We start from the raw sequence: 144179 nt of genomic DNA on the forward strand, positions 1-144179 counted from the left end.
TAATACCATATGCACATGAACCTGGGTTTGAAAATATGCCATGGACAACAGATATTTTTCTTAATTGAAATCCAGCATTTTTGATGGGTGACATATTCTACCTTCCGTTTACTGAAACCAAACATGGAACCTAAACTTCCTAAAAATCTCAAATGTGATCAGAATTTCATGACTCACACCCATTCTGGCATTAACCAATCTTGAGGGAAGCTTGCATACATTAAAAAAAAAAAGTCAATTCATGTCAAATTATTGACACATTCTCAAAGACCAAGGAATGGCACTGAAGTTCTGAGGCAAATATGTCACGCACACCCCAACATAGTAATTCTTGGGAAATTTTACAAAACAAATTTCCGAAAACACCACACGTTCCTTATAATTTTTTCCAGAAAAACACAGGGAAATTATGATATTTCCTTTTCCACTGGCCTTGGTTCATGCACTATGGTTCAAACTTTGCACTACTAGACATAAGTGCTATTGCGCTAGCTTCATTTTATGCTAGCAAAGACTTTGGTTAAACACCTTAGAAATTCATACACTTCTGATCAAACCTGCTGCTGTTAGAAAAAATATATTTTTTCTGAATAAATACATGCATTATGCCACATTTAAAACAAAACAAAACAAAAACAACCAAACGCCTTGCTTGTTATTCAGTACAGAAGGAGTTAAGCCAGGACAAAAATGTACTCTGAATCAGAGAAGTATTTTTGGAGACACTGTTTTGGAAGGGGAAATCTTGCTTGGGTTTTGTTTAAACTAAAACCAGTGTTGTATTGACGTGTCTGGATTAGGTTTTCAATGCATTTTTCCAACCTGTTGGACACCTTCCATTAATTATAAAAAGACACCACAAACAGAAGTGAAGAGAAAGAGAATGTTACTTTTGTGCACAAATTTCTCCCCAAGGGTTTATAAAGAGGGTCCGTACACATTTTTGTCTAAAGATACAGGACAAATTTAGTATAACAGAGAGGAGCAGTAAAAGCAAATTTACTATCATATTTTATCATTCCTGGCAGCTCTTGCTGCAGACAGCCCTGGTCCATGAACTGTGTAAGGCTTTTCTGTGGCTTGGAGCTTCCAATTCCGAGCAGGTTTGGGAACTAAAATTTACTGCTCCTGTCAAAGTGGTCTAAAAGAATTGGCCCACCTCTTCTAGGACACTGCACACAAAATCTTAGAAAGAGAGTATCTGGGGGAGGATTAGTCTTTCCAGAAGCAAACTAAATTTATTTTCCTGAAGAGTTTAACTGAAAAAAACAAATAGTTTAGTGGGGGGTTGTTTCTTGTTTTGTTGGTTTGGGTTTTTTAAATTGCTAGTTGCCTTTCCTCAGGTTGAAGATTCTTTTCCTACCTGTTAACTCTGGATCATTTTTATTCAGTGCCACTGACATAACAGCTCAATGTCTGAGGACAGGTGCTGGGAGATAACAGCAGCTTCACAAAAAGCAGAATTCTCTGAGTCAATCATTGTTCCAGAAGCAGCAAGTGCAGTGATTCATGCGGTTGTCACACAGCATTCCTGCAATATCTTCTTCACCCTTGAAATAAGCCAGTCACCCACTCTCTAAGAACCATGTTCTAAGAGCTATGGACTCTAAGAAACATCTTCTGTCCTTGGAATGACAAAAATCCAGAAAAAATAGTATTTTTCCATTGCAATTATTATTTCTGATCTGATCTGCAGGCATTTCTGATCTATTCCTTGTGGGTCTAACAGAAAGCATGTAACACTGAGTGTAGCAGCTCATGCAAATGCATAAGGGGTTTCAATAAAGAGCTAAAATATATCCCTATTAGAAGGCAGTATCTTTCTAAAATCAAAACTGTGTCTGTAACAGATCAGAAGATTCAGTCTCCTTTTCCATTGACTGGGCATACTGACCAAATTCTGCCCTTTTATTTGGAGTATAAGATTTGCTTGCTCTTCACCATTAAGTGACATAATTCTATTTCAGATTCAGTGCTCCTAAATAACCAGAAAAGATTGTCCAGCAGATCCAATAGTCCTCTCTCATACCTCCACAGTGCCTAGGTGTCCTGGTTTCAGTTGGAGTAGAGTTAAATTTCTTCGTAGTAGCTAGTATGGGGCTATGTTTCAGATTTTTTCTGGAAACAGCGGTGATAATGCGGAGATGTTTTAGCTGTTGCTCAGTAGCGCTTACACTGATCAAGGACTTTTTCAGCTCCCCCTGCTCTGCCGGGTGCACAAGAAGCTGGGAGGGGGCACAGCCAGGACAGCTGATCCAAACTTACCAACGGGATATTCCATACCATGTGACATCATGCTCAGTATATAACGCTGGGGGAAGAAGAAGGAAGGGAGGACATTTGGAGTGATGGCATTTTTCTTCTCAAGTAACCGTTACGCGTGATATGGCCCTGCTTTCCTGGAGATGGCTGCACACCTGCCCGCCCATGGGAAGCAGTGAATGAATGCCTTGTTTTGCTTTGCTTCTGCGCGCAGCTTTTGCTTTACCTGTTAAACTGTCCTTACCTCAACCCATGAGTTGCCTCACTTCTACTCTTCCAATTCTCTCCCCCATCCCACCAGGGAGGAGTGAGCGAGTGGCTGCGTGGGGCTTGGTTGCTGACTGGGGCTAAACCATGACACTAGGGAATGATGTAGTCTTTTATTCCAATGACTTTCCTTCCCAGAGCCACGGCAATGAATATTGTCACCTGGGACTTTGGTCACCTCACACAGTAAAACTAGAGGAGATACATAAGGGCCTGAGAGGTTCAGTTGCTACATCCTTTCCAAATTAAAAAAAAATGAGACCTCTTTCTGTCTTTTATGGTTATGCCATACTGTAACACCCCCTACTTGGTGCTCAGATCCCAGATTATGTCCCCAGCTGAAAAATGTTGTGTCAGGTGACACTTTGAGAAGGTGAGCTATAAAATAATTGTGTCTAGAAGGAAGGGAATGAGCATAACTAAATTTAACCAAGTAACCAAATTTATAACTAAAAATCTGAGAATTCCAGGATTTACCAAAAATTCCTAAGCTTAAGAGGTGCCTTTCAGTTAGCTTCAATAATCTTTGCATATGGCTGTTTACAAAATTTGTTAAGGCAAGCTTCATTACGGTATTCTCCAGTGCTCCTACAAAGAGAAAATGTATGGAAGTGAACTGCTTCTGACTCGAATCTTCATCAATATTGTCCTTCTTTTGGTGGTCTGTGAATGCAACCATAATATTACATCATTGTTTTCAAGTCCTCTCTGATTTCAGAAACTATTAGTTTTCCCCAATCTTCCAAATCATCAAGAATTAATTAAACTCTTATCTTTCAAAACAAACACTACTAGAGTTCACTGAATAACACAAGTAAAATGTTCCTAAAGATGTGACTGTGAAATTTCTCCACTTACACAACAGAGATGATGCTGGCAGGAAAATCAAAATGTGTCAGAGATACCTGGGTATTATGGTATTTTGATTCCAGCTATCAAACCACTAAGACCATAGAGAACTTCTGGATTCTTAGCAGTCATCAGCTTCAGAAAGCATTTGACTTTTCTCACAGGTATGCGAGTCCCTTTCCCCGAGGACGAAAGTGAAGACACAGTGCAGTACCTATCTGCCGTGTGGTGCTTAACTGTAACAAATTGGACTCCTTCATTCATTTGCCTGTACCTGGTAAGCATCCTGCATGAAATTCTGGGGCAATAGAGCACTCCTCATGTGTGAGACAAAGCTTGACAATTTCGATGCACATTTTACTCCTCCTTCAGAAGACAAACTTTGGTTATAATTACTATGTCTGTGAAGAAGAAAACAAAATCAAATAAGCAAAAGTTTCTGCATCAAGGATTAAGAAATTGTATGAGCAAATTGATGACTTTCTTTTGTACTTACGACCATGATTGCATGCTAATATATGCACAGGGTATGCAAATAATTCATACCAATAATTTTATGAGACCATTTGTAAGGTCTTTAGAAGAGCTTAAAAACTGGAGCAATTTCAGGCAACAGAGAAAATTGCCAAATTTGAAGTATTTTTACTAGCAGTTCATGCATGGAAGGAAAGAAATACCCCCTATGACTTGCTGAAAACACTCAAGGAGAATCCTCATTCTTCTAACTAATTGCTATTTTTGTCAGAAATCTAAGCTTTTGTCATGGCACATCATAAATTACTGATAACATATCACCAGTGAACATTTGTAAGTGATAAATGTAGAAAGTATTTATACTGCTTCCAGACCAGTTAACACTCTGCCACCCTTCATCACCCAAGTTTACTGGTATCTAAGCTATTGACAAACTGAAGCTGCTTGTCTTTAAATAAACCTTGCTGTTGTAGGTTATTATTATCCCAGATGCATTGCAGAGTTCCAAATCTAAGTCAGTTATGAAATTCTCCCCCGGCTCACTCAGAAGGGGCCCTTGTTGATTCCTCAAGTACTTCGGCAGCCAGCACCCGCAGTTGCTGTGTGGAAAGACGTGACTCATGCCCAATTCATTCATTTAAAATTCTCTCCAGCTCAATAACTTCTGGCAGTCATTCCAGCCCATTCTCTGGGTGTCAGAAACACAGGCTGCGTTAGCTGGATGTTCTCTCTGGCTCATTAAATGGAGGAGCTGGATTACCATTACATTCCTATCAATCAGGTGCTGTTCACCAAAGATTACAGAGGAGCCAAGAAAGAAGTGTGGGTTTATTTATTTAACTCTGAAAAGTAATACACTCTTTTGTGCTGTAATGTTGTTTTATACCAACTGACCATTCAGCCTTTATGCAGTAATTTATTGGAAATGAGGGAATTTTAAGGCCCAGCTTCAATAAGTTCCTATAGCACAAACAATTTCTGAACTATTCTAACCTATGGTCACTCAAATCAATCCTTGAACTTGTATTCCAAGGACTACCCCTTCTCTAGCAAACTCAGACAGCTCATCAGCTGACATTGCCTGAGACTGCTTTTTGGAAAGGTAAGTCTGTGTCCTCCAGCAACCACACTGCTTCTTACAAATTCCTTAGTGTACACACGCCTTCTCCTGAGAAATACCAGGCAATGAACAGCTTTTTCATTAATGTTTGAGCATAAACGCCCTTTGGCTCTGGAAGAATTGAATCTATGTCCGCAAGACATAGATTGGACAGTCTTTAAAAGTCCCATGAAAATAAAGGCAGTGCAGACCAGACAGGAACTGAAAATGGAGTAAACTGTGTTTTCTGCTGTCCCCACTCACATCCTGTACTACCAACCTGCAAAAGTGCTCACTGGTCCAAGGGACATTAGAAGCAGACATCTGAAGATGGGGAGACATCTGAATGGAGGGAAGAGGGCAAGCCAGAGCTGATAGATCTGATCCGACTCCCACTGAAATAATGTTCCTATTCTGTTCACAATTCATGTTGAACTAATTCAAAACCAGTCTATCTCCTATCACCTACTGCAGCAAAATGCCATAACTCACCACCATCTTTTAAACAGAGAAGAAAAGTAAGAGCATTCATCCAAATGGCATGCCTTTAAATTTTCACAGCCTTTGAGACAGTGTGTCCTAACGTGCCTTCTCAGATCCAGGGACAGGGAATGTTTTGACACTAATTTGAATATATTAATAACAACATTACTAAGACTGTGGAAAAAATACATAAGCTGCAATTTTATTGTGCTTTCTGTTTTCCAGTGCCTCTGCTCATCAGGCTGCTAAAAAATTTTAACGGTCCAGGCAAATGTCAAGTGCATTACAACCTCCCACACTCAAAATGCAAGGCATCCTTTTAGGGTTTTTTGTAAGATCTGCATATATTTACATTAGAAATAATACCATTGAATATACAGAAAGAGTACTGAGGAGCTGTCCTGGTTTCAGCTGGGATAGATTTAATATTCTTCCTAGTAGCTGGTACAGTGCTGTGTTTTGGATTCAGTATAAGAATAATGTCGATAACACACAGATGCTTTAGTTGTTGCTAAGTAGTGCTTACACTAAGTCAAGGACTTTTCAGCTTCTTGAGCTCTACCGACTGAGAAGGCTGGAGATGCACAAGAAGCTGGGAGGGGACACAGCCAGCACAGCTGACCCAGACTGGCCAAAGGGATGTTCCATACCATATGATGTCATGCTCAGTATATAAACTCGGAGAAGGCTGGCCAGGGGGCTGCTGCTTGGGAACTGGTTGGGCATTGGTCGGCAGGTGGTGAGCAATTGTTCTTCATTTGCATCACATGTCTTCTTGGCTTTTATTCCTCACTCTTTTTGTTATTTTCCTTTTCATCATTATTATTATTAATGTTGTTGTTATTATTAAATTTTATTTCAGTTATTAAACTGTTCCTATCTCAACCCACAAGTGTTCTTACTTTTACCCTTCCAATTCTCTCTCCCACCCCACTGGGGCAGGGGGGAGTGAGTGAATAGCTGTGTCATGCTTAGTTTCCAGCTGGGGTTAAACAACGACAGAAGCCTTGTCCACTTTTTAATTTTTTTCTTTTCCAAAAATTACAATGCACTCTAACGAGTCAGGATGATCCTGAAACCCTAGGCAGCTGGCAGAACACACATCTGACCTGCAGCCATACCATAGCCATCTATCTAAACATGATTTTGACAATTTGTCCGCCACACTTTTTTATTATTTATTTAAGGTAATACTTGGAAACAGCTCATTAAAGCTAGTTCAAGTGACAGCAGAACTTGCAAAAAATTTTGTAAAAGTACTTTTTCAAAATTTGCAGTTCAGCCCTTTCAGTACCTTTTAGCTAGGATTCATCACACCTGCATTTAGCTACCCAGAAATTGAATGTTTCACCTGAGCTAGCCACCACTTCTCAGGTTTTTTTTGTTCAATTAAATGATACAGTCACTATACCTTAGGCCTACAATTCAGTTGCAGATTTTGTATTCTTCCTGAGACTGACAATACAATCAGAGGAGTTTTCCAGGGGATTGCAAGGCACCTATGGTTCAAAAATCCCAATAAAATTAAATGTGAGCTGAGACTCAGCTCTATTGGTAAAGGGAATCAGGCATTTAATGCTTCCTTTTAAAATGTTCCCTTATTGTTTACCGTAGTTTTCACATTATGATATTAGAAACTGCACTGCTAAAAGCCACAACTTTTTTAAAGAAAAAAAATGCATACTCTTAAGAGGTACTTTTAAAAGATACCCAGTAATGCACTTTCAGAGTACATGAAGTCCTTGCGCTGGCTACAACCCAATAACATTATGTAGAAACATCAACATCTGAGTCATGCAGTTGTCTGCAACTTTACCCATTTCAACAAAAACAAAGCTTTTTATCTATGCAAAAGTCACTCAAGATCCATTCACAGCATTCCCTGTGGCAGCAGTACTATTGCAGTTCAGGGTATTGTTCAGTGCAATCTGTAAGTCACACTGAACAGTGTTTTCTATTAAGCGCTGGCTTCCTCTTTGTTCCTTATAGATAGATGACACTGATTGCCCTGACACCACTCAGATTAGTGTGTAGATTTTTGCTTGGTATTACACAGGTGTTAACACTGCCTAAGAATCAGAGCATTACTAATTAGGAAATCCTACTCTATGGGCTGATTTCGATTCCAATTGATTTTGGTCTTAATTTTCCTCCTTTTGGAAGAAGCCTGGGTACACAGCTTGGGCATTGGTGTGTTACGGAAGGTAGGGAAGAAAAATCAGTAGTGAGTGTTTGTTGTTCCTTCTGTACTTTCTCAAGGATGAACTCAAATAGATTGTTTGAATGAAGGTTAATGAATTTAGATCAGGGTTTACAACAGCTGCCAGCAGATGGGGAGAGGCTGGGGGGAGCAATATGCCCGAGGTGAAGAGAGGCTCTTAGAGGAGCAGGAAAGCACATGCTGAGAATTCTGCCTTTTTGACAGGTCAAGTAAAGTGCAATTTATGAGATCAATAAACAGGCTTGCGATTATTATGGATTAACCAGGCTTTTCTTCATCTAGAGACTTCTGCAGTACAGGGGAATATATATAAGATTCGCGGACCTTCTGAAATAGGCAGTTTTAGGGGAAATGTGCAGGGAAAGTGGGGAAAACGGAGACAGAGAATCACCACAGAAATTCAGTTTTCATACCCTCTGTTTCATCAAAATATTCCTACACCTAAGCCACAATAAGAAGGTTCACCTTTTTTACAATACTAAACTCATTCATCACACAAAGCTCCTAATGTGACCAGCCCACAGAAAAAAAAAAAAAATAATTGAAGATCTGCTTTTTTAGTCTTAGAGAAAGAGAATATTCCTCATGAGCTCTCTGTTAAGCTCTCTCCCACTTAACACTTAGGCGCATGTCAGCCTGTTCAGCTCCACAGTGAAATGAAGAAACAGGCAAGGGCCTCATGCATCTTTACTTTTTATGGGGCTGTGCCCTGCTGACGGTCTCCTATTGTCTGGCTGGGACCATGGTGTAAACGGTTAGCATGCCCTGTCAGAGATGAAATCATGCTCCTTGGCAAGCTTAGGACATGGTAGTACTGATACAACGGATCTGGAGCAAAAGCAGGGTTGAGCAGCCAAATAATGAACACATAGCAAATTCCACTATTATATGTGAGAGCGTGATGTTAAAGTTCACAGGAGGAGAGAGGTTATCTTCACTGAGAAGCAGCATATAGGTGTGCTGAAACAACTTACCACTGAAATTATAAACTTACAAGAATGGCCTGTCTTCCGTTCTGTATTTGTGAAACACTAAGAATCAGGCGGTATCAGTCCTGACTGAAGTTTCTAAGGAGCTACCATAATATCAATGATAAAGAATCTTATTCCTTAACTTTTTAGAACATATTCCCATATGAAAAAATAATGCTGCCTTGCCTGAAGCCAAGAAAAACAATTTAGATTTGGAGCATAGGTGTTATCAGCAAAATCAGAATTAAAAACAAAAAAAAAAGACAGCTCTTGCTTCAGATCAGAAACCAAACTACTGTTGCTTAAAAGTTTGTTGCTAGGCAGGGCAAGGCATGAACCTCATGGCAGTGTTTGACTTAAAATGTGACAATGGGCCATATTTTCTTGGGAAGATTTTGATTCAAGCAAAACAGCCTTTTGTAACTGAAAAAAAGCCAACAACTTGGACTCCTTCAAATCATATTGTACATATATATACATATATATATGTACATATACACAGATTTAATTTTGTGTTCCAAGATTCTTGTCTATGTGTATTTGTGGGGAAAACTCTACTACCTGAAAAGTAAGGGAAAGAGAAAGAAACAATATGTAAATGTCAGTAAATACTTTTACAGCTATTTTAAGTAACTGTTCTGTGTTCCTGAAATGCTAATTATTTGTTTAAGGAAAATGAAAAATAGTAATTTATTTAATGAAATAAATTTCAGTTCCAAAAAAAGCCAAGATCACACACACCATGTGGCTTGTCTTACTCAGGTATGTTATACATTCACTTTTATCCGAATTTATCTGAGAGATCAGATGCCACCATAATCTGAGTATAAATATGAGTACATAGGTATTCTTGTGTATTTGCATACTTTCATGAGTGTCAGTATAAGTATTGTGGCCATCTTGTGGCCTATGCAGCCTATTTTTGGCCCTTCTCCTTGAGGGCTTCAACACTAAGACAATAAACCACGCAATTTGAAAGAGTGACATGGTTTTAAGATGTAGTATTTCCTTGCTATTTTTACAATGGTAGGCATGTAGGCTGCTACAGACATCACAAGGTGTTGGAATGAGGCTTCCAAGCTCACAGCCAGGTGTCATACTTTTATTCTTCTCACACTCCTAGCCCCAAGGCTCCCACCTTCACATACTCCTGTTCCCATACCTGCAATTTCAGGTAGCTGGTTCCCTTGTCTAGTGCAATATTTATGCTTCCTGTATTCCCCACAGAAAACCTATACTCAAAAGTCTTTCCAGTCTTCGGTGGCCAACCTTGTGTCCTTTAGCTCCTCATCACAACCCTGTTTTTTTCCTCTGCGGACTCACATCCACAGAATCCCAGTTTTCATTACTTATCTAAGAAGGATAAATTTTGTACAAGATTGAACATGCAGAACAAAAAAGACTCAGAAGGGTTTCTGTCCCCAAGTCAGGTACAGTTCATCATTATTTAGACAGTTCTCCAGTGCTGGAGGCGTGATGGTAGTACATCAAGGTAGATTTGAGACAGCTTTAATCTTATCTCAGGATTGTAGTGATGGCATGATGACATAAATTTGAAGTTAAGCTGGCCACTGGCTAAAGGTCTACAGTCCCAGTGGCTATCACATCCTTGTATTAATGAGCAAGCAATACAAAAGCTATCTCCCACACAGTCTGCATCGGATTCTGTTTGTGGAGTTACATGCTTTGCAAAACCTGGTTTGCAGATACAACGGTGGCATTAAATCACTTCATCTTCCTCCAGTCCAAGTTGTGATTTCTGTGTTACACCACTTAGGGTATGCCACAATGCATTCAGAACAATATACTTGTACAGATATTTAAATTATCTTTGTTCTTGGCACAAAACTAACTGATAATATAGAGCTCAGCAGGGTAGTAAAAGCCACTTGAGAACCTGGTAACTGTTACAAGCTATTTGCCTGTCCTGAGTCCCAGATTGCTGCACCTGCTACAAGTATCCCAGTGAGTTAATCACTGTGAGACAGACCCTGCATGATGCACAGTTTTGGAGCTTACTGTAAAGCAGAAAAAAAGTGAGATGTGTTCCATTCCACAAAATACTTCTCAAGAAAAAAATTATTAGGAACAGTGCAATAAGGAAAAAATATATAATAACAAGTAGCACTGGTCTCATTATACGTCACAGGGACTTATGTATCCTGCAGTTTTAAAAACTCCATTTTACATGTATTTGCTATAAATTCCACTTCTCAGGTCACTCAATGATAAGCTCACATGTAGCTGCAGCAAGGTACAACAGTGTCATCTTATAGACAGGAAAGGGATATGAGGAAAAAGATTTAGTCTTTTAGAAAAAAAAGCATAGGCTAAATAATGCCCTACCTGTGCTGGGACGTTATATCTTTCTGGGGTTTTTGTTGGTTATTTTCTCTGTCTCTTCTATGGAGTTATTTTTAAAGCTGAGTCACTTGCAAACCACATTGCTTCAAGTGCAGAAATATGATCTCATATGATCTTATGAGTGTTTTCCCAAGTGGTAGATAGTGTTGCTATTAGTTATTCATGCATGTGTTTTACAACCAGTTTCTGTCTGAGGGCAAGCGCTGCAGGCCAGTTTGTTCTTCACAGTATAAAGCCAAAATTCTTCAACGAATGATCTTATAACACTGTTTGAAGGGCTAATCAATGGTGAGGAGACAGTGGGTGTTGTGAGAATAACTTGATTATGCTTCATCTAAATATGCAGCATTGCCTGTCTAATAGATTCTTGTATTATCTGTTTAGGCTGTTACTTCAAATCACCTTCCAAAAATCATTTCAGTGTGTGTACTTTAACCAGCTTGTGGATTTTGGAGCTGCTGGAAAATGAGAGGGAGAACCTGTGGAATCTCAAGGCAGGCAGGAATCCCACCATACTAATATCTGCTGGTGGAAGTAGCCTTGCAGCACTTAGATGCTAATGAACAGGAAATAGCTAATCATCACAGACTGCTTTGGTACTAGAAGAGCCATCATGAAAAGAGTCTGGTTACTGTGTAGTTAGATAGCAAAAAGTTCTGACAGTTAGATGGGTAGAGACCCATTCCTCCCTTTTCTGCTACTGTTTTACTCTGCCTTTCATTTCAGCATTTTCAAAACAAAACGATTCAGCTTCACCATTTGAAAAGATTTTCCATTTCATAATTAAGCTGTATTTTGGAAGGGGTTAAAAAAGCATGGGGAAAAATTATCAGTGTCTCGTTTAATCCAAAACAAAAGTTGGTTACATAATCTGTAGTGAAAACTACAGCTGCAGACAAACTTTCATAAATTTTTATGGATAAAGACTCTGAAGACTGCCTTTATTGATCTATTTTTATGCACTCCTAGAGCTAGTATGAATAAAGTTTCCCATCTCAGGGTTTCAGGATTTTTTCAATGTTTGTCCATGATTTTTGCAACTTACAACTTTGGATAGTCTGCTTCTTTAATATCCATAATCTTCTTACCATGCATATATAAGATGTATGAGATAAAAAGAAGATGAGTTCTGCACCAGCAGAGAAGAGAGTTCCTCTGGGCTTCACCTTTTTTCAGGCATTTGAAATTTCACCATTCAGTCTAAAGCTACTCAATAGGATGCTTCAATACCAATATAAGCATCAGGTGAGATTCACTCACCTGAAGTAATGGATCCAAAGCAGGTCATCTGAATTACCCTCCATTCATTATAGAGGAGCCTAGATAATACACTGTGAACTTTTGGAAAGTAAACTTAAGATGAAGTTGTGTCTCTTGCTGTGTAATGTTTGTCTTCAGCCACATGAAGATAAGCATGAGATTTAAGCAGCAAAATCCCTTCATTTTCTACAGATATTTAGAGTTCCTGGGCTAAAAGTTGTTGCCAAAAGTTAATAGAAATACTTATCAGGGATGCTCAGGAACTTTTTCATATACATAGTGTCGATGACCGGGTTTCTAGGCTGCAAGTGTAAATGAAAATATTTCCTTCATAATTATACATAATTCTTAACTGTGAAGTTTTTTTCTACAGCTCCAAGAATTCAAATAGTAAAACTATCTTGTCAGGAACATAAACCAGTTTTTCTGGTCCTAAAAAATTTCAGGGACAGGATCTGTGTGCTGCATCTTCTTAGGGTAAAGAAATAAACAAAAAAGAGTATCCTAGTACTCCGCCTTAAAACATAAACATTTCCACGGTGCTTCCTTTTAACAGTTGAGTGTTCATAGTTCTACTTGGATCAGCCATCCTGTGAGGGTTCCACATTACTTCCCTGTCTTCCTCCACTTAGGAAAAAACCACTGTCCTCATTGAATTATTAAGACTTCCAGCCAGATCTGTCCTCTATATTTACAACATTATTACATAATTGGAAAATTATTTAGGAACAGGCTATGAGTAGAAAAAAATCAATAGACCTTGATAATGAGATCTGTCCTACATGCTCCTAATCAATTATTCAAAAAAATCCCAATGTATATTACAGGAGGTGCTGCACGTGTTACTAATCTTGCAAGCCAATGTTTTGTATTCATATTTTACTAATATGGTCTTGTGAGGAAGGTTGAACTCTGTTTAAACTATCATTCATCTTCATTTCATATCCTGCCAAGTTCCTAAGCAAGGCCAAAAGGGCATGAAGCTTTTGTGAAATAATAAACTATTCCTTACTCTGAATGCTGATGATATTATCTCTACTCCACTGATAGAGCATCTGCTTTCTACCTCATTAATCACAAACATTAAAATGCTATAAACTCTGTTCTTGAATCTTAAAGAAACAATATTTAGCTTATTTGGTCTTATCTTTTTGACAGGCTCTGCTCTGCCTACTGTCATGGCAGAATTGTTTTCTTTTCATGTCCTTATAATTCAGTATGTCTACGTATTATTCAGCAATCTATACAAAGTAATTTTTTGCTCTTATTTTGATATGTTGCCTTGTGATCAGATTACTTCACTTTTGAAGAAACGAACTCTATTGACATGCAGATTAGACAGATTCTCTGTGATAGTAATTTTCTTTTTATTTTTGCTTTTTCAAGCCTTTTAATACACAGGAAGAACACTTGGGGTAACAAAATGTCATTTAGGCCTTGATTTATGCTGCATTATACCTGCACTGCCTCAAGAGAAGTAAGAGTAGGAGGAAATTCTGAAAGTTCAATCTGAAAGTCCTGTTTGGTGTCCCCAGTAACAAAGTTAAAGTTTGAGTATTAATTTCTGCAGTCCACAAGATAATTCCTCTTCCTTTCTCAAAATGATAGAAAGTAATTTACAAGAATGAAGTCAGGAAGGCACACGGTTACCATCATGAATACAAAGAGAAGGGACTTTTCTAACAATTCAGCACTTTTTTCTTGACATTCCTCTGTATTAATGCATTTTTCAGTCACAGTTCAACCATACAAGACTTCAGGTATGATAAGTCATGTGTGACACCTGACAAAGACATAACAGAGATCATGACAGGTATCCAAATAGGTGGTAGTGTTTATTTAGATAATAAAATTTACAAAGCTCTTAGTATTCTGAATTTGAAGATGTTATTCTTCATCAGCACTATGATAAATACTTTTAAAGCTTCCTTAGAATATCAGTAGTAAGGACTTTTGAATGCCTTGAAATGTGTACTAATTTAATTTATAATCCAATGTCCAGAAGTATTTGATTACTTAACTGAAAGCTGTAACTATTGTGTGAGTCAGGTTGTCAGTGACCACTTCACACTTCTATGAGGTCTATGTCTTTTATAAGGGAAGGCAAATGATTTATGATAGAGGTGAACAGCTGGAGAAATCAACTGCTGCTTTTTTCATCTTTTCTTAAACAATGTTTCTTCACATTTGTTTTGATGTCAATGCTTTGGATATAAAGGTACACCAACAATGACATAAAAGATAAGGAGTGATTTGCAGTTAATGGCAGCCATAGGAAATGCTGTGAGAGAGGGCCCAAGGTCAGCCTTGCTAACCAATGAGAGGCTCATCGAATCATTTACAGAAAAAAAAAGCCTGAGATTGTAGCTGATCAAGCAATTGTAAAATCATATCAGTAATGATGCATATTTTGGGGTGGTTTAATGGCAATTGCATTTTATTTGTGTTCTGAATTGTCAATTACTGGCTTGGATTTCGATGAGTCTTTCAAAATTTCTCCGCAAGAGGAGAGCTAGAAACTAGCTTTGCTGACAAGATCTGCAATTCAGCATCTGCCATGGGGGTTTATAAAAACCACCAGATACTGAAGAGACTGGCAAGAAAGATCAAACAAGTTGTCAATACCACCTACAAAAAGCTGTTCTCCAAGTGACCAAAGTTGACACCTCAACAAAAAGAAACATCAAATTCAGAACTATTATTTTTAAAGATCCATTCTCAAATACTCAAAGTTTTATTGCAAACTCTTATTTCATTTTAATCAAGTCTCATCATTTTGACTGAAATGAACAACTGACCTCATTATCTTTATGATCATCAGTGCAGGTATCACAGCTTGCAAAGTTCACAGCAGTGCTTATGACAATAACTACAGCTGATTAACAACTTTTAGAGGTCATATTCCTTGCGCTCTTATCTTTCATTTTGAATGCTGTCCTTCTTGATTACGTAATTAGGAACTTTATGTAGTCAGTGATTGAACTAGCCAACAGTAAGTTCCTAAAGCAATTAAAGATGACCAGGAAAGGCTAAGTTATTTTTTCAATACAAACAATTCTGTTGCTGAGAGTCAATCCAATCTCAGGAGCTGGGTCAGAAGGACAAGTCAGGCAGAGTTAAATATGTATTAATTTGAACATCTAATGTATTAAACATGAGCACAGTAATATATATGGAAAACTGCATCAAATATGAATTCTAAATCATTCTCATACAACTGAGACAGTAATAAGCAAGACTTGTTTCCGTAGCACAGTCATAAACAGGGCCCAGTGTGCCATCGATGGCAAAGGGAATTCTGTTCCAGTTCAGATTCTCATCTTGTGCCCAGCATTGAGCTTAGGTGAGCTAGATAAGACAGCTACTGCATTATTGTAAATTATGCAGCTAAATTAGTCATCTCATAATGAGGGAAAAGGGGGCTCCTTTTCCTGTCTGTATGGAAAACAAAAAGAAAGGTACTGTTTTACCTCAAGTTAGAGTTCACTCATAGTGTTGGACCACACAAGTCCCTTGATCGCATCGTAAATTATCAAAACTGAGCAAACAGCTGATGACAACTTCAACCTCAGAAGCTTTAAGAAAAGCACCAGATGTCTTGTCTTTCCCCTTTCTTTCTGTTTCTGTGTCTCTTGTTAAAATTTGGCATTTTAACCTCACAGTGTCATCTCTGCTTTGAGGAGGGCCACAGTAACACACCTGTCCACAAGTTGGGAAACCGTGGCCTGGCTGATGATTACCACCCATATTTTGCTCTCTCATCCCAGAGTTACATCCAAAAAGAATTAGCACATGAAAAACTGCAGGGATCTTGAGCATATTTTGGTTCACTACTCACACGCTCAGGAGCCCACAGCTGAGATAACACTTTTAAAATTGCCGAGTGCTCTAACCTCAGCCTGCGATACAGAGAAGATGATGGAAATAACTTCTGCTGATAAGTGATTTTGATTATAATTGTCTTCAGCCAAGTACCTAAACTGTTGGGGACAAGAATAGATTGGTACATAGGGAAATAATTTTTCAATTAATTATAAAGCCAGACAGAAAGATTAATGGAGTTGATGTAAATATTTGAGTAAGGCCATTTAGAAAGCCCCGAGGTATCTCTGAAACCAATAGCTGGATATCACAAAATCAAAACTGCAGAGTGCAATTGATTTGGTTCTGGAACTATTCCCAGCCCTGCCTTGCATAACAAATAAGTGTAGTTAATAGCACATGTTTACACAGTGTTTTATAGCTTAGGTTTGCGAAGCAATAATGAGTTAGCCTTTCCAATAGCCCAGAAAAGTGAGCAGTTGTCAGGCCTATAGAGCTGAGACAGTGAGAGGCTTGCCCAATACCCTTGGCAAGATATGGAAGAAGAGCTTGAAAAAAGTCTCATTTATGACACTCAAGCATGGAATTTTAATATCAGTTGATCTTTTTTCCTCAACTAAATGTAAATACCCACTCCTTTTAGAACTGTAGTGTTTTCTAAAACTCTTTCTGCTCCTGTAGGCCTTCTGTTAGTCCACATCTGGGAATGTCTCTAAAAGCACTGGTTCTGACTGTAAACTGCAGGAACAGCAGCTCACGCTGGAGGAGTGCAAGCCTGCTCTGATCCAAAAGCTGTTCAGCCACACTGACATGCACAAGCTAACCTCCGCATCCTCCCAGCACTGCTTTACTTGCAGGTACAGCTCTGTGCAAACCTGGCCACAGAGTTTCTAGTTCAGTGCTGCCTTGTGTCCTGAGCTGCCTGAGCAGGGCGTCTGCACAGCTGTGTGGTACCTCTGCTTTGGATGACCGCATGAGGTGGTGCTAACCCCAGGGACAGTGCTCCCCAGAGTATCCTTTAAATCTTCAGCAGGACATACCCAAAGTTAGCTCCTTTAATCAATGCTTTCTACACCTCAAACATTTTTCTCCCATTTGTTAAACCAAGGTGCCACTAAACAACTGTGTAAGATCCAAGACCAGTATCGTTGGATTCATAATGTCTGTTATATTCTGTATTAAGGAATGCTGAACACATCTATAAATGTAAGCTCATGAAAAGGGAAGCTCCTTCCCCACTACGTATTTCCAGATTTCTGCAAAGCTATCATTATCTCATAGAACATTTCACACTGCAACAAATATTTCTGGGTCACAGGAGTTTCTGGAACAAGAAGAAACATGTAGGTGTTGTGAAAGTCTATCAGTGTTTTGTTCAACTACCAAAGAAATGTGTCGTCTTACTGAAATCCCCGTCCCATAGCGGGACAAGCAGCGCTTGCACTCCAAACATCGCAACAGCTTGAATTCCATGGTATTCCTGTCACCACCAGCCCTACAAACCAAAATGAAAGCAAAACTGAGGCTCCTCCTGGCTAAACTGGTTGGAGTTTTGCTAAGTTATTCTCAGTACAGAACTGACAATCAGTAGTTCCCAAATGCAATAAAAAGAGTGACAGTAATCACAATAGTAATAATAATAATAATAATTATAACAATTATGATATAGCTACAGACCTCAAGCTGCATTTAAAATAGCTTAAACAGAATAAAACTGATAAAACCAGATTCAGCATGTCACAGTCTGATGCATCCGCCCAGGAAATTCAGAAACACTTAACTCACCGCAAAGCAAAGAGAAAACAATGAAAACACTCGCAACAGATTTTTGTTAATGGGATATTTATGGGCCGCTGCTTAAACTGGAAAAATAGAAGAAGCCAGAAGTGCTGATTAGTGTTCTTTAAATGTTAAAGTGGTGGTTTTCAGTGTTTCCAAATTACGACACTGAAAAGTTTAGTGAAAGCTATAATCCAATAATAACTGCAGAAATGGGACATTAAAACAAACCCGCCACGCTGAGGAAAAGCCTCAGCCAGTGTAAATCAGCAAAGTTACACTGACATCAATGGAATTATATCAAATTACACCCACTGAGCATTTGGCAAAGAGAGCAAGGAGGAAAGAGAATGCAATTGTGTATACAGGGATGCCTGAAAGCTACAGACAGACAATTAAAAAATCCTGTATGGGATATATAAAACCAGACAATTCGTAATTATTTCAAACTGGAGGAGGAGAATGTTGTAAGATAAAAGTTATGAAAACAGATATGGTACCTAGGACTGTTAGACAGGATTCAGGTTCTCACATTGGCTACCGAGGTGTGGATAATATTTTCTACTAGATGGAAGATATCTAGTAATTTCACTTAAATATACAAAGGTTTTCACCCAGAAAAATCAGTGGATCTGTTTTTTTCACTATTCTGCACGCAAGGTTCTGGCCCCCAGGAATCCTGGGATCCACTCTTGCAGAACGTGCAAACAAACATTCAGGAGATTTAAAAATATGAGAAAAATGAATTATTCTGTTAAGCTACTTATGCAAACACTATCAAGACACAGTATCTCTTAAGCCTGAAAGACAGCTGGCTTCTTCAAAATGTTTTTGTCAACAACAATTTTCAAAACATTGCATGTACACTTAATTGTTTTATTGCAAGATTTTCATCAAGGTGAGATTCATGTCACCTGGCTTTCAATGTCTATAATGTATATACATCTAGCTTGTAGAGTGTCCCATTCAGCCTGACATGAACAGTCCAGAAAGCATGGTTCTTCCAGAGATGCTTTACAATATCAGTCTGCCTCATGTGGATGTCCCAGATACCCTACAGCATCTGAAACAGCACTTGATGCTTGTGTTTAGAGAACTAAATCGCACTCCTATGGTCAGATTCAACTTGCAGATTCAGAGACCTACATTTAGGGGCAGGTGGGGTAGTTGTGCACCTAAGCCATCGTGACAGTCTGAGGAGGGGTGGGTGCTCTCAAGTGGGATTTGATACTGAAAAATAGGCATCTAATTCTGTTTGAGATGGCATAGGTTACCCTAAGACTTCCAGACAGGCATGGCAGATTTGACAAAGACCTTGGGGAGAAAAGCCTCATTTTTGGAGAAGCACCTGGAAGTCAGGCAAAACATCTTTTTTTTTTTTTTTTAACCCATTATGAGATGCTAGTCTCATGTGTCAAGCCTGTGCAGTCAGTAGACAGTTGAGGGCAGTTCAGCTGCCAGCACGTAGGCATCTGCCTTGTGGTGAGACCAACCAGCTCCAAATCTCTGTGTGCATCAGATTAAAATTGCATCGTCTGAACAGAAGTTTAGAAACCCAGCTTACACATGAACACACACATGCACCTAAGTTTAGGTGTCTGAATCTGCAGGGTCATTCTCATCTTGCACTCTATAGCTAATGGAGAAAAACAGGCACTACTCTACGGCAGCTATCTGATCTCCTTTAGTCCATAAAGCAGCATTAAAGTGAACTTTTTCAAGCAGAAACGTTTTAATGGGAAATTCTACTCAGTTAAAAAAAATCAACATTTTCTTTTTAATTCAGAATGAAGCCAAACTTCTAATTCTCAAGCCTTTCTCCAAAATGGAGCTCCAATCTTAAACATTCAGTGAGTTCATTTTCAATATGTATTCATTTAAGCAATAGGCTTAAATGTTCCATACATTATTTGATCACTTTCCTTTTGTCTTCGATTTCCTTTTCATAAGGGGACGTACACCTCCTGAAATGTTAGAAATAGCTTTCATTTTTGTGGGCACACACCTTTCAACTCTCACGGTATCTGTAAGAAAGAAAGAACATATTTTCATAGGTAATGGGCTGTGAGGGAAAAGTCACTAAGGAAGACAGAAGTGCACAAACTCTATGGCTCACAAAAATATGTTTCTACTTAGATGTGACTGAATATCCCATTTGTCTGCTCTTTTTCTCCTGAGATATCAAATTCTTTACTGCGTCTGAATGCTTTGGATCACAATACATTTTAGCATTAAAAATAAAGGGTCTCCAGAGCTGGCTTTTCTTTTGTGCCTTTCCCTGAATTCTGTTCCCTTCCCTCATCCCCCTTCTTCATTTTCCCCCAAACCAAATCCTACCTAATGGAGCCTCAATTTTTTTCAAACACTGCCTGCAGAAATATGTTTCACACTGAGGCCGAACGGGAGCCAAGCTTAAGTACCTTCCCCCTTTACACAAACAATGGCATAAAGGCAAAACTCATGTGTTTTGCTGTGCCTGCACATCTCACACAGCTCTAGCCGCGGTGAGGTGAAGTTCCCCATGCCCTTGTGCTTACACCACCATATGAACAACACAAAGCTGTTAATAATTTTTCAGCACTGCAGGCGACTGGTGCCTGAGGCTTGTTTTAGTTTCTTTCTCTTGATCACTGCCACACAAATTCATCCTGCCCCTCACAGTCATGGCACTGGGTTCTGTTTTTACGACACTAATCCTCTTGGACCATTTTGCCTGGTTTCCTCTACACCAGTACTCCTCCATGCAGAGGTCCTTACCCCTCTCTGAGACTGAGGGAAAGACCTTGCTCAGTGGCTCTGGTGGCTGCCCCAGAGGCCCTTGAAGCTGCCAGGTCACCAGTGTGGCAGTGCTTCTCCATCACACCTCCTTGCTGCCCAACAAGCTCCCACCACAGTGTCTGAGGAGCCCAGACACAAGTGTGATTGGGGAGATTCCTACATCGAATGGATTCCTACCCCTAATGGAGCTAGGGTAGACACTCAAATCCACTCTTGTTTATGGTTCCTTTGCATCAAATAACAGAATGCAAAGATCTTACTGTATAACAAGCAAACAGGCCATTGAACAGAGTCCCTTTTGATTCCAACTCTACTTCCACAGCCTCAGCTGAGACTATAGGTGTTTTGCCTAAGTAAAAGACAGAACAAGAGACAAAATTCACTCCTTTCTTCTTTTTCATCTACTTTGAATTGTTGTTACCCCTTGTACCATGCATATTTTTTCCTTCTGTCACCTCTTCTCCCTGGTAGTTTGCATCCCTCATAAAATGTAAAGGCTTAGTACTAGCACTCTCCAAGATGTTAAGGTGAGCTGAAATGACTCCTGTTGTTGTGGTTACACGCTTGAATAGAAAATTACAAGTAAGACTTTCTTGTAAATATACCTGTATTTCCTGCTTTCAGTCTTGGCTGCAACCCAGAAAAACAGAGATGTATGAGAAAATGGAAAAAGAATGTCATATTTAGGGAGAGGGGAGGATTACTTCCATGTATCTTAAAAAAAAAACTAAATTGTTCTCACATTTTACTTTCTTTTCAAAATGTTACAGAGTTCTTCACGGGGAGCTAGTTTGTTTTTCTCCCAGGACATGCCACAGACCAGGAGCAACAAGATTTGGAGCACAATGGTACTTAGAAGCTACAGTTCTGACCAGCATCTGTTTGTGTAAGGTAACGTAGAAACACTTTCAGCACGCCTCACCCCAGGAGCTTATAATCTAAGAACTAGGAAGGAGTAATGTAGCCAGCTCTATTTCAGCTGCTGTTTTAGCCAATCCATAAGGTAGCACAGTAAAACTCTTTGACAGTAACTGCCAAATTTTAATGATTTAGTAGTTGTAGAGGAGACATAGGGTGACAAACTCATCCCCAGTCTGTGCTGCAAAGGTGAGCACACATCTGCAGAGGCATTCCCTGTTTCATGGCACAGACTATGCACTATACCAGGTGGCGTTAATGCATGGAGCTTCATAGATAGCCAGACTGATTAAATTCAACTACTGATTTCCTGCTTTCATTTACCCCAAGCAAATTAAGTATGTGACCCGTCATCTTTGATAGGAGCTTTTTTCAATTTCACCACCTGGTAATCTGTGTAAAAGGTCGACAACGTATTTATCGGCACTTAACCTCGGAGCTGCAGAGCATGTAGAGAGCAGAGCAGAAGACAGAGTAGACAATCTGAGCATCCTATTGTGCTGCAGATACTTCTGCCAACATTCAAAGAAAAAACTTCTTGGCTTAGTGTAAGTACTAATATTTTTCTCTCACTCCAGAGCTCAGGGTCAGTTAAACTAAGAGGTAAACAGATTGGTCTCTGTTGAAGATTTATCTGAAAGGACACTACATGCTGGAAGAAGCCCTGCCAAATATACTCTGTAAATGATAGTCATTTTATTTATCATCTTTGATCTCATGGCCTGTGTCATCACTCTTAAAGCTTCTTCTGCTGGAGAATTTGCTATTAATTTTATTGTCTATTTACTAATGAAAACTTTAATCATATTTTCAGTCACATTGTTTTCCTTTTGTGGACCAGCCTTAAAACTATTTCACTTTGGTCTCAGGAGACAAAGATTGTGCAGATTCATTAATTTAATATCTCAGAGCAGAAACACTTTTTTGTCTTTTGTCTAATTTCTTCTTTTCTCATTAGCAGCTCCTCTGTTCCAGCATATTTCCTATGCCACTCACATCTTCTTCCACTGTGTAAATCCTTCCTTTAAAATCCCCTACTCTAAACTTATCATATAAAAAATATAGTAGAGCCCACTGGATATTTCCTTTTGCTGTGAGTCTGCTTTTTTGCTAAACTGATGTTGAATAAGGACAAGAGGAAGCACAAAGTACTTAAATTTAGTCCCAAATAACACATTATGGAATTCATTATGGAACATACTGGAGAAGGTTTTATTACTACATTAATAGATCTCATTATCCCTCCAGAAATTCAGTGTTCTCTATTACAGTAGGAAGAAAAAAGTGCACAGAAATGAGCATGAACAGTGAAAGAACTGCAACAACAAATATAAAGAAAAAATATATTTTCATCTAAAAATTGAGATGAGGACGTTACCTTGTCAAAGGACTGTACTGCTTGAGAAACAGAGGCCTCAGAGGGAGCAAAGCTGTTGATGAAAGAGGTAACAATACATATTATCCTTTACAAAATGTTTATAAATTACTAGGTTTGAAGCCTAGAAGTGGTGTGATTATCTAATCTGACACTTGCATATCAAGGGAAATGATCTTCACCTACTAATTTCTGCATCAACTCCACAGCGTCTGTCTGAAGTAAAGCGTATTTTAGAAAGACACTCATAATTCTAAAATATTTCTAGTGATAGATAATCTGCCACAGCTCACACAATATTAGCCCCATGTTTACTTTCACTGTTAATATTTTCAGTTCATTTCTAGTTCTTTCAGCAGTCTTTTAATTTAATGAAAGTCTCTTACCTTTAGCTTTCTTCCCACCACTGTGATCAGATTAGGCCAATTTTTATGACTGAAGTTCATCTCCCTCATGAAAATAATGGTTGATGCAATAAAATCATCTCTTCCCCTTCTTCTGCACATGCAAATCTCTTGGGTCTTATGAGACAGAGGATCATCACTGTAGCTCTTCCAAATCCATCATTCCTATTAATCCCCTTTCTAAAGCAGAGAAGCACTAACGGGACTCGGTATTACGGCAGGGATGCTACTTATTGTATTTGCAGTATAACGTTCCCTGTTCACGACTAATTTTTTCTAGTTATCCAATGATGCATTTTTCCTTGTAGCAGCCCAGTGAAATCATATTCAAACAGGTCTTCACCTGAGTCTGTAAGGCCTTTCTCACCTTCCAGACTGACATACTGTAAAATGAACTTGCATTTTTTCTTCTGAGATGTGTGACATTTTATTTGGCAGTATAGAAAGCAATATTTTCAGCATTTCTTAGCCAAATAATTCACACTGATCTGCATTATTTATTTATCCTATTAATAACTTCTCTACTAGTCTTTGTGATATATATGTCTTACCAGCATTTATTTTATAGGTTTTTTTCATATTGCTGACAGAAGTATTAAAAAATATTTGGTCTAGTAACACATCACAGGATGATGAATTCCCATACATAACTCTTGGAGATCTATCAGTAAACCATTCTTTTATTTCTATTACAGAGTACTATATGGTGTTGACTGTTCTTTTCTTCCTGACAGTTTCCATACTTCTTGTGTACTGTCTACATCACTTTCACCTTCTTTTGTGGCTGGACAAACATATGAGTAACTTCTGTTTGAAAGCCATGAGTCTAAAAATAGAGTGAAACATAGCTGAATATTTTAGGACACAAAGCACCTTGTTATTTTGCTAAATGGTTGGGGAGTTGGAACATGTGTCTATCATGTATTTGAACATTTTCTCAAAACTTCCTGATTTAAAAGAGATCTGAAAGCCCTGGAGGTTTTGTGAAATACCCAAATATCCAATCTACTTACTTTAAGATTCCAATGCGTGTCTAGTAACTGTTACTTCTACAGTGTCTTCACAGTCACTGTGGAGACAGTACCTATGAAGGAAGTGGGATCCTGCCTAAGTCAGGAGCTAGATTTCTCTCTTGAAACTGGATATCTAGACCAAAAGATTTGTGCAGGCTCCCTAGGCAAGGAAGGAGAGATGTGTACCTTCAGACCATTTTAGGCACCCTAATTCAGATAACAATTTTAGAATGGGATCACAGAATCACAGAATGGCAGGGGTTGGAAGGGTCCTCTGGAGATCATCTTGTCCAATCCCCCGGCTTAATTGTCTTCTGAAGGCAAATATGTCTCTCTGTAGAAGACTAGATTATTAGCTTGTATTAAACAACTAATTGTTTCTGGAAGTTGAGATGAATACAGATGTAGGTGCTTAAATTTTTGTGGAGGACAGTTCCTGCTAGAGCCTTACAAATGATTCCATCTCCTTCCACTATTACGTACAGAAGATACATAGGTGCTCACAGTCTTCATCAAGCACTTCACTAAAACATATGTGCGAGACAACTACATTAGACAAAATATTTACTTTTATCAGGTATTCCTGTAATCTGATTAAACAGATTTCAAGTTTTACATGTATTATTTTTCATAAAATCTTTTTAATTGCATTATTTTTACCACCACTTATTATTTTCTAGATTAGCCTTTCCCCACTTTTGCCAAAGATCAGTGACTGACTTCTCTCTCATTACCAATCAATCCCAACATGTTTTACTGACTTCTGAAGGACTCTTGAAGTTCCTCAGTGCTACAAGATTTGTGAAGTGAAACAAATTGGGTCTCTGAAGGGTGCCAGTCCTGCTGATTTCAGAAAAATCTTTAACCTCCATTGGCTTTGTTTATGGTCCTCCCTATCTGCTAGCTCAATAGAAAGTACTTCCTTAATGCTTTACCATAGGAATACATCATCCTTCAGGAACAGATCAAAAAATATTTGTTGAACACTTCCTTTTCTATGCTGTGATTGCTACCCTTATCTAGTGTGAAACTGACAGAATTGTTGAAATACTGTTTGTTACTGACACATTTAAGAAATCCTTTACTTACTTTAACCCTTCTGGTCACTGGTTTTTGTTGATACCTTGAGTTTCCCCGACTGGTTTTCTGCTTTTCCAGTAATATTTATTAACATTTATTAATATCAGCTTAAACATATTTTCTTAACCTGTCTTCAAAACTAGAATATTTTGAGCTGTTAGATCTCAATATCTTCTTGCATGGACACAGAAATTGTAATGTGGGGAGCCCCTGGTAAACAGAGATGTAACAGTTGAAGAACAGCCAAAACACAGAAGAAACTAAGAAGGGACCTACCTTGTAACTCCAACCCCTGCAGTTTTGTGCAGCACCGCAACTGGATGGGGTCTCTGTCTTTCTTTTGACATAAATCCTGGTGGCTGAGGTTGTCTCTCTGGATTTATAGTATATATAGTGTATATATATATACACATATAATGTATATATATATATATAGTAAATCTGTATTTGTTGCATAACTACAGTTGAACTTTAATTGCAGTTAGAAAATATAAGTAGCACAAAAATATAGGCAAAAATACAGGAGCCTTGCTGCTGAGTGTCCCTTAGTTTCCTCCTGCTGCTTTACACCATCTCTTTCTTGCACACCTTTATATTACAACCCTGTTATCCTTTTACTTTTCAATTAAGTCTTTCTTTTTTTTTTTCTTTTAGCCATGGCTGCAACATATCAGAACATTGGCTTTCTATTCAGAACACTGAACCAGAAGTTTGTAAAGCTCCTACTGTTTATTTTTCTTAAAGCAGATTTTGCTGTTATAACAAGCTGGAGCAATGCTGAGAAACAGTCAGCAGTCTGCATTTCAGTTTTTCCCTTTCAGTTTATCACAGCTGCTCACATGTCAATCAAAACCACTTGTTATGAATAGATTTGATGCCTGCAGAGATTAACAAATCCAGACCCCATGATGCAATCCTGAGACCCAAGTGGAAAGAAATAACATATGGAAGCCAGGTTTTGGTGAACCATAATAGTGCTGCGTACTCCATCCAGATGTTTGGGAGGACCTAGATATGTCAGACTCTTCCATATGTCAGCGTATCACATTGTCAAACAGAAAAATCAAAACATTATGAGAAAGGCTGGTCCCATATGCCTGTAACCTTTCTGAAGCCAGATAATGCCAAGAATAAACAGATTTACAGACCACTTTCTAATTCAAATATAAATGGGTCTGCCATTCTTTTTACTCTGTAGGACTACATGAGAGTCTGACTTGCATATTCCAAAGGCAAAAGAAAATGTACAGGTATTTTTATAGTTGCTTTTATAAATAACTTCTAACCACCACTTAAAGAGTTGCTTGTCCTGCTAACACCCTTACTCCCATGTAAAAATCGTATGACTCTTCGGAAACTTTCTTATTCAGGGAATCAAAGTGAGAGCAAGGAATGCAGTGTAGATACATTACAGAAGAGGATAATTAGGAGGCTTTTCATCGCACTACAAGTTAAAAAAGCCCAATTCTTGTCTAACCACTGTGGATTTTTTATGTTTAAAATATACTAAGAATAAAACAAATTGAGTGAGATTATTCTAAATCCACATCTGAGGTAAGCAGCTCACACTTCCTTCAGTTAATGAACACAGAGAAACACTTCTGGAAGGGTGATTCTATTTATTCTAAAAGGGAAGTCAAAAATCATATTTGCCTCCAATGAGAAAACAAAGAGAGTTTAGGATAACTCACTCAGAAAGATGCATCTGTTTATAGACAAACAGACAGACACATTCAGCATTAGCTGAGATGAACCCTACCTTGCTTTTCCATCTTTCCATGACTCTCATCTTACTTGTTTCCCTGCCTTTTCTCTTCCATATTCTTGGCTACCCTCTGAATAACCCACATTCCAAAACAATGCCATAATGTTGACCTTCAGTCTCTTCTCCGGGTGGTTCCTTTCCATTCCACATTTTTCCCCAAAGGCCTTCAGATCATTCCTCCTCCAGAGCAGAACTCAGTTCCACCACACACATGCCTATAGAGAGGAGGAGGGCATTACAGAGCAGTCACCCTATTAGCAGTGGTTCCTGTTGCACAGTCCAGTGCTCTATGCTGAAGACAGTCTCTCCATCTACATCACAACTGTGCTGTAAACTACTCTACAAGCAATTTGTTCTAGCAATTGCAAGTGACTAGTGTATTGGGTCTGGCTGAGACGGAGTTAATTTTCCCCACAGCAGCCCTCATAGTGCTTTGTATTGGTAACTAGAAAGGTGTTGGTAACACACCAGTGTTCTGGCTACTGCTGAGCAGTGCTGGCACAGCATCAAGGCTATCTCTCCAACATTTCCCCCATCACCAGTAGGCAGGGGGTGGGCAAGATCTTGGGAGGAGGAGGGGAGCAATAGTGCAGCTTGTGGGCACCTGGCATCCAGCCAAGGTCAACCCAGCACAACTAGTATTGGGCCATTTTAAATAAGAAAGAGAGAATTTTTCCATCCAGTTAGAAAAAGTCCACATCATTTTCAGTCCACATTCCATATCACTCTGGCCTCAAAAACAGGAAAAACTAGAAAACAATCCCTAACCAAAAAGGTCCTTCTAAAATACTAGATGAGGTGCTGTCTAGATTGCATGCAGGGGCAAACTCCCAAGGACACTTCTCCAACCACTATCACGACTTTGTTTAATAAGCTTCTTTTTAACTGTAAATTTTGCTGGTTTATTTGATTAGAAAAGTGTCTGAAGGAGAGCTTGCACTAATATTGGCTAAAATTGCCTCACTTTCGCTTATAAAAATCCTCTTTTGCTGCTTATGACTTTCCTGAACTTTATCGCAGCAGCCAGTATTTTCCATGCTGGGAGTATCCATTCAGATGCAAGTGGAATGGAGGGAGAACAAGAAAGAAGGTGGAAGGGAAAGGAAAGAAATCTCTGTGTGCTGGTTTTGGCTGGGATAGGGTTAATTTTCTTCTTAGTAGCTAGTATGGGACCATGTTTTGGATTTGTGCTGAAAACAGTGTTGATAATACAGAGATGTTTTCGTTGCTGCTGAGCAGGGCTTACACAGAGTCAAGGCCCTTTCTGCTTCTCACCCCACCCCACCAGCGAGTGGGCTGGGGGTGCACAAGAAGCCGGGAGGGGACACAGCTGGGACAGCTGACCCCAAATGACCAAAGGGATATCCCACACCATATGGTGTCATGCTCAGCATATAAAGCTGGGGGAAGAAGAAGGAAGGGGGGATGTTTGGAGTGATGGCATTTGTCTTCCCAAGTAACCGTTACACGTGGTGGAGCCCTGCTTTCCTGGAGATGGCTGAACACCTGCCTGCCATGGACGGTAGTGAATTAATTCTTTATTTTGCTTTGCTTGTGCATGTGGCTTTTGCTTTACCTGTTAAACTGTCTTTATCTCAACCCACAAGTTTTCTCATTTTTACCCTTCCGATTCTCTCCTCCATCCCACCGCGGGGTGAGTGAGTGAGTGGCTGTGTGGGGCTTAGTTGCTGGCTGGGGATGAACCATGACACTCTGACAGCTACATATATGAATTTCCTTGAATAAGCATAAGAGGAAGTTCTTTTTCCTAGGTCAAAATGCTCATACAATTGATTCCCTGATAAAGGTTTGTGCTTCTGTACTTTGGAGCAGTAAACCTGCTGATAATGGTAGGTTTACCAACTTGACCTGTGTTGCCAACCTGTATGTTTCAGACCCTCCAGTGACCAACAGAGCAGTTATGGAATGTCTATTTCAGGTTGCCTATTCCACCTCAATGTGCTGCTCTGCATATATGTCTAATGAGAGTCTTGAATGATATGATTTCATAACTTATTTTCCATGCAGTGGATGATTCAGCAGTATAGATGAGGCAATATTTTCTTTTTCCTCTTGGCATTCATGGTGCAGTTTTAAGCCCCATTTACTGGGAATCATCCAAACCTTGCAGAGAAGATAGAGTCACTCATTATCTCCTGAGCATTTCTATGGGCATGCTTACACCATACAATGAAGGGTTGCGTTAAGAGTCTTTGGAGAGTGCTACCTGAGCCAGCTCTTGAACCAGAAGCCGTATTGCCACATCAGCAGAGTGCTGCAACCGAACTAATTATCTTCACTGGAGCTAGAGCTAACTAGTATGGGTGCAGTATTGTATCATCATGGCTTTTTTACTTTTGATACCTGCATGGCTATCCATGGTATGGATGTTTTGGCTATCTGATGGCTAGCTGGAGCAGCTTTGCACCATACTCTCTTGTGGTGTGACTATGGCCAATGGTACTCATCACCACAACACCAAGAAAGATATGTATACATGCACAGAGGCAAAGCACTTTTAAGCCTGCATCTGTAACTCTTTGCAGTTGCTCCTTCCCACAAATTAACCTAAAAGCACTTCTCTTCAGAAAAATGAAATTAATTTAGAAAGTCTAGCCCAAGCCATTCTGGAGACCAAAGAGTAAGTTTAAAATATTTTCAGAAATTATCAAGTAAATTTTCAAGACATTATGCTTTCACTAAAACAACCCTTTCCTTTCTTTTTTTTTCTTAAGAGAGATTAATTTATCATTCAAAAATTTTAGTGATATCATTTCCTTTCTGAAAGATTATCAGGTTCTGAGGACTGTGGTTATTGATGCTAGCTTTAACTATCGCTACTCTATACCTTACAAGAAAACCATATAGGCAAATATATGAAGATATCAATCACTATAGAAAATGTCTGTACTATGGTATTTAGTATTTATATGGCAAATATAGTGTGAAAAATAGATAGACTGTGTCCATACCACAGACTACCAAAACACACTAGAGCTTTTCTATTAGAGAGACAAATTAGTCATGAGCCAGCAGGTTTGAGAAACACAAAGAGGTAAATTACAAAGCAATGTGCAGGGATTTAGCTGCATGACTCCCATTAACATCAATGTGATTTAACTGTGTGCCTCCTTGTGCACCACTTTGCAAATTTACCCTAAATTGACTAGCGTGGTAATTCCTGGACAGCATGCAGTGGGGAAGTGACTACTTCTGTAAACACAAGGGACTGTTGATTCTCAAACGTCTCCATGCTGCACTCAACAAAGAACAAACATTCAAAGCTACATTTTATTCCCTACATCACAGAAGGACAGGAAATAAAGACACAAGCTCAGAACTCCTGCTCCGTAGGGGACTCCAGTTCTAGAAATTCCATTTAGGGAAAATAAAACTCTGTTAATGATCCCTGATACTGTCAGATTCCTGACATGCTGAGCCTAAAAAATCTGATCCACTACTACCACATAGCAACTGAGGCAGTAAATAAGGGTTATTCCTGAGTTCCTGTACTAAAATGGACTGAGAAATGCAAAAGAACATTTGATTCCAGTATTCTCTTCAATATTGCTCCTCCTGAAAAACTATTTTTTATTTGATCCAGGGAGTTTTATTTGTTTTCTGCTAAAAAAAGGTTTATTCCTTTGCTTCCCTCTGCTCTCATAAAACTTCTTTCATTCTTTCATTAGTAAGTAGCTAAAGGTTTCATTATTTGGTAGCTAAAGCTAGTTCATATTTTATTATCATTGCATACTAGCGTCAACAGTTGTATTCCTGTCTGAATTAAAGAGTACAGATTTCATTTGCATTGTGTATTTACCAAAGCAGAGCACACAAGTTAAATACAAGAAACACACAATATGTGGGACAGCAGAATATCAGCATGCAGGTACTGTTCTTTCATGAGTTGAGGGGGATGAAGACAGCTGATAGAAAAATTTGGAAAAATGTTAGAAGTCATGTTGGAAACAAAAATTATGTCCCTTTTTCTAACTGAGCAGTTATTTTTGTATTTTCAGAGCTACCTTTAATTTTGTGTTCTATAAAAACAAAACCATATCTCTCCTTGTCTTTTCCTTCACCTCCAGTAACAACACAGACAAAAGCAGTCTTACAGCTGTTTCATTCCTCTGGCTTTATGTTTTACAAGGGTTCAAAAGTAGCTGGATTTTTCATCTCTGGTTGTTGGAGAGGCACAATATTCTTCAAGCCTGTGAAAGGCCTACTGGGATGGTGAGGGCAGTCATACACGTATATACCTGTAGTGTTACGAGAATATGTGTCTATCCACCCATGTAAAATCAAAGTTCAAATGAAGTCTGAGCTGGAAGTGACCATAGCAACCATTCAGTTCAGTATGAACCACTGAAAATGGTTTGTCAAGATAGCTCCTGGTCTGAAATTTCTTCTAGAAGAAAGTAGTACTTGAAAGTCAAAGGCTGAGGTAGTATAAATCAGCACAGATTCTGTAATGCTTTCTGTCCTGGAAATATTCCCATCAGCCCTGTATTTGACTCATGCCAAATCACTGTGACAAAATCCATCCAAATATCATTGTCAACCTGACCATATCAACTTTCTGTTCGAAATCATCATTCTAGTCAAATGTTGGTCCCAGCTAACTCTAGTACACAAGGCTTTTAAAAGCTTCCCCTTTAAGAAAGAAGACTGAGGGGTCAAGCAGACAGAATTAACTCAGATAGAATGAAAGTGCCCTCTGTTGCTCTGAAATTATGGGAAAAAATTAGATTTTGTTTCATTATTTGAAACAGATTTTTAAGGCTTTTAAAATTCTTTTTTCAAGTATATGCAATTCTGATTCCATATGTACTCTTTAATTTCTGCTAGGCAGCACCCAGGCATTTCAGACAAAAATCAAGTTAGCCCCTACTTTCTGTGAGGAAGTCTGGATCTCGATTTTCTGTCTTCAGTTCATCATTTTCTTGTGCATTTCTGACCATTCCACAGGACACGCAAGATCTTTTCAATCACCCTAACCTGCTTCCACTTCAAACTCATTCTTCTGGTTGCCAGTAAAACCAGTGTTTAAGAACTAAAAAGGAGTCAAAAGAAGAAAAAAAAAAGGACATTGAATATAAAAAAAAAATTATTGCTGCATAGTTTGTGGTATTGTCATGATTTTAGCTGGGATAGAGTTAATTTTCTTCACTGTAGATGGTTTAGTGCTGTGTTTTGGATTTAGAATGAAAATAATGTTGATTGATAGCACAGTGATGTTTTAGTTGTTGCTAAGTAGTGCTTACACTAGTCAAGGACTTTTCAGCCTCCCATGCTCTGCCGGGTGCACAAGAAGCCGGGAGGGGAGGAGGCAAAGCCAAGACAGCTGATCCAAACTGGCCAAAGGGATATGCCATTTCATATGATGTCATGCTCAGTATAACTGGGGGCAGTTGGCCAGGGGAAGCAGCAATCACGGCTTGGGGACAGGCAGTGTCTGTCAGGGGGTAGTGAGCTGTTGCATCACTTGGGTTTTCTTCCCCTGCGTTTAATTTCTCTCTCTTATTTTCCTTTTCATTATATTATCATTATTATTTTTATCATCATAATAATAATCATTATTATAATTACCATTATTACTATTACTATTTTATTTTAATTATTAAACTGTTCTTATCTCAACCCATGAATTATTTTGCTTTTGCTCTTCCAATTCTCTCCCCCATCCCACTGGGGTGGGGGGAGTGAGTGAGCAGCTGTGTGGTGCTCAGTTGTTGTCTGGGGCTAAACCACAAGTATGCAAATATTCTTTTCTTCTGAGGGAAGAAAGGAGGACATGAAATAGGTGACACCTGCCCAACTTTTAACATACAACTCATCTGACTCATAGCAAAGACATGTTCTACACAGTGACCAAGATGTGCTCTTCTACTGTATGTGTTCTACTGTTGATGCTGCCGCTGACCCAACTCCTCAGCAGGTAATCTGACAGAAGTGAATTCAGAGATAGTACTGTTCTTGGGGAGGCAGTACTGTACATAACAAAAAGGACTGAATCAAATACTCCACATTATTTATTTTAAGAGACCGGTTTCAACTTCATTACTTCCCAAATGCAGGATTCTTAAGGCCAACCTTTCCTGGAGAAATTATAGAGGGGGTTTGGGCTTTTATTCTTCTTTCTTTCAGGAGGTGCTTTTGTCAGCTACTTATGCAACATCAATATCACTGTCATAAATCTCATTCTACAGAGAGATTGCTGAGCACTTCTGAACCCTGTCAGGTACTTTTCAGTACCCTTGATATGAACCAGAAGATGCACACGAGGTGAGAAGAGGAACCTCACAAAACAATGTTGTAAACCTGTTGTACAAATAAAACAACAAAGGAAAGCAGAGCAAAGCTATTCTGACTGCGTGATTCTTTCTGGTAAGTTATTATTACTTTGCTGTTTATATTATGCCAGTTTCCAAGAGTCCCAGTAAGAATCTGGCCCATCTCTTGTGTGCAACATTAAGACAGGTGAAGCCAAAAACCCCCAAAGAAGGAGCTAGAACTGTGTGATAAAACATATAGATGTAAAAAGCCACAGACAGACACATACAAGTTATGCCTAAGCATGCATCATTACTAGCTGTTACAACTTTTACAGAGCTCTTGGCTCTATGATCCAGGCCAATAAATTAATTGTTCCAACAGGAAGACCCCATTTCCCCTTATATGACATTTTTCTAGTCCTTCAGTATTCCCAGAGTTAGAATATGGAGTTCAGGTCCACTGAAATGAATGACAAAAAGCTGATAAAGGACAGTCCTATATGGCATCGGCTTCCTTCCATACTCTTCACTGGGTCTTTTTTTGAGCCTGGGGGAAGATTAGCAGGTATCTATTTCTGCCCTGTTTTATCTAAGGATTCTCATTTTCATCTTCCCATTTAAGGAGTAAGTCATACTTTGTATCACTTAGCTCCGCTATAAGCACTGAATCTCCTGAGTCCCTTTAAAGTGGATTCTCAGATTAAAATCAGCTGTCCTCACAGTGTCTTCATTCAAAATGCACTGAAAAGCACTGAGAGGGAACTGTATGTTGAACAATTATCCCAATATCTCAGCACAGTGAAAGGATACACGCATCCGTTTCATGCCTGTGTCATTCAAAGAGGTTAGCAGTTCAAGACTCTTCGCTCTGATTCAGATACTAAAAGTAAAGCTATCCCAGACTTGCTGTTTTTCAAAAATCCTAAAACAAAAACCAGTGTATTTTTCTTAATATAGCATCACTGGGAAACATTTATAGAAACAAAAGCAATTCATCCACCACTCAAAGTACTACATGTATTGAAAGAATACTCCTTTTGTCCCAAGCATCTTCCTTCCCCATTGAAAACACTCCAGCTGATACTGGAATGACCAGTAGAAACCCCTGCAGCCACTTCTGCTGATTAATTTAAGGGCAGGGGAAGGGAAGGTGTAAGCACATGAACACACATGTATGTGTACATGTGTGCATATTCAGGCACTTCAATGTCACTTTCCATTCTGAACTTTACTGTGCAAGAATGAATACTGTGGATATTTAGTCTCTCCAAGGTTTTTTATAAATCCAGGCTGATTTTTGCTGTCACCAAACCCTCCTGCTGCCCTTCATCTGGCACATAATGTACAGCCAAGTGTATTAATTTTAATGGCAAGCTTCATTATGACCAGCTTTTTACGTAAGGCCCTCATTCCTGGATTCATGCAGTTATAAAAGATACTCTGCTTTATTTCTTCATTTTTCCTGGCTGTTCCTAGTCTTCATGCAAAGAACAATTAGCAGGAAAAACCTGCAAATGTGTTTCCAAGAGGTTGAAAAGCACAAATATGAAAATCACCTACTTCAGAATCACAGAATGGGAGGGGTTGGAAGGGACCTCTAGAGATCATCTTGTCCAACCCCGCTGCTTGAGCAGGCACACCCAGAGCAGGGGGCACAGGAACGCGTCCAGGCAGGGTGTGAATGTCTCCAGGGAAGGAGACTCCACAGCCTCCCTGGGCAGCCTGTGCCACTGCTCTGGCACCCGCACAGGAAAGAAGTTTTTTCTCATGTTTAGGTGGAACTGCCTGTGTTCCAACTTGTGCCCACTGCCCCTTGTCCTGTCATTGGACACTATTGAAAGGAACCTAGTCCCACCATCCTGACACCCTCCCTGGTGAACAGTTCAGTCTTCCATAAAACTATGAAAGTATTTTATCACTCCCCTAGTAAGGCTGCCACAAAGTACTGTACATCATGTGTGGCAATTGTTCTGAGATACAGAGACTTGTTGATCAAAAATTCAAGTAAATTATTTTAAATTCACAGATTTATAAATTCCAGATAAAAACAAGAATTACGAATAAAAACAAGTGGTCGCTATTGTCAACAGATTCAAATCTTTCACCATGGATTTACATATACTTTTATTACAGCTATGCTGATCCCTCAGCAAGGACTTAGAAAAATCTTCTTTTCGGTTCCTGGAGGCTTTCAGTAGAACCATGAAAACTCCAAAACAAGGAGTTCTGTATCTACTTTGTAAAAACTTATTTGGCAAGTGTCTTTCAGTAGCAGGAAATAACTGTTAGCTGATAGCAGATAATCAAAATGCCTAGTGTTCTGGTCACAGAAATTACTATGGTATTCATCAGGTAGGAGAAAAAGAATCCATTTGTGTTAGTAACTATGCCAAAAACAGTCGATACTATGAAGGAGCATACACTGCATGCATAGCTTTTATTTTTCTGGAAAAGTTACAATCAGATAAACCATATTCATTGGCTTTAAATCTCAGAGAAATCTATCCAAGACAGTCATTGTAAATCTATCATTCAGTGATGTCTGCTATATTTCACTAAGCCTTTGATTTTCATTTCTATATACAGCTTCAGGTGGAGACATTTTGGCTAGCATTACTGCTATAACATTAATAGCCATCTTGCACCATTTTTGACTGTTTAACAAAGTAATTTATTACTTTACTTCAGGAAGTTAAAACAAGGAGAACAAACTTGTAGGTTACAATCCATTAAAGCTTTGTACAAGTGTTTGGATTCCTCAAACCATGGACTGAGTATCCAAAGCAAGGAAAAGGACAGCAACCTAGATGCTTGAAAGAAGAGAACCTTTATCATTAGAATGAAGTTGAAATTTCCAGCACTGACATCACATATCACTGCTCTCTTCATGCATTTCAATGCAAAAAAAATAGTAAAGAGGGTACGGCAGGAAGATAAACCAGGAAGGAACCGGACTGACTGACACCCATAGTAACAAAATGATAAATAATGCACTGAATGTGTTGACAGATTCCTGTAATATTCAGTGCCCTGTATGCTACCTTCAGCATACAAGTGGGCCAAAACCTATGAGGTACAATGTATTGGTAGCCAAGTATTTATGTCCTGTGCTGATGATGGAACTTTTAAGCTGCCTCCACTGCCCTGAGACAAGCTTTGACAGATGTAAGCCACCACTGTACACAGAAGTGCTGCTACTGAGCTTGGAAATTTTTTCTAACACAGATTCTGCCAGATTCAAAAAACTAAGGTTCATTTATGGAGAAAGCAAGCCATCTGTGCCATGCAACACACTGGGGCTGGTCTCCATCAGCTACCTCAGTACTCTACAAGTTAATCTCTAGAAAGACAAACCTACTTGCCAGGGTTACATCTCTGAGCTATATAAGAGAAAAAAAGATTCCTGCCACTGAGAACTGTCATGTTTTGCAATTGCTAATTTATGACTCTCCTGGGTATGTTGCTGTAATTCTTCCATCCTATATTTGCCTCATTTAGTACTCCTGACTTAAGCAAATGTTTGGTTCTACTCCCTATAGAAGTTCTGCCTGAGAAAAGAGGCCTGAGTGGGTCCTAGCGGAGAAAAAAAAAAAACCTGAGTAGTAAGGTAAATCCCACTATGGCGGAAAGACTACATTGCTTCCACACTAAAACTAAATTAGCTGAAAACTGCTTCAGTGTGCATTGCACTTGAGGGGGTTTCATGTGTGAACTTGAAAAGCTGCCTGACAGTGGTCAGAAATATGTTTTGAGATGTCAGCTCTATGAAGTAACAAAATTATGTGAAATTGTGGCTGGAACAGTAAAGCAGATAAGAATACCCTTGAACTTGGCTAACTTCTGAAGTAGTTACTCATTCCAAACAATCCCAGCTGGTTTTACTGCTCCAGAACTATTGTAAAATGTATATTTTGAAAAGTCTTCAGTTCGGGAAAAAATCCAACTAGACAATCGGCTTTGTGTTTCAAGAAGCTTAAATCAGGTAGTGCTCCTGGTCTCTCAAATTAAGAAATCCTCAGTGTATTTATATCTAAGAATGAAGATAATCACGGAACAGCCAAATTTTAAGTTCATTTTTAGTTAGTCAACAGTTTTCAGAGCTCATTTTTACTAGGTCACATGTTTAAGAAAAATTCAAAAGCAATCCAAGGAAAATTAATGGCATTTTAATTAACTTAGTTCTGTCTCTTCAAGACAGTTATACTGTAGATAAAAGTTATGGATTTGTTTTTTAATTATAAGATTGAAGACAGAATCTCTGTCAGTTCTGCAGAAATATTGAAAAGTTTAAGCAAACAGACTCTCAGTGAAATATTCACTCTTTATTACACCCTTATAACTCAATGGGTTACAAGCAGACAACAAATACAGCCTCTACCAAAAAATACTAAAAGCCACTAAGTCACATTTCAAAACTAACAGTGTCCTTCACAGGGAACAGCTCCTGCAATAACCTCTAATATTCACCATTTGGCACAGGCTGTAACACTATGCAGTGGCTTATTTTACACAATTTTGAATGAAAAGACAGCATTCTCTCAGACTCCCTGACTCTGAGTGATTACTTTGGGGCTCAGGTTAAGGCTGTCTGGTCCTCTAATAACTACCAGGACCTCACAAAGGGCTAGAAAGTTATTTCTTACAGCTTGTGTTAACATAAACTCCATCTCAGGATATGAGTAAGACAGTAATACTGGGGCAAAATAAAGCTAGGTAAGATGAATCATGTAGAAGAAAAAGCCCTGGAGAAACTAAGGCAAAACAACATTGAAGCTAAAGTTTGAATTTTGTCGTCATTTAAATCAACTCCTCTGAGCAAAAGACTCACTAGGACATTGATATAAAGCAGAAAGTTTAGAACAAGCTCACAGTATATTCCAATACTAGTCCTTTATATGGTTAGAGATTAGACTAGGAAAACCTTAAAGTTCCCTTTTCAAAAAAAAAAAAATTGAGTGCCTGTTGGAGGGCCTATAAAGTCTCTGATTTCCACATCTACAATTACAGCTGGTTGCAGTGGTGTGTGAGAGAAAGAAATGTTTGGTTTGGGGGTTGTTTGGTTTGGTTTTTTTCCCCAAATGCTTTCTTTCTTAACTGAAAAAGATAACTTTTTAAAAGAAACCCTTTTAAAGAGCACATATTTATTACAATTGACTATTTATCAGTGAGGATTTTTAGGTCCAGAAGGAAACTCCATCAAAGAGTGGGGGGCCGCAGAACTGGGCAGCATGTGAGAGGTGCGGGCTTTCTCCACATATTCACTCAGTTTGTGCTTTATTCCCCTGCTTTTCCAGTATATTTATCAAAAAGGGTTTTGTTCTTATAAATCCTGAGGAAAATGGCAGACGCTAACTCAAGCTTTCTCCAAGGTTTTACTTTCCTCTCTTTGCATTGTCTTAATTTAAAATACGTATTTAACATGAGAAAAAATAAAGAAGGTGTATCACAGCTCAGGCAACAGATTTTAATTCCGTGGCAAATGCTTTTAATCATAGGACTAAAGGCACTTGTCACAGGTTAAGGAAGTAATTGATGTCTCTGTGGGATCCATATAACAAAGACCCCTCCATGAACAACTGGAAGGCAAGTCACAACCACCCCAACTGTTTATAACAGGTCATAACTATTCCAGGAAAGAAGATAAACAAGAAATCTCTTCCTTCCCAAACTTCTCCCAGATAAAAACATGGATATTGTCTTCAGAAGGGAGCAAAGATCTAGCTTAAGATGGACAAAATGCTGCCTATTATCCTCATGAGGAATAGTGAATGCTCAAAACCACCTACACATCTATAGTCATTATCTAAGTAGTATCAAATGATGCAACACTGATCTTTTGCAAGTCCTTTTCTCAGGGAACCAAGAAATCTGACTCAGTTAATTGCTATTCAATTAAATCAGTCAAAATCACAACCACCAAGTGTTAAATGAGAGGGCTGGCTAGGATCTTCTCCATATTTTATTGGCCTTTCCTTCCTCACAGTTTCCACTGCCACCCTTTTCATTCTGGTATAAAAATCCATGAGAATGAAGCCCCACCTAAATTCATATTTCTGCATGCTTATCTTTTCTAAGGAACTGGTTTTAAGAAAACTTTCCACGGCAATAAGGTTTTAATACTACCAGTCTTTCTGAGGATGGACACTGTGACAGGAGGGTAGATAATGAGTTGGCTGCAAGCCCACCCTGCCCGGGTGGTGAGAGGCAGAAATGCTGGCAAACATACGCCCTGCAGTATGATGAACAAGAATACATGATATAAAGATAAGCTCAGCCATTCAAGTGTACAGACACTTGGGGTTGCAGGATTTGTTCAGTCAGGGTCAGAATCCTGTCCTTTTTCAAAAGTACTCAAATGTCAATCCACTGAAAACAGATTAATATAGAGCGCCAGGGTGTGATCTGTCTGTGTAAGAATAGAAAAGCATTGAATTTCTCATAGGCATAGAGGCAAGTCATTTATTAATACAGAACTGTCATAATTACCTGCCAAGACATCAAAATCTTTTCTCTCTTAAGGGGTCTAGCACCTTTTTGCACATACAGAAAGAGTCATTTTAAATAATGCTTCCAGTAACAGTTGGAGATCCACAGTTCAAAGTATTGATCCACCTATCCTCTGGCATTACAAAGCATCAGTTGCTTGAGGTCACATCCTCTACTTTTTATCCCAAACTTGCAATATTACCGTGGCTCCTTATAATTCTCATCTATCGATAGCATGGAAGTGCAAACATAAAGTATCAACAGCAAGACCATAAAAGACATTAGCATCAAGGGACATATTTATATAGTGATTCTAATGTGCACGCCTTCGATGCATGACAAAGTTGCATCACCTGCTCTGTGGTGACTGGCCCTCAATGTATTCTTAAAACAGGAGAAATAATTAACTTTACCATAGGTCCTAGCATTCTATGCTCAACTGAATCATCTGACTTACGCTGGAAGTTTTAACTGTGCAGACTGTTTAGGCTGCAGCATCCTCACCTAATGTATTAGAGTTTGTTAAGTCACGTTAACTTCATCATGATCCTTAAAACCTTAGGTCAGGATCATGTTGTGAAGAAAGTTGTTCTCTTACTGTATTTAACATTGTACTTATAAAGGCCTTGCTACATTTAACAATGGTAATCTGATTTTTGTTCTGTAATTACTTTCCAAAATTCATTAAGGCAAAGCATGGAACAAGATACTACATGTCACAAAGGGTAGCAGAATCTAGATCACTTTGACAGATAAACTGACTAAGAACAGCATCATTGTGCCTTCTCCAAAGCCATCTTAAAGAGAGCTGGATTTGCTGCAGTATGGCAGATGATTGTTTTTACACTCATGCACATGAGCCACTGCTCTTTCTGCGATTCTCTCTCACCAGGAGTTGCTGAGAGCACTGCCAATACTCACTGTTAGCTGATATTCATCAAGCAGCAGCCTGACCTTTTGTGCTTTTTCCCTCCCCTGGGGAGCATCCTGTGCCCCCATGCAAAGAAACACAGGAGCCCAAAGGACACAAATAACAAAACATCCTTATTGACCATGGAAGAGCAGATATCAGCCTCACACAGTGATCACCTCACTTTGATCAGAGCTTCATGCACCACTTACAGATGCCTAAAGCCAGTGTCTGTTTCTGACCCCCATAACTCTTCACAATTACTCAGCAGCATACAGTTTTATCCTGCAATGGTCAAGAGGACAACATGTTTGCCCACTTTCCCCGGCTTGGGTTTTTGCCTTTATTGATTATGATCAGCTGTAAAGCCTGTGAATTCTGGGTGCTCCAGGGGTTTTCTTGACAGCTAACTAAGCCTGAGGCAAACACAGACTCGCGCAGATCCAAACAATCCTACCTGGGTTTCTTCCTCCTCCCCCTTCCACCATGCACTGCATTTAATGGTAATTGTTTATGATAAGGAGATTGCAATTAGGAATATGCACTGGCATAAATGTCCAGCATTTCATATGCCAAGCATGTGCCACTGGCACAGTCAAGATACCTCCAAAGATTCTTTTAAATTTTTATGATTTTTGTACAGCAGATAAAGAATCCCTTCCCCCTATGCACACATACATTTATGCAGCTTAACTCCACCTTCTTATGACAGCTGATTCAAATACAGCCCAAGTTACTAATGCTGCACAGAGTTGTTCTTTCCCAGTAAGTGAGAAAAATGTCACAGAAACCAGTGCAGTGAACTTTTAAAATGGAAGTCAAGCAGAGAAATTTAGGGCTGAGCATACGCACAGATAGCTAGCCAATGTCTCATTCCCAGCCCAGTGTTCATCTGTAGGTGAAAGACAGTGTGCTGAATTTGCCTTTATAATTGCTGTTCATGCTACATAGATTACTAAAGAATTTCAGTACATATATAAGAATATAAGGAGAAGGGACATAGATTATATTGCTCCCTTACAAGCAAACACAGCTCATGAGTAAAACCACGTAGACCCAGAGAAGACAACACTCCTGTGAGATGGGGCATTTTGGGTTTGTAAAAGACAGCAGTGGGAATAGTAATTTGAGTTTTATGTTATCACTCTTCCTTTAAAATTTGCTTATTCATTCAAGCTATCAACATGTTGACTCATTTCTCTTTGGCTAGAGGTAGTAGCTGTGCCCTCCCATGCATTCAAGTTTCAACCAAATTAGAGTGCAAGTTAGGATTCTTCGCCCCTGGCTGACGGTCTTACACAGCTGACAAGACAGCAGAAGGCTTTCTTGAGGTAAATGAGAGATCTGCATTGCTATGGCACAATTCCTACTAATTCTTTTATCTGATGTTGCCATCAGTGAGACCCACCAAGGAAGAAATACAGGCCATACCCACAATTATACATACTCTGCTAATTGTGTTTTCTTGCAAAACAATAACCTTCTAGGGGAAAAAAATGCTTTATGAAACTGACAGAATTAATGCCTCAGCCTTTTGGGTCTCACTGCAAATATAAAGAACAAAGCCACCCCAGTTGCATATTTTACAGGATTTAGAGAAGAAAACAACCTTTTTCTGAGCTACAGGCACTTGTATAAACATTTTTTACAGTTTAGACTGATCTGAAAGATGGCTACTCCCCTTCATTAAATAGAGATGCAATCACCATTTGGAAGAGGGTGGATTTCACAACAAATTATCAGGCAGTTAAAACCTTAATGTTTTATCATTCTACCTAACTAAATGGAGTTCAGTAAACAGATGTGTTTGAGAATCTCTAAGGCAGACTATGCATTACCCAGCCTTTATCCACCAACCTATTCCATGTCATACATAACAGCCTAGCCAAGAGCCTAGAAATGCAAAGAAGCCGTTTAGCATTGCCCTTAAGATCAAGAGGCTTGTGATATTTCAAGTCTACACTATATAGAGAAAAAGCCCAGAAAGGTTTCTGGGCAGTATTGCAGAGTCTTCATGTCAATGTCTGAAATAGCAGGTGAGCACACTTCTATACATTGTCATCTTCCCAACTCCATCCGCAGCAGAGACACACAACAGACAACAATAATTTGGAGTGAAGCTTCAGATGATATGCTCTAGTAGCCAAGCAGTAGGTTTTCAGATGGTTTCTCATCATGGGTGAGTTTGGAAAAATCAGAAGTATATGTTTATTAATTTCATGATGATTACTTCTTCCTCTCTAGCAATGTTACGTAATACATCAACCAGTTAGCATGCTCCAATAAAATGTTTTCTTTCAGGATAACAGAAAATGTATGCACCTGTTGAAGATTATGAAGCACACAATATTTTTAATTCACTTAGATAACTCCAAACAGCATGAGAGATATATTACACTTACACTGAAATAACAGCTGTTGTCATCAAAACAAAAGTTCTTTCCTATCTGCATATAGGATATTTACTTGAAGCGAATGAAGTGGATATTGATCATCTTGCAGTGCAGGTCTGAGGACCAGATTTCATCTCTTGAAGTACTCTACAGTGAAAAAGGATGAAGTGCACATAGACATAGATTCATCCCACTTAATTTCAGACTCTTAAACCATACATCTAAATTAAAAGCTCAATTGCCCACAACTTCTATTAAGCAAGGAAAATGCCAGCAAATAATTATGACCTTATGTGAGCTAACGTCATCTTCTAGAGGTACCTGTGTTCTACACTAACAATACCTCTAATTTAGGCATCTTGTGTTTGGAAAGGCATCAAGCATCTGGAAACAAGGAGGGTGAAACTGGTCTACATTGAACTCATGTTAAAATATTACAAAACTTCTCCTTCCAGTTTAACTTTTCTGCTGTGCAGAGCAGTAAAGAACAGTTTTGTTCACATCATACAAACTTCTGCCTCTGTGTTCCCCTCAACCTCCAAGGCATTACTGTATTTGTCCCTCAACTCTTCTCAGAGCAGAGCTGTGGTTCCCCACTGCTTCTCTCTATGTGCTAAGATAACAGTGTAGACCAATAGAGCATTTACAACAGATTGTTTCATCCAGTCCGTCAATACAGGTTTGCCTTCCTCAAGAAAAACAATCATTCCTAGCTATTACGAGGAGTAATGTCTAAGGCATAGCAAACAGTATTAAGTAATAGATGCAGTCTTAATGGTTAGGTTGCTCTTCAGTTATGAAGGATTATGACCTTTTCCTGAGATATCTTTGCAACGTAAACTTTTGCTACAGACCTTTGAAATTCAGCAGAGTAACCCCTTGAGCTAAAAAAAAAGTGCTTTTCCCTTTGCCTTGTGAAATTTCATTCAATTTTAGCTGCAATCTCAACTATCTAAAAAATCGTAATTCCTTTCTTTCCCTTGCATTCCCCAGAATATAAGAACAGCTGCACTAAGTCAGACTAAAGGTCCATCTAGCTCAGTTTCCTGCCTCTGACAGTGGCCAGTAGCAGATGGTTAGGGAAAGCATGTTAAATATAGGGCATACAAGCAGTGATATTTCCCTGTAAACCTCCCAGCTTCTGGCAGTCAGCAGTTTAGGGACTTCCTGAGCCGAATTTAAAGCCCACCATTCTGTATATATAATTAGATGGTATATTCCCCAAGTGCATTACTTTGCATCTATCAACATGAATTTTGTCTGCCCAGTCTTTCAGTATTATCAGATCATTCTGCAGTTCTTTAGATTCCATTTTATTTCTTTAAGACTCTGAAAAATTTTGTACCATCGTCAGTCTTTGTCAAGTCACACTTCATCCCTTTCCCACACTATTCAGTAATATCTTAAGTGGAACAAGTTCTGGAACAACTCCCTGTGAGGCTCAATCAGTAATCCCATGTTATTCTAAAAAATGATCATTTATGCTTATTCTTAACTTTCCTGATAATTTTTCTTCCCAAAATAGATTTATTTCTTTAAGAAGATTTAGTAAGGACTCCTGACAAAGGTTTTTTTTAAAATCTTCATACACAATATCAACCAGAGCAACCCTATGCATGTGATCCTTTACTCCTTCAGAGGACTCAAATGGATTTGTGAGGAGACACTTTATTTTACAAAAGCTGTGGTGGCTTTCCCACTGAATCTGTGTCTACTCATTCTTGGTTTTATTATTGTTTACAACGGTTTTCCTAGTATGGAAAACAGACTTAATGACTCATAACTCTCTGGAATCCATTTTAGATACTACTGCTGTGTTTGCATTCCTTATGAGAGTTCTTTAGAGGTTATGGGTGAACAGCTATGACAATTTGCTACTACACTTTGCACCATTCCATAGTGAAACATCTCCTGTTAATACATGATTTTCAGATATTTCCTCCAAGTCATCCTGCGTAAAAGATCTCCCTTGTATGTGATCAGTCCTCTGTTCTCCAGCACAGAGCGAACAGGATCCCAGGCTGCACACACATCTCCACCTGAAGATTTGACTTAGGCAGAATAAAGCAGTGACTAGGTTGTGTCCTGTGAACTTCTATGATCTATAACACTTCCAAAGTTACCACTGCAAACCAATTTAGGAGCACTAAGCTCTGAAGGGTATTTAAAATCTTTTTAATATCATTCTGAAATACACACTCTGTGATTTTAAAGTCAATTGCAAATGAAATACAACTTTTACATATTCTGCCTAATGAGGGGATCAAAAAACAGGGATGTCAGTTCTCTAAGTTACAAATAATGTTCATAAACTAGCAGCTGCTATTTATATCCTTTTCACATTGCAAAATTACTCCAGCCATTTGATTCAATAAATACCTGCACAACTGTTTTGTGTTTGAAAGCAGCTGGAGGGAGAAAGCATCTGTAGTATGAGCATCACTGACCTGTTTAATTCTGCTGCCTGATCAGTCTGTAATATACCATAACTTCTCTCTTTTTCACTTTTACAGCCTCTGGACACTCATAATAGGACATCTGCCAAACAAAAGGACTCCCTTTGGCATTTCTTGCAGGGAACACAAGACTTGAGTGTAATAAATAAAGGGGAAATTTTTATTCAGGCTACTGAGCAGAGGCACTACCTACAGTCCTCCTTGACTTTTTCATTTCTAGACCAAACAACAAAGACTAAACTATAACTAGTGAGCTGATGCTTAATCTTCTCTTTTGTGTGTTAGCTTTTCAAAACTGAATTCATGCACATGGATGACCCTGCAACCAGCATAGGAAAATAAATTATTATTTAGAACCACGTGCCAGTGAGTTCCATTAAAATTCTTATTCTACCACTTCATATTTTCAGCTTACTCTCTATCCCCATATTGAAAAGCCTGTTTGTATGCAGAAATTGTCTAGGCAAAGCTGGATATTTCAGAAAGTTAACAGAGACATGAAGTAGATGAAACTCTTGATTTAAAGAGCATATGATTATTTTCGGCAACTACAAAACAAATTAAGTTTTTTGGCAGAAATAGGGGCAGCCGTGACCAGTTTTAAATTTGGGAGAGAAACACCCATATGTGCCACATCTCATATGTATGATAAAATGTATTAGCCTGAGAAACCTACTGAAATAAGTATTGAATTTATAAATTGTAAAAGTTCAAAATAGGAATCAAGCACTTATTTACTAAAGTGTCAGCAAGATACATAACCCAGTACTTCAACATTTTCAATCTGAATGCTGAAAACTATGTCAGCCCTTGCAACATTAAGCTCTGAGCATACACAGTTTGCAACTAAGGCCTGGGTTTTGCTCAGCCAACACTTCTGACCCAGATCTTCAGTCTTGGATCACACCTATCAGATCCAGACTTTGTACAGTAAACATATTAGTTATGAATTTTTAGTTCACACCAGTGTTGTTAGGGCATTCAGCAGAAAACTGTAGCATCAGTCTGGACCTTGTTCTAAATTAGATAAAACTTCAAAAACCTCTGCCCCTTCACAGGTGGAGGATGATAGCAGTGCTTAGGCATGGATGGGCAAGAGAAGAGACTCTGCTCAGAAGCCAGGTTTAAGCTGTTGGGCAACTGTTTGCCCCATATTAAAAAAACACAAGAAAAATGTCTTCAGGCAAACACTCAAAATCCAAGCTGAATGAAGATCTGTACATACTATTTCCTATTAGGCACTGCAAAATTAGAGAGCTGATAAATAAATTTGGACTATAGAGTTAAGAATATGTTTAGCTTTATCATCTTTACATGCTGGCTGTGATAAAACAATCTAAACTACCTAATTCTACATCCATGATCTCTGAGATAGCCACATGGCACAAATTACCTTTCCAGTCCAACAGCAGTTGTGTGCACAAGAGGAAAGGGTGTGACAGCAAAAACTGCATCATTTCTGAATCTGGTCTGAATGATGAAGAAAGATCAGCTTTTGCACCCAGAATCTAAATAATTTATTTTTTCTCAAAATATTGATTAAGTAAATAAAATTATTTAGGTTAGTTGCTGAGGCATTATAAACTTATCTAAGTGTATAGTATAAAAATAAGTCAGAAATGTACTTACTCCATATGATGATCAGCTCTGAAATTGCCATGTTTATATATTCTAAGTTGCAACTGTCAAAATACTGAGTTGCTGGAAGTTTTGACAGAACTTTTGCAGACATCTAATTTGTGTTACTATTCACTGTGCTTAACTATTTGACAGACAGATTCAGTAACAAAAATCAGTGAGCTGGACGTGAGCGGTCAGCCCCTGCAATATACCCCACTCACTTCAGAAACATTTAATGGATTTCATGTACCAAACCTACCATTCATGTGCCAAGCCTCTCTGTGCAATAGTGAACTGCTGATGTGTTGCATTTAGGTTACACTGCACAAGGGCTGGACATCTGCATGGCTAATACCCAGTGAAGCCTGCATTGGCACTCATCACCCTGCCCTGAGCTCCTGGGCTCCATCACCGTGTGACACAGCTTCCTTCCAGCCTTACCAGCACTGACCATCTACCCCTTAGCCAGTCCCCTAGGTAGAAGCTAGCTGAAATATTGTGTGCCTTGTGTGCCTCTCTTCAGCATTTTCTAAGGGCTACCTTAGGCAACTTCACAGCTCATTTAAGTCCTGTGCTGAATCACACATTCCCCCTTGGACAGACATGGGTAGGTATATGGGGGATGGAGGTACCTAATTAGAAGCTAGAATTTATACAGTGCAGCCACAGACACATTACAGGATGCCCAAGCTTACAGATTTAGTTTAGTGTCAAAATTTTGGAGTAACTTTATCAGGCTTTGCACTTCATATCTCTTTGATATTAAGTATACAGTAATTGGATTATCTAGTAACTCGAACAGGTGGCACTGCACAGGTCTTCAAAATCACTTTTGAGGCCCAAGGTTAGAAAATATTCCACTCAGCTCCACTTCCCCTTCAGTGAAATCCAGGTTGCTGAGACACTATTATGCAGCAAATTCAGAACAGCTACAGTACATGTTAATGTGTATTTAATACATTGACTTCCTTTAAGATTGACCATTTAAAAATAAATACTAGAGAATTATTTATATTTTTTCAGAACACTAAATAGAAAAAAAATATTCATACATTCCATCCCCTTTTTCCATGAAACACTTCCAATCTTCATTGTTATTGCTTCTTTAATGTTGGCAAGGAGAAATTAATTGCATTAATTCCTTAATTCTTCAACGAAGGAATCTAACTTTGATTTTTAAGATATGGCAGTTCCCTAATTAATTTTATTTGAGAACCTTCTTCCCTGAAAAATAACTTCAGGCAAGGTTATATGTAACTACATATTTTGCCTTTGTTTGGAATCCTTATAGCACTAAATTGTTTTTAGCACTTTCAAAGTAATTAATGAAGTCAAAAAGCCCCTCGTGACATCACATTCCAGCCATGCTAAAGCCCCCTGCTTTAGCCTCCAGTCCCTCAGCCTGAAGTAAAGAAGTGGTACTTAGATTAGCTCAATAAAATAAATTAGTGCAAGAAAAATCACATCCATGATGCGCTTCATTCTGTAGTCTTACACACTTTCATGAAACTTCATGCCAGTGGTGTACCTATCCCAAGATAAATGTAACAGTATTCTATACAATGGCAAAAATGTTAAAATAAAGTGAGGCAAAAAAATCTGGCTTTTTGCCAATTTCAAACAGCACAGAAATATGTTATTCTCATCCACTCCAGGTTTACAAATTTTGCTGTGAGCAAAACACATTTTTGCTGCATCCTTCCCTAAGTAATTTTCCCAGGGTAGAATATGGTTCTTTCTTGAAGAATTTTGCTTTGCAGAAAAATTGCTGGAACTCTTTTTCTTATTAAAAGCAGTTTTGTGGAGTACATTACAATGAAACACCCTCTCCTAACCACCTAATTATTCCAGCATCTATAGAAATCAGAGACAGGTAGTGGCAAAGTAACAGTTCTAAATTCTTCCCTAAAGGTTTCTTTCCTCTGCACTTCCCAGCCTGCTGGAGCGTGTGCTAGCCAAGTTGCTCAGAGATATTTACCTGAGGATGCCAGAAGATTCTTCTTTTTGGACTAGAAGTGAGTGAACAAATCATCATTCTTTTTGGTGAGATATAAAAATTCTCAAACTATCTTCCTCAAGTAAAAGATATTTATTAGCATTGCACAGTCCAAGCTATTATGTTATTCTTTAGCAACACTGAGACTAGCTCAGTGGTCTGGGAAAAGAGGAGAAAAACCCTTGTCTCCCAGCTGCTAATTCACTGCAACTGAGACACCTCCTGGAGCAGGCCAGTTTTATGCCATTCCTTATACAAAATTAGGAGCAGACGCTTTTTCCTGTCCTATGTGAATGACATGAGAAAAGACCCTCCTTCATGCTACTGAGGGGAGTCTATACCACATACTGCGTAGTTATCTTCAAGCTAGCTAGTTCATGTAGTCCAAGGAGCACAGGCCTAGCACAGAGCTCAGCATGGGCAACAAAAGCCCATGTAATAGAAGTCCTGAGAAATAAACTAAATATTCAATAATAGCCCAAAGAGTTCTTGTAGCTGCTATGGCCAAAGTGCTACTGGGCCTTAGGCTAGGTTGCTTAAAGCTGCTAAGGAATGTCTTAATTTATAGCCCACATCCTTAGCATTCTTTAAAAGCTCATTTTCCTTTTTGCTCCACCCTGACTGGATGCAGATCCAACAAGGCACTGCTGATTTATTTTTTGTATAAAGCTGACAAAATCATCCATGTCCAGTCTATAGCTCTTTCATTCCATGCCAATAAGGAGGGATTTTTTCCCCTGATCTGACATGCTGGAAGGTTTGCTTCCTTTGTTTGGTTTTTGGTGGTTTTTTTTCAAATATTATACAAATTAAATGCAATCAGATTTCATGCTTGCGATCTAAAGTGCTCAACAATCTATCATACTTTGCTGTGTCTAAAGCACTTTACAGATGCAGAGAGAGCAGGAAGTGAAAGGGGGCATCTTCTGCTGTAATAGCTGTTACAGAGGATGGACTTGGTAAATCAGTGGCTTAATCTCTTTTAATAAGTAGGATGCTTTTCTATGCAGTCCTCAGTACACAGACTTAAAACCTTAATACAGAAGATGTAAATATAGAGTAAGAATAGTTCTCAGCAGAGCCAAGATGATAAACCTGCTGCATTTAAAAAAAGTAAAATGAAAAATTAATGACTTTTTCCCAAATGGTCACTGAAAACTACAACATGTTAATGCATTTGATCAGATGGATAAACATAAGGAAAGTGTGACTAAAAGAAGAGTTACGGGCCAGGGCTCCAAAGCTAACACTGACTCCTGGCTGTTACAAAAATAATCAGTGCTGGTGTAGGAGGATGGAACTGCTAGAAGAGAGTTGAAAGCTATGCTATGTTTTCTGCTTGGGCAGTGGTCTCACAGCCCTCAGAGAGTGCGTTCAGGTTATTTCAGTGTCCTCTTTGTGAGCTGTGAATGTTCTAAGGGTTATTTTTACCTAATTCTACTTCCAACACATGCTTTCAAAGGCTTGATCTCAGGCCAACACAGCTGAATGTGCCCATAAGCTCACAAATATGATGGTTCTTTATCTTAAATTTAACCTGAGGCCACCAGAACAGCAGGCATGCATCCATACAGTTAGAAGGACTGGCAAGGTTATGAGGTAGACACCAGAATCAACTTACACACCCTGTACAATCAGAGTGCGATATTTAACACATGCTTGTTGATGGGTTACACATGCCCCATTGACTTCAGCCTAACTCTGAACTTACCTGGGAGGCCACCCACACATGTGCAATAGTATTGGAGCTAAAGTTTAAAACTCGTGGTAGACCAGGACATTATTTTCTTCTATATGATTGAAAACCAGACATGCCTTGGATCCCATATTGGATCCCATAAGTAAATCCTTTAAGGTACAGTGTTGCTGAAAATTTAAGAGTTGGATATACTTTGGCAAACTAGACACACCCTCTATATGTATGCTGCTGAACAAAGTCATGCCTTCCAACTATTTCAGAAACTAAAATACCCCATGCAGGTTATATTAAAATATGTGAAAGTGTATTAAATGTATACACGGTCTAATGCAAAGACTAGCGTCAAATACAGCATTGACGTTGCTCAATCAACCACTCAGATCAGGAAATTCCAGAAGTTAATGGCCCATGGTCTTCTCTTCTATAACTCTGTTGAAGCTATTTAGTGATTCTATTTTGCATTCCCAGAACTCACTGACATAAAACACATGAAGCATTTCCATTAATTTTAATTTATTAATGTTTGTGTTACTTAATTCGTGGCTGAGACTAGCAGGAGATACTATCTAGAGAAGTCAACTTCGTGATAAAACTGAGCTAAATCCAATCTGGGTGTATAATCTTTGCATGAGAAGCCTGAAATCAAGACAGAGTGTTCCAAAGACCAGTGAAGGAGTTAGGTTAATTTCCTCTCTCTCCTACAGATTTCTGTGCGACCTTTGCAAATCACCTAAATCTACCTGTAATATTAATTCATTCCCATATCAGTGTATTTAATATAGAATAACTTAATTTCAGCTTGTAATATTTTATTTCCTTCTGCAAGGGCAATGAAATAAGCCAAGCTTGAAGTTGGCATCAGTCACATTTTTTATCCATTTGAACATTTATTTTTAATCATATCAAAAGGAGCATTTCTGCCTCATACTGTCATAACATAAATAGCCCCTATAATGCTTTATGAAAATTCAAACAGACTCACTAGTCATGGAAAACGTCAGCCTGAAAGGATTTGTAGAGAGGCAAGACTGACTTAAATAGGATTAGAACTAAAGTTTGAATGCATAAAGGAAATTTGGACAATTACCCCATTGACTTCTCTGTTGTCAGGATGTCACCTAACACTTGTGTTATGTTATCCATGACTGCTACATTGCACAATCATTGGGAAGAAAGACACATAAGTTTCCTGAAAAATATTGAAGAGTTTTATGTTAGTCATTTCCATTTATTTCTTTTCAGGAAATGAGATGCAAAGGAACACTTTCTGTTGCATTTTAGTTCCTACCACTCTGTTCTTTTACATTTTCCCCTACTACTGCAAAGGTGACTGGGTAATGCATAACGCTTTCATACTTTTTTTATTTAAAATATATTTTAAAGTAACAATATGTAAAATTTGTTTTTATGTATTTGGAAAAATACCTTTTACTTTTCCCTTAACCTAGTTTCCTAGTGCAAAAAGGTGATCAACTCTATTTAAACAAGTCATTGTCTGAACTTCTGAAAGATAGTCCCCTAAAACTGCAAATTCTTTGGTGTTTGCTTACAGAAGTTAAGCTGAAACATATTGGCAGTGCCAAAAAGCTACAGGCACTGTTGACTTACATTGCATATTAATTTCTCTTAGCATTTTTATTATTATTTTCAGTTTCTTGTTGATCAAATATTTCATATACCTCCACATATTTCTTTTCATCTCTTCTAAGAGGAAAAATATACATGTGGGCTTCTTAGTGTAGACTCTCCCTTTTCTAAAATGCAGACAATACTTGCTATATTTAAAGATCACATAATACCTTTCATGTGTACTCACAGTTTCATTGAGTTGTATTGTAATATTATGGAATGGATGTATTTACTACCAGGGGTGGTTTCACAGGTGTTTAAAAATATGCCACACAGCTGTCTTCTGAAATATGGCAAAACTTTGATATAATAGAAATGTTACATACTGAGATAGCCAAAATATGCACCACATTGCTCTTTGTCAAGTATATATGATGGATCTAGTTATAGATGCTCTGATTTCCTTTTCAGAAGCCATTTCTATTCTAGTGTAAACACAGATTTAAAAATGCTGTAAAATAAATTGAAAAAACCCCACTGATATTTCTCAGCCCTAAAGTATGAAGTTTTAGAGTTGTCAGATTTCACATTCTGTTTGTGCTCAGAGAGAATTTTTCATGTTTAGTATTGTCAACATGTGGCTAAATAAATGTGAAGTGCATTTGCAAGGCTGTTACATACAAAAATAACTGGTTAAACTCTGTTTTGCATTAAAATAACAGGTGGAAAACTCTGGCCCCCAATATATCAATGAAATAGGACTGATTTCACTGGATATTTCATGTATGCTCTGTAACTGAGGAAAAAAGATCCAAAATGAGGACCTGGTTTCTTTGCGGATCCAAGTTGCCCCAAGAAAGTGCCACAAATCCAGAGAATGCTCCTGAGTGTTACATTTTATACAGGAATCTCTAATTTAGCAGACAGATGTGAAAAAGCACATGTAGCCAGAAAACTTCCTAATGACAATACAGGAGGACAGAAAATAGCACATGCATTACAGCTAAGGCCAGTATTCATTTTTGCTCAAAATTAAAAACTATACTGAAGAAAAAAAAATGCATATTATTAATCAAATGAACTTTGTAACAGTTAAGAAGCCCTTGCTCATCTCTAAAAAAATAGCCATAAATAACATTATTGTTATCAAGTTTTAGAATCATCTGGTGTATAAAAGCAACTTAAATTGACCTTTTATTGTATAATTCTTGCTAGGAGCATGTGCTCTGCTGTGGGTTCACTAAAGATATCCCCAGACTGCCCCACTCAGAAGTACCTCTGTTAACAGAAGTCTTCTGCTGCTGCTTCTGCAAAGAGTGGCAGCTAAGATGGAGCAAGTCCTCCTGGCTCCCAAGCTCACAACTGTCCATTGGTTCCCTCTACATGACTTGCAGTGGTCTGAGAAAAGATTGTTTTCCAGGCACAAAGGAAAAGACAAAGTAACCCACAGTGTTGGGAACAAGGACCAGAAGTTAGGATTTCTTCTTTCCCAAGGAAGTGACCGCCTGAGTGGATGACAGAGATAAGTAGCCATTGCAAGGCAATCTCAGGGCAATGCAGGGATGTAGGGGTCCCTGGAAATTCCTTAAAAGACCAGGATGTAATTGCTTATGCTACATGTAAAAAGCAAATGAGAAAGCTTCAAATTGCCTGGAGATATGGAGAAGTGGTAAGTGTCAGGCCATTCCTGACAGATTCAGACATATCAGTGCTAGAGAAAATGCTTCAACTTCCCAGATTTTCTCAGCTAAAACTGCAGCCAAAGCAGAAATGAGAATGCATAGTTACCAAGATGACAGTTGACTTATTTAGTCCCCCAAATTGTCTTCCTTTGAATGAAAAATGCTTGCTGAGAAATAAAAAGACCTAGCATTTTTCTGCATTTTTAATTTTAAAAAATAACAGCATTCAAATATTATGACATTCTTTTAGACTGGCTTTCCATTTGCTCATTTTTGTGGTTCTTTAATTATGCGATACATGGCAGTCTCTTAGTCTTTCACTATAATATGCTGCCTCTCAGAAACAAACATGTTAATTGGATACACACTTCTGGCTTGTGCAACATGTCTAGTCAGCTCTCAAAGCAGATGAATGCAGTTTCATATGCCACAGGTTTGAGTGAGAATACAAAAGCTGTAGTGGAGGGTATTTACAAAGGCCATCTTTGGCCTCAGGGGCTAACCTCCTTATGCAATGTCTCCTGGCTAGTACTTTGAAATACACTTTGCTGGATCCTCTCTTGCTACCAAGAACAGGGACAGCTTAGGACAAAAAAAAAAAAAAAACAACCCCAAGGCTAAATTATGCATTGTGAACAACCCACTTCTAAACATGCAGGATATTTTCATTAAGATACTAAAGTGCAGATATGTTGTACATTTATCATATGCTCACAGACTGGTGTCTTCATGCTGCCTCCAAACCCTTTGGCAGCTCGTGCTCCTCTAACCAAGCTCCATGCAAGTACCTATGAAACCCACGTGCATCAGTAGATTCTGCCTGGGTTCAAACCCCAGCAACACACAGCCTTGAAGCCTGCAGGATTAGCAAATACTACAAACCTAACGTTAACCATAGAAAATGTAATGCACAATGTATAATGTACAGATCCAATGAATGCTCTAAGAAATCACTCCCAGGTCCACAAGGTGGACAAACTCAGACTGGCTTCTTGTGATAGTGATAGAAATGTTTCAGCATTCACCTTTTGCATACACATGCAAGTACTCCACAGTGACAGTTATACTCTCTCAAGCATGAATATGAAATCAGAAGATTTTGGTGGGAAATATGTACGTTTTCATCAGTATTTTTCATTTAGATGTTCCTGCAGGCTAATCAGAGCCATCACTTACAACATAAACTCATGCTTCTCTTGGATCTCAGTTCATGAACTCTGCACAGAAAGGGCTATGGGTTCCATCCATAAACATCATCAGTCCAGAAATTGCTCCACATGGGGTAAACTCTGACCTTCTGTCTGGCTCCCAGTGAAATTAAGGGAGTTTTATAACTCTGGGCATTTCAAAAGGTGGGGGTGATAAAGTCTGAAAGGAAAGATCAATATTTAGGTTAGCCGATAACTCTCCAGAGGGCCCAACCCTTTTACAGTTGCCATCCACCTCAACAAGAAAGCAGTTTCACATTGAAAGAAGAGCAATAAATCTTACTAATATATGAAAGCAAAGGGAATGAACTTAGTCTAAAAGCCATCCAAAACAATACACAAAATGCATTCCTGAGAGACAAACAGTAATATCTTTATGGACATAATCCACAATACACTGTGCCAGAAGTCTGACAACTAAGGATAGGAAGAAGAGACATATGCAAGAGTTCAGACCACATTTATGAAGAAAAGTCCTAAAATGTGAAAGCCACAAACTCTTTTGTAATATCCCAAATCCCTTATTTTTTGTCATGTAAGCCAATATTATCTGCAGAAAAAATGGCTAAAAATGGTCTTAACTCATTCAACATCTTTTGATTGCCCCATGATAGAGTCACTTCAGTGCACGTTATTCTAATATCTAGATAAGCCACACTAACTTTCTCTAGTACCTGAATAGACTCTGTAAGAGGAAAAATATATTTTTAGACCTACTTTTCGAAAGTTCATGTGAGTAGAAGTATATCATGCTGCCTTCTAATTTCTCTGAAAAGGATTAAGAAAAAAGAAAATCCCCCAGAAATTCCCAGAGATGCAAGACAAGATCTAGCAGCCCAGCCTTACTCATAGGCCACCCATGAAGTGAAGAACTACTTAACACCAGTACAGTTTGTAGGCTCTACCTTTATAAAGCTAAAGGAAAATTGTGTCATTTTATTTGTACTTCATAAAATCTAAAAATGGTGAAGAGTAGAAGAAAAGGTTTTAAGAACCTGTTTGTTTGTTTGTTTGTTTCACATTGTTTGTTAACACAGGGAGATGTTAATACTCTATTTTTATTTTATTTTTTTAAGAGTGAAGAGTCAGCCTTGAGAAAAGGAGGCTCAGAGGGGATCTCATCACCATGTACCAGTACTTAAGGGGTAGCCACAAAGAAGATGGAGACTGCCTTTTTACACGGTCACATGGAGAGTCCAAGGGCGAATGGACACAAATTGCTCTTGGGGAGATTCTAATTGGACATGAGAGTACAATTTTTCACAGGGAGGACAGTCAACCATTGGAATAATCTCCCCAGGTTGACTTGGCCACATTGGACATCTTCAAGAGTCGTCTGGACAGGGTGCTGGGCCGTCTTGTCTAGACTGCGCTCTTCTTAGAAAGGTTGGCCTAGATGATCCCTGAGGTCCCTTCCAACCTGTGACTCTGTGATTCTGTGATTCTGTGATTCTGAGTCCTAGGCTCATATGAGCTGTGACTTTTGGCTTAGGTTGATTAACTTCCCTGTTTCATTCTCGCTATCATATCTAAATTCAGTTTTCACAAGGATGCCAAGTTCTTGATGAAAAAAGTCTTTTATTACGTCCTAACCAATGGACTGGAAGTAGACTGGGCTTATATGGGAATAATCAATCACAATTTACATTTAGGTCATTCAGCACATTTAATACTCACACCTATAAAAATATATATAATATTAAAAGAATTGTTTTGACACAGTTCAAGAAAATATAGAATCAAAGTATTCTAGGTCATTTGGACATATCTTTCTTCCATTAATTTTAATGGAAGAGATGGACCAGATTCATAGTTGGCTTGCAGTGGTACAATATCATGGAAGTCAGTTAGACAATATTGATTTACTTTTGCTAAGAATCAGGGTGTAGATCTCCCAAAAGAGAAACAGTTTGTGAATCAAAACTATACTATGCTGGAAATATTCAAAAGTACTCTCCATTGGTGAAGATGTATTGATTAAAAACCCTGAGCTACACAGTTTCTTTCAAATGTTTCATTCTTACTGGTTTCACCATGTTTGACCACCAAAATACTTAACTCCCTTTCAAACTGAAAGAAGTTTCATAAGTAAGGGCACCTAGAGAAGCAGTTTGCAAGTTAACTCACTTAAAATATTTCTGCAAATATTGACATCCTCAGAAAACGCTACTGTTGAAAACCAAACTTCCCTCAGAAATGTGTTAATTTTGGTAGCATTTTGTTTCAACAAAATATCCAAGCAAATGTGGTGCAGTAATATTAAATTATACCAATGCTGTAAGACTGTTAAATGATTTTTTTAACTTACTTTCTATTTAATATATCATAAAATACACTATAACATAAAAGATAGACATAAAAATCAAAACAAAAAAATCTTAATTCACTAAAAGAGGTCTTTTAAATGCATTCTTCCATATGCATAAATGTACTATAGCATAAGGTATTTCTTAAGATACATAGTTCTCAACATAATTAGTTTGTATACATTTCAAAGTATTTCACCACTAATGGCTTAGGTTGATTAACTACCCAGATAACACATTTTACTGTGCTCCATAAACGTAATACAGAGGTATTAATTCATGAGATGATGCAAGCTATCAACAAATCTATGCTCCATTATTCACTGTAACTTTTTGTCTTCAGAGAAGATGATTTCAACTACAAAAGCAAAGCTATTGTGAATTAAATTTAAATGGGAATATAAACAAGACTTTAAAAATCCACTTCTGAAAACTTTTTTCTCTTTTTATTTTTAAATAGCACACTTAAAAAAAAGAGGTCAATTAAAAACTTTTAAAAAAAAAGGAAAAGAGAACTTCATGCCAGGACAGTTTCCCTAATTACATGACTCTCCAAGTGTGAACTACTAGGAGACAGGCATTTTTTCCAGGATACAAGGCAAGACAATTTTTATAAACTCCTCTTTCACCGTATCAGAAACATGACAAGAAGATTTCTGAATAAAGGAGAAAACTACTGGAGAACTTTGGGATTGGCTGATGCCCTCTTGGAACATTTTGATACTAAGAACCACAAATACATGTATATTTAAAAAATCTCTATTGGTCTGGATATAAATCCTTCACAATGACAATTCTAAAACCTTCCTAAAGAACCTCCCTACTCAAAACCCCTGTTCACAGCTATGAAAGTATTTTGATGCACTATTGTCCAAACTTATATTGAAGTTTATTAGAACATGGGATGGGACTCTCCACAGATTTTAATATCGTCCTCTGGTCTTCTATGATACAATAATAATTACAATACAGAATTGATGGCATAAAACTAAGAATGTAAAGACTTACAATGCCATGTGCTAGAATTCAGTATGTATTAGTAGTACTGAATTAAGCCAGTGCGATCTTAGAAAACAGAACCTAAGCACGTGGATTTTTATTTCCTTCTGATAAGTAATATGAACTGGAAAGAATCATAAACTGAAAAAAATGACAAGGTTAAATGCAACATAGTTAGAAAAGAATTCACATTTTTACCACTTTTCTGTCACTGGGAACAGTATTCTCTTTCACCATGTCTTTCAGGTCTATCTACTACATTATCCTGGACAATGCTGTCTTCCTAGTTACTCATTCTAGTTACTCCAATCAGGTTGTGTCTTCATTTTGCAAATCCTTTTTGCTCCTCACCTGCACAGGTATTAAGGTATGCCTATGCTCAACTCTCCTGACCATATTTCTGATGCCACCAACCACCAGTTACTCAATTCCACCCCGTGCTCACTAATCATTGGCTTTGTCTTTCAGATTCCTACTCAATCAGGAGTATTTCAAGTCCCATATTTGCTTTTAGTTTCACTGTGGGACAACCAACAGTCTTTCCAGTGGAAGCTATTTTGTGCACCATTGAGTGTAGCTTTGCCAATCCTTTATACTGCTCATTTTTCTGAATTTATACTTGTGGACAAGCTATTAAATTTATATATATGAAGTGTCCCCAGTGCATTCCAACCATTTGCTATATAGGCCAATTTTTCAGGGACAGGCTGGCAGAATTTTCAGACACTCTAGGAATACACAAAAGCATTAGCCAACAATATGTTTGGAGAATCACATCTGAATGACACAGTAAATTATGTGACTGAGGTCCTGTTGTGTGTGCAAGCACAAAAGCAAACAGCTTCTCTCAAGTATCAGGCACCATGATATATGATGGAGGATGCTCCTACCAGACCGTTTGCTCCTGCTGTGCCAACGTTTCCCCACACTTCTCAGACGAGCTGTGCTTGTGGATAGGCAGTTTGAAACTTGCAGAAAATCTTCCAGCTACGGGTGTGAACCTCCTATGATATTAAACTCACCCAATGTGGTTGGGAAAAAAAAATTGGTTTAAGACAATGGGATTCCCAGCTTCTGATTTACCTGTTCCTATATCTTTCTCATAGAGAGAACCAACACATATATTAACTGCACAGGTAATACTGTGCAGTTCTGAAGAACTTCTTGAACATAGAGTTAAGTCTACCTATGACAACACAAAAAAGCATGTGCGCAAAGATTCAACCATTTGCATATTTTTCTTGCATATTGTATGAACACGTTATATTTGCAACTCTATTATATTAATATACACATATGATAAGATGTTAAGGCCATGCTACACCTTTTCTTTAACCGGCTACAAGAGTAAACCACTATTCTGGAACAGCTTGAATGTTTTTTTCCAGCCATAGTCTATGAAGGTTAACTCAGAAAATAGAGATACACCAAAGATTTCAGTGTTTTTCTACCAACAACATTATAGTGGTTCATTTGGAGTGTTAATGGCAGGATATTGCTGTTTTCAAATAAAATGCATGGCAATATAGAATTATAGAACAAATAAGTTGGGAAAAAAAACCCTCCAAAGGCCATCTGGTCCAATTCCTGCTCAAAATAGGGCCCACTGTAAATCCCGTCCACAGGACTGAGTCATATTGCACAGCACGCTATTCCTATTTAGGCAGATAATTCTTAAAAAATTAAACAGGCCCTGGCATTGATGAACCATTAGGCAATTCACCCATTCAGAAAGGATTCTTGTGAGCATGATGGGTCTAGCATCAGTAAAGTTAAGGGACACAAGAACAGCTGAAGTGGTCACCTCCATGCCCCACATGTCAGCCTTAAAAAGTGCTTACTTTTACATATTTGCTGTTTTGTGGACTGTGAAATTCTGTGGACATACTGTGCTAATGTGCTGCAGGTTTCTAAAATGTCTGATGTATGGGACTGTTTTGGGGGGTTTTTTAAATATATTTTGTTGCTGTTGTTGTGCTTCCAGCAACAGTGGATGGATAATCTTTCTGGAATATCAAGCCTGATTATATTGGGTAAAGGATGATTTTTTTTCCAAATAAAATATAAATGTAAATATAAACCTGTGTGTAGGCTAATCTGGAGACAAGAAGTATTATTTAATTGGTTTGTGCTGATAGCTTGCTATTTTTTGTATTTTAATAAAACATCATAGCACAGTTGTAACTTTTCATCTCCTTAGTTAAGTGGAGAATAGCACACGCTTTAACAAACATAGACTTTTATTCTTTATTTACAAATCTATGCAAGTAAGAATTTTCAGACAACACAGTAAGATATTCTGCCTGCTAATAACAAGTTAAAAAGCTTTGTAATCTGTAAAATAAGAGGGGCAAAAAGAAAAACAAAACAAAACAAAAAATTGCACAGTGTCTCAAAAAGAGTTGTTTCAGTTTATAGCTGTAAACCTTTTATTTTCCTTTTCCATCCTACACTTTACTGTATGTTCTGGTGGTGTGCAATGATTGCCTTCTAAAGTGGCTAGAGCAATGTATTTCCCTTTCAGAGGACCTTTGTTATCTTCTGCATTGTAAAGAAGACCCCTCTGGAGAAAAGGGCATTGAGACGTGGTAAATTTGGCACAGAAAAGACATCACAGAGCAAAGTCGCAATATTGGGATACTGCTGGAACACTCATTAATCTCATCTCATTATAACTGCTTGAGATATTTCATATGCACCCAGCCTTGCAACCATTTCCTGCACTATTTGCTTTTAACACCTTGCTCCTTTCTGTGTGTACCTCCAGCACTCCCACTTTTTATCTTATCAGCCATGAACTCCTCACCTTTGTCTTCAAGAGCCTGCTCCTTCTAGCTCTCAAGGACTAGCAAAATGTTGCCCATGTCTTAAATTCACAAACAAGCATTTTCATATTTCAAGTCCCTGACAGTGGCTAGGCAGCCGGTGCCCTGACATCACTGCCACACATGCAGCTCTGCATTGCCTCGCTGTTTCTTTGTGCTTCCTCCGGTTGCAATGGACCTACCAGTTGTGTCTGTCTTGTACTTAAAAGCTGTGAGTTGTGTGGTGAAGGATTTTCTTCCTTCTGAGCCTTTGCAGAGCACATACTACAGTTTAGTCAGGGACCACTGCTAGTGCAATAGTAACATATGACCAAGGGGTGTAGATAAATATTTGCTCACAAGAAGCCAATAAATGTAGTGTTTATTGCCTAACCCCTTCTGTAAAAACAACGAAAAGCACTTAAGACAAAAAGACTTTGAATATTTGCTAATAGAATTTTAAAAACTGAGGCTGTTGCTCATTTGCTAACATTCCCCTGAATCAAAAATTACTGCTTGTTATGAACACTTTGATGAATCCAACCAATTGTTAATTTGCAGGGTTGTCTAGTTTTTAATTTATTTATGTACAGAAATGCCTAAAAAAATTGAATAATATTTGGAGAAATATTGTCCATAAAGTCTTTGCATAGCATTGTGTCCACTGTGGGGGATGTGTAGTGTACTCTGGTACTCAGTGATTTATTGCTGTTCATTTGAATGACACTTGCTGAATTCTTAAGTACTTTCATCTGTCATATAGCATGTCTTTTCTAGTCTTTAAATACATGCACATTCACACACAAAAACTCATTGAACAAGACAGATGTATTAACATTTGTTAGCAGGTCAAACTAAAACATTATCAAGGATGCAATGTTCTCTTTGACCCGATAACACTTAAGCAAGCTGCAACAGCCCTGTATAATTCAGATTGTAATATGCTTTACTTAACCTTTGTTAACTAACACATGAAGGAACAGCTTTTCCTTTTAGTGAGGACAAAGCATGGTGTTTCAAAAGGGCTTATGTGAGTTGAGAGTTAGGCTCTGTAAACAGTTAAATCCTACCTTTGACTGCTGAACCCATTCTTTCCCCTTTCTACCCAAACCCACACGGAAACAACAAAACAGAAAAAAAAAATGGCTGAACTGAAACTACATTGAATTATTTTCCATACCAAAACCAAAAACTGAAGACAGCTTTTCCCATTTGTACAAGACATTCCCTAGAAGATAAAATGAAACATCTAAATGCGCTTGTCAGGAAAGACCAAGGAAAAGAAGGACTAGGTTCACAAAGCTGTTGCAAGATAAATTGTACTGCCTTATCCACTAGTTTAATCACTGGAGCTCATCCTATGGTGTCCGAACTACAATTCTTACCTCTGCTTCTGGGATTTGAGGTCAGACTTTCTCGACAGTCCTCAGCAGAGCATGCCCTCACCAGCATGTTGTAGGGTACTCCAGGGTACTTCTCAGAGTATTCTGAGGCCCAGGTAAATGTCCTCATCACCACACTGGAGTATAACTCCTCTCCTGGTTCTCTTTCAGAAGTTATTTAAGCACACTGCAAACTGCAGCAGCCTCTGCTGCAGGGATTGTCAGAGCTTGACCCCACAAGAAAAAAGTCATCCATTTGGAAGAAAAATTATTTCGTTCAGACCCACTCTTTGCCTGACACAAGTCTCTTCCATAAGGATACAGTAGCCCAGCCACCACTCACAATTTCTTCTAAGCCTTTTGAGCCTCCTAAGCATTTTCACTGTGGTTTGTGATTGCACTTGACCTTCGTATAGGAAATAAAAAGAGAGTGGGGGAAGCAAAGAGTCCTGCCAGACACAGCCTGGCCCTAACAAAAAATCAGTAAAAACAAAGTTACCTTCCCCCTCCCAGCATTATTCCCATATTTTCAGGAAACAGTTTTTTCTCAAACGCTGCAGAAGTGAGTGGCTGATGTGAGATATGAATCTGTAGAAAGGATTTCTTAAGAGACTGATATTCTAGACACAAAAAATTTAAGTCCTTTCTGCAACATTGAAAAAGCTATGTTTCCAAAATTTCTAATTATGTCTACTTTAACAATATAAGAATCAGAAAAATTCATAAATAAATTTTAATTTTCAAATCAGCTCAGCCACAAGCAGGGTGATCTCACATTTCTTCTTCACTTACCTGGTTTTCCTATGATCTCAGTCAGAGTCTTGTTCTCCAAGCCCACTGCTGCTTGAAGGAAACATTTCTGTTTGGGTAAAGTACGTGGTTGGCTTTTTCAAGACCATCTGAGTTTGGACAACCTGACCATTAAGTCCAGGATTGCTGCAATTAATGATCCCTCATCCTGCTTCATCAGGAGGCCTTTGGGAAGCCATCATTGGCATTTATGATTAAGGGACTCACCAGCAGGAGCAGGCATTATGTGCTGAAGACCTTAAGTAGATAAAGGCTTCAGCTCATAAGCTTGTCCATGTAGAAATGTTGCAACACATGCAAACAAACTTCCCTTGATTTGTCAATCAAGGATTTCAAACATGGCTTTAAACTGTGTGGCTAAACCTACACAGCATTACACCAACACTTACACCAGTGCTAAGGGACGGTTAAATCCACACATGACCAAAGACCCTCACATCACCTTCAAGAAATAGGAGGACAACCACCTAGGTGAGTCAAACAAAACCTGTGACATTAACACTAGTAAATGAAACGTCCCAGGGAGAGCTCAGTGGCCCTGAGGCCAGAGGGCACAGTTCAGCTCATGTCCCTACAACAGTTCTTACTTATTGGCATAGCTATGGAGATTAAGCAAACTGCCAAACATACAGAGATACATCATAAAGACACCTTAGAGCATGGATAATTTTGATTTCTGCATGACCTCTGCTTACTTGACTACCCTTCATCTCCAAATTACCCTCCTTCATCCTTCTTTCCAGGAACTCAGGATAGGGAGCCAAAGGAAAGGAGAAATTCCATACACCTCCTCACTATGGTCACCCACTGTGTAGAGTGCAGGTGTGGCTCTTAATTCAGTTCCACAGGCTAATAGTTTTCCAACACATTCCCTCCTGGGATCTGGAAGTAAACCAGTCTCCCCTCTTAGCCTGTATCCAAATCCCCATGTGTAGAAAAATAGGTCTCCACAGGGTATAACTTTGAAATGTAAAATGAAGGCTAGAGAGTTCAAATGATCTATCTTGAATGTTCTAATGCCAGTAAACTACTTGAAGAAATATGTAAGAAATAAAACCTGAAATTTCTTTTCTGTTTTTAACACAGTTAATTGCAGGTTTGGCAGTCCTGGACAGCTCGTGGCACTGGGGAAGAGGACAGCTGAAGATATACCTGTCTTGGATCATATCTTTGATCTTCAGATCTAGTCTTGGACCATTCCAGGACCTCACAGAAGTTTGCTGACGAAGACAATAATTTCAGAGATAAAGGATACTGCAACCTAGACTTAGCTTAAAGCACTCCAAGCCTTGTAGGCAAAATTGATTTTACAGTGTCAGTAAAATCGATTCTGCCAAGGAAGACCTCAGAAAAGCACTGAGATCTCTACTGGGACCCTCTGAACTGAAACTCTGGCATTTTAGGAGGTAGATGGGAATGGATGCCTGGGAGTGGATCCTGCAGTTTGGCAGGGCTCAGGAAGCTGTGGCCATGGCCTTCCTCTCTTCCCACTGCTCACTGCTTCCCTATCATTTTCTTTCTGCATACAGTCAAACCACTGAAAAGTTAATCAAAAATCACTCCAGTGTGGATCAGAATTGTGAAATAGCCTGAGAAACCACCAATTTCTGTTTATTTTTTTTTTTCCGGCTTTAATCCCCAGGAGGGGTACAGCACAATCTTACTTTGTGATGCAACCTGTCACTGGCATGAAAGCAGGCAAAACAAGGAAGGAGGGGGAAGTAAGAATTGTAAAAAATGAAGAGATTTCTCAAGACCCTCCTCTGGAGGCCCTGGAATATGTTAACATAAGGTCTCCTAGTGGCTAGGGCCAGTGCTAGAGGCAGATTAGCAATAATAAAATAATCTTAGAATAATAAAAGCTGAGAGAGCTTGTGTAACTCTTGATGTCCCCATTTTTAAAAGTGCCAGTATGAAAGGGCCACTAAAGAAAAGACCTTCAGTTTTCTTATTTAAATAAATCACTTACAAAAGACATCAATACCAAAGGGATACCTGTTTTTTGCCCAAAAGCAACATTTTTTCTGAAGGATTTTCTAAAATGAATACAGCCGTTGGGGAATACACTTTATTTTTCTATGTGTGAAAATTCATGATGGGCTTAAATCACTTTCCAACACAACTATTGTTTCCTTCCTCAGGGTGTTCAGAACAATGGTGATTGCATGCAAGGAGAAGGTTTCAATATCTGAAATATAGCCTATGCTCAGAGTAAATAGTTTTCTTAGTGTCTACTATTTCTCCTTCCCAAGTGCCCTGGCTTACTAAGGAAATAATTTACAAAACTAAGCTAAATGAGGAAGACTTAAAGGAGAAGACAGACCATCTAAAAGCACAGCCTAGGAAAAGTCTTTTCAGGTAAAGACTTAAATTACTGACAGATCTCTGATATTCAACACAGCCAGAATTTCGTCCCCTGGTTTTCAGCCCTTCTTCAATATATCCCTTTTTCAATATATATGATGACTTATCAAATAACAGTTTAAAAGGTTCTTAATTTCTTGGTCAAAGCTCCTTATATGCAACATGGGGATGGTAACAAAGCTATTCTTATCCATTCCTGTGTTCTGTTCTGTGCTGCATGTATCCACATCTGTAAACATTTTGTCATCATTGTATCCAGTAGTTTACATTCTGAATTTAGGTAAGTCTTATCCTTGACTTTGTCAGGAATTACTGTACATGAAGAAAAATACAATTCAGAAAAAAAGATATTTAAGGGCAACATATCATAATATTTATCTCACTAAAAGCCAATAACTTACTTTTTTATTGCTGTGTTGCAATAGCCATTTGATATTCCCAGTTTTAGGTACAAATTGTAATTCTATTGTGAAGTTATGAGATATCTCATTAATGTTTTCAGCCCAAACAAAAGCACATTATTAAAATGTTATTGTGTACTTTAATACTCATAAGATTGATAAGTTTGGTTGGCTTTTTAGGTTATAGGGTTTTTTGGTGTCCCTCATATTACTAAATGTGCAGCATCTGAATTTTTTTAAAAAGAATATATTCTCCTTAATTGCCTCTCTGCCGTCCTCTCTATGGCTGAAAATGCATTAGCCACTATATGCTAGCCAGCATTTTACATTATATCTGTTCTCTTAAGGTCACTACACATTCAATACCCAGGATATCAGCTCAATCTGCGGAACATGTTTGAAGACGAGCATGAGAGGAGTGGGAAGGTATATTTCTAAATTCCTACCTTCCTTATTTCAAGCGCATTAAAAAGTATTTCTGCTTTTAAGATGTGGGCTGTGAATCATTGCTTTAATTCCTCAGCAAATCTACCCCTCGATAAATAGGCTGAGCTTGAGCAATCCAAGGGCACTGTTAACACTCCAAGGTAACTGCCCGAGTCCTGGCTTTCCTGTTTCTCCTTGTTGTGCAGGGAAGGAACCAAACTGTTGGGGGAGTATCTTCTACAACTTCACCTGCCATGGGTTTGGCACCAACAGGAGACATGGTAGTGTTGGGCTGATGGTTGGACTTGATGATCCTAGAGGTCTTTTCCAACCTTAATGACTCTATGATCATATGAACATCTCTAAGATTTTCCAACAGGCAAATGTCAATAACACTTTCTGTAAGAAGGCATATAATGTTTTTCTTTGGGGTGGGGGGTCCTCTATTATTGTATTAAAGTTAGACTAATACACAATTTTGATTACACTGTGTCTGTTTTAATCAACTGCTTCACTGTTTGATATTGCTCAAGGGAAAAAAAAAGAAGGAATATGATTTTCTCCTTAAATCTGTCACCAAAAGCACCAACTACTGTCTTAATAAACTTTTGTTGAAAACACAAGTTTTGACAATCTCAAAGAGTCTCATGTCTGAGGTACATTGAAATAATTAGTAATTTAGCAGAGGTAGAGGGAAAAAGTTCACTTCAGGCACCTTGGTAGACCGAGACAAAGAACAAAATTCCTTTGTCTGTATTAATACTTTAAAAAATCTAATTAATGACCTGAAGCTAAGACAGCACCTGATTTTATGGGGTCAGTGTTTAATCTGAAAACATTCATACACGGAAAATATTTAATGAAACCAACTAGGAACTAAATTGCTTTCCTTTCAATAGAAGGAAAACAATATCAATAAATAAGTAATCCTAAAGTATGTATTATAACAAAGCCAGTATTAGACTCATCAGGATACCAGGCAGAGGCAGCATCTGCCTCCCACCAATGAAATGGGCAATGCATACTGGTATGTATCATGGCCAAGTCCATCTCCATCCCCACCCTATCTGCAGGGACCCACTGCGTTTGCCCCAAAGTCTTTTTCACTACTCTGTTTCACTGGTTGCTGTCTTACTGATGGAGGTTCTGCTTATTTTCCTAGTGAAAGTTGATTATTCCACTATCAGAATATTTTGTTTTCAAATGCATAACACAGGTCCATGCCGTTTCCAAAGCCAGGGTGGACAACCTTTTGTATTGTTCTCAAGCAGAGCTGAACAGGATCAACGATTTCAGGTATATTCAAGGGAAGAGAACAAAATCCTAATTTCATATATAACCACCTGCCAGATCAGCTTATGCTAGCAGCCTTGAACTGTGACAATCTGTACACTCTAAATCAAAGTTGTAACAAATTAAGTATTTATACCACAGTCTTTGCCATTCCCTAGCAGGCTACTAGTCCGTCTGGCTTTAATTCCTTGCCTCCAATAGTCCAATTGCATTGGAAGTAGGGTATTTTCTATAGTAATATTTGTGTAAGATATTTTTTCTTACTGCTTTACACAAACAACAATAAATTAAACACCAAAAATCAGTATCCAGCCAGGCATCATTGCCCATGATGTGTTAACAGATACATGCATTAAATCGAAGGAATAAACATATAGAAAAGTTTTTATCTGTGGTTAGAAAGAAGGGAAAGGCATCCCAAAAGTGATTAAGTGTATCCTATTGTCCTTTATGTTTTATGTTTAGTCCTTCAAAGAAGCAGTTCGCATGATGAGATCTTTCAAGTCTTCCGCAAAATCCTAGATAATTAGGAAATTATTCTGTTAGCTGATAAAAATTGTCTGGTTTTTGAGACGCCATGAATCCACTAGTTGAACATCACTACCCTGAATCACAATGCAAGGTATTTTTAAATAGAATGAAGTAATAAGTATTGGTATTTTGGGGACACTTGATAAGAAAATTTGTACTACAGGTGCACCTTTGCATGGCTCAATCTTTTTTTCTTTCAAGTATCAAAACCAAATATAAAATCACTGAATAATTCCCTCAATCATACAATACAGTTCATTTACTATTTTTAAGGTATTTTTCTCCGCTTTGGTGTTATAACCCTTTTGTTACCTCTTGTAGGAACCAAAATGTCAATGACAAATTTTATATGACTGCAGTGAAAGGATTTCATAGCTTTTTTCATACTTATATGGGATTAATCTCACCTCTTGGATGCTACTGACTGTGTATAGAAGTCCTCATCTGATAGATGGCTGCTAAAAAATTAATAATCAGAATGGAATTTTTACTCCTGAGGAAGCTTTTTACCACATAGGCACAATATAAAGCATTTTTGTCCTAATTGCTTGAAGTGTAAATAGACAAAGCAAAATACAAACTGAAGAAAAGAAAAATGTTTTCACCGTCAAAACTTTCCATGTGTGCAGGAGCTGGGTAATCCTCTGCGTCGCAGACCCTTTAGACACCTGTAATCCATCTATAAGGGATAACGACTGCAAAAAGAGGAAGCACACAGTGAGTTTTTGCAAAAGTACCTATATTCCTAAATGTGTCTCATGAAACCTTAGTGTCAGGTGACTTGTCTAAAACGACAGAGACACTTCTCAGAAGAGGGGGTCCTCTGAGTCACAGAAAAATGTTTTAATTATCTCAGCATTCTTCCTCACCAAGGGCTATAATTTCACAATAACAGTGCTTAAAAGCTCATCATTTGGACCATGCAAAATGAACTGAAGAACTGTAAACTGACATATGGAAAGCTGATCTGAATGGAAAGCAGTCATTTTTTTCAGTCACTTATTCTCTGATCTGGAAAATTTGAATTCCAAACTGCAGATAAATGTAACCACTGGCAACTATTATTTTAAAAATACCTTAAAAAACATGAATAAATGAGTTTTCTGCTGGCTGGGGATACTAGTACTTAAATGGGATGGTATAATGTAAAAATATTCTGAAACAAGCAAAGTCATATCTTATATCAGTTTCTCAATTTTGCTTGTAAATTTTCACTGATATGCCATAAGTAAACTGCTTACAGAATACTTTAATCATTTGCCAGTCACAGTCAAATGAGATTTCTGGGTAGGCCATTTGCCTTGGATTTGAATCCATATGACAGAATTATTTGGATGTAACACAATTAAGTCTGTCCAGTTATGATGGCCATTTAATGAGTTTCAGAAAGGCAGAAGGGAGTTAGCTCTACCTGTCTAAGCAGGGTTTTAATATGCCATAAAGCTAACTTAATAAATAATTTAAGTGCTGATATATTACAAAGCTACGACTTTCCCACTGACTCAGTAATATGGATTGTCACGCATGTAGACAGCGATTAGAAATCCAACCAATAACAAAAGTGAAAAAGAGTAGATCAAAATATTTGACTGCTAAATAGTTTAAAATGTGCTGTCTCTCTTCATAGGAATGCGTTAGAGTTAGAGATAGTTGTAACTTACACTTGACAGACATTTTTGTGGCTCTGCCTGTAGGTCTGCTCTCCTGTGTCATGTTGCTAGAAGGCACGGTCCTGAGGAAGAACGAATGAATGAATGAAGACAGGGAGCACCTCATAGAGTTGTATAAGAAATTATACGCTGCCCTATTTTGAACAGAAAACCCAAATGATTTCTATCACACACTAAATTAACCCAGCGAGGATTTCTGACTGTTCCAGGCAGAAAACTATTTTATTCATAAGAATAATTGGATATTCAAGAGATCGTCATGTTTCATATCGTGAGTTGTAAATGTTGGCTTATCCAAAAAGGATTATCATGGTGTCTGTGTGTCTTTACCAAGGCAATTATGCAGTTGGTTAAGTTCAGCAATGCCCTGAAACCTAGCTTTAGGAAAGAGTCAAGGTCCTAAATCAACAGAAGTTGGCCTTTTCAGTGTCGAGTAAGAATGAAGTTGGCAGCACTGCGCTAGGAGCTTCCTCTGTCACTTATGACATGGACAAGCTAAAAGGAAATGGAAATGATACTAGAAATGGAGAAACACATGGAGGGGAGGGATAAAAGGACCGTCCACCTTTAAGAAGGAAATGTGAAAATTAGCCTTGAGTTATGGTCCTCCAGGAATTAAGGGAGGGTATGATTTTTACATCTGCTGAATTTTCCAAGTCCTCTCTTCTTTTCAGTGACAAAAATACATAATTCAAAGACAAAACATTTTTCCGCTACCATAAAAAGTTCACAAGTTATGAGGTAATTGCATTAGCCCGCTGAGAAAAGAGAAAAGTATGCAAGAAATCCTGATTGGCGTTTCTCTATTTAAAAGGAATTATTTTCCAATACCTGAGCATGCCCAGAGGAGCTAGTCTCTGAGCAGCTGTGAAACAGAACCTTTTTACTTCAGGGTTAGTGCAGGGAGCTCATTAGCACAGCCTCAACCCTCAGCTAAACAGGCTTGTTTGCATATTGAAGCAATAGAATGTGAAGGTGTTAAAAAGGAAGAATTGCAGCCGCTACTCCTGACTGACATGTCTATCTGGGCTCTTGTGTTTACAAGAGAATAACGAAGCTGCCCCAAAGCCCCTACTGGGCCTGATTATTATGCAGAGGCTTCTTAGATTATGTATAATTGATATCCATTTTCCCTCCAGCTAACCAATGGCAGCTCTCAGGAGTAATGCTCACTCTCCTGCATCTTACCAACCAAGCAAACACTGGAAATTGCTATCTTTTACTAGGCTTAATAATTTTTAAAGACCAAAAATTGACATTTACATTTTTCAGAAGCACAGATGACTGCACCATTGGTGCGGCTTTCCTGCTAATAACAATCAAACAGTGGAGACCTTGTATTTAAGCGTGATGCTGGTCTGGGGGTATGTTTGTATATAATTTCTATATATTTATACATGCACACATTCAATGGACTGTGTATATAGTGTGTGTGTATGTCCCAGTTTTTCCATATATTAACAATATGTTAACAAAAAGCAAGGGCAAGTTCTGAAAGCTTATTTTCTGCAATTTTTGTGAAAGATTTGCAAGGTGAATTATGGCAAGAACATCCCTTCAATAACATTTACTGGTCCCCTTTCTGTACTTACAACAGTTATCTTCATCTTTACAATTTAGGCCAAATGTTGAATTCCTAAACCTGACACAGGCACGAAATTGAGTAGCATAGCCCTCATTTTTTAGTGCTCAAACAGTTCTCTGCTCATCCAAGAGAAAAACCCATTGAAGTTTTTCCTCAAAAATGAGATATTACATTTGGTCTTTAAATTACAACGCAGTTATGAGACAGGGGATTTTTATTTCATTGGAAATTTTTTTTTGTTTGGTTCAGAGCTTCTGAAAGGATGTTTGTGTGGGAGGACTGGGCACAATAATTTTAAAGTTTTGTCTGTAAAGAGCTGGCCTTGGAAATGAAATGCTAATAGCTTGAGATAAACAGGCAAAGTCTGTATAACCCTCTCAGTGTACTGCACTTCAGTCCTGACCTTCAGCCTTTTTGCTGTTTTGGTCCTGGATATCTCTTCAGCACAAACTGTCAGTTGCATGGAGCTTTTTTTTATCCATACAAATTTTTGCCAGAATAAGGATGTGTCCAGTCCAATCATTTGCATGTCACCTTTCTCTCCAGAGGTGAAGGCCTAGCTCACTAATCCTTTCTTCTACCTAACCTTGGCAGCATTTTAATTTTAATCTGCTCTCTGAGGAGATGCACAAGAAAATGCAAGGAATATTAATACATATGCTGAACTGGATTGAATATGAAAAGGCGATCTTTCTTCCAGTTGCTTAGATATATACCCATTCAAAAGTATAGACATTAAGAGTGCACTAAACCCACTCTCCGGGCAAAGCAAGTCAAACCAGCAGAAAGGAAGGCCCTGAATTAACTGAATCACTTATACCAAGTGAACGACTACCAAAAATCTACATACTGCTTCCATCCACTGAAGAGCCTAAGCAAAACGAAATAATAATAAGCAAGGAGCATACAAACTTCACATAGCTGATTCTAGCAACTTTTCAGAAACCAGATGGTAGTCACAAAAAGCTGAACAGTTTGCAGCTGCCCTTACCTTAGCATAACTGCCTTTATGTTACAGAAATAAATAGGCAGAAACTGACCGTAACAAAAAAAATTCTGCTGAAAGAAAAGGCAAGCCCCAACAGGCAGTCATTCACATAATGATCTCCTGACCCGTATTTAACAAAAGCTACACACTAGTACTAAAAATGACTGCAGTCAAACAGTCATTTCAGAGTTGCACCTTTGGCCAGTGGACCACAGGACTGCAGTATGCACTATCACACAAGGATTTCAGGCCACGTAATTAGATTCTGAGCAGTGTTAGCCCTGCACTGACCATGTAGATCAGCTGAGATACAAAAGGTCTTCTTTTTTATAATGTAAGCTTCTGCTTTTTACATAAGCCTCTGCAAAATGGTCACTGCTGTTCTGCAGAGAGTTGACTGGTCACATAGGTCTGTCTCTCCACCTCCTTTCAGGTGCTAACTTTCATTAAAAGAATCTTTAATTAAATATTAATTTATTACTTATTTATTACATAGTGCTTTTCCATGCCAAGAACTGCTGAGCTTGCCATACAGATGCTATTTGATCTCTGGGAGGAAAGGAAGAAGGCTGTGTGTCTATGGATGGGAGGGGGACATGATCTGTATTGAGATGCAGCCCACACTGTGGAAGACTTAGGTCACATCTGGTATCTGCTATAAAGCTCAAGACAGTCTCTATTATAAGGCATATTCATGCTGTTCATGACTTCAGTATCTAATTTTCAGATGCTCCTTTAAAGTATTTGTGGCATTTCCTTGAAAAAAAAGTTATCAAGACAACAGTTGCACCTTCACTTTCACATTCATTCTTACACACACTGAAGCACAAGCCTTCTTTGACTTCCACCAATGTCCAAAAGAGGCTATGACCCTTTCTTTTCCTTCAGAAATATAGAACCACCTTAGTGCTTCAGGTCTGGGGTCATCCTCTGTATGTCTCTTGCATGAAGAGGAAGCATGCCTGGCCTGATTTGCCAAATGCTTGTAGGAGCTATAATAGATATAGGGGTTGGCTTTAATAACACAAAATCTGGACTCTCAAGAGAGAGTCCAGATGGGGACGTCAATTTTCTCTTTCTTTCTTTTGTTCTATAAGCCTAAAATTAAGATATAAAGCCACAATTGCTGAATCTCCTTCTGGAGAGCAGTCAGTGATGGTGTCTTGGGGCAGACCCTGCTTCTCAGGACACTTTTCCTGAGGAGTGGTATAATGCATATTGAATGTTTTTCTTCTGTAATGTAAAATACATTCCAAAGTCTGTTTACCATCCTCACAGGGAGAAAAATTGTGCTGACTATCTGACAAAGGTCATAATCAGTAAATATGCAAGGTGATGTACAGACTAGACCTTTGGTCCAGTTTGCCAGATCATTCATCAACAGTAATTAAGAAATAATCATCACAGTTTGGTCCAGAAAGCATTTAAGTGTTAACTTATATTTACAGACATATTGAGTTTAAAAGGCTGACTGAGAACCTCACAACAGGTTTTTCTTTTTGTTTCCATTTGCTTCTAGTTTACACCAGGTTTTTCTCACCCTGTGTTGGTAATTCCTTTTCCAGATCCAGGGGAAACCAAAGCATGCAGCCATACATGAAAATCTATATTTTAAAGCAGGTCTGCAACACATTTTCCTATTTATTCTCTGCTTATCATTTTCCTTGGTAGTTACAGGGGTCTTTTGAATCACAGCTTCTGTGCCACACTGATGGCACATGGCACACAAATGAAACCACAGCATGAAAAAGACTGCAGGACATGATTATAGCAAAGAATAATTGAAGGCCCAGGAACTTACGGTCCAGAATAAATTTTAGCCTGCCACTCAGTGTGTTCTGCATTCATTACTATTCAGTGGAAGTACCGTACACAAAAACAACAAAAAGTTTACTCCTGGCACTAGAAATTCTCGCCCACAAGAAGGCAAAACTGTCCAAACTGGAGACAAAATAACTGTTGGAATGAATATTTAATGACTGTTTCAAGAGGTTAGCATAGGGAGGGAGAAGAACAAAGTCTGCCCTTCAAAGACTGCTCTTCTGTAAGGTCAGTGCAATTTGTTTTACAAGTCTATAGAAATATAACATAAACTCTCTCTTTATTAGACAGATAGGTCTTCTTGGCTTTAATTTGTTGCTGCTACCTGACTGACACTGTGAAACACCTGAAATTTTCTGCATCCTAAAGAAACAGACTATATTTTTATATAAATACAGAAATACTGGCTGCCTCTTTAGTAGTCAAATCTCTTATTGTTCCACCTTGTTCTCTACTTCAGCAGAGGACCATAACACAATCGGTTTGCACAAGTCAGTGCCCAGAAACTAGCTAAGTTTTTCATTTTCTGTCTACCTTGCTCGGCTATAGCCACTGTATGTTGATCTGAATATCACTGATCTTAGAGACTTGCAAAGTGTTGTTTGCAAAATTAAGTGCCTCAGAACTGACCTAATTTTGTGTATGAGAATCTCAAAGACAATATCAAGAGAGAAAGCAATGCTCTTAGGAGAGACAATAAAAGTACCATGACGTAAGACCATCACCTCTCCTAGCTCAGTGCACTAAAATTTCAAGTCCTAAGAATATGATTATGTCCATAGAAACATAAGTCCAAACGTTTTCTAGGTGCTACAAAGAACAGCCACTTATTTATTAAGTCTGTTAGTCTTATCTTTCATGACTATCACTGAATTTCTCTTAATTTCCTGACAGACCAGCTATATGCATAGAATACCACAGAGACAAAAGAAAACTTCCACAGACAAGCACCATTCACTTGGGCTGCTTTTTTCCTCAGAAGCCCTTTTTCAGGCAGCACCTCATTGCTGCAACAAATTAATCACCAAAGACCTGGGCTGGTAATGAAGTGCTATGGATTTGCAAAGGCTTGAAAGGCATTACATCTATTACCTGAAAGAAAAATGAGGTGAGTGCTCAGCACAGGAAAATTAGCACAGCAGCGCTGTCAGAGGCCAGTCTTCCTCTGGAGCAGTTACTAGTGAAGTTAGTAAAGTCCCCAAACTCTGATGGTTCATTTCTGGCCTGGGCCAAATAGTCATCTCTACAGTTGTGATTGAAATATAAAGAAGAGACAGATTTTGCACCAGAGCTGCATGGATCTTGGGTTATTGTTTTCCACAGGTTTGGTGAAACTAAATTCTCAAAGCCTGATCTTTGTTAGTACTCACAGAGGCTTAGATTCAAATATAAATTACACTTTAGCCTGTTTTCAATCTCCATATTTTCAAGCCTACCATGATTTCTGTCATGTTCTGAAGGAACTATTGTGATGCTTATACTGTTATTCAAGTGGGTAGGTTAATTACATTCTACTTTATTTCAAAACATTTTTGCATTTCGCCACTGATGACAGTTCTGTAAAATAAGACAGCATCTTCAGGCGACAGGATGGACAGAGGTCTTTGGCTTTAAGCTATAACAAGAGGATGAGGAAAACACTATAAATGCATAAATATGGCATTTCCTGAGCCCCTGCAGAAACATTCAGCATACGCCTACTCTGACACTTAAGGCTCAATCCAAGTCTGTTGTAAGAGTCTCTCAAGGCTACACTGAGAGACCTCCTCCACTCAAGCTCTACAGCTCTTTGGAGAGGGAGGGTCCCTCAGCAACACCTCAGCAGTGTAGTGGTTTTGGTCCAAGCTCTTATTCGTGGAGGTGGATCAAGCACAAGAAGCCATCCACCATGAAATATACCAGCTCAGTTCTTGCAGAATGGATATTTTGAGACTGGGCCAGAGCTTGGCTGCTTGCAGAGTAGGCATCGCCACAGGAGCTCAGTCATGACAATGTTGCTCTGAAACCACTGAAGTCACTGAAGTTACTTGAATTTTCTTTCAGTTGCAATTGCTGCAGCTGAAAGTAGAATCAGTGCCAAGTAGATTTTATTGTCTGCACACAGAGCTTGGGAGCTCAAGCGCAAAAATTCATCCCCTGACCTTTTATTGGAAATTCACCTCCTAGCAATAAGGAAGGGGAGAAAATGAAGAGTGTATGGTGAGGTTTCCCATTAAAGTGTCACCAAGCGTGCCAAGTGCTGAACACATATTGTACATAAAGACATAGAAAGACAATCTCTGCCCTTCAGCTTTTTCTAAATTGGGACATTCTCCTATCTCTCCAGGCAATATATTTCCTTTCTTTCAGCACAGTAGAATTGCCTAGAGTTCACAGCCTTTTTCAGGACCATAATATGAGCCATTAAGGAAAAAATATCCCTTTGAGATTTCCTATTTAAAAATAATTTATAAAAATATCAGAACCACGTAGCTGCATGATTACAGGGTATCATTTAACAACTTTTAGCTGAGTGAGCAAGGGATATATTTTATTTGGTTTCCTTCACATTTCAGATACCTGTAAATACACCTACAAAGAAAGTGTAAAACAAAACTATTTTTGTTATGAAACATACTGTGGGGATTCTTCTCATCCATTTAAAAACTAAGAGTCTGAACTTAACATAGTCCAAAAGACAGCACACATCATCCTGTCACTGCTGTCTAAGACAAGGGTAATGAAGCTGAGATGGCTCAGTCTAAATGTCTAACATTAAGATGGACAAAATTAGAGAAGATGAAGGAGATCACTGTAGTGATGTGGGGCAGAGCAAAGGATTTGGGCCAATGTGGGAGCACTGGAATGAACCATATGATCCAATTGTTGCTACAAACTTCAGAGAAGCTATAATTCTGCCTGTAATTGATGGAGAATGAAGTTCTCCAATGAGGGGTGACAAAAGGTAGTTATAACAGAACATATTGCTGTGTGCTGTAATAAAGTAATTAATTTGAGAGCTCTTGTATAAGACCCCAGTGCACTGATTCCTCCTCCTGTGACAGATAAGCTACTGTAGGAAATTTAGAAATGAGGCTTTATTACATCTAACACACAGTGCAAAGGGCAGTTTGTAGGTAGGCAGGGCAGCAGCAGACTTTCAGTAATCCCGCGTCCTGCAAACATGAGAACTTTGCTTTATCAAAATCACCTTTGCATACCACACCTTCACACAACCCTCACCACACTGACCTACTCAGTATCTCTCATTTTGGTGGTTAGAATTTATTCATGTGGGTTAAATCAGAAATCTATAAACTTTTTATACTAAAAAGGCTGAGCTGGGCTTTCTCTAACCCTTTTGGAGGCTGCCACTGAGAGAAATAGCCATAATAATTAAAGAGGTAGGGCAGACACTTAAAACAAAACAGCACAGCTGCGCAATTTTTACACTGACTGTCAGAAAATCTTATGTATTTTTAAAAGGCAAGTTTCACCAGAAGAGTAATTTTGGGGACAAAAAGAAAAAAAAAGTTCAGGCTGTGTTTCAGAAATGAAGAGTCTGGGCATGGAGTTGTGGAACACTCACTCCATGAGAACTAACAAGCAGCCTAAATTAAAAAATTAGCATAGATAGTAAAGTCTCTGCTGAATTCAAGGTAACAAAACACCTTTATGTAGGGAGCTAGCAAACCTTTTAACCATCAGTCATCAGTTCATTCATAGTTGTCACAGCAGAAAGCAACTGAAGTATGTCAAAGAGTGTCATTTCAGAATTGCTGCCAGAAATTGGAGATGAAGGCTTTGCATTATCTGCACGTAAAACACAAATCTGACATAGACCTAGTGTAAACTAACAGTAGCAAGAAAAGTGAGAGGCTGAAGTTCAAGTGCTTTTTTTGTGCCATTCCACTCTGCTTTGATATTGTATTTCCTAAACTTGAATCACTGGAACACAGAAGTTGGTCCCTTGCCTTAGCGACAGTGTTTGTCTGGCATCTAGGAAAATGACAGCTTGGCCTGTGGTTACACTTCTAGGCATTACAATACAAATGAGTAAATAGTAAATATAATCATAGCAGGCTGTGTAGGGGAAAAATTATGTTCTTCTATTAGATCATTTTTATAATTAGAAAAAACCAGATTCATTTTCCTGCACACAAACCTTTTGTCAAGTCCTTCAGAATGCAGTGTTATTCTTTGTTGTTACAAATAATATTGCTTTATCACCTGTTCTTCTTAGTTACTTCCACAAAGCATAAATATTTATCCCATTGACCATTCCAGCTCCCTGAGAATGAATGCCATCTACCACATAAAAAATTTTGTTTATGGAATACGCTTTGCTTTTAACAGCACAAAAGTCTTTTTATAGCTTTATTACAGTAGGCATATTATATATATTTTTTGTACTGCTTTTGCCTAATGAAACCCTTCCCAAAATTGTGCCAGGCACTCTAAAACCACAGTGAGAAGCATTCTTGCATTAAAAGCTTTGTTACCTAAATGAAGAAAACAAAGAGAGAATGAAAAAGCAGGCATGTTACAGGTGGGAAACTGAGACACAGACCTGATTTCCTCAAAAGTATTTTCCAAAGACATACAATAAATCAGTGGCAGAAGGTCTGATCTCTTATTCCCTATTCAGTCTCAGACTTCCCTTTCTTTTATTATTTCTGTTTCCACGTGATATTACTTAACCACACACATGAGCAAGATAACTATCACAACTATGATGTTACATTATTATATACCACTATGGATGAATAAAAATGCAAGCTATGGAGTACATCAGTTTTATGCTTTGCTTTTGAATGTCACAGATCTCCGCCCATAACAGTACTGCATCACTGTTTCCATAGTAACAAGATAACATGAGCCACTTTGGTGTATGTTACTGTCTCCGAAAGAGTCCAACCTCAAGATGAGAATACCATATTGGACTTTGTAACTGAATTCTGGTTTGTGATTTTTATGCAAAATATATCCTTGAATGGTGTAATAACCTGAATAGTGCAGTTATTTAATTGGATGATAGCAAAGACATTATAGATAGAAGACAGATTTTCAGGTGTGACAATGAGCTGAAAATGCTTTTCTTTTTAGATAACAGGAGCTAGAAGGCAGCAGATTCTCATGCCAAATTAAAAAATGTTTATATTAAATTGACAGGAAGGAATTATGGGATGGTAGTGACATATAAGGCCCAGCAAAAGACTGTAGAGAATTTTAAAAATAGAGTAGTCCACAAAATGCACCTCATGGTTGAGGAAAAGGTGTGATAGGAGCTCACTCATAGTACAGGTATAATGGTAACAAGCCAGGGGTCTGCACATCCCAGCAACTGAGATCTGGGAGATGATAAACAGGGGAAGTAAAAGAGCCTAACAAGAGGACAGCAAGCCACAGTGGAGCTGAAAAATAGCAGCAAGGGTACAACAGACAAGGAGCTGGCTTGTGTGAAATCATCAAAAATCTGCTGGGAATAGGTGCATGGAGACTGCAGGATGGAAGTGAGCTGGAACAGTACTGCAAACATCGGTAAGAAAGATCACATAGAAGGTGTAGACAAATCATGTCCATCCACCTCCAGGAACCATTTCCACCACTCCTAAAAATCTGACCTGAAAAAGAGCAATCCCACACAAACTTTTTCCAACTGCTGCAAAACCCCCCACATAAGAGCACTTCCTTATCTCATTTTTAGAATGTTTTTCCGGATATCAGTTGTTTCATAGAGTAGTTTGAAATACAAAGTGTATATAAAGGGTTGTAAAACATGGGGAATTTTTTGACTGGCTCCCTATGTGGCAGGAATGTGATTGAAATATTGTAACATGATTCATTCTTAAAATTCAATTACTTTTTTTTCATATATTTTGGCTGTTTATATATTTTGACTACCTTTTGATGTTTAAAAGTTAAATTAATTCAAAAGGTCTGTGCAGTTAGAAAAACCTCCCTCTGACTTCTAGAGACGTGCATGGCTGGGCTTGTATTCTCCTACCATATGTATCCCTTTTAATGGTTCAGACTTCAAGGATCTGACGGCATTTCTTCATTTGATCAATAGCCTGAACAGTTGCTCTGTGCTCTAGCATGTACAATGGAAGGGGCCCGGCAGTGCTACTTCTCTCAAAAAATGAATTAAGACAAAGTCACTTCTTTCCACAGCAGTCCTGCATGCCAGCTCTTCATTTGTGTTGAATGTCGCTAAACCCAGATGGGAGCTCCACACCGCCACGCTGAAGCAGTGGCAGTCCCTCACTGATGAGGTCAGCAGCCACAGGAGAGCACAAAGGGGAGCTTTAATCAGTCAGTCCATAACCAGTTGAAGAGGGATTAAATTGCCTCCACTAAAACACTGGCCAACCCTCACGGCAAGCAAAGTCTTCAGTTAAATGGTCTTTTCTTCTCTTAAAACTTTGCTTCACATCATTTGTGAGAGGAACCTGGGGAAACCTTTGTAAAATCATGAGAGTAGGGAATAGACTCGTGTGAAAGTATGAAAGTGTAGCTGTATGGTCCACTGTGCAATAGTTTTGCCCATAAAATATCATATTCTCCTATTTCATTCAGGCTGATGGGGACTCAAGTGGCTCTAATGAGACCAGTATGAGCGAAAGACAGACACATAGACTGTGGACTGAGTTTCAGCAATAATATTTCTTAGGGGCTCATTATGCTCCTGCATTTTAAAAGCCACTCACTTATTGAAGGAAGATAACTGAAATGAAGATTAATATAAACATGTATCTGAACAACAGTGAGATTTGCACCCAGTAGTCTAGTGATCTCACTCCTCTCTCAGTTGAACCAGCCCTCTGACCTGCACCTTGAGAGCTTTTCTTCTTCCTCCTTCACTGCCACCTCTGAGCATCCTTTTCATCCAGAGGTCTCTGCCATTTCAGATCACCTGGTCTACACCTGACTTTTGCTCTAGCTCTGCTCAGGTTTCTAGGGAGTTCAGAAATGACCTTACGTTTTACAGAATTCATTCAAGCTTTCAAGCACAGCAAGAAATTTCAGCACCTATAGTATATAGAACCTGTCCATGATATGAATGCCACAAAGCTTCATGCCCTATCTGCAGAATGTACAGCTGAAATGTATTTAACCTTCAGCACATACAAAAGCAATAAACAACTAGAACTTTGGCTCATAGTAGGGACATGAGAAATGTGAAAATCTGGTAAATGGTGATGGAGCAAAACTTTCAGTAGAAAAGTGACATAGGTAGTCTTTACAGTAATGCTGACAAACAGACTATTATTATAGGTGTTGGGATGTGTTATGGGACTCCTCCCCCTTTGCCTTGCAAAGAAACTTACTAGAAGATAGCAACAGGACTCCAGCCTCTAACCCCAAGTTTGATTTACCCCCACAACAACAAAATATAACAATATTCTTTAAATGGAGACTACTCAGGTTTGCTGGCTGAGACAGACAAAAAAAAAAACTTTGAAAACTCTTTCACTTCTTCACAGGGAAAGTTTGAAGGGGATGCTGTTGTAGAGTGTTTTGTTTTACTTAGGGTTTTTTAAAACAGTCCTCATTTCCAAGCCAGCAAGTTTCAGTGACCTCCTGCAATACATTGACTCTAAATCGCTTGGTCCCCAGCAATTATTCTTCTCTTCATCCCCTCTAAATGCTGGTTTGAGGACTGCTCCTTGTTGCAGACTAGATACCTGCGCTACTGCCCCAGCTCCTCGCTTGTCTATTACCTGTGTTTCATCCATTTCTGTTAGGGGAAAGTATAATTTTTATTTTCTTCCCAAATGCTCCAGCTGCAGGCAGAATAACATTAAGTAGCTTTCCTTTTTACTATTACACTACATAGGATGTGCACAACAAACTGCAACAAACAAATCAAGTGGCTGTATCAGAGTCCCTGGTATGGAACAAGATAATCTCTTCCTTTCATCAGGATTCCCACTTGTGACTTCACATTGTCTGGATGCAATGTTTGCACTGTTAAATGTCTGCAATGCAGTGGTGGGGGATGGATATCAGAAGGTTTTCTTAATAATCAGCTAGAAGGAAGCAGGTATCTTAGGGTTAAATTCATTTAACAAATTTTAGATGCTTGATTTAGGCTGAGATTAATAAAATCTTACTTTTCAGGGACTGAACTTTTGGGGTGTGGGGTGTTTTTTGTGGGCACTACATTGACTTGATTTCCCCAAAGCAAGCTAAACATAAGTGGATCGGAAGTGGAAAATATATGGCAGACATTTACATTTTAAGTGTAGAAGACTTAAAAAATTGGGGGGTTAGTTCTTCCTTTTGATCATGGCAGGGTTATATTAATTGCCTATATGGTTTAGGGTACAGTCCTCTGGAAGAAATAACACCATGTGATGAAAAATACCATCAGTAAGTGAAGAATGCACTAGGGAACATATTAAGAGAATGAGAAAAATATTTTAAGACATAGTTTAAACCCTGCAAGTCATGGAAAACAAACTACTCATAATCTTTATATGCTCCATGCTTTTCTTCAGTAGTATCATCTTCACTTCTAATCCGAACAAGCAAAAAATCCAACTAAAGCCAAGTAAAAATTGCCCACCCGGCTCTTTTTCTTTACCCTCCCTGAAACTGCAAGTCATTGTGTTGGACAGCTGGGAATTTCCCACTCACTAAGGGCTCTGTAACCTCATGTAAGTAATCCTCTACAGAAAATGGAATAATATCTCACTAAGATTATGCCAGTCCTCGGGTTACAGAAGAAGCCACATGCAAGTCTGTTGGAAATTAGTGCTATCTCATAAGTGGGTATATTGAATAAGGAAGAGTAGGGGAAAATTTTTTTTAGTTCCTTGGAAGTTTTGCCTGGTATAGTTTATAACTCTTTGTAGATCTTCTTGCAATGCCATCCTGGGATCTGCCTAACTTATCCTATACCACACAGAAAGTTGTCATAGGCCCAAAGTTCTTAATATCATAATATCACATTAAACTCCAAAGAGAGAAATACAAAGAGATATCATACTCACCCTATATTCCTGCTCCTCTTGTTTCCAAAGTATCAGTTTCAAAATTTTAATTTCAGAAAAAGCCTCAGGCATGATGTGCTTTGCTGTGTTGATTAGGAAAGTTAGACTTACACCTACCCTATCCAGCTTTTTAGCCAAACACTTGTTAGAGACAAATATTACCTCATTAATCTACCAGTTGTTTAAAGAATATGGTCAACCTGCAAGCAGAAGAGTATCTTTAGGTCTCTAAAAGGAGCTCAGTTTCCAAAATCCTTTACGATGTGGGAATTCTCCAGAGCAATAAACTATCAAAGTGCCAAAAGAGGCTGTGCTGTCCAAACTTTGCACTGTATGTCACATCCACACCAGCCGTCGGGACTCTGCAGCGCATGCCTGAGAGCTGGCAGCTCAGGGGTAACTCACACTGCTCGGGTCATCTGCTCACTTCTCCCAAGAAACACAACTCTGCAGCTATCAGCTTCCTCAAAGACCACTCTGATTACTGGGTAAGACTGAGAGGAAAAAAATTGCTCCTATTTAAACTACCAAGATAAAATATTAAAGCAAATTATTATTATATTTGGGAAAAAAATAGAGAGAAAAGAAATATTAAGCATCCTCTCTGGCTTGTATATTGTATCAGTTACCACAGAGTGATAGAAACCTAGTCTTTTGCCCTAAAATGTCCCATGGTTGTTTTGATAAAAGCAGTGTTTCTTCTCAGCTATTAAAACTTAACTGCTTGAATGGCTCTTCAGCTCAGCCCCAATCACTGCAGATGCAGTTCTTAATACCTGCTGAATTTGTGGATTTCCTGTGTCTTTTCTAAAGATAGGTCTTCACAATATTGGTAGGTGCAGCGTGTGCTAGCTTCTTCTCATGGTGTCTGACTGTGCTGCACCTGGAATGTGCTGTTAGTTTTCTTCACAGCATGTAGGGGAGAGCGGAGGGTCGCAAAGAGCACATGAGCTGCTCAGGGAAAGAGTATGGGAAACAGATCAAGTACAAGAGCAATCCTTTGATATGTCCTCTCAGCATTTGGCAACTAGAGATTTAGAAGCTTCCTCTACTGAAGATTGAATCAGGACAATCATATCTAATAGCTACCTATAGATATAGGGAGAGTGTGTGTTTTTGTATGCGTGCATATATACACATAAAAATATAAAAAACACTTATATTTTTGGTCTCCACAAGACTTTGTGCTAAAAAGTTCCATGTATTGTTTTGCCTGCTTCTTGCTACGTGATAATTTCAGTACTTGTTTTTGTATTGTAAAAAAGGGTGGAAGACAATTCCCCATCACCTTCTCTGTTCATGACTTTCTAGCCCTTTCTGATAGCCCTACTGCCTCTAACTGAATATCTCTTCTCTGAAATAAAGGGTCTTAACCTATTTAGTATATCTTCACATAGAGATCTTTTTCATATTTATTGTCATACCTCTTGCTTTTCTGTCTAAATATTCTTGCTGTTGTATATGCTTTTTCAGAGGGGATATCGAACCAATTGGCAGGTTTTAAGATGTGGGTTCACCACTGATTTACAAAAAAGCATAGGGCTGTGTTCTGATCTTCTGGTCTCTGCTTCCTCCCTGACAGTGTGAAATCATCACAAAAACAGCATGCTGAGGAGGATCTGCTCAGAGCTAGCTGGAGGGAAATGCCCAGAGCAAGGAGATCCCACCGCTAAATCCCACCCTTCTCTGGGTTTTTACAATCTCCAGATCAGGATTAAAAAACACAAAATCTTCCCATGAGGAGCACTCCACGGCATCATATACAATATGCATTGTATGCAGGGTGGCTCAGTGGATCCGGGAAAGCTCTGGTCCAGTTTACCCTTTTCTGCTGGCGATGATTCAAAGCCATCCTTCTTGGCTCCAGAGGAGCAGTCATAATGGTGAATTTACAGGTGGGTCTCCTCCAAAGTGATGCCTTGACTGATGGGGGATCCAACCCTCCGCTGGCTCAGTGGGTCCTGGAGGGGATTTTGTAAGTAGAACAGCTTTAAAAGAAGGGATAGAGAGTGTCTTTTCTTCAGACTAGAGCAGTAACAGGGCACTTTCTTCAAAGATAAGAAACGTGGATTTAAATCCACAGAAATAAGGAACTAAACTGTGGTTTTCTGCATGCTGGTCAAAAGCTCCAACTAGCGAGCTGCTATACAGCGGGAAAAGGGTGCTCATACATTCCAGCTTTGTTAAAAGCAGGGGGGAAAGCCAAAGTAAAAACATTTGCTCCATTTTTACAGCCCCTGATCTATCAGGCTTTTTGTGATAATAGGGACTCTATAACACATCTTAAGTTGAAATGTTGGAGTACCCAAAAGTTATTCTTCACTCCTGAAATTCTCAACTTAAAAGCCTAATTTTTGTAAATGTGGGAATAAAAAATGGACAAAGGTACACTATGCAGTGACACTCTTTCAAGAACAGAAAAGCAAGACATTCTTTCCTATTTTTCCTGGCATACACGGGCTTCAGAACTGAGATTTCTACCACAGTATAGCAGCAAGAAAATAGGGAAGTTTTATCCAACCTGACAAATTGCAGAGTCTAGCAACAGCGAAAGACAGGAAATTTCTTTTGCATTTCTTTTTCCTTTGCTTTGTTGGTAATTTTTTCTTCTAGATATTGGAAATGAACAGAGCAAAAGGAAAGGTGGGCTGGAATTCAGAAGAAATGAGGCTTTGATCTTGAAAAAGGTAAAAATCAGAGCACAGAAAGTACACATATCACTAGGTGAGGGGAAGTGATGTCACACTCATAATGAGCAACAACAATACTTCTGAAAAAAAGCAACTTCAAAAAATGCCTCCTAGATATTAAATCAGGGGTATGTTTGCATGTTAACTGCCTCCAAGCTATCTTTTATATTAAATTACTTTACGTGCAAGACTTCCAGATCATTTATAGGGCAAGTGCTTAGGAAAATAGGGGCTTTCCAAGCGCCTGGAAAGATTGTCTGACTGATTGCCTGTCTACAGGTTTTCTTTTAAAGCTTTTTTAAGTACATGATCCCATCCCAGCTATTTAACTCAGGAACCTGTCAATTACACACTGCCTAATTGAACTCTTGGATACTGTAGGATTGCAAGCCACAAAGTGTATGAACAAAAATGTGAAGAAAGGGGGTTCTGCTGTGATTTCATTCTTCAAACCCAATTTGAAAAGGTCAAATTTCAGATTGCACACCCCCATTGAGACTTAGGGACTAAACAGGGACAATCACAAAAAAAAAAAAAAAAGAAAAAAAAAGCTAATTTTTTCTTCCCCTTTTGAAAGGCAAGAAGAGGTCTTTAATACCAGTTACTTGCTGGGGCTGATTGGAAGGTCTGAGGATGGGGAGAGGACAATGAAAATTGAAAAAGGGAAACATATGAGTCAGGTTTTGTACCGCTGAGCTAGTAAATGGATGAATGACTGTGTGACATCTCCTTCAGAGACACTTTGCAGTCCTGCTTTCTCTTGTTTGATTTTTTTTTTCTTCAAAGAGAAAATATGGGGTACCAAACAGATTTAGGGGCTAAATAAAGGAAAATGCCTCTGGAACAGATTTTTTAAAAGTCTGGATATAAATTGTGTATTTCACAACGGTTGGACTGTGGTTCTGAGCCAAAATCCCCTGAGGTTAAGTGAAAACCTCTTTGATTTCAACAGGCTTTGTGTCAGAACATAAACCACAGTGTTTTAAAGAAAAGAGAGTGGCAGTATCTATTTTGACATGTACTAAATAAATGTACTAAAGTACCTATTTAATCGGCATACACACGGATTTACGTTGTCTCCATGTTTATTGATCGACTGCATACACAAGTGTGACCTTAGCTGATGTTAAACCTTAGGACTCCACCAACTCCAGTGGACCAGTGACAGTTTATGTCAGCATGGAGATCTGAACGATAAAGAAGGGACTTTACACAGTATATGGCCATCCATGCTCTTAAATAGTATGAAATATGACTGAGTGAGCTCGTAATATCCACTCATGAGCAGTTACTCTAAGGAAGAAAAAGCATCTAACCACACATGCTCATGTAGCAAGTGGTTTGCAATTACAATCATCCCCAAATGTTGTCAGAACTATGCCTGGCACCCTCTTTGATATTTAAGGGGTAATTGAGTGTTAATTCTACTGACCTTATTTGCAGAACCTCTTCCACCCTGGGAGCATTAGTGACTGTCAGGCAGCACACTACATAGCTGTCTACTGAATTTTTTCTTTTAGTGGTTTTTTTTTTTACCTGAGGCATTTCAGTCATGTAACTTCAGCAATCAATTTTGGCCCAAAGCAGCATAGGCCTCAGTCACAGAGAAGCAAGTATTTGCATGCAGGCTTGCTATTAAAGCACCAGGGAGAAGAGTGAGTCCACAAAAGCTTAAGAAATGGGAATCTGAGTTGAATCATCATACAGTCAGCTAAATTGCTGGCCCTGTAATTAGCCTTTTTGGAGGTCTCTTAAATTGTTAATCCCTTTGCTGGTTATAATTGCTTTATTGACTCTAAATTAATCCACTGTTTTAAGAAATAATCATGGAATTCTAATGGCTACATAAAATAAAAAAAATATGGAAACTACTTTGTTTGAGACCTAATTTAGATTAGACTCTGCTGAAACAGTCTTGGGAATGGGTTTTTTTGCAGAATTTTGTTGGGGGAGGGTTGAGTTGGGGGGCTAGGAGGGGTTTATATTTTATTTACACAGTGTATGCAAAGCAGTCATATTTAAAAATTCACTAGATTGGGAGTATTTGCTGCATATGGAGAGCGAGTCAGTGACAAATCAGAACTGGATCCATGCCAGAAAAGAGAGCTTGGGGGTTAGACATCTGTAAAGTGTTGGATGGGGTGGAAGACAAACCTAAAACACTTCTGTTCATTACACATCTAGGCTATTTCCTAGCCATTCATCTAGATTTGAATTTCCAGACAAAAATCGCTGTATCTGAAGATGGACATTTGCATATTTTGCAGTGCACAGAAACTTTATTGGGTCCCAGAAGGACTAACTTAACCTGAACATATACCACTGAAATACCCAAGGGTAATCAGGTCTTATCTGACCCAGTCTGGGATAGAAAAAATATATATCATCCAGGTGTCTGGGACTTCCAACACTACCAGGAATTACCTCATTATCCTACAGCGCTAGCCCCATAGGATAAAAAAGAAGACGGGGGAAGGATGTGGAAACACAAGAGGGGAGCAGATAAAAGGGAACTAGGGAGAAGAAAAAACATTTTGAGTCTTAATTGAGCTTGGAGAGGAAGCGGGAGGAAAACATAGTTGGCTCGGCTATGATTTATTCTCTCTAGTGATCTGTTTGCAGTGGATTGAAACGTGCTCTTGTTCCTAATATATATTTTATACCTTGTTTATCAAGTGTGAAGTCAAGGATGAACAAGTTTAAGTTACGGGCAAAGTATGACGCTTCTTTAGAGACAGTCTCATCAGGCATTACTTTGTAAAGCCCAGTGAGCATGTTAACATTTTCTGAGCTGTTAGAGCTGATTCTACTCTGAGACCCAGCTCAAGGAATATGTTGTTTTAGTGTGTTACAATAAAATCATTTAAATGCATTACACTTTATATAATCCCTTATATGCATAATATGTAGTCTTGATCCCCAGTGCTTCACCAAGAAATCATCACTCGCTGAGCACAAGAAGAGAATTTGAAGTTAAATTTGGAACTAGAAAGAAGAAAACAAGAGCAGAGTCAGATAAACAAACCAATGAAAATACAGCCCTCTTTATTTTTCTCCATTCACGTATAAAAGTAAGGAGAGATTGCCAGGCTTGGAGGGGTAGCAGGAGAGAACCAACACAATGAACAGAGACCACTGGTAGCAAGTCTCCAAGGATTCATAAATAAGTATAACTGTTGATACATACTTTGCACTTTGATTCCTATTTGTGGAACATTTTGCTACCTTTAAGAGAATTTCTAGAGATTCCATGTTCACATATACATTTAGAATTCCATATTCATATGTACAGATATGCAGGGCCATCTTTTTCCAAACTACTTTTTGGATTATGGGGGCTCCAGCAGTATACATGAGTATTTAAAATATCACAATTATCCCTGATAAAAACGAAAGGGGTTTTGAAACTAGCCCAAAGTACTTAGGTGTTCAGTTACTCTTGGGAAAGCATATGTGTAATAAAATGTCATCTTTGAAATACAGCTCTGTATCTTTTACACACAGCTGAAAAACTACCATTTCAGCAATGAAGCATGACAGGTGCTCAGGAGTGTACTATGACCCTACATGCTAGTCTCTTCACTTGATTGTGATACCCTCAGTAACTCTGCACTTATGAAGCTTTTAGCCAAATGTATTTTAATTTGCACACAGAGGAGAATATTATGACACATAGCTACCAACTGATCCCTTGCTATAACACACTTTTTTTTTTCCCATGATCACCAAATTCGTAGCTCCATAGACAAACAAAAACCAGCCAGGTTTTGTATGGATGTATGCCTCAAAGCCCACATATGTACTACATTTGATGTCATTAACATGTTGGGGCCAATTTTTTTAGTCCTTCTTCATATTTAATGCAGAAGGGAAAAATAAGCTGTCTATAGGCAACTTCAGGTAGTTAGCAATATATTTTCTCTATTATTTCAGTATTACTTTACAAGGAACCAAAGGTAAATACATTAAAAGAGAAACCATCAACATCCTTATTATTTCTCCTTCCAGAATATCCGTTCTTATTTACTTCAAGTTCTTTTTCTAACTGCAAGCACTTCTTGAAGTCTTCACCCTTAGCTTCAGTTGAGGAACTCCTTCTGCACTAGGCATAGCCACAAGCACTTGTCCGCCACCAGCTACCTCCATCTGAAGGAAAGGTATGAAGTATTCTAGGACATTTTTCTGGCCTGATCATGCATTCCCCAATGATCCAATACCCAGGAAAGACACATAAGAAATGCATAATCAAATTAACTATGTGAAGTAGGACACATTTCTAAAGCCCAGTATAAAAGGATAGCACAAGCTTATTGCACAAAATCTTCCATGGGCTCAGGAACATGCCTGTGACAGAATTTGAAAGGGAAATAAAGCATCATGAGAAAAACCTTTTAAGTGCATTATTAACAAGTGAAAAATTGAAGAAGGTAAGAGTTAACAACAAAATATAGTTAATTACTAGCAAGTGGGCTAAAGTGTTGACTCTGAGACAGGATTTGGGGAGTGAAGTGATATCTTTAGTGACTGAATAATTTAGTAGCAAAAAACCAATAGATAAGTCTTCAGGAACACAAACCCAGCTCCTGAAGCAGTTGCTTGTCTATTTTCCAGCTATATCCATTGGATTAATAAAAGAGATTGCCGTTTACCCACAACCTTTCCTTGCTTATATTCTTAGGCTACAATAGTTACAGCATTATGACTATATCTTGAAAGTGTTCAATGATCTTTTTGCTTCAGCCTTTGCTTAAAAGATCAGTTTTAATGTCATAGCCAGTCCCATTAAAACCATAAATAGAAAGGTGAAAATCAGGCTAGAAAAGGAAAGAATAATGGTAGAATCTACAGAGATAATGTAGTAGTTTTTAAGTTGGCTAGGCCTGATGTAATTCAGCACCAAGAACACAGAAAGCAGTTTTTAGAGCATCAGGGATTGTCCTTAGCAACTTGAGGAATACAGATTCCAGAAGACTAGAAAGGGCAAACATTTACTTATTTTTAAAACATCAAAAAGGAGAAGAGAGCCTAACTTCAATCACCAGAAAAATATCAGAATAAATAATGAAAGGTCTATTTGTAAGAATCTGGAATGTAACCAGGATATAAATAAGAGCCAAGATGAATTTTTAAGGAATAAATTATGTCAGGATATTTATTTCTTTCTATGGCAGATAACAAACTTTAAGGATAGAGAGGAATAAATACTGTCATGTATCTGGATTTTGGCTTTTGAAATCTCACAGGACATTCCCATAGACAAGTGGATTTAAGGTAGTTAGAGAGTTACCTGGGAAATCCCATTCAAAGAATAGTCATAAATGATTCATTTTCAAATGGGCAAGATGTATCAGGTCAGGTTCTGCAAGAATCTGTCTGTATGACATATTCTTTAATGAAATGGTAGACAGATTAAGATGCTTTTTGCATTTGAAAATTATACTAAGCTGAAAAGTCTTCAAACCTTTCAGAGTGCAGAAGATACATTTTAAATTATCTTGGTGAACAGTAGAAAACTTAATTCAGCTAAACAATTAAATGAATTCACATGCACAAATATAAGCTGGAGAATGACTGGCAAGGCAAGCACAGTGTAGAAAAGAACGTAACAATTAAAATGGATGACACCATTACATAAAAAGCAATCATGTGAGTTAGAGAAAATTAGTACTTTTTATGCTAAACACACACAACATTCCTTCTACTCTCCTCAGAGTTGGTAATCCTTTACCTGGATCCCTGTGGCTACTGTAGGTTATCACATGTCAAGGAATACATCGACCAGATGGAGAAAGTCCCATAAACAGAAATAAGAGTGAACTTCCAAAAACAGTGATCTAGCATAAGACTTTGCAAGAACTGGGCTTGCTTAATCCAGGAAGGGGAAGACTAGGAGATTTGATAACAGTTTTCAAATTTTCAGAAAGATTTTTTGTGAAAGAAGATAATGACTTGTTTTCCATACTCTCTGAAAAAGAGAAAAGATTGCAACAAGAAAGAATTAGCTTAGAGGTGAGAGAAATATTTCAGTGTGAAAGGCCATGAGTAACAGACCTATGGAGAGTTTTCCTACCTGTTAGAAATTTTAAGGAGGAGTAAGCCAAAAAACATTGAGGATTGATCTTCTGTATCAATCCTGCTTTGGAGCACACTTTTGAATTAGTGTATCTCATAAATATTGCACAGGAAGTATTATCATCGAACGGTATGCAACTTCCTACTCTTGCTCTATTGCATAGACTGTGGTACTAAGCATATATCTCTATTAAGGGCATTAAAATGTAAGTTGAATATGAAAACTGAAAGTAAAATTATTGCCTTAAAAGGATTCAAAATCCCTTTAACTAGGCAACACGCTAGTGACTACAGCTGAGGAATGGAAACAGGAGATATACATGTTTTTCACAGATTTTTCACAGTAGACCTTGGCTTTCTGTCCAAATATTTCATTGTTCCAAAAAAAATCACAGTTTAATTATTAATTACACCTACAACATGTGAATGCCTCTGTGAGTATTCCATATTGCACTGGCTTCTAAGGTTACTTCACACGCAACAGTCTTCTGTTTCTTCACATTAAAAAGTAAATGAAATAAAATCAATTCCTGTATCCTGCAGCTCTTAGCTCTGACAAGTCCATTATTTCAGAAATATCAATTCTTATCACTTTCTTTCCCACTCTAAATTTTTCAGTAGGTCATTATTTATGTAATACTGTTGATGATATTTACATCTTACCAACATGATTAGGGACAAACCTATAGCCTTAATATATGTATCAATATGCATCAACATACTATACAGAGGCAAATCCTTTAAGCAGTGTAGATGGTAATCCTCTGAAATAATGACAACTATACCTTGGGCCATTAAGAGGCAAGGTGGACCCAGCCTCGCTGGCATAACTAGTTCCAAACATTCTCTACTTTGTTGTAGCCTCCAAGTCTTTCTTACTTCTTACCTTAAAGTTTGTGAGAGGAATAACTTAGGGATGTTTAACTAAGCCTGTGATGTCCTTCATCTCCAGCTCTTCATAGTACCTTAACAGCACAGTGTTAAACAGAACTCTCCATCTGGGTGGAGAAGTAGCACTGAGGCCAACAGAAATTCTGCACACAAAGCTGGCAAGGACCAAGTCCAAGAATAGTGAGAAGGCAATGCGCTGAGCATACCCTCACTACTCAGAACTACATCTGAAAGTCTTTCTCTTTCATAAAACACTTTTCCTATTCCTAAAAATAATGGGGAATAGCAAAGCATAACATGTTAAAAGCAGCTAAGATTTTACCTGTCCCTGTTGCTGTGCACTCATAAAACTCACAAGTCATTCACACAACTTTACTCACATTGGTAGATGTATACTAGAAAAAGCATTCACAAATCAGACTTGTCAGTATGTATTCTTGTACTTAGGACAAATCTATATAGCTTTTCTAATATAAGTGACCTACTAGGGAATCAATTTCTCCTCTTAAAATGCAACACCATGAGAAAATAATATTTTTTCAAGTTTCTTTACTTCACTGACAGGATTTCTCCAAAATGAGTTCATCAAGAATAATATTTGAGAGATGTTTTAACATTACTTTTAAAAACAAATATAGATACTTTCTGACAGGAAAGAGCTTACCTTGTGGTAAGCTGTACAAAACCACAACCTACTGCTGCTCTGATCTTTATTCCCAGTTCCCTGTTACTGGACCACATGCCAAAGCAGCTAAGAGGACAGGGTCCAGGAGTAATTGCCTTGGAGCTTTAGAGTGCTTTCTGGGTCTGTCACATCATTAGGCTGCCCCTGTGCTGCTTGTCTTCCTCATCCTCCTCAATGCCCTTACCTTTCCTTTCAATATCTTTTCCTATGATTTGTCTCTATTTTATCCATTCATGAATAATATCTTTCCTTTCAATATCTTTTCCTATGATTTGTCTCTATTTTATCCATTCACGAATAACATTTCACTCAAACCCTATACACATCCTGCTATACACAAGGTGTATATAGCAGACCTTCAAGCTGTGAGTGCAGGTTTTGCTCAGGCAGGCAGATAGATTTAAGAAGCACATGCCTGCTAGCCTTGGAAATGCATACCTGGAGGCTTTCTGCTGAAATGCAGCCTGTACACAACCAGCCTGCTTGGTTTTCAGTCTGAAGCTTTCACAAATACATACCACACCCTGTTAGTCAAGTACCCATTTCCTTTTATAAATAAGATGGTCTTTTTCTAACTAGATCCTCACTCAGTCTGGAAAACTCGCGTTTGGCTTCAGATTTCATGTGCCCTGTTCAGCTCAGAAAAGTTTAGTCCGCTGTCTGGAAGCAACTCAAGGATATCCAGAGTTGGATTCAGTTTGAATTTTGTATTCTGCCACTGAAATAAAAATAGAACTGTGATTTTTTAGGGGGTGCCTGTGTCTACACTGCTCAGCCAGAAAGCTCCTGAGGGTGTCCAGAATATCCTCTGCACCTCCACACCAAAGGTGTTTGGGTCACTCCCAGCATATCTAGCTGTAACTCCTACAGGTATGCACAAATAAAAACCTGGGCCACAGGTTTTGTGGCATGCAATGAGTCATCCATCACTCAGCCTCCTAGTTTTCCACACTACGCAGATGTTATAAGCCTAACACGCAACCCTACATAAGACACAGGGTCTCATAGCAAATGGCAGGGGGAGGAGAGGAAGAAACCAGGGTCATAAATACATGCAGGCCCCATGGTTGTCAGCCCTCCCCACTGGTTCCCAAGTGCTGACATTGTCTGAAATTGAAAAACAGAGTCTGTACCTTCACATGGAGGAAGGATAAAGCGGCACAGAGATGCCCCTTTGTGCAGGGACCCCTTACTAGGCAAACAGTGGTAATGCCACTGCTGCCAGCCCAGCCACTGAGTGTCTGCAAGCCTGATGGTGAGTGCACACCCGGGTACAGCACAAAGGTCCCTGGAACCGCAGTGATGGAGCCCTCACGCCTTGGAGACACAGTTAGGGATGTAACCTCCCCTCACAGCAGGTTTTCAGCACACCTCAGAGGGTGGTGCAAGATGTAGGAGGCTGGACATAAGGGCAGTTAGCCCTGATGATGCCTTCAACAGTGCTGCAAGGCATTGGGCTTTGAGGTCCAGCCATCATGCCAACTATCTCAATCACCCCATTAGTAAACCAGTGTGACAACATCCTGTATAAATAAGGGCTTGTCAGCAAAAATAAGATCCTCTAGGGCAGAGCTGCAGCTAGCGCTTGCATGGTGTGCTGCAAGCAAGGTGCTGGGCCTTCCTCTCCTGCTGTCCTTGCATAGTGCCTTGTCAATATTGCCATTGCTGCCCCACTGTGAATATAGGCACTGTGTACCAAAAGGGACATAGGCAGGACGGAGGAAGGAGAATGTCTAACCTGGCTTCCTATCTTCTTGGCCTCAGTTTTCATCCATGGATCACAATGTGATATGATTGGTGATCCATGGAGCTAAGGAACCAGCACGCATTCTACTTTATTTGGACACAGGACACATATCCATGAAGCTCCATTCAAGTAGCTCCATACCATCCACTGCCAGCTTGCATTTCACAAGCACAGACTTTCTCCAGTGACAAGAAACATTTACACTGTAAGTTCCTTAAGGCCAAGTTTTCACACTGAGAACAAGACTGTTTTTTAAGGATATTTTAGGAATGCCAGAAAATGCTATGTATGCATTGATAGATTGAAAAATAGTAACTAATTGCCTTCTCAAAAATATTAAAAATGCATATCAGGAACCATTATGAAAAGACACCAATATCGCACAGTACAGATGACATTCTTATCTCCAGAACGTCCTGACCTGAATCTATCTCTATTCAGTACTTTCAGGAAGATGGAGTAATCTCTGGGGACTTCACCGAGCATAGAAGCAAAGTGATGTGTCCACAGTAGGTAAACTAGTGAGTCAAAAACATCCTTACTCAACCCATTACTATATCTGTTAAGCAATATTTCTTCACTTTATTAACAGGATAAGAGACCATGAGAATTAATCACTGTGATTAATTGTGTTTATAGATAAACTGTATATCACAGATTGCATTTATTACATCTGGGGTTGGGGAGAAATCATACATTGCATCGAATGACTGTGTCAGTTCTGCTGCAAGCGCATTTCTTGCTGCCTAGCTATAAATAGTGCTCACGACACATGTGAAAATGATCACGCTCCATTCCAAGGTAGGAAATCACTGAAGAAAACTGTTCCGGTAAACAAGCCCTTCCTGATGGCTGTCTGAATAATTGGCAGCGAGCACAACTCCTGGATTGCTCTGCTGACAAAAACTGCCTTGCTCCTCCCTGCTACTAAAGCAATGCTGCATGTCAGCAAAGGCTGAGACCGCTAATACAGAAACGGAGAAGACTTGGTGCCTGCCTTAGAAAATCTCAGCCAAAACTGCATTCTTTAGCAAACCACCTCCTGGGTATGGCTCAGGTGTTCACTGCAGTTCCCATCTCAGTTGTTGATACCACAACCTCCCTGTCAGCATTCACCACAGGCTCAACGATCGCTTAGCCCTACATGGCAGACACCACAGACATGTTTTGCCAAGTTAGAGATTCTTGAGGATGACAATTGTGCAGCTTCCTCTTTCAGTGCTCCTTTAAAAGGTTTTTCTTGTATCTCACTGGAGTCTTCTCTGCTACAACTTAAGCACATGTTTTGCTGTACTGCCCACTAAGAATGTGGAGAACAAACGATCTTCTTTTGCACACTTCTTGGTTTACTTTCAAACACCCTAGACAAGGTCGCTATACCTTCTAACAATAGTTTACATAGTTCAAGACTGTTAAGTGTTTGTATATTATCCTGTTCCAGAAAGTACATGGGATGCAGCAGGACTGCTGCATTTAATCATCTGATGGAAAGTATGTTTAAGGGATCACACCTCTGCTCTGTTCCGCAGTGTCACGCAGCATCTCCAGTACCTGCATCGCACAGTATTTAATGTCTATTTTTCCCCTTCACCGATCACATGCACAGCACTAACCATAACTATGGCCTGTGTCCCATGAAGTAGCCCTGCCAGGGAGCCTGGGAATACTTTCCATATTTGCATTAAGCCATATTTACATGAGCATAAAATATGCCATCTGACTTTGTCATTAGTAACCATACCATGAAACTGATAGAAATATTGTTTGTCACATATATTTAGGCTGCAAGCAAAAACAATGGGGCATATTCATACCATCCCCCTTGACAGTTTGCAGAAGTCACCCTTCAGAGGAGTCCACCCCTTCCCACCGACCCTATGAGGAACACAGGCTCCTCAATTTTGGTGCACCAGATTGTATCTCAGTCTGATATCTAGAGTAGACACTGAGTCAATCTTGCATCAGCACCTGGCTGGTGGTTACCTCAGCACAGCACTTTTGGAGTATGCAATATTTGAGCAAGATCAGGCACAACAAACCTTCCATAAGCATTCAGGCTTAATGGCTCAAACGGCTCGATGGTTCAAATACTTCCAAAAGAAGCAGCCCAGTCCTGACTAAAATGAATTTGTTTTCAAATGGAAGTGAAAGCACAGGAAATATCTTGCAGTCTTCAGTCTAATGATTATGATGAGGCATCTAAAGCAAAAGACTTCATTTTGAGTCATTGGCCAGTATATACATCCTTTACATGGTTAATACTGAGTTTCACAGTATAGATAACATGTTCCAAACTTCTTTGGAGATATCCATGTCTTCACAGAGAGAACCTGTTTAGTTACCATTGACATTTAGAATATGCTATTTGTTTTCCTTCTCCTTTACAGACAGTTACTGCTTAAGAAAGGACTTTGATATAGCCCATGATATGCCTGAGGGTATTTTTAAAAAGCAGTTTGGGGGAAGAGGAAGAGAATGAATACATGAAAATAAAGCCTGATCTAAATTAGTAAATTACATGTTCCCAGATGTTTCCTTCTTGAGATCTTACATAAAGCAACTGTATCAGGACACCTGTAGTTTAAGGTTTTCATTTGTTTCTAAATCTTTCCTCCTTTTTCATAAGCTGATCTCATATTATCTGTACAAACAAACAAAGTATTCCCTCCCCCACAAACACAAGCACATGCATACGCAAACTCCCCTCTTTGGTCTGCGCACAGTAGCTTGGCACCAAAATGATATGTGATTAAGTTTTAACAAGTGTCAAAGCCAAGTGGCTCACAGACACTTACCTGGAGATCAGAATGTGGTTTAGGTGCTTTCTGAAATTCAAATTAGCAAGTGTCGCTCTTCCTGCCTTCTACCACACTTCAGGGAATGTTTGATCTGCAGAGAGAGAATGAAACACTGGAAATGAGCAAGAGAGAAACCCCCAGGATCCAGGGGCTCAGACTTCCCACTCCCAAGCACTGCCACAGTCTCTGGGAGCGTGTGAATAATCAAGGTTACTCTTGCTTACATGGCCATATTGCAGGGCATTAACGCAGTGTGCTGTAGAACCACTTCCCTCATAAATATTTAGGTCAAGGATTTCAGCTTAGAACAACAGTACAATTAACAATTCAAAATGCTGCCACTGAAAGTTATTTTTGACACCATCAGCTGGAAGTGAGCAGACATGCCTTTGTTAAGTTACGATGTAGTCTATCATTTGTCATACGATACTAATGCAAAAACAATCCCTCAGAGCATTGATGAGAAATTTCATAATCTTTTTTTGTTCACTAAAGTGCACATTATATAAAGGCTGACGTGGTCTCATGTTACTGCCATGTTGTTTAGAAATAAATGACGTTACAAGGGAAGGAAGGAGACCTAACATCTGATGACCTATATGGGTTCCATATTGTTAAAAACACTAAACTCAGGTAGTTTCTGTATCAGAAAAAAATGAAATAGATTGGTATACAGAACATTTATCTTATACATGAAATTCAATATGAATTTTACGGTACACATAGTGGTCAGAACTAATGTATCAATGTTTACCTACATCTACTCTCATACCTCTTTAATACACTACTTGCTTGAAAAATTACACCAACAACAACAAACACAAGAAGAGTTGTAATAGCAGATTGCAGTGCATGAGAAGAGTGACCTCATTTTTTTTTAACTGGAAGTATTAAGAATTAATTGCAATGAACTGTAAGGACTTGCATCCTTTGTCCACCTGAGTAGCCCATTAAGCTGCAGCTGACATACTGCAAAGGGGAAAAAAAATAAAATGGAAAAGAAACCAAGTGTCAGAAAAATAGAAACTACCCAGGAAGCAAGATTTTCCTCTTGCTTGTGCTTAGTCAGTCCTGTACCATCAGCCTTCTAGCTTCGCAACTTCTATGTTTGCACGCCCAAAGCTGAACAGCCCATCCTCCAACCTCACACTGAGCTGGGGGCTGAGTTTTAACCAGACTGCATACACTGACATTTTGTCCATTTACACTCACTTTAAATCCTAACTCCCTTCTCCTGCTGCAGGACAGAAAAAAAAGTGACATCTAGTTTTATACTTAATCTTCTAGTTTTATACTGACTTGTTGAATTTATGATTAATACTTTCCTGGGTATCAATGCAATTTTGTGTATTAATATAAGCAATGCAAAAAGTACAGGGGACAGGGTAAGAAAAACTTGCACTGTGAAATCTTTATCTTTGCTGTGTGTTTTTCCTGTAGTTCCCCTCTTCACTTTCAATCCCTCAACATATTGCACAAGGACCTGCTACACCAAGTCCTTGCAGAGAAGGCAGTGGTATGGGCACGCAACATGCGCCTGGCACATAGAAGAGGAACTCCTTCACAGTGACTCTTCCTAGGTGAAAGATGGACTAAATGCAGTCCTGTCAGAACACGTTCTTGACTGCATGTAATTCTCAGGTGACCTGTTTTCCTGTACACAGAGCAGTGCAAGGCAAGGACAAAGGGGATTTAATACAACTGAAACCATATATGACTCTCATTGTTAATAAGAGCCCACTTATATATATTGCAGAGGTACAATTGCTAAGTCTTATTAATAATCAGACTACCCAACCCTGTGACTTGCTCGTCAGTTTTATAGGTACCTATGAGTACAGTATGTGCTGTGTACCTTAAAACCTTTGCAATGATCCTCTAACTTGTCCTTGCTGCTAATTTTAATGTGGCTATTCTTTGTAGGCAGCAGGTAAACTCTGAGTGCTTTCTGAAAATGCAAGCAGATTTAAAAGGATGAACGGTCCAGATCTGAAGACATTCTTTTTACTTTATTTTATTTATGTTCTTTGGTGTATTTGACAATCTATTCTTTTAGACTGATGCAATCAGTCAGGAAAGGTATCATAGCAGCAAGCTTGAATTGCAGTGTAAAAAAGCAATAAAAAAATCACTCTGTTCATCTTGTCCTAAAGATTTTTTTCTGAATATATATACACACACATACATAAATGCCTTTATTTATAGCTCTGTTGAACTATAGAAGTGAAGAAAGAGAAGAACATTGAATAATTCATCAATTTTTCTTCCTTTATCACTCAGGTCCAATTTTCCCACATAAACATATAAAACCAAACTGAATTCTATCAGATTATTAATAATAAAGATGCAACTGCAGAATTTTATCCCAAAGAAAAAAAAAGTCTTGCTAGTCAGCATTGGTAGGGATTCTATTACTTCAGCTAGAGACAGGCATCAAGATCTAAAGCAGCTATCCTCATCTCTGTGCACAGTCAATGTAGATGATAGAGTCTGGGGACTAAGACATCTCATCCTAAACAGAGATCTAAACTAAACCATCTGAATACATTACAAAAGTATCTACTTCTCCCACTGATAAAAAGGGGAGCCCAGAATAACTAGCTCAGGTATAGATATCTACCCCGCAGGTGTTCAAAGTCACAAGGGATTAAACATTCAGTGTGTCCGGTCTCTGATAAACCTTAAACAAACCAACCTCCACAAATTGGATTATGACTACTGGAACTGTGTCACACAAATACATATCAATATCCAAAAATATTCCAAATACACTGTTAACTGCAACTCACTGCAGGTAATTCCTGTTAAAATGTGCTCTCCAGGAATGCCCAACCAGAGCCATTGCAGAGTTCATATGTCAATAAAACACTCGCCTATGGCAGCAGGGCTTTAACTTGACTTTAGTGAAACTGGGCCTTATGCAGAGAATATTCTTTCTGTCGTGTTTACTAATTTAGCTTGCAAGGCTGTGTTTAGAGGAATGTTAAGCATTAACTAGCATGTTCTTTATTTGTGGATTATGTGTGTAATTCCCCACACTGAAAGATGAGTCTATATAACTAAAACTAATGCTCCATACATGGTTTCCCAGCAGACAATTGCTTACTCATTTGAAATGTATGTTTACTTAAAATTTTGCTCCCTGGGATGACCTTATGAAATATACATTTCATTTTAGCAGGGATTCCCAAAGGAGTCAGCTGCCAGGCAGCCTTTTTCTAGCTCCTTCAGTTCAAATAGTGTAAAGCAGGACACTAAATCTGCAGTAGCAGGCAACACTTAGGAATTAGAGTTTCAGCTCAGTTTCTGCTAACAGTGCCTGAGGAGTACCTTGATCTGAACAATTCTGTTAGCACACCAGATAATTCTTTCCCAGCAATTCGTTGCCTGACAGTCATTTCCTACAAAACCATGATATCTGAACATGCTCTGCATAAAATCATTTTTAGGAAGGTCAGGGGTTAATAGGAAATGAATGACTGAGTGAAATTTCCCTAGTTATGAGTGTTTTCAGTATTTCTGCATCCCAAACTCCTGTTAGATGCTCCCAGAATAATTTTAGCTATTTCTGTATTAGGCAATGGAGATATTAATTCTCCCAGTTGGAAATCTACCTTAAATTCTGACCTCCATTTTGAAAATATGAAGAAAGAAGAAAAAAATACAGAGTTAAGAAAATAAAAAGTGTGGACTCACCCTATTGCATAAAGTCTCTAACAAACTACGTGAATTCAGCCAAAATACTTAATACTATATACCACATCAAACATGGTCACACAGACCATCTCCTTTGTTAGTAAGAGTCAAATAATATCTATATACCAATAAAAGGGTATGTTTAGGAAGAAACATTTACTGCAAAGTTTTGTCATGTTTTGAATGATGGTAATGTTTTACTGTGTATTACAAATCCTTCAAAATCAATGTCACAACCAGTCAAAACAATAAAACTACATTACAAGGTTTTGGCTGAAATAAAGGACAGGGAAATAGTAGTATAATGCTTGGCAGGAGTCCTGAAGACATATCATTTAAAGCTAAATTAAATGGGATTTGGGCACCACTGGCTATAAGTAATACCAGCCAGAAAAGCTAACCTCTATGAAATGATATTGAAAAAACCTTTTGAAATGTACTGTTTTGCATCAAATCCTTTCACAGAGTAAATGTCTGGAAAGAGTTTGACTGAACTGACAGACAAATCTGTTCCTCTCACTTAGCAAATATAAATCAAGATGAAACTATAGGTGGTTTTATAGAGGAAAAATGAGGCAAACTTGAGACAGCTATGGTTTCTAGTAAGGTAACAAAGATATTTATCTTTGAAGAAAAAAGTTATGAAAACAAACGGTTGGAGGATATAAAAGATGAGAAACTCTCCTCAGTGCTTTTATCCAGCAACTAATAGCAGAGGTGAGTAGTAACCACTATGGGGAAAGTGAAAACTGGGCTGCTCACAAGTTATTACATGCAGGATCAGGTCCTGCTCAGTCCTTCAGCCCCGTCAGGTTTGCTGCATAGCCATCTATATCAAAATGCATTGAAACTGTAGAGTAAGAACACATAGCATATTTTTAGATTTTTCTACAATTGGTCAGGGCTCATAATGTGGGAAATACTAAAAATAAAACGTAATTTAAAGGGGGTAGGTTAGAAATAGGATAGGAAAGCAGGTAAGAAAGAAAATGGTTAAAATCTTTCACTCAACTGTAAGCAAATTAATTTTTTAAAAAATTACAAACTCTGGCTCTTTGTAGTCTAAATAAGTTATTTACAGAAACCCTAGAGTTCAGGACAACCTTACATGTAAAGAGGAAATGAGCTATTAGTTCTGAAAAAGAACGTCAAATCCAACAGGCAACATGGTCCATCATGAGAAATTTACATGAGAATCATTTTACAGATTTGAAATGTTGAACGCTGACACAGACAAGAGCACCCTTTTGTTTTAAATCAGTATAAGAAACTTTCTGGCTCTTTTACGAAACAACTAGCTGAAGCAATAGTAGCCCCCAGTCTCACCACGTGCCATATTCCATTTCCTACAGAGATAGAGGGTAATATTAACTATGCAACTTTAGGCTAAGAAGGGAAACAATCCCTCAAGCTTCACTAGGGAGGTGGATAGATATCATACTAGCCTCCCCCAAGGTGACAGCTATCAGCAGCCACATCTGTCCCCAGAACAGTGCTCAGAGAAACATACCTGTCTCCCTGACAGAGTATTATGACCTCAATAAAAAGGTAAAGAGATTTTGTTTGCAGAATTGCTACCCTCCCACCTGAAAAAGGATTTACAAGACTGAACTGTAGTTGTTTCATAAATAGAGACACTCATGCCTTACAATTGTAGTGCCGGTGTCTAGGTTACTTAGAAGAAAACATTTATTTCCCCTGAACTGCAACCAGTACATTTCTTTTTCTCTGCTGAGGCCACAGTCTGACAGTATTGAGGTAACATGGTCATCAGAAAAAAACAGACCCTAGCTTTTCTTTCCCACCCTTGGCCCTTATTTCCAGCTCCACACTACACCAGGCTGTGCAAGTGCTAACACCACTTATTTTCCCAAAGTATCAGCTCTTCAGTCCAGTTTACCTAGAAGCAGCAGTGGGTCAGAGGGTGCAAGCGTGACCAGCAGGAGGACGCAAGGAGGCAGCTGGGGCAGGGATGCTCTCTGGCAGCTGTGGTGGTTCAAATGCCCCACAACTACACCTGCTCGCAGTAACACCTCTGTTCAGTTTAATGACACTATTCCATAAGAGGCCTAAATAATTAGAGACCTGAGATTTACACTTGCATCCACTAATTGCTTTGTAAAATACAGCTAACAAAAGGTGTCACAACAATTAATTTATAAGTCTATTAGATTTATGACTAAAATTTCATTGACAATGAGAAAACCATCAAAAGAACTACATCTATAGCTTTACTAAATAAACATGTGCCTATCTACTGTAACTATGTATCTACTGTTTACTAAAACTGCCATGGTGCTATTATGTAGTATCTTTCTTACATTAAAAAAATTAAACTGCACTGCTAGCACTTCTTCTTATCTTAATAGATGTATAAACACCTAAATTCAATTTGTCCATTAAATCACCAATAAAAAAGAAAAAAAGCTTCTGCTATTAAGCTTTACCCCTATTAAGTTTTGCTGGATTGCTGTACTCTTCGTTACTGTTGTCCCTCAAAATATCACCTTCACTTCAGCTGTAAATAGCCCAGGAAAATAGTTCAAACCTTAAAGGGAAACTTCCAAAGAAAATATTCTTTTTCCCCTCATAGCTGAAACCTTTCCCAAGGGAACAGGCCACCTTTGGAGGTGTTAGTGCTTCATGTTTGTAGCAATGGAAAAAAAGTATATAGAAATAATGGGTTGGCTGAGTATATTATGAAAGGATTGCTCCTATTAGGGGATTCAGGGCAAATAAGAGCCAAGATAAAACAAAGTTATGGTGGAAAGCTTGGAGAATTTCTACTAGTTTCAATATCTTTGCTTCCATCTTCTAAATTGCCAATTGTCAAATGTCATTACTGGTCAGCCTGTTAGCTGCTTATGTGATGACAGCATAGTCCCCTTTCTGGACCACGAGTGTGTCCGTGTGTAAAATCATAAAATGTGCTTGTGCAGGTGCAAAAGCTCAGGAAAGCATAAGATGATAATTAACGATATTTTGTTGTCTTTTTAATACATAGATATATCTATAACAGAACACAGAAATACTAAGCTGTTTGCTTCTATTTGTTCTTAAATAATGTGTATCTGCATGTACTTCAGTAGTTGCCAAGAGTTCTTGCACAGTTTTAATACTAATTTATGATGAAGCATACCAAATGAACCACAAGTTATTTAAGAAAATGAAATAAGGAAACTTTTGAGGTTTTAGCAGGAAAACAGACTGGAGTGAGAGTAGTCTGATGTAAATGAATAGACGGCTTCAATGAAAATAAAAGAGAAGAAAACTCCCTCCTGGGGTTCATTATGCCCCTTGAGCTGTTGGTAGTAAAGTTAATTTTTAAATGCTTTGAGGTGATTAAGAACTCAGGCATCACTCTAAATGTAAATAAGTCCTGTTTCATTTCCTTGCAGTTAACTGATTGCAGCAGTCACCAGCTACTTAGCTTGCTGATGTATTTGAGATCCATAGTCTAGTTCATAATTAACCCTCTTCATATGAAGTGAAAATGCTAGCAAGCCTGTGTTTGAATGTATGTAACCAGAATCTGACATACTCACTCAAGAAAAATTATGTCTGTATTTGTAAATAATGAGGGCACTATTTGAAGCAAAAGCATCACAGAATGAAAATAAAAATTTAAATTAAAAGTTTGCTTCCACCCACACTGAATGCAGCTTAAAAACACAACCAAAACAGATGAAGTTTAGAAACTAAGTTTAGAAACTAACAAGACCTGGACAGTCTGGAGCGCTGGGCCAAGGGGAACCTCATGGAATTCAACAAGAGCAAGTGCAAGGTCCTGCTCGTGGGGAGGAACAACCCCATGCACCAGCACAAGCTGGGGGCTGAACTACTGGAAAGCAGCTCTGCTGAGAAGGACCTGGGAGTGCTGGTGGACAGCAGGCTGACCATGAGCCAGCAATGTCCCTTTGTGGCCAAGAAGGCCAACGGTATCCTGGGCTGCATTAAAAGGAGTGTGGCCAGCAGGTCGAGGGAGGTTATCCTCCCCCTCTACTCTGCCCTAGAGAGACCACATTTTGAGTACTGTGTCCGGTTTTGGGCCCCCCAGTTTAAGATGGATGTGGAACTCCTCAACCAAGTCCAGCGGAGACCTAACAAAGTGATCAGGGGACTGGAGCATCTCCCTTATGAGGAAAGGCTGAGAGACTTGGGTTTGTTCAGCCTGGAGAAGACTGAGGGGGGGATTTCATCAATACCTATAAATATCTAAAGGGTAGGTGTCAGGATGGTGGGACTAGGCTCTTTTCAATAGTGCCCAATGACAGGACAAGGGGCAATGGGCACAAGCTGGAACACAGGCAGTTCCACCTCAATATGAGAAAACACTTCTTTCCTGTGCGGGTGCCAGAGCAGTGGCACAGGCTGCCCAGGGAGGCTGTGGAGCCCCTTCCCTGGAGACATTCAAACCCCACCTGGACACGGTCCTGTGCCCCCTGCTCTGGGTGTGCCTGCTCAAGCAGGGGGGTTGGACAAGATGATCTCTAGAGGTCCCTTCCAACCCCTACCATTCTGTCATTCTGTGATTTCAGATTAAATAGATTAACTATTTACTGTAAAATTTGGAAAACCATTACAGCTGGACCTCTTCTTCCCTACCAGGTCTAGTCAACAGAAAATTTCAATAATCTGTATGTGAATATCACATACAAATGAAAAATGTCAGATCACAAACCATTCTTGTGATATGCATATACAAGCAATTAAGATTTAACAGCAATAAATTTGTTCAAGGCAGTGACTGGGACCTGTGAAATCTGTATTCTCATTCCAAATATGTCTCAAGATTTTTTCATGGCTAGGCAAATGTTTCAAAAGTGACTAATGCTGTGCACTGCTTTGTAATTACCCAGTCCAGGACATGCTAAGCCACAAACAATCAAAATATCTCCACTGCATACTGAAATACTGAGGCAACCAACACTCATCTCTGAAAATGTGGGCCTTAAAGTTCCCTACACTTACAAGAGGACAACTACATCGCTCTTTCTTAGAAAACTGAGGCCAAATTAATTCACAACTCTGAAATATTTTAGTAAACCATTTTTAGTAGAGGTCCTTCACATCTGTCCTAATTCAACCTTCATCATTCTTCTGATATATGCTAAAAAAAGCATGCCAATAAGAGCTGAATCCAAGACTTTTCTACACACCCAGACTTACAAATGAAATGAAATGACAGTTAAACAGCACTATTATTTTGTCACACATGTCAGTCTGTCAGGGATTCCCCACACCCCACCAGGTAGATGGAGATTGCCATTTGGTCCAAAGATCAGTTGTTTTTTATTTCAGTCCAAGGGTGGTTGGTATCAAAACCAAGAAGCTCCCAAGGGTGACATGCTGATGGGTAATATCCTCCCTACCAAGAACTCTAACGGTACTTGGTTACTTTCCTCAGTCTTTTCAGTTCTGATATGGCAACAGGAAAAGATGCTGTTGCTCAAAAATTTAGATTTAAACCGTTCAGAGATTTGTGAACCTACATCTGTGTTTCCAGCTCCTCCAAGGAAACAACAGGCAGCTAATGCCACAGACAGAAAATCTGTGCATCCTGCACTCCAGTAACTTTTCCTAACTAATAGGAGCCTTCATATTACACATCAGATGATTCAAGCTGACTGAAGGTGACATCCTGTATGTATGTACTTCACTGCAATGGTTATATATTCAGACTGGATATTAGGAAAAAGTTCTTCACTGAGAGGGTGGTCAAGCACTGGAACAAGCTCCCCAGGGAAGCAGTCATTGTTCCAAGTCTGTTGGTGTTCAAGAAGAATTTGGAGAGCGCTCTTAGATATAAAGTTTAACTTTTAGGTTGCCCTGTGTGGAGTCAAGAGTTGGACACTGTGATCCTCGTGGGTCCCTTTCAGCTCAGGATATTCTATGATTCTATGATTCTAAAAAGAGCAATAGTATAGACTTTATTAACTATACAGTTATCCAAGACAAAAGGTGCAACGTCCCCAGTGTTAAAGTGTTAGTCCAAAGCCTAGGAACCTTGTGTTCAGCTCCTAGCCCCAAACTCTCACAGTGAAACATTTTTCTCACCTGGTGTCAAGTTTCTTTATAACCCACAAAGGCATCTGACGTTTGTCAAAAGATATTATAAATATTGAAAATGTTTCAAGGGAGGGGCATCCTGCAAGGAAGTCCATTTTCACATATACGTTCAATGTCATTCATTTTACATGTTTATTCAAACCAGATTTAAACTGTCTTTTTTTTTTTAACTTCATTTCCTCTTACTCACTTGAACAGCAGAGGGTTTGCAGGAGGAAAATGTACGTAAAATAGACATGACGTTTTCACAGGCCGCCTCTGAACCAAAAAGCCAAAGATTTCTCACAGCTGTGCCTTCCAGAGGAGAGACTGTGCGTCTAACCACAGCAGATCTAGACAGAACAAAAAATGAAAGTAAGATTCATCAGCCAGTGAACTATCAAGAAACCAATAATTTCCAAATGAATAACAAAGTGCTAAAGTCATTATAAATAAAATCTACAAAAACACAGTTGTTCTTTTCCCAGCACTGATATTTATCCTCAGGTGGCTAAAATGGAAGAAAGAAATGTCCTAAAATGATCAAGATAAATACTTTCTAAACCAGCTGGCAGTCCGACCTTAGCTCAGCACTGCACCAGCTAGAATCCTATTTCTGCTCGCAGATCATCACAAATTATTAGTTAATTTGCTGAAATAAAGGTGACTGCACTAATTTTGGAAATAAGGTCTTTCCAGTGACTTTTGCTCCTAGTTTCCATTTTCACACTGAAAAAAAAGTTTTACTCAGTGTTGTTTTCAGATTAAATATTTCATTATAGATTTATCTTACAAACATCTTGAATACAAATGAACAGCTGGATTATTAATGCTTTCATTCCAGAAAACAGAGCACAATATAGTAATACCTAGTTAATAAGTCTTTCACTACATTTTAACTCTTAGCTTTTACACAAGTTAACAGAAGAATTTATCTTCTCTGCTCTTCTTCAACTTTTAAATCAAACTACAGCAAGTACTACTCATGTCTTACTTTCTGTACTTCACACTTGTAGCTGGAAAAAGACAGGGAGGTGAGAGAGGTTGATCTAGTCATTTATTAATGTCAGGGAGCTTTAGGCTAGATCTATTCAGTGAGGGAGAAATGTTGTTATTGCTCTCAGTAAATTGAGGCAGGTCCCTTCAATCTTGCAAACAAAAATTCCCAGTTGTTCACATTTGCTAAATAAAGGTTCTCTGGTCAGCTGCCTGCTGACAGCCACTGAAAGACTGCAGCAAGAAACATTGTACATCTCTCAGGCACCCACAGGGAAAGAAATGTTTCCCCATAAGAAGGTTCACAGAATTTTCAAGTAGCAAACAAAAAGGCACGGAGAAATCACTGGAAAGCACATATTGAAACAGGTGTCTGATTGTACAGTTATAGACATATATTATTTATAAGGAGGAGCTGGCTGTAGCATCTCCAGCAGGCAAGGTCACTTTTTTCTTTTTTTTTTTCCCCAATATTCTAAATATGGTTGACTTCAGAATTTATTTTAAAAATTACATCAAGCTTTGGAAGCTAGGCTTGAATATTCCTGTACATGGATATGTGCATTTAATGATTGTGAAGATGCATATCAATCTATGATTATAACTAGAAATTAGTCTTTGAAAATAATTCTTAAAGCAAGGTAATACCTGGCAGGCAGCACATTTCAATATTCATTTTTGCAAGCACAGCAGCTACCTACTTGAATGTTTGAATCTCAGGCCCTCTGCACAGTACTTCAGTCATCACTGAAGAATTCTACCTCAATGCCCTTATTTGAATTGCAGCCACATTATTAGCAGGTGGAAGTTCTCTCAAAGGCCACAGCCATAACAAGCCTGTAACATTACCAATTAATAAATATGGATTTAGAAAGTTAATTGCTGCTATATCCTGTTTACCAGGGATCTAATAAAAACTCTCAGCAACTATAGCACCCTATGAGAAGATATGCAGGCAAAGAGCAGGTTATTTTGTTCCTTCTGTCCTTAATCTTTCCTCACACTTCACTTTTGTGTGGTAAACGAGGACAGATTCTTTGCATGGAAGTTCCCCACCCCTCACCTCTCCTCCACACACCGTGTCACCCGTCTCCGTAGAGGACAGGTCACCTTCACTGTTCTCCTTCCCTCTGTGGCTACACACTCACAGGAAAAAGGGAATCTAAAAGTCTCCTCATTTCACTGACTGGCCTTGGCAAAAGTATCAGAAATCCTCACAGGCATTTCTACATCCTGATGGTCAGCCAAAAGCAGAAGCAGCCAGGAAGCCACATGGCAGTGGATAGACACAAGAAGAGCAGGATCCTCTCCATGCAGTGGAGCAGATGACTGCAGTCCTGCAGTGTGTGCCCTGTCTGGCCCTTACAGCTGAACGTCCAGCACGACACAGCCACCTCCCTAGGAAGAGCAGGAACTTTCCCCTCAATAGTCGCTAAAAGCAAATGGTCATCCCAAAACCAATACATTTATTTTAAGCCTTTAGATTTTTAAAATAATCTCAGTGTCTTTCATAGAGGTGAAAAATAGGTCTAACCAGTTTTGAACGTTTGCAAATGGCAACCAGTATGAAGTGTATAAAACCACAGTAAGCGTTGGCAGCTTGGTGTAGTTAAATTAGAGGTTCTTTCACAATACTTAGGCATGGATTACAGTTTTTCTTCCTTGTACCGGTTCATTAATGCAACCTTTCCCATGCCTTAGCTGTCTGGAATAATAAGTGCTTCTTCAGAGGAATACTGCAGAAATTAATATTGAAATGTATACGGCATCACAAAGAGTAAGTGTAATGTCCCGTTAACAAGACACAAATGCACAGTCTTGATGTGGTGCCCAAGTCTGGCTTCCCCAGGTAAAACTCTGGAGGAGGCTCAGCGTCAGCAACCCTGAAGTGCAAAGCATTAGCAGGTACACAGCATCTTTCAGAGTATGAGAAGGACTGAGCAGTCCCAGCCCACACTGCCATCTGAGTGAAGATTTTTACACATTATTCTCAAAACTTTTCAAACCCTGCTCCTAAGAGAGGTCCTAGGAGACTTTTTAATTTTCAAACTTCTCAAACTCAATTTAATTTAGTTGCCCCTCTCTCTCAAATCAAGTCAAAGATTTAGAGGGATTTGAGGAGAAATACAATCTTCTTTCAATAAAAGCTGGGTCTTATCACAGATCTTCATGACTTGTATTGTCCTGGCAATAGGGGAGATCACGTAACTGGGAGTGTTTATTTTCTATGAGGCAATTATGGTTGAGAGATATGATTGTAATTCTATGTGCTTTCTTGCAAAATGCTGTACTCACACCTGGGCTGGGCCTGGTCACTCTGGCACCAGTTGCCAAAGTTATTTGTGTGTGCATATATCAAGGGCTTTGCAAGGTCAAAGAGAGACCGTTCAACTGAGGCTTGAAAAACCTTGTCAGCATAAACAAAATTCTTATCAATTTGAGAGAAATATTGATTTTTATAACACATTTCTCTTTGCCCAACAACTCTGCAAAAATATAGCATAGAAAACTCATTATTACATTTGAACTGCTCTTCTCCACAATTTAGAAAAATGTCCTATTTTAAGAATTTTTCTCACATTAAATAATTATCCACCTGAATTCACACCTCTTTTTATCCTTGATCGTGCTGGTCCTCCAGTTCTGGACACCCGAACAATTCTGGATTGGGTTGGAATCAATTCTTACTACTACAGATTACCAGGCATAATTTTTTCCACAGGTTAAGGAAATGCACCGCTTCTAGCCACTGACAAAATACCATGACCTGTTTTAATATCTCCTGAGTTAAAAAAAAAATACTTGCAGGACAGAGGGAAGGTTGCCTGAACAAGGCTATGACTTGCCAAGTAAGGACAGCTACAAGTGCTGATTAGAAAAAAGCAGTTTGCTGCTGTGACTGGGGACAAGCCTTTCCAGTAAAATATTATGTCAATTAGCATTTACCATAGACCAAAAAGACTGGTTCTTAACCTTCTCTGGCACTAGAAAGAGCAGAGGATATCCAAGTGAGTCATATGATACACAGGTACTCAATCATCTAGCACAACCAGCCTCCTCAGATATCCACCCAAGAACTGCTAATTATAAACAGAACAGATTATACTGCAGAAAAAATATTTTTAACTTCTCTCTTGGGCAAGGTGATGTTTTCTCTTTTCTTATCCCTCAAGGAAAGACTGAATGAAATAAATGTCCATATTTTCTTCCACCAGCTTGCTACCTTGAGCTACATTTAATCTCTTATACCTGTTCAGACTCATTAACCCTTAAAGTTAAAAATCCTTCAGAATGATACCTCTCTTAATTAACTTTGCTGCTTGTAACTGAAATAATAAAACTAGGAAGAATTTGGTATGAAAATTGGTTCTTAATCACTTTCATTTATGCTCCCTAAAATCTGATACAGGTTGACCCATTTCTTTCCTACTCAGTGGCTCGTTTCTGCTGACCTGAGTTCTCCCACTCTCAATGACTCGTATTAAAAGACAAGCTGGATGAAGGTGGTCCCAGTGCAGACTCTGGTGACAAAAAGAAACATAGCATCCTGAAGCATTTTTAGCCCTAGTGCATTCTTCTTAGGACAGAGGACCTATACTACTGCTGAATTAGTACATCCTGAGTTCATCAGTATCGTTAAGCTTGCATTTAACATCAACTTCAATGTAAGACGAGTATTTAACACTGATTAACTGCAAGTTGTCCTCAAGCTCAAGTACCAATATTGCCCTGCAGCACCAGAAATGTCCACAGAATCTAAAAATTTTGCACTGTATTTTGCAATGTGTAACAAGAAATGCTACGTGTATATCAGGTTTGTTTGCCAGATTCTACAATAGCATCCCAGGAAATAATGAATACAAATAAAAATATTAAATGTTATGTTTGGGGTAACATCTAGAAGACTGATTAAAACTTCTGGATAAAGATTATGGCCAAAACCATCACTCACCTGGAACATTGGGACTTCCACCATAAGGCTAAATTTTGAGGGCTAACACAAGACAGCAGGATTAAACTCTCACACGCCTGATTACCTCCTGCTATCTTGTCTTTTCACACAGTTAGCAATATATGTATATATGTGTAGGGCTGCTCAAATACTCCCAAAAAACAGTTTCAAAACACTTCATTGCACAAGCTTATCCCACTTTGGAAAAAAAATTAATCCTGATGCAGCAGGTGTTAGTTACATTGGTTAATGTGGTTATGGAAGGCAGGATGCTGTGTGGTATAAGAACCCATAGGATGCAAAGAATAAATGGAACTGAGATTAGCAGGGTCCATCTCTAGAGATGAAGTGATTATTCAGTCAAAATGATTATTCAAAAAGAGCAGTCTCTGAAAAAAAAAATAGAATGAGGGTCATAGGGAGACAGTGTGCATTGTTCAAATATTGATAAACAAGCAGCACAGAAGGAGGTAGATCCCAAGGTGTCAGTCATAGCAGCTGGAATTACCTATTTACCAGATGCTGAAATTACTGAGGTGAAAATCTACTGTGAATGGACAGGGAATAAGAATGCAGAAAGGCAAACAGACCCATGTAGAAAACTCAGGAACCTCCTGACAGGGTCGGAGCAATAACTGCTGTCTCCAGACTTACAGACAGTAGGAAGAGAGCAGCACTGATCACTCAGAGCCCCTTTTTACTGATGATTAAGGTTTAACAGACTAGGGACTGGGTGCTTTAAAACGAAAGGGGAGTATGTAAGAATTGCTGTTCATTTCTTAAAATTACAAAGTTGGGGTTCCATTCCTACTACAATGTCCCTAGTTTTCCAGCACACTGTTATCTACAACTACTGGTGTGTAACTTTGTGTTTCACAAAGTGGGCCAGTTACAGGAAGCCATGACTAAATGTTCCTACTAAATTAGCCTCTTGTGTATTAGTCACTCTTCATACAGGAAAAATGGAGCTTGACTCTTCTTATGCTTAAACCCATTTTGAATTTATGTAAGTTTAGCATCTCACTGCATTTACATGTGATCTACTTTTGCAAGTGGGAGAAGACTCCAATCTGCTATTTCAATTATTTTTTCAAGATACATATTTTCCTCCAGATATTAATGAAATGCAGAACCCCCAAAATTACTAAGTGATGTCTATAACGCAGTATCTCAAAATAATGAATGATTTAATAATGTAAGTATATGAATAAACTTTGCCTATTTACCATTATGCAGTAAATGAATGCAAGAGTATGAGTGAACTTTCATGTATATTTTTATGTACATAGCATTATAGGTGTGCGTTGATCTTGACATTTCTGTAAATAATAACATTTTTCTTATGACCATGGAGAAGGAAAAAAAAAGGTCAATAAAATATTTTTCCTCCCTTTCCATCCCAATCCAATCCCAAAAAAGAGAGTAAGAGGGGAAGGGTGGAGAACCTTATTCAAATAGATCGGGATACATACTTTTTTAAATATGGTTGACTTTTACTATAGAATTGCCATAAAACTAGTCAGCTGCATGTATAGTAGCTATATAAAGATCCCCTATATAGTGACACCATGAATTTTATTTGGATTAATTTTGCTGACCTCACCTTTGTAAGAGAATCTTCCTTCTTGCATAGGGGTAGATAGAAGTGAACAGTGCATATAGGAGAAGACAGAGACAGTTGCGTTATTTTATGTCTGCACAGCACGGTGGAGTCATTACCACTTTGCAGAATGTCAGCAACCTGCAAGGGATTTCTCTTACCCCCTCACAGTAAAATGATAGCAGCACCAGATTACATCTTTCCATTGGAGCAGACATTAAAAGTCGTACTCAGCTATTATCTTTCACATATTCAAGATATTAAACAGTAAGGCTGACTCGAAAAAAATAATGCCATAGGACTTTTTTAATGACAGCAGGGCAGACTGAACTGTCATTCTGGCACTGTAGTAGTAGGTTATTTTAAAAAGCTCTAATGTTAATCAGTTGTGTCAGTGAAGGAGGAAGACTATGTAAAGGACTGTTAACTAAAATCACCCACAGAGGTTTATATTCACAGCTGATGCTGATCTCAAATGAATCTGTAAGCTGAGCACCACCCCTTACTGATATTCACAACATAACTCTCTGCTCCCTCTCTTTTCGTAGGGAGGCAATGGTTTCCAGTGCTCCTCCTAGCATCACTGGGATTTCACTTTATCCTATTTCAGAATAAGTGGAGTTCATTAATGTAATATCTTTAGAATGACTTCAGATTAAAGAATCAGACAGAAAAACACTATAGCTTAAACAGAAATATAAGTACAACTAGAAAAATAATACTTCCTCCTGACTTCTCTCTTCCTTTCTGAGACAGTGATTCTGTCTGAGAAAAAAAAGTTACCTATTTGAATAAATGAATATAGGAGAGGGACAGTTGGCCTTCTGTGTATGTAAGTGGACTAGTTGAGCAAGAAATGCTTCAAAGACCTTGAGTGCAAGTCTTTGTTTATTGAGTATAAGCAATCAATAAGTAAGAGCACACAACAAGACTTTGTTCAAACAATAGATAATGATGAGTGCCTCAGTCACACAGCTGAGATTGGACAAGTAAGCCTGGCATTACCAGCAAAAAAGGCAGTCAACAGCATAAAAGTCACAGAATAAGAGAGTTCAGGGAGAGCTCAAGCACAGGAATGTTAACATATGTTCAAGTGGACAGAGGGCTTTCCTGAGATTTCTCTTAAACAAAATGTTTATTATTTAAAGCTATCAAAACTCACCTTGGAACCTAGTTTAAATAAATCCTCCGCGTCTGAAATCTCTATGACTTAAGGCCCACTTCTGTTAAATTAATTTTCATGAGATTAATAGTATCAAGAGCAATTTTTTTTCCTGTATTATTTGTATATGTTTTCCAGATTTCATTTGCAGCAATCATCGCCCCTGTTTTTAAGCTTCACTGAAAGCAGGCCAAATGTGAACAAGAGCACAGAAGAGAAACAGTCCACATCATTAAGAAAAAAATCAATGGAAAATCTAGTGCAAAACAAGAACTAATTATTCTGTGAAATACATCTCTTTTTATTTCTCTTTCCAGCAGTTTCTCAAATATGTCTTTCTGCATTCCAAATGAAATTATAAGAACCCCCAAATTTTGCAGCCAGTAGATCCTGACAGTCTTATGATTACATGGTGATGGATGAACTTGCACTATTTACACAGGAATGGGGGGGATGTCTGGTGAGAGAAGAGAGACCAGATATGCAGAATGATTTCACATCCTCGGGTTAATGAACAGTAACAAGATGAGAATGCCATTTGCTTCATCAGCCTGCAAAGTATATTTGAAAACAGAACTTGGTTCAACATAAAATTTATGGGTCTGCTTTACTTGCTGCTAACAGCAAATCCTAGCACATGTAGTCTTCATTCTCCCACATTTTCCTGGAAGGTAGTGGAAATCTTCAGATTAGCAAAGCTATTTTTGTGAGAGAGTTTAGAAGACCGTAAGACCATGCCAGCTGTGGTGTAAAACATCAATTGATAACCCAGGCTCTTACTGCTAACTACTTCTGCATTGCATTCCAACAGCCCATTCCTCAAACCTTTAGCTGGCTATATAAGTTGATTTTCCTTGAGCCCTTGCAGAACTTTTCTGGTCAAAATTCCTGTTATGTGGCTGCTGAAATTCATGCACTTATAGTATTTATATAAAAAACAGAGTCAGCCAAGAACTTAGTTGTTGTCAATGGAAATTTTTTTAAGATAATCTAGTATGTCTTTTGTTTCTGATAAACTAAGCACTCCTGCAGCTACAGAAACAGGGTATTACATCTCCACAAATATCAGTCTTATCTCATTTATTTCCACATGCACAGGAGAGACAAATGCTGGAAATGGAAGTCTGAGGTATATTTCACAGTGGACAGAACCAGGATGCACTTCCCTCTCCTGTGCTGCACTTGGACAAGGTCCCTCCAAGCCCTCAGCCTCTGTTGTGGCCATGAAACATTCATTTTGTACAGGTAGAAAGGAACTAAATTACACACTGACCACTGTATTCAACTGCTCCTTTTGCCCAACAGTGAAAACACCATGCTGAATTTTAAATGAAGTGAATTTGGTAGACTTTCAGAGTATGAACTGTTTGATGCCCTCTGCACCCCAGGGGCTGCAGAAAGGCAACAGGTTTTTGGCTGTTTGAGATTCCAGGGGATGAAGGGCAAAAGCAATGAAAACTGCCTTTGTGCTTTGCTAATTTTCCTCCATTTAAAAAAAAATATATATATATACACACATAAGGAGATTACTGCTTATGATAAAGTCTAGGAAATATCTTGTTAAATGTATACTGACCTTTAGTTATTTTGAAGCATTCTATAGAATTAAATATAGGCAGAAATATACACATGCAAAATGTTCCTGTTGACTCAAGCACTAAGGATACACATGTTTTCCTAAGATAGTTTTTTTTAAGACTTCTTTATTCTAAGATTTTCATTGTTATTATTCTAAGCTATTAGACTAATTTTGGTGAGATGCTATTATCTGATCCATAATCAACTCTCCAGGAATTTTCCACAATGACAGAAGAAAGCTTTGTCTAAAATATTTTCAGTTTCAGCGCTCTTCTCTTCTGATCCAGTCATTGGGCTTTCCCAAAGGATTAGCATGACACACTCCTGCAAGTGGGTGGTGGATGAAAATTTGGCTAGACTGTCACCCTGGTAGTAGTAGTCAACAGTTCAAAGTCTAAGTGGGGGCTAGTTAGGGATGGTGTTCCTGAGGAACCAATGTGAGGGCTGACACTATTTAACATCATCTTTAGTGAACAGAGATGAAAGAATGGGAAGGCTTGTAGCTGATGCCAAGCTAAAGGGAAGAGTTTCTACCCTGTGGAGTAGCATTGCCATGCAGAGGGACTTCAGCAAGTGACAGGGATGGGCAGGCAGGAGACACATGAAAATCAGCAAAGACAAATGCCAAATCCTGCCTTGGCGATGGAAATGCCCCTTGCAGCAGTACAAGCTGGGGACTGACTGCCTGGCTCACAGCTCTTCAGGATAATGGCATCCAGTGCTGCATTAGCAGAAAAGCATAGCCAGAAAGACTAGAGGAATACTGCTCCTGCTCAGCACCTGTGAAGCTGCATCTGTGTCCAGTTTGGGGCTTACCAATAGATGAGGTATATTTGCCAACTGGAAAGAGTACAGAGAAAGGCCATTTACCTGGGCTGGAGCAGATGAAATCCGAGGAGAGGCTGACGGAACATGTTTGTTCAGCCTGGAAAAGAGTATGGAGGAACCTAATTGCAGTCATCTTCTATAGAAAGAGAAGTTATCAAGAGGGTGGGGCCAAACTCTTCTCCGATGTGCTCAGCAAGAGGCAACAGTCACAACAAGTTGCAGCAAGACAAGGTCTAAGTGTCCATAATAGGAAAAAAATTCAGACTGAGAGTGATTAAGCACTGAAAGAGGTTGTCCAGGGACATGGTGGAATCTCCATCTAGGGAGATTTTCAAAGCATGACTGGACAAGGTCCTGAGTAACCTGATTTAAATCTGAAGTTATGCTTTCTTTGGGTTGGACTAGATGACCTGTGGAGGCCTCTTCCAACTTTAGCTATTCTATGATTTGCTAAATCTCTAATCCAAACTCATCTTTATGGGCACAGCCAACTCAAAAGGATAGAGATGGACTGTGGTCCCTCTGTCATGTCAAATGAAAGTAGAAAAGCTGGTTATCTTCAGGAGACTGGGTGCAGCAGCAGTATGCAGCAACACTCTTGTAGGATCATCTGGGTGCTTTTATACATTTACTCTCTGCTGCAGTGTCTGAAAAGCACTGAACATTGTTGGAGGTTATGTAGGGTGCAGAAGAGTCTATTATGCACAGAAGAGAAGAGAGCCAGAACAGTGAAGACGTTTGCCCAGGAGCCCTGCGTTCTTGTATCCTGCCCTGCTATCACAAGCTTCGCTCAATAAACCCACTGAGTCTCACTGGGAAGCCACAATGAGATGGTCTTCACATTTACTCAGAGTGCAGCACAGTGAGGTCCACGTCCTTTGCACAGCTTTATAATATAAATATTTATTAATTTGAGTTACTATAATAGTGTAAGTGTTTACTGTTTGTGAGAATTGCTTCCTTTTGGTCTCCTCCCTGAAATTTTCTGCAGCTGGAAGTTGTTCATTCCTTCGCATTGCCTGACTGCTCTCTGAACTCCCCCTCACCTCTCTCCATCCTTCCTGTGCAACTGGCATTAGACTCTAATCTCAGTTCACTTTTCCACCCTGCTACTACTTCATCCACTCCCTCCTCAGCACAGCCAGCTGGGGAGAACACTCACTTGCCATTTATATGGATTTCACATGTCGTCTGCCATTCCTATCATTCCTGTTACCACTTGCTGTATTGTTTTGCTTTGTCTGTTTGGATGTTTTGTCAGACCAGGTGCTCTGACACTCATGGGAATGGGTGTGGTGAATAAAATTTAGAGCTTATGGTAATGGGAACTTCATAACAGCACTCTGAATATCTGGGGTTAAGTAAGTGCAAACTCTGCAGGAATTCACAGGGCTAGGCATGAATCCATGAAGGAGTAGAAGTGTCAGATATATTTTTATTTCCAAACAAGCCATCCTTTCTTTAAGTCTGACCCCCTGCAGCCCCTCGACTGGTGGATGGCGGCACCAAACAACGGTGGTGCATGTTGGCTTGCAAGGTCTCACTTCTGCAAGCTGCAGCAGGACAGGCACTGCCACATGAGGCCCCATATTGTATGCTCCTCTAGCACAGGCACCACTGTAGGAGCGCACCCAGCTACAAGTGCACGTGGTGTACACACACACACTCACACTCACACTCACACTCACACTCTCACACACACACACACACACACACACACACACACACACAGGATGAGTACATAAGCTTCATCTTCTTGGGAAATCTGGCTAAACAAATGAAAGCAAAGAGATGGAGCAGAGAGGTATATTTAGTAATGAAACAGGTTTTTTGTTTGGTTTTGTTTGAATGAACAAATAGGTTTGGGACACTTCATTCTACTGCTTTTGATCAGCAGGGCGTTTTCAACACCCATACCTTTACTCATTTTTTTCTACCACTCTACAGCATAAGTAGATAGCTACCAAAGCTAAGGCATTTCCCATTTCAACTCCATGTTTCCAGTGAAGATGGCAATATATAAACTCAATAATTTAAAGAGCTTTATACAGCCCGTGAATGTAATCAGCTGTAATTAGCACCTATCAGTCTATCAGTCATTACAATTACAGTAACTTTTGAACAATAAACCACTAAAAACATTAATCTTGTAGGTTTTGAAATAAATACAACAGGATGTTAATAAACTCGGGGAAAAAGAATCATGCTCCTAACTCCTACACATGTTCACAGTTGTATTTTTAGGTTATATATAATAGACAGCAATCTTTGTTTGGAAGCCAACATACACTTCCCCAGTGAACTGCAGGATACACATAAATAATCAGGGCTGGAAAAAGGTCATCGCACGGCTAGAACTGGGGTTAGCAACAGCACCGTGCAAACAAATTGCTCAGAAAGCCTTCAGCAAAGCAAAGCAAGCTAAGTGTGACATGACTGGCTGTGCTGAAAGCTGAGAAGACTCAATCTTAGGGATGAGCCAACCTTGAACCTTATCGTTCAACAAATTTTATTAAGAATTGATAAGTAGTGAGAGAAGTTACAGTTAAGCTATAGCTCAAGGGAATAAGAGTGCAAAAACAAGACGAGGAGCATTTAATCAGGTCCAAGGACCACCAGCTGAGCTAGCAAGAATCAATAACTAAGAGCTTGGTCCCAAAGTCTCCTTATCGCTGCAGTAGAGAACATATTAATGGTATATATTGACTTGCAATTAGGGATTCCTGAAAATGTTTCCCTTTTAACTTTTGCAACATAAAATTTAGTTAATAGCAAAAAAAAATAATGATAAACTGTGTCTGCTTCCCATTTGAAAAAAAAAATAGATTTCATCAAGAGCTACTTGCCTGGTTTTGTATCTGAAAATTGAGTTATTTTCATTTCAACACTCTTGGGCACTGTCTTGTGGTCATGTCATGATCTGATTTGCTTCATTTGGCCAGAATCCCTAGACAGATTTACCTGCATTCTGCCTTATGCCTAGGGACTCCCATGCTGCAAGCAAGAGAATCTCTGCCTGAAAGTGGGAATTGTCTCATGGAAGACATCAGTATTTCCACAAAGAATGAACCCCTCACAGCAGCTCACAAACTGAGCTCAGAGGATAGAGCGTGCTAAGAGTCACTGACTGTCAGGAGGAAAGGTGGCAGAGGAGAAAGCAGAAGATTCAGAGGTGTTATACACTCGAAACTGAATTATGTGCTTTAAGCACAGCTTCACAACACTAATTAGGAAGCTAAGCCCTGTGATTTCCTGATAGGTTCCTAAATATCTTTGAAAATCCCTCTGGGAGAGCTGTAAAATGCAGGAACACCACAACTGTAGTGTAACTAAACAGACTTGAGTTTTGAATCTCACTCCAATCTGTCCACAAAGTCTGCTTCCTATCTGAAATTTCTTCTGTATGTTCCATATCAAGGAAATATATTTGCTTGTTTGTTTTTCTTTTCTCTCAAAAGTTTCCCGTAAAACAGATAAGGCATCTTGCTTTGAATTCTGAAGGCATTTTAAATTAATACTGCATACTTAATCTTGTCTTAACGTGCTTTTTGGTTTGGTTTTCTTTTTCTTTTGGTCTGGGAGTTACATTTGATGGAATGCAGCAGTTGTACAATCATACTGATTAACTGATGCTCACTGCTACAGGAATGTTATGAAACTTAGTTAACTGAAGCTTGTAAAAAGTTTTCCAGAATCTTAAATGAAAGCTGTTTCAGTTTAAGAAAGAAATAGTTATTAGGAGAAGAAAATGGAAGAACGTCTGATGAAATCATCCATAGGAAAACTACAAAACAGAGGATCTATGCAAACCTTAGCTAAAGGAACACCCGCCTGTAGCCCCTTTACCAGAATTAGAATGGTTGAATACCATGTGCTGATCTCATTTACCTGAACTGCACTGATGGGAGCCAAGTTACTCCTGATTTACACCAACATAAACAAGACCAGAATCAAAGCCATGCAGGAGCCCTAGGGATATGCTTAGAATGAGAAGAAAAGGAAAGAGCTCCTACACTAGACAAACCCACCAGCCCAGGGGGATTTCTAGTTTGAACTACTTGCTATATGACAATTGCCAGTCCTCTGGCAAAACTGCTGCTTGATATGCACAAATCCTTACAATCACAAAGAACATTTTTAGACTGGATATAAGGAAAAATTTTTTTACACTGATGGTGGTGAAACCCTGGTATACGTTGCTCAGAATGGTGGCAGATGCCCCATCCCTGGAAACATTCAAGGTCAGATTGGACAGGGCTCTGAGCAGCCTGATCCAGTTGAAGACATCCCTGCTCACTGCAGGGGGGTTGGACTAGATGAGCTCTAAAGGTCCCTTCCAACCCAAACCATTCTATGATTCTATAGTTCTATGATTCTATGACTCTCTTCCACAGAAGATATATAGTGTCAGTGTCTGGGGAGGGGTCAATGTCTAGTCATGACCAGAAAAAGATGACCTGGTAAAAATGATTCCTCCTTTCTCATCAGTCGGATTCATTTCCTCTATGCCTGAAACAAATTTGCTTATTTTACTGACAAAAGAGGCTTTTTTATTAGTTACCTGCAAGGTGGTTGTTCTTTTGAGCCAAATCTGAAGTACAAGGTGAATCATTTTTTATATCCCCAGCAGGGTGAACCTTCACTTGCAGCCCACACTGCAGCTGTAGGAGTTGTGATGGAATTACAGCACAGCTAGATGTGAAGAACATGTCTGCACTTTAAGGTGCACTTGCAGCTCTGGAATAAAAATTCATTCTGCACATGCTTGATGGAAAGGTCACTGAGAAATAGACATGTATGCTGGCAACATACTTTCTAGGACAACTCAAGGTATATTGGGTGCCATGCAGGACAGAAGCTATTGAGGAGCTGTGAAGAACAGTAAGGCCAAATGGGGAATTTTTGCAAGGAGGCTTACAGCCCACACAGGTCCAGCTGGTTCCTGGACTGTTGTTTGACACAACTCTCATCTTAGCATTTAATCTTCAATTTTCAAGTGAGTTTTCACTTAGTTCTTATCACCTGTAGCAACTCTTTGCTTCACATTACAACATTGTATAGAGAGACAGAGTCCCTGTACAGTTTTTCTTGCCTCACACTCCAGAACTCCATTTTGGGGCTGAGACTACATTGCATGCTACAGACATAACCACAAGGACTTGTACGGAAGGTGCATCAGAAGTCTGGGGCAAAGCCAAGTATTAAAGCTGGATCTGCAAAGATCTGTTCAAGTATCCATATTACAGGGCCATTATCCTTCTGCAAAGGCTGCCAAAAAATTGGGACTGTATTTCAGATGCCTGACAACTGTTATATAAGAGGAGATAACACTGCCCCCTGCAATACATTTGTTCCCTCAATATCTGTACATGGTCGAGAAAACTATTTACTAATTCTGCCCATTGCACCTCCAACACTGATTTACATTCCTCTGCCAGCAAAGTAACCAGCCCGGGAGGAATTCTTGAACTACAAGGGATTGTCAGGAGCAGAAACTGAGTGATCAAACTATGATCAAGATAGGATTCCCTACTTGCCATAATTTTATTTTCTCTAAGATAAAAGGAAATAATTTTTTTTCTCTCTCCATTTTTTTTTATTTTCCAATGCAGTAATATAAGGTGTGGTGCATTTGACACTCACCTGAAAACCCCTGAAACAGGGATGGAATTATCAGCACAAAAGTGGTCCCAAAACTGAGCAGAGTATCTGGAGACATGAGCTCCAGATTCTTCCCGCTGGGCTACAATATAAGGTCTCCAATTCTTTCGGCATTTGGGTCTTCTTGTTTGTTTCTTTTTCCTAAAACTTCCCTAGTTTGTCATTACCTTCACTGAACTGTAAATAGAACTAAATATAATATTCCTGAAATTAACATACAAATGCCAGATACAGGGTCTATTCTCCTGCTTACATGAAGACCATGTTAGTCCTGTTTGCCAAGGAATTATCCTAGGAGTTAATATCCAGTTTATCATCAGCCAGAATCTCCCTTAGCTGTCATCAGAGTATGTTTCTGGCCAATCTCTCCTCTAGTACCTTTGGCTTCTATTCTTTTTTCCAAGATAAAGTTGCCCGTTTCCAACTTTTTGAGGTCTGTATGTATTGTTTCTGTTTCTTGCTTGGCATTTTCCCAGTCTTTGAGCTATCTGCAAACTTTATTTGTGATAATTTATTTTTTTCTTTCACAATATATGAAAAAACTTATACAGAATGGGACAGGAATTAATCCCAGCAGGAGGCCAGTACGTCTTTGCCTGGTAGTGATTTCTCACTTACAGTTATAATTTGAAACCTAGTATTCAAGCGCAATAATTTTGTACCTTTCTCCTTTTTTCATCAAAATGTCATCGGGTACTAAGCAACATTCACTTCAGATATCTATCAATCAGACTTGTCATCCTATTAAAAACAAAAATAATTTTGAGAGGATTTCCAGGCTTCCACTACATGCTGACTACATTAATTGCATTATTTTCCCTATTTATTTGTTAATTGATGCACTCTAAGAAGTTCATCCAGTATTGAATTCAGGCACTAAATAACCTAGATTTTTAAACACTGAGAAAAGTTACTTAAATATAATTTTTAAATATTTTCAATCTTGCAGTCCTTTGAAACTTTCCCAGTAGACTAAGACACATCATTGTTAACGATTAGAAAAGCTCCTCAACCTTGTCTTTTTAAAATCTCAGATATATATCATGAGTTCATAAAACCCAAACTCAGTAACTACTCTCTCTCAACATCTCCTAAATTACTAAGGAAATTGAACGTGTTTTTGTGAGATGATACAAATTCATTAGCCTGCTTTTTCACCAACATGGACAAATATGTTTTTCTCTCCTGTGCCACTTTTCTGTCCTTGATAACTATACCATCTCACCTAGTGACAGACCAACAATATTTTTAGAATTATTTTTGTTATATAAGTGAAAAACTTCCTCACAGTTCTTAACTGTACCAGCCACTGATTTTACCTTTTCTGACTTTTGCCTCCCCCCAGTTTTCTGTAACTTTAAATATCTGCTTTGTTTTCACTGGCATCAGATTTGTCTCTAGAAAAAATTACTCTTTTTAAAAATGTGTAGCTACTTTCATGCTCTTCTCTACATCATGCGGATTATTTGTTAGTTAGATCACCTATAAAAATGGCTTTTGGGGATCTCATAGAATTTTCTTAAATCCCTCAGTTCTCTTCTTCATTAGCTGATTAGTGGCCCTTTTTCCACATTAAAAAGATGCATAAGCGCATGTCACAGTGTATATGTTTCTACTCATTTAACAGACATATCTAAATGCAGTAGTAAAATTTTATTCTTTTCTCATGCAACAAATGCAGCTGTCTCAATCACATCGACTTAAAAAATCACTGATTATGAAATATCATAATTTCCTCTTTAATTTTTAAAGTAAGGTCTAATATAAGATTTCTCTATTGTGGGTAAAATATCTTTTAGACTAGGAAATTAAAATTTTAAAGATTTTTGAAAATCCAAAGATATTTTACTATTATATTATGATATTTCTAACACACTGCTCACATTAAAGTCTGCCAGGATAACACAATGTATTTTCCTTTATAAAAAAGCACTCATTAGGGACAGTATATCGGTCTTTTGTTACTACCACGGTAGATGACATCTAAATTCTTTGCCATGTTTTTTCTCTTTTAAGACCCTGACCAGCAAGCACCTAAGCTCACTAGCTTCAAATTGTCAGTCACTTGGAGGCTTTTATACCTTTTGTTCCTTTGACATATGTCATGGTTTCAGCTGGGATAGAGTTAATTTTCTTCACTCTAGCTGGTATAGTGCTGTGCTTTGAAATTAGCATGGAAAAAAAAAAACCTGTTGAGATAACACACAGATGTTTAGGCTGTTGCTGGGTAGCGCTTATACTAGTCAAGGACATGTCCAGCCTCCCATGCTCTGCCGGGTGCACAAGAAGCTGGGAGGGGAGGGGGCACAGCTAAGAGAGCGGATTCAAACTGACCAAAGGGATATTCCATATCATGTAACGTCATGCCCAGTATGCTACCTGGGAGGGGCTGGCCGGGGGAGGGGGGGAGCAATCGCGGCTCGGGGACGGGCAGCGTCGGTCGGCGGGTGGTGAGCAGCTGTATCGTTCGTGTTGCTGCGGTTTTTTCCCTGTTTTCCCTTTCCTTCCTTTTCCCTTTTATTATATTAACATTATTGTCATTATTATCATAATCATTTATCATCATCATTTTATTGTAATCATTAAACTGTGCTTATCTCAACCCACAAGTTCTTTTGCTCGTCTGATTCTCTTCCCCATCCCACAGGGGTGGGGGGGGGTGAGCGAGCGGCTGTGTGGTGTTCAGTTGCCAGCTGAGGCTGAACCACGACAACATACAACACTAATCCTTTTGGGTTTTTTGCTTAACTGGTCCTTCCTTGCTTTGAATAATAAATTTTAACCCTCTCCATCATGCTTGTTTCCATCTCATGTGTATAATGAGATGGAAAACATCTGAAGTCAGTTGCTTCTTATGGCAGAAGGTGGGACAACATTGCACAAACACCCCCCTCCTGCTTGTTCAGTACATTTCTGCTCATCACCTTCTGTCTCCTGCTGTGTACCACGGTACCCGCTTCTCCTGCCTGGGGTGATTAATAGCTGACTACTTTCATCCTGGTTTTCACTTTCTTTGGTTCCCCAGCAGCCAGGTCCCTTCATAGATCTGGAGAATTGCTGCTGCTCATAGTAAGCTCTCCAAGAACTCTTAACCCTCTCTGATATGCCACACTACCTTACTTATCCTTTCATTTAATGTCCCTGCTCTTTATCTGCTAGACCCCAAATACTGCTGTATTTGAACCAAAGTGGGAGCAAAAAAGGGGGACAGATTTGTATCTTACTCCCTTCTAATTTGCCACAATCCTCATACTTTCCACCTTTTGCTCTTTGTTTGTGGAGTTCTCTTTGGGTGAAGCCAATTTTTATCAGCACAAGTATTCAGAGAAGGCCAGATGTCTTCCCTACATATCTTGCTTACTGTTCACAACAATTTTCCTTTGTATCCAAGATGTGATATAATATGACTCTGATTACACTTGCACAGCTGTAAATCTATTCGCTTAAATGGAGTTATTCCTGACATGACACAAACGTCAGAGCAGTAATCCCCATAATTTCACAGCATAGCATCTCAGTTTTGCTAAAACAGGATTTTATTATTTTGTAAAAATAAGATGCTTTCATTCTGACCTAGATAGCAATCTCTTCCTCCTCCCTCCTTAAGACAACTATAAAAATGAGATTGTAAATCTCCTATGGAGAAAAGACTTGGACAAATCAATAATTTATGTTATGATTTTGAGAGACTTTCACCTTGAGGAAGTGCCAGCCCTATCGTAATTCTGTGGATCTTGTTTGAAAATGTTTTCCGTTACTAATCGGGAATACCTTTTTTTTTTTCATATTATTTATACAAGGCTCCTTTGAATTCCAGTGTGTGACACTTCAGAATGAAAATGGTGTCTGCATTAATTAAAAACAAAGATGAGGACTCTTACTTTCCTCCCCCCTCACTTAAAATCCAAGCAAAATGCTGGCAGGCAACACTCAGCAGGTAGTGCTCTGCTTCCAACCATGAACCCCTTTTATAGATTTCTGCCATTTTAGCTGCTCCTGGCTAAAATATCTGGTTATAACAGTGAGTTGGAAAGAAAAATGAACAGACAGTTAAGAGCAAAACAGGGCTAGGTTCATGTGCAAGTAAATAAGTCTTCTACAAATCTCAGGCAGAGAGCATGTCAGTCATACAGCTCCTAAGCAAGACCCTGGCAGTGCAAGGTTCATGCTGAGGCCTTTGGGGAAGAAAAACTTAAAAGTTTATGCCCAGCCATCTTTCTTTTGACCTCCAGAGCTTTGTGAAGTGCAAATTGCCATGTCAACAACTCACTTCCCCAAATTTCCCATTGTTTCAAGAAATCTTCATTATGACTTGTAGCAGCATGTTAGAGCTGCTTGCTTGCTTCCTTCCACAGGATCTCTTAGAGATTAGATAAGATTATTAATGGTCACCCATTCTTACCCATTGCACCGTTAAGTCAAAACCTCTTACTTAAAGTGAGGTAGCATGCCTTGGTACGCCCACATAAAGCACATATACAAGAGCATCTGGAATGGCATAACCCAGAGCAGGGCTGGGACAGGTCTCCTGGTAGAAGTTCCACGTTTCCACATCAGTTACTGCAGGCAGCTGTGATGTTTCTGAACCCTTCCTAGAGAAAGCAGTTGACCTTCACGCCTGCTGGAAGCTGTAGATCTTGTGTCTGACTGCTGTATGCCAAGTGAAATTACTCTCTTACATCTTTACAGAAAACAAAATCTAAGATGTGAGATGTGCCAAAGGGCTAAGAAATCTGGCTGGGATTTTTGGTGTTACCACTGACATTCAACTCCAGTGGATTTAGCCTTTGTTTAAAATTGGGCACCATGCTGCATAATTTTTACAGATTTGTGGGATGAAATTACTTGCTTTATGCAGACATTTGCCTAACACTCCACACACCTTTCTCCCAGTTCACTAATAAAAAAATTCACCATGAAAAAACCTTCTGAGCGACACCATGCTGGAAATATTAATTTATTTTTGTTCACAAACTGAAGAAATACACCCATGCTTTACTGAAAGTGGGGGGGGGAAAACCCTCCTCATTTATGTTTCCCAAACTTCCCCAAGTCTTGACAAAGCTTTATGTTGCAGTCTTGCATTCCTAACATAACAGGACGTGACATCAAGCAGGGCACAAATCTAAAACAAACTCCAGAAACACAACTTTTCACTGAAACATAAAACATTGTTCTATTTAAATATGCTCTTTTTCATGCACAGTTAGAAAAATGTAAGCAATGAAAGAACTTCACGGTTCCTGGGCAATTTATTTAACCCTTATTTCAAGGTGAAAAACAGTAATTACTGGGTTTTTAATAACATCAAAAATTGATCAAAACTCGTAGTACACATCAAGAGTTATACTGGGAAAGGAAAACCTACAACCTCTAAAGATACAGGTGTATAGACTGGGAACTATATAGCTCAGACTCCCTGCAAACTCCTGGTCCCACTTACTCCCTCCTCTTTCTCATATTAGATATTTTCCTTTTTCTTACCTCTCCTCACCCCTACAAAGCAGCTCAGATATCCACTTATTTACACCGCATTCATGGCAGCAACTCTGTGACTAAGACAAACTGATGAATATGTAGTATGATCTTAAAAAATGCATGTGAATTATGCAAAGGAATCAATTTAATGAGTACTTCCATTTTGTCTCTTTATTGCATTGAGGGGTCAGTTTATCTAACAAACGACATCAGAATAAATCACTTGTATTCTGAAACCTAGAAAATCCATCTGACTAAACAAGGAGAATTATCTGAAATTAATCAAAAGACTGAAGCTCTTCTAACATAGAATGAGATGGGGTGTGCCGTTTAAAATGTCAGGGCAGCCAGTACATTTTGGTATGCCATCAGAGATCTTAAAAAAGTGACATAAGAAGTGAGCTGCCATCTGAACAGTCAGCAACCAGAAAAATTGCAGAATCTTCACTACCTTTGGAAGATTGTTGTAACAATTATTCATTTTGATTTCTGAAACTGAAGGGGTGATGTGACTATTTTGCAGAATGTAAAAACAAAAAACGTGCCATCATTTATCATGCCTTTGTTATTTTACCTACCTGCTCATCATCATAAAAGTGATTTTTGTGCAGGCTCTTTAAGGGTGACAGAGATGGGCTTTTATTTGTGCAGTGTTGTGTGATGAGAGTTCATATAGCAAACTACAGGTATATTAGAAATACTTAGTCAAAAACCTCACAGATTGCTGCCTTTGGGTATTGCCTATGAAGTGCAGCCATGAACTTTAAAAAAAAAACAAACAAGTACCTACATGCAATTCCAGGCAGCCTGGCAATTTGGACAATACCATATAAGTCGGGGAGATATCTCAAAGCATCAGTATTCGCAATCAGGTTTCAGAAGCAATACTCAGTGCAAAATCTGACATAGATCATGTTTGCATGAAAGTCTTAAAGTAATTTTGAATTGGCACAATCCTAATAATTCCCAGCCATGACTGTTTGGAAACAATTAAACAAAACTGGTTAAAAAAAAAAATCTCTTGATGCATTTTCTCCATCTCTTCCAACTAATAATTCAACTCCAGAAGTTTCCCTGCTGTTTCTGTAATGTATGCTTTTTTTTTTCACCTGGGTCATTTCTTACCCATGTGAAAGTTATATCTCACTTTTTGCCTTCAACAGTTTGAAAACTTTAGAGAAATCATTAATATTAAGAAGAATGCAAAAGACGATAGTTTTCTCATCTTGTCTTTGTTTCTCTTTTCCTCTGAGCCACATAAGGATGTTCAAGTCAGCAGAGACAGTGTTGCTCTTTAAAAAAACTGCTGATTTAATATTTAGTAGGCGGTGGATTCCACCTCAACAATCAGACTCCGGAATAAAAATAGTCTGAATCCCACTCAGTGCCATGCACAAATCCATAGATAGAAACCCAAAGTATTGTACGGCACAACATTTCCTGCTCAGTGAGCTAGAGACAAGCTGCTGTGATTCCCTATATATACACATACATTCTGAGCTGATGCCTGTCAAACCAGCCTCTGGTTAAGTGGCAAGCATAATATAGCTTCCTTTCCCCAGAGGTAACTGTCCTCATTACTGAAGCGAATGAACCCCTAGGTGTATAATAGAATCCTCTTTAAAATATTCATCATATGACAGCTGATATTTCAGCCATACTTGGCTGGCATGCTACATTTTGGGGAATTTAGGACTCCATAGCCAATTAACCTAGTATTTTGCTCACCATCTAATTTTTTTTAACATAAATCTTTAAACATTTATGTTAGTATGTAACTTGTTACTCTCGTATTCAGGACTGAGCAAGACGTGCGGACAAGGGTTTCTCTACTGCAGCAATGTCCATTAAAACATCTGGACTAGCAAGGCTGAAACTTTCCACTTTCACTCAGCCAGAAAACACTAACTTCTCCAAGGTGAGTCACATCATCCAGCATGGTTTGTTTTCTTCACACTTCTCAGAATCAACACTGCAGGCTGTGAAAACCTCCCTCTGCCAGCAGGTCTCAGGAAGACCACGGGCAGGCAGTGGGAAATAAAACAGGGGCCAGAATACTTCACCAGAAATCAGAACAAAGAAGCTATGTAGGGAGAGAAAAAGAGACCAATATAGCAGCAGGTTATTCAGCCCAAACATTTCCATCCTCAAATGCCAAATGATCCTTTTCTTTTTGCCTCTCTATTCTGACTTCTTTCTTTAAAAAATACTGCCATTTTCCCTGCCTCCTCCTCCCATTTGTTTCCCCACGTTCTTAATTACAGCCACAAGCTTCAGTGGGTCCTATTCCACCTGCCCTTCCACAGTACGCCCTCCCAGCGCAAGTACCTACTGCCTCTTCAGTTTAACCTTTCACAACCCCTTCTCAGTCCTGGTTTCATGCATGGCACATAAGGCAAGTACACAAATAATCTCTGCCAGTGTGAAGGGAGAGCGTCCTCCCCTTCCTGCAAGGCTGCGCAGGAAGTTTACACAGCACTTGCTCACACTCTGCAACCCTTCCCGACACCAACACAGCATTCCAGTCCACCGGTATTATTTTTAAGTGATTTCTCATGTGATTAGGACTGTCTCTCTGTTCCCACATGCTATTCAAATGCTGGTGGCAAAAGATTCAACCTTACTCTCATCAGCATTTGTTTGTCATCAGAATCCCTCTTTAGGTTTAGTCATTTGCTTAGTCTTCACCTACTTATCTTATTATGCTGGTCTAATTAAAATCATTTGCTGACGAATATTGTCAGTAATGTTACAGTTGGCTAAATTAACACTGGCTTAGCCTTAGCTTTTTTATCAGCTTAACTATGCAGCACTGATTGATGAGCATTTAAAAGCAGAAATTCCTTTCTTCTGGTCAAAGGCATAAAAGGAAAAGCTGGAGATTTGAATGTGATACATCAACAAGCACTACCAGAGAAAGCCTGATATCACCATGCAGAAGGCAAACCAAATGCGCTTCTCCACAACTTCACTGCAAGCTAGGTCATAACAACAAAGATGCATGTGGCCCAGCCTGTTAAAACAGCAGGCACAGAGCTTAATATCTTGCTCTAAAATTGCTGTTATAAGCAACATATCTTGTTGTCTGACTCTTATTTACTTTTCTGGCATAAATTGAGTATTTCTAGACCACAAGTATTCCTACAGACAAAAATTAATTGCAATATTCATCACCATATATGTCTAAATGATAGGGATGCTGGAGTGTTTTACAGTGAAAACACATCCAATTTTAATGAAGTTCAAAAGAAGAAATGTTTATTTATGGATTAAAGTACACAAAGATCTGCTGCTCACACTTTCTGAAATACTGACAGCCAGCTTTTTCTTTTTTTTTTTTTTTTAAGAGAGAAAGAGAGTGCAAGGGAAGGAAAGACTTCACATCTTGTACGTAGCTGTGGTGAGTGGATCAATGTTCCCAGCAGACAGGCAGAAAGCTCCTGGGTCTTTTGACACTAGTTGAGAATAGATGATATACAACTGAAGTCTGAAGATGAAGTTGCCTCTAAGAGGTTGCCTCTGGTGAAAGGGTAGAGATGTTGTGCTGATAGCCCATCACAGCTGCAGGGGGATGTCTCAACATGTCTTGAGAAAGACTGCATACTTCTCTGTTTGGGGCTTAGCTTTGCTACTGTTCAGATTCAGTGACATAGTTTTAAAACTCCTGAAGTTATTCTGCAGAAAAGAGGTGGAATCCAAATGAGAATAATATCCTGAAGAAATTTATTTTCTGTTTAGTAGGTTCTTAAGAGAAAAAAGCATAATTACATAGCTAAAATTAGACCCTCTACTGAAGACCTAAATAAAAACAACTTTAAGAGAAGATGTGAAGGCCTCAGAGTGACATGCAACTATAACAGAACTATTTAAAAAAGTAAATATAGAGAAAAACCCAGCTCTTGGATAAAATTCTCAGAATGCTGTTCCCCACTTTAGAAATTTGCAACCACTGCCTATTGCATGAGAGCTGCTGGTGGTGGTCTTCAGAATGATCCATTACCTGATGGTGCACAGAAATATTGCTAGGGCGAATACCAGCCTCCCCAAAATACATATTCAGCCTGCTTGGAGTCAGATGTTCGGAAAGCAAATGCTAAGACCATAGAAAACTGTAGCTGTGCATGGTCTTGACAGTATTCCACTGGATCAACAAGAATCCATGCACACGCTCCAGCAAGTTAACTAATGCAAGAAATCCTGACCTTTTTAAATAAAAAAAAAAGTAAGTTTTTTCTTGGATTTCTCTGTTCAGGCTGGCTGTCTGGATAATTCATTTTTGGGAGGGACATAAAGAGGAAAAAGAAAATATAACAAGCAGGTAATCCTTACTGCTCTGATAACCACTGCTGACACTGACCTGCTGTCAAACCATCCAAAGGCAAGAAATGATACAATCTGTTGCTGCTATTACAGTCCAAATCCTCTATGGATTCAACCACAGGAAAAAGTAAGTCCAGAGTTAGACCTTAGCTTACACTGCATGGACAGAGAAAGAAAAAAAAAAAGGCAAATAGTTTTTGCTAAGCCAGCTAACAGCATGCTGCTTCAATACTCTGCCTCAGGCTATGCAGCCCCACCTGCACCATCTGCCCTGGAAAGACTCCAGAGAGGAAGGAGCAGCTGAGAGTGAAACAAGTCAAGGATCCAGTACAACCATGACTGCTCTGTGCTATGAGTTAACCTGAAACTTCACCTCCCCAGATCCTATTTCTTGTTCTCAGATACCTACTTTTTTAAGTTGTTATTTTTGATGTGTCTTTCTCTATTCAGCTGTCTTAATTACTCATTTCTGTGTAAGTACTAGTTTCATCTGCCTTTCCAGTGTGTAACCTTCTCCCGGAATTCACAAGGGACAGCATCCTGGGCAGCAGGCACAGTGAAATGCCACTTGATATGGAGGTATTAGGCACCAAGAATAAAGCATAAAATGAGATTTTTGTAAGAGCAGTAAAACCCCTCCAAAGTCGTGGTGACATCAATTATCAGAGATGGAGGTAAAATGTTTTTTCGTATATTCAGCAGCAAAATTCGCATCGACTTCAACACTGCAGGATATGTCCCTGTGCACTGAAACAAATCATCTGTATATGAATGCAGACAGGAAAAGGTGGCCTCCAGCAAAGCAATTTTTTATCTTTTGGTTCTGAGGAGTAATAGTAAAACAGCCTCTCCCTTCAATCTGTATCTCAGTGAAGTCACCCACAAAGAGATGTAACATTCTGGATCACACTTTTTGTTTTCCTTTCCTTGACATCTTACCATGCTTCCCATTTTGCTTACACATTCCTTTTTTATTCTTGACATGCAAAAGTGATTGACTTCATGTGAGGCCATAACGCAAAGACATTTGTGCTTTCTGAGGGTAGACTGTGAGCTAAGGAATAAAATCCAGTGCTCTCCTATGGGGAAAAAACAAGAAGGCAGTACAAATCATCTGCAGAGATTGGTGTGAAAACCTCATTTTGGTTAACAGATCATGGAGCAGATTGGGGATATTTAGGTTGTAAAGTGCAGGTCTACAAATTCAGCTGGAGAATGAGACTACCTTGCTGGCAGTGCAACAAGACACACACCCTTTGCAACTCTCGTTCACAGGAGAGAAAGAGTAAGAAAGAGCAACTCGTGAGCTGCACTGCCTCAACCTGCAGAGCGGAGGAGGCTGTCCCCCGGCTGCACACCTGATCACCCTGAGTCCCTTTCTGCTGACTGTGGAGGCAGCACTTGCCATGGGGCATCTCCACATCAGGCCAGAAGACAACTGTGGCAGTGCAGAGACCACTCTCCTAAAAATCCCCCGTGCTCCTGTAGCTACACACAGGTCCATGTGACAGGGATGGATCCCTCATACTGAGGTCTGAGTGTATGCAGTGAAATATTTTGTTACTGTCTTCATGACATCAATGTCAAATCTTACATTGCCCTTAGCAGGAGCAGGGCGGGAACCTTGCATGGCATCAGATGAGTTGCTGAATGGAAGATGCACATTACCCGGAAACTGTCTTCAAAACTAATTTTAAAGAGAGATTTTAGAAAAATCTGCCATCATTTTCGTGTTTGCAGATGGATTAAAAAAGACACCTGCAAATAATTTAGAAAGCTGACTATGTCTTTTTCAGATGTATACAAATTATGTTCTGCTTATGCTTTTAAATACCTGAATCCTGATTATTTCCACAGGTCTTACTGCTCCACAGGAAAGCACGGCTTCTCTGCTGCTAGCTCCTTACATCCCTGAGGTAAGGGCAGGACCTGTTCGTACTTGTTGAAAATGACTCTGTTGTCTCAGAGCACAGAGCAGAATTTAATGATCAGAAAAGTACATATTACACAGGCAACGGCAAACAGTTCAGTGTTTAGGATTTTGAAGGAGGTTATTTCTATAGCACAGTTATGTGGAATGTTTTCTGAAATATTCACATGTATATTCGAATCCGTCCTTGAAGCCTGGATGTACAGCAGATGGATTACAAAATCTGAGTTGCAACTGTTTTATTATCACTGCTTACTGCTGCCAAAGCCATTTCCCTTGATATCTCTAATACAATCCCATCATCACTTCAGGGAACATGTTGTGATACCCAGCAGACTAGGAAAGGGTAGAGGTGTTCAAAAACTACAGGAGAGGAAGACAGATTTCCTAAACCAGAGAAGAATGTAAGGAGAGGTGAAGGAGAAGGAAAGAGCAAAATGTCCTTTTCACTCACTGCAGTGGGTCTGCGTGTGCATGTGTACATCTCCCCCCTGCATTCAGGTTCAGTTCCCAGACCGAAGCCACCATTATCTCCTTTCCGCGCATGGAGAGGCACATGCGGCTGCACGTGACCTCTGTCAATGAACATCAAACACAGTGTGAGGCTCAGACAGGTAGTTGTAGAGAAAAGACGAAAAGGCAGCATAAAAATACTCTCTAAGGGCAGAACAGGTCAGAAGAGTAGTCACAGGATGCAGATCCAGCCATTCATTGTCAGTTCTTACCCAGTGCAGTATTTACCACCTGAGGGCCCTTTGGCAGCTTAGGTTGAAGTTGTTTGTTGCAGTCCATATCCAGGGAGCATCCACCAGTGCCGTATTACCACCACACAAATGCCTGCCAGCAAACCAGCTGGCACTGTTTTGGCTGTATCATGAAGCAGAAGAGCTAACCAGGCAGGGAGACTTCATTTCTATTCCCTAAAGGGAGAGGACTAGGACACGTTATGAGGAAAGAAAGGAAAGACTCTGCCCTTAGCATGTCCTTAGTCTGTAATGACTCTGTCCTTAGCATAAATAGAGGGGCTTACAAGGCTATCACTTTCCATAAACACATTTAGAGGGAGAAGGTTACCTGTTTGGCACATTTTTCCAGCTGTTTCACTTGTTTATATTCTGTTGTATTTTCCACAAGTGCAAATGTGCAAAAGGCAAACTTCTGCCCATCTGAACAAAGATAATAAGGCAGAGCTGTCCTGTGATACTGCCAGATACTCCTCAGCAAAACCTATAGCAGGAGGTTCAGAGGCAGTAAGGAGGAGGACACCCCTGCTCACAGCATGCTTGCTTTCCTCGCCTGTGGTCATACCAAAACACTGCAGACTGTGTCTATGCTAAGATGTCTTTCCATGCATGGAAAAAACAACACCAAGGAATCTCCTAAGATAACAGCCTCACTTACCATTATAGTCATATCTTAATGAAGATAGCTTTCACAAATCACGTGATGAGCTCTGGACACAATCCAAAAGAGGATGTTGGGAAGCAAATTACTGCACTGACAATAAACTGGGTTCCTGTGTCCAAATTTCAAAATATGTAATTTTATTGAATTTTGTGGCTATTTCCCTCTGTAAAAGCCAAGAAAGATGAAGGGACTATAGATAGAAATTTATACTAGTTGCTTTACAGACAGTATCTGAAACTCCCATTTCCCACACTTACATCCTTACCATTGAGATTCACAGTCCCAAATCCTTCCACGAAATTACTGACTGAAATAATGCTATTGCAGTTAGTACCAGCAGCGTAACAAAGTTGATACAATACAAAAAATAGGACATTTGTTAATATGTTCCCGATGTCTTTTAACTTCTGTAGTCACCTTAAATATACACCATTAGTCACCTACCTATATTTAAAAAAACAATTACACAAATGGTAGGATCCAGATTATGACAGGCACTGAAATTTGTGATCCAGGTTTCCAGGTTCTTGCAGGTGGAGATCAATGGGGTCAGCCAGACACAGCAAGAAATTGCACAGAGTACAACCACAGGATCAGTAACCTTTCCTCTTCTTAGATGACTTTTTACATCTGTCTATTCCTTTAGGATCTACTGCTTTTAAGGACCAACATCATTCTTCTTTAGAGACAAACTTTTCTTTTCCCTAATAGGAATAATTCGCAGTAACCACGTGTCACCTTTTTAAAAGCTGCCCATTCAAAGGCATGTTCCAGAGACTCACATTAATTGTATGAAAAAATACATTCTGTAGTAAGCTCTGACATATTGCAAATGCACTGAATGCTTGACATTTTTATGATTATGCTAATATTGTGACATTTGATGTGCTTGTTTTTGAAAAAATATAGCACAATTAAGTTCTCTGAAAGAAAAACATAAAGAAACAAATCAGTCACCAAGAAGGCACAAAGAATGAAAACTGCCTCTACCAGCTTTGGAAGCAAATGCCTGCTAGTCAATGGCAAACAACATGTTTGAACCAGATATTTCAGGAGACTTGTCAGTTTTACTCTGAAAGCAAAAAGCACTGATAAGGTGACTCCATTTTTAGCACAAGCAGTGGCTTGACTTTCACCTGTTCCTTCAGAATTAAAAAAAAATCTGATTCCTCTTAGACAACTTTAAACTATGGATAACCCAGTTAGGTCATGGAACCTTGCTTTTCATTTCATCCTAATTTAAAACACATTGCCTGCTTCAGTTATACCCCAAATTAAAGTAGGAGAGGAATAAGATTTACAAATACCAGTATAAATAATTTTGTAATTAGTCTCCCCCACCTACAGACTAGAAGATTAACAGGAAGAACCAGGGAACTGAATGAGGCACTACTGGAACAGCATAGCACTTGACGGCAGGAAGGCTAAATGGATCAGTGCTGTGGAGTCAAGAAGAAACAGGGAAGAGCACCTTTGGCAAAGAATTCAGAGAACAGATGATCAGAAAAGTACCCAAGGGAATTAGAGTGAGAAATCCCCGAATGCCTGGAGAATGTGCTATTCACCTTATGAGGTACCCTAACATCAAAGTGTGGATGGGGAACTCTGCAGAGCTCTAGCAGACTCTTCAGAAGAGAAAGAGGTGATAGTTTCTGATAAACAAATCACAAAAAAAAAATCTACATCAGAGGTGACTAAAGTCGCACCAATATCTGATCTTAACAGTGCAGCAGACACTGGAAGAGAATCAGAGGGATCCAACTGCATATTTTTGGTACAAAGCTACAGGAGACATAAGAAACGGCTATAGTTTGATTACAGCAATGCTAAGAACCAAGATCCATCTCCCTTGCCAGACCCTTGAAAGCAGTAGCTCACTGAAAATACTGAAGTAATTTAGTAGCAACTTTGGAAGCAAATTAAAAGAACATTCATAACCTCAGGGACTGTATACATTTAATCTTTTGTTAAATACTAGCTGGACTGATTGAGACTTACTATTGATGAAATCAAGAATCAGCTTAATTCCCAGAGATCCAATTCCTTACATTATATATAGCCAAGGCAACAATAACAAGCTTGGGAAACTGCAGAAAGTGACTAAAAATAGGGTTTTGATTAAAAAAATTGAACTCACAGTCAATTATTGGCAAATCCTGAGTTAAACTCTGAAAATAGTTATAGAGAGGAAGAAGACAGAAAACGGTAGGAGAAATTTCAGCTCTTTTCCCTGAGACAGTACAAGATAACAGATTTAAGTTAAAGAATTGGTCTGGAATTCAAGGGAAGAAATAAAAAGATTATTCAAAATAAAAAGAAATGAACCAGCATATCAGAGAGCCTTAGAAAATAATCCTTTCAGCACAGTCAGAGACTCCTACAACCTTTACTGTTCCTAATAAAATGTGTACACCTAAACTTTGTTCATGTTCTCAGTATTTGGCTTTTTTCAGATACACATACTCTGGGATTAATAATGTAGAGCCACCTGACCTACAGAAAAAGATTCTTACACAATTGGCATGGTAACAGATGCAGCATTTACCAGAAGTGACAATTAGTGGGTACCCCTTCTGCCACCCATCCTCTACGACACTAACCCTTTCTGAGTTACTTTCCTACACTATAAAAGTAAATGCAAAGCTTCCCAGATCAAACGTCCTTCTCTTGGGATGTTTTAACTTGGGACTGCTCCATGCCCCATATATTTCTTTCCTTGGACTTAGTCTCTAATAGACACTTTCTGCTTTTCTAGCTGCAAAGCCTTTGAGAAAGTTGGCACACTGGCGAGTGGTGGTCAGAGGGGAAGCAAAACCTGGGGGGATATAGTGTTTCTTTCTCCTGAACTAAGTTCTTTGAGTAGGCCTATGCCAATGCATAAGCCCACCTACAAACACACCACTTACCTGCAGGTATGCACTTAGACAGAAATTTATCCCAAAATCTTAAGCTTTTAAAGACAGCAATTAGCTTTTCAATACAGGCCATATCTCAGCCACATGTCCTGGAAAGACTAAGACTGAACTAGACCAAAGACACTACGGCGTATTTTGTCACCTGGGTTCAGCTAGTTCAAAGCTGTGAGTATTTTGCATGGGCTTCATCTCACTTTATTTTAATCAACTAGAATGCAGTTCTATCTGCACTAGTCTATATCTGAACTAGTTTTTTTTTTAAGTTAAAGAAGAAAAATAAGCATTTCAAGATTATTCATCTGACCTGTTTTAGTTGATCTACATTATAATGAGATTGATCACACCTTAAATTTTATTAAGTCAAATGACTCTGTCTGATTTGGTAAATGGAGCATAACTACTGGCTCAGATGTTTTGAACATGCAGTGCAACCTTCTGCTGACAATGGAGACAAGACACATGCAGGTTACTAGAATCAGTATGTCAAAATTCTTCTAGCACTCCACATATGTCTTACACAGAAGGTGTGAGACCTCCACTTCACTTTGTTTTCCATCAGCAAATAGGTCCTTTGGCTTTCTCCATCTTAGCTCCCTTATATGATTTTCGAAATGCAGAGGAGTAAAAAGGAATTTTGCTTTATTAGTTTCCTCGACCTTTGGGAATCCAAATCAGAAAAGGAAGTGTGTCTGAGGCATTCATTGCTGAATATCTGGATGTCCCAGGTTCTACTAGATACAGAAAAGTGTTGAATTCTGAATCTTGGTTTGAATTCATTTTCCTAGCCAAGCTCCACTGGTAGAAATAAAATGGGACCTAATGCAGTAGAATATCAGCCTTTAGACCCACCATGAACTGATGTGGTTTTTTAAAACCCAAACCTGACAAGTTTTTTTCAAACCCAAACTTATTACAATTAAATGTAATTACAAACCCCACAGCTTTAAATCAAAGTTTGCTCATAAAGAAAACAGCTAAATTAAATTATTTTTCCCTGTAGGAGGCATGCTAGAATTTGAACTAAATAAGAGAAGCACATAAAAATACCAAACAAACAAACTCACAGCTATATAGACCTATAGGGAGAGAGACAATTTTCTTAATCCACTGGCATTGTAAACACTAATTACTGAGGTATCCATAATTATTACAGTCAGGTCAAATAACTAAAATTTAAAATAAGACCAATGCTTTCCAAACTGTCTAAGATTTTGGCTACCTCTACTTTTGCATCACCAGGTGTGAAAACCCAGTTCCCTCATTTCCAAGTGGTGAACCCACTACCATGAAAACTAATGACAGCTGGGGTTACCCAACATCTCTGAATATCAGATCCAGAACGCCACACCTTATTCCAAATTTAGAAACTCCTTTTGACAATATTTGCCAAAGTAGTTTCCTATTATACTGTTCAACTCCTCAAACTACTAACAAGGCATTCCTTAGACCAAAAAGATCAAACCTCAGTTCCACCAAATACAGAGGAAGTTCTGACACTAATCACAACGAGGTAAAAATTAGCCTCTGATGCAGAAGTAAATGGAGGGGGTATATGTGAAGTTATTTGTCAAATTTCTTATAAGCAGTCAGCCTTACCTTTGAGCCATTGTATAATAAATACTATATCATTGCTCAATTTTATAGAAATGGTGATTAGTGGTTCTGCAAGTGTTTTGTTTGGGATTTGCATTTTCTCATCAAAAGATACTTCTCTGCCTTCATATGCTGTCAGCCTCTTTCAGATGAGACAGCTCAGCACAGAGATGCCTCAACTATATCAGGAAGAGAAGACAATGTATTAAACCACAAAAAACATACAAGCTAAACACAGAGACTCTGAGTTCAGCCACTAGGGCTCAGAAATGGAGAAAGCTGTGGCAAAATATTTTGGGTTGACTAAACACCATGCCCCAAAATTTAAGCTACTGGCAGTTCTTGAAAAAGGAATTCCAGAGACTAAGGCAGAATGAAAACCAGCAGACAGTTTTAGCATCCACTCCCAATTTCTGGCTTTAAAATATTTTCACTATAAGGTATTTTGCAATTCAAATATTGGGGGTTCTGTATAGTTTAAACAGCTGTCAAATACATGTGCCATGAGGGAGTGGTTGATAATGGGGAAGGGATAATAGGGTGGGGCCACCATCTGTTTCAGAGCTCCTGAGATAGTCCTGGTTTTTAACAGGGCTCTCCCACCATGCCAGTATGGTCAAGGAGTTCCAAACTGATTTGAGTTGTGAGGATCATGTTGAGCAGAACTCGCTATAGCACTTCTTTTCTTAGATAGACCATGCAGACAGCGTTTGGTTGGTTGGGTTTTTACCCCCCTTCTTTTGGTTGGTTTGGTTTTTTTTGGGGGGGTGGGCTGTGGGCAGGCAGGGACAGGACAGCTCACCTCCCATCTTTTTGTTGAGATTTATACTAAATCGAAGCAGTTTTCAATTCATTTGGGGAAGCAAAACCAAAAGACTGTTCTTTGGGTTGCATTGGTTTTGCTAAAGGGATTTCACACAGATGTACTGCTGGCTACCACCATAAAGCTATGATAGAAATATCCATTTATAATGCTTTTTAGCCTTATCAAACACAACAAACTGCTGTTCTTTCAGCGTGTCTAAAACTGTAAATCTGCAATAACCCACCACGTCCTTCGTATAAGCATGTATAAGCATTCTTAGCAGAAGACTGGTTGAGGTTGGAAGGGACCTCTGGAGGTCATCCGGTCCAACCTTGCTACTCAAGAAGGGCCACCTACAGACAGTTGCCCATGACCAAGACCAGACAGCTTTTGAAAATCTCCAAGAATGGAGACTCCACCAGCTCCCTGGGCAACCTAGATACAGCACTCCAGGAGTGGCCTCATCAGTGCTTAAGAAATGGGAAGGATCACTTCCCTCGACCTGCTGGCAATGCTTCTCCTAATACAGCCGACGATACCTTTAGCCTTTGCTGCAAGGGCACATTGCTGGCTCATGATCAACTTGGCATCCACCAGGACCCCCAAGTTCTTTTCTGCAAAGTTTCTTTCCAGCCAGTTAGCCCCCAGCATATACTGGTGCATGGGGTTGCTCCTCTGCAGGTGCAGGTCCTGGCACTTCTCCTTGTTGAACATTATAAGATTGCTGTTGGCCCATTTCTCCAGTCTGCCAAGGTCCCTTTGGATGGCAGCACCACCCTTTGATGATACAGAAGATAAACATGTGCCTGAACTATAGAACTTGGGACATCTTCCTCATAATTTCTTCCAGGATCTACAACTACAAGCCCTCAGGACTGGTCTTCAGGTGAATTACTAGACTTTTCCTTCTTAGGGGAAGTATGAGATACCCTGCTTCACTAGGTATACCCGCCCGGTTCTGTGTTCACTCTCAACAGCACATGGGATAGCTGCATTTTACAGATCACCTTTTAATAAGGCAAATTACAATCCTCATTAGAATGCCATCTTTAAGACACTGAAGTTAAAAAGGATTGTGCCTCACACAAAGTGGTTGACAGCAACTTCTGTTCTCTCCAAACAAGCCTCATAAAGACAGATTCTTTCTCAACTATGCCAGCAGTTTATTAAGAGAAAATAGAAATCAATATTTGAACAGGAAAAAAAAAGAGGTAGATTTATATCAAAAGCAAGAGGTTTTTTTCCTGTGGAAGAAGATTAGTGTTACACGGTTCAAGTATTTAAGAATAATAAATTTATTGCCTGACTGAAATTCGTTATAAAAAATGTTATTCAAGGGAATTGATGAAAACACTTACAAATAGTAACATAAAAAATTAAAGCTTTGATTTTGCTAGCAAACAAAAAAAAATGTGGCTAAATACTACTGAGGCACACTCCTCTTCTTTACAGCTTTTCATTAAATCCCATTAACTTATGATCAAATGAGGT

The 144179-nt window shown here is 38.9% G+C and overlaps 1 long non-coding RNA gene across 1 annotated transcript; it reads right to left on the reverse strand.

Annotated features, from left to right (window-relative positions):
* Positions 1-15154: 15154 nt before the first annotated feature.
* On the reverse strand, positions 15155-108804 carry LOC142052416 (uncharacterized). The gene is made up of 4 exons (XR_012658830.1): positions 108675-108804; positions 98717-98810; positions 22926-22977; positions 15155-19875 (listed from the first exon to the last, which is right to left on the reverse strand). It is a non-coding gene; the product is annotated as an uncharacterized LOC142052416 (long non-coding RNA).
* Positions 108805-144179: the final 35375 nt, after the last annotated feature.

This window comes from Phalacrocorax aristotelis, chromosome 2 (genome assembly GCF_949628215.1).
Source record: "Phalacrocorax aristotelis chromosome 2, bGulAri2.1, whole genome shotgun sequence".
Lineage (NCBI taxonomy): Eukaryota > Metazoa > Chordata > Aves > Suliformes > Phalacrocoracidae > Phalacrocorax > Phalacrocorax aristotelis.